Source organism: Nuphar pumila, chromosome 13 (genome assembly GCF_984573655.1).
Source record: "Nuphar pumila chromosome 13, dmNupPumi1.hap1.1, whole genome shotgun sequence".
Classification (NCBI taxonomy): domain Eukaryota; kingdom Viridiplantae; phylum Streptophyta; class Magnoliopsida; order Nymphaeales; family Nymphaeaceae; genus Nuphar; species Nuphar pumila.
In genome coordinates, this window is record NC_143261.1 from 84,495,038 (window position 1) to 84,639,216 (window position 144,179).

At 37.6% G+C, this 144,179-nt stretch overlaps 2 protein-coding genes, 1 long non-coding RNA gene and 1 pseudogene across 7 annotated transcripts in view; 3 read left to right on the plus strand and 1 right to left on the minus strand.

Moving 5' to 3' along the window:
• Window positions 1–7,395: 7,395 nt before the first annotated feature.
• On the plus strand, window positions 7,396–86,500 carry LOC149818947 (SKP1-like protein 21). 5 transcript variants are annotated; one of them, XM_089984083.1, is made up of 10 exons: window positions 7,396–7,530; window positions 7,996–8,183; window positions 8,592–8,816; window positions 8,954–9,145; window positions 9,227–9,337; window positions 9,716–9,791; window positions 12,189–12,292; window positions 12,393–12,568; window positions 67,484–67,617; window positions 86,226–86,500. In XM_089984083.1, exons 2-9 carry the CDS (start codon window positions 8,157–8,159, stop codon window positions 67,569–67,571), a joined length of 999 nt encoding a protein of 332 aa, XP_089840209.1. In that variant the 5' UTR covers window positions 7,396–7,530; window positions 7,996–8,156; the 3' UTR covers window positions 67,572–67,617; window positions 86,226–86,500. The 5 variants fall into 5 exon arrangements, with proteins under 5 accessions (XP_089840209.1, XP_089840210.1, XP_089840212.1 ...); XM_089984084.1 differs by having other exon boundaries at window positions 12,189–12,289; XM_089984086.1 differs by having other exon boundaries at window positions 8,592–8,744.
• On the minus strand, window positions 54,175–55,178 carry LOC149818948 (apyrase 2 pseudogene; annotated as a pseudogene).
• Window positions 86,501–108,260: 21,760 nt separating the features above from the next.
• On the plus strand, window positions 108,261–117,968 carry LOC149818949 (uncharacterized). The gene is made up of 10 exons (XM_089984770.1): window positions 108,261–108,357; window positions 110,168–110,605; window positions 110,716–110,852; window positions 112,991–113,035; window positions 113,121–113,174; window positions 113,702–113,806; window positions 113,957–114,163; window positions 114,454–114,539; window positions 115,187–116,346; window positions 117,208–117,968. Exons 2-10 carry the CDS (start codon window positions 110,191–110,193, stop codon window positions 117,510–117,512), a joined length of 2,514 nt encoding a protein of 837 aa, XP_089840896.1. The 5' UTR covers window positions 108,261–108,357; window positions 110,168–110,190; the 3' UTR covers window positions 117,513–117,968.
• A 24,143-nt stretch (window positions 117,969–142,111) lies between these two features.
• The window catches only part of LOC149818950 (uncharacterized), an 8,929-nt gene continuing 6,861 nt past the window's right edge, over window positions 142,112–144,179 (plus strand). The window contains exons 1-2 of the long non-coding RNA XR_016427188.1: window positions 142,112–142,269; window positions 142,611–142,730. This is a non-coding gene — a long non-coding RNA (uncharacterized LOC149818950). The remainder of the gene's footprint in view (window positions 142,270–142,610; window positions 142,731–144,179) is intronic.

A 144,179-nucleotide genomic window follows, 5' to 3' on the forward strand; every position in this document is an offset into this window, starting at 1 on the left:
TTGCCATCCCTAATGGTATTAGAGCATTAATCCTTCCCGCTGTTGTAACTTCATCTTTTCTGTTTTTGTGTGTCGAGTGCCTTCTTTATAAAGAACTCATATTTCCCATTCACGTCGATCATGAGCAAGGAAGACTCGGTTGGCATAAGTGCTCTCAATGGATCCAACACACGCATTCAATCGGACTTCAAGAATCTCTTTTTCTATTCCGAGGTCAGGTGCTCTTATCAAGCTCATTGACTGAGTGATAATTACTCAACCTGGAGCAGGGCAATGACTGCTGCACTTTCAACCAAGAATAAGATGAGCTTTGTTGGCGTGACCATAATCAAATTGGAGTCATCATCGCCAAATCTAGCCCACTGGAATAGATGCAATAACTGGTACTTTCCTGGCTCTTGAACTAGATCTCAAAAGAATTATCTGAAAGGTTATTCATAAGGAAACTTTGACTGCAGTATGAAATGACTTACATGAAAGATTCTTCCAAACCAAAGGACCACACATTTTTCAAATCTAGCGGGCTATTATAACCTTATATTAGTAAAATCTGTTCATCATGACATATTTTAGTAAGATGAAGATTATGTGGGATGAATCATAAACTCAGATAATCCCTCCTGTTTGTTCTTGTGGGGGCGTCTAAGACTTTCTAATATACATAAAAAAGAAAGACTCATTCAGTTTTTCATAGGACTGAATACGGGAGTGTGCAATCAAATCTTGATAATAGATTCATGGATTCATTGTCCACCATGAATATATAAGACCTACAATTTTGTGCTACAAGAGCGGCAAAGAGATTTATAAATTATTCCTACCCGTCAAATTGCTTGATGGTTTTTTTTTTACTTTTACACATGTAGGGAAAGCATATATTACTTCTCCCATTGAGCTTGATCATGTTCTTTTTGTTCTTTCATTTAGATTCAATTTGATTTTTTTGAGTACTCATAAATTCCTTAAAATGAAACGTCATATTCTCTCATGACCATTGTGAAGCATAGGACCCTTAATTGAAGAAGATGATTGGAGTGGGTAGAGAGCGAGTCAAGTTATATTTTCTCGATTTGGATTCAAATAAAGTAACAAGTGATTTCGATTTATGGTATTGGAGATTAGGTCACTTATCTAGTCAACGTCTAAAATTTTTATCCCAAACATGTGATTTGATTAGTTTAAATAATTTTCATTGTGATGCTTGCCCTCACTAAGCAAACTCGTTTGCCTTTTTCTTCTAGCAAGAGTCGATCTTTGGAACATTTGATCTAGTTCATTTTAATATTTGGGGTGGACATTTTATGCCATCAATCACTAGGGCACATTATTTCTTTATGGTGGTTGATGATTTTAGTAGAACAACCTAGGTGTTTTTTATACGATATAAATCTCAAACCAAAGAAATATTGCAAAATTTCATTATCATGATCTAGACTCAATTCAACTCTCAAGTTATAGGTATTCGATTTGATAATGGAACTAAGTTTTTCTCTCACGATGTCCAATTGTTTGTAAATCAAGAAGGGATATCTCACCAACATAGTTGTATTGCAACTCTGCAAAAAATGGGGTGGTTGAATGCAAACATAGGCATTTGCTTGAAGTTGCACGAGCATTACGATTTCAAGCACAATTGCCTATTAAATTTTAGAAAGAATGTATCCTTACCGCTACTTGATAAATCGTACTCCTATCACCATTATGAGAGAAAAAGTTTAGAGAACACCCATGAGATGCTTTTCAAGATCAAACTAAATTATAAACACTTAAAGGTCTTTGGATGTTTTTGTTTCGCTCATTATATCCAGTACAAATATAAATTTGATTTTTGAGCTCGTAGATGTATATTTGTGGGATATCTTTTTGGTAAAAAAGGATACAAATGTTTTAATCTTGAAACCCAATTCATCTTTTGTTTATCATGATATGATATTTTATGAAAATATGTTTCCTTTCAAAAATCAGATGAGGAGACTGGTTGATGATATTTTTTTACCTTTGCCCATAAATGAAGGTAAAAAGTTGAACCCTCTTGAAATAATTCGACCCATTGATGTTAGTCAGTCTGAATTCAATGAATCACCTAATGTTGTTGACATGATCAATGATCAAATCGAATCACACCTCCAATCTGAATTTGCTGCAAATCAAAATCCTCATGAACCAACCTATGATGAAGTTGTCCTTAGGCGATCCAATCGAGTTAAAATCTGACCTGCTTATTTAGATGATTACCAATTTAATCATGATGATCTCTATGCACAAACATTAACTTCTAAATTGAAGGGAATTGCACATCCTTTTATTCAATTCTTATTGTTTTATCAATTATCAACCGCACACCAAGCTTTTCTTGTTTCAATTTTCTCACATGATGAGTCAAGGGATTACCATACGACCATGAAAGATTAGAATTAGAGAGAAGTCATGGGAGCCAAAATCAAAGCTCTTGATGAGAACAAAACTTGGACACTCGCTGACTTGCCTCCAGGAAAGAAAGTCATCAGATCAAAGTGGGTCTTCAAAATTAAGTTCAAATTTGATGAATCCATCAAATGATATAAAGCAAGGCTTGTTGTTAAGGGGTATATCTAATAAGAAGGGGTGGATTATCATGACACCTTTGCTCCTGTGAAAAAATTCATAACAATGCGGTGTTTGCTCTCAATTGCCGCCAAATATAATTGACCTTTACATCAAATATATGTAAATATTGTCTTTCTCCATAGAGATATCGATGAGGAGATATCTATGTTGTCACCAGAATTCTCACATAAGGGAGCGACACATGTATGTCGACTAAACAAGTCGATATATGGCCTCAAGCAGGCATCGAGACAATGGTTTGCTAAGTTCTCAAATGCTCTCAAATAAGCTGGTTTTAAATTATTCTTTGTTTTTCATGATTTGAGTCATTACATATTTTTTTTTCAAAAAAAAAACAAAACATAAGAGATTGCTCCTATTTTAACACATCCAAGAGGTCATATTTGGTCAAAATAGGCACCTCTTATGAGTTCCAATTAGGGGGACAATTTCATGTTCCTTTATTGTTTGTAATTGTCTTAGTCTCTCTTTTATATACGAACTCTCGCATAAATAGGACATTTTTCCTGCTCATTTCTCATTTATTAATGTTTTGTTTTTATTCATAAAACAATTTTAAACACAATTTAGTTAAAAGTCAGAGAATCTTAGACAAGATATTCGAAGTAGTCAAAGGCACCCTAATATACATATGCAAATTATTGTAACCAACGGGTCACGAGTTAGAATAATAGGGGACTGACCCTTGACAATTTGGTTGACTTGGTTTTAATCACATGAAACATATTTAGGCTTGTCAAATGGTCTCAGTGAGCCACTTAGGGGGGCTCTGCGTGGTTGGTAGGAGCTGTCAGTGCACGTCTCCTTGTAGTGGGAAGTTGCATGTTCAAACTCCAGTGGTATGTTGAATAATAACTGGTGGGGGTATGCCTAGCCCCAGCTTGCCTTTCAAAAAAAAAAAGTGGGCCAAGTCATGAGCAACCATTTTACATTAACGAATCGAGCAATAAGATTGTTTGGGTTGGTTCAACTCATGCAAGCTCATTAAAATAGATTAATAAATAGGTATAAATATGTCATATTGTAAGTAAAAGAAGAATATGATATTTCAGTTTGTTGAGCTATTTGTATTGAGAGGTCATGGGTTCTCCATATGAAATACTTAAAGCTTTATTTATTTATTTCAAGGACCCCAAATGAGCTCTCAGCTTATCTCCGGTTGACTTGTCTTGCCACAAGCTTTGGATTCAAGTTGGCTCATAGCATATCATAAATTAATATATTAACAATTTACCGATTGTCATTAATATCACATATTGACTATATACTGCCCATTTATTGTTAATTTATTGACAATCAAATTGCTATTGCAATGAATAATGAAGAAAAAACCAAATGTAGGCACTAAACTAGTACATTAGCTATAATCTTCAATTATTATTGAAAATAAACAAACATGTGATATAAAATCAATGAAAAATGATCATATTATACAGTAAAAATAATGTATTTTCCTAAAAACCTCACAATTTGTGATATTCTTTTCATGTCCAAAATCACAAATAACTAGCATTGAAATGTCTCTTTTACCCTTTGCATGTGCAAAACTCATGAAGTTCACACTATATATCCCTCTACTCCTTGAGTGTTGCATACCATGGTTCAAAAAGTCATCGGGTCAACCCAATGACTTGGTTGACTCAGCCCGAATTGCCCAATCATTGGGTAAAAAATGAGTATAAATTTGTTTTGTACAAAACTCACCCGAGTCACCAAGTTGACCCGACCGAGTTATGGGCAAGTCATGCATATATATACATATATAAAATATTTTAGATAGAATTATATATATTATATAAAATATAATATAAATATTATGTATATTATATATAAAAATATGGTTATATATATATTAATAAAATTAGATATTAAATATATTATAAAAAATCATATAGTGTATATTATATAATATATTGATAAAATATACATAGTATATACATATATTTATATATTTTATATAAAATATAAAGTTAACATGACCTGGCCAACTCACCGAGTTAATACAGTCGAGTCACAGGTCACTCAAGGATGAGCCGAGTGACGAGTCACTGTGCCGCATACGCCCACTTAAAATGAGGTTTGCATATTTTTTTTACGGATTTCACAAAGTTCACATAAAATTATATGCGAGCTTCCTATTAAACTTGAACAAAATGAAGAAGTCTACATGTATTTTATGCAGAGTTCCTCAAGTCCGCATATATTTTATGAGGACTTCTTCAAGTTCGCATAAAATATATGAGAATTTTAGAAAATTCGCATAAAATATATGCAGACTTTCGCATTTTGTTCAAGTTTAACAGAAGTTTACAAATAATTTTATGCGAATTTCGTGAAGTCTGCAAAAAAAAAACATGTGTATCTCATTTTAACTGGGCGTATGTGGCACCCGAAGAGCGAAGTGATATATCACACGAGCTTCATCAGTTCTGCACATGCGAAAGATAAAAGGGACATTCCAACGTTGACTATTTGCAATTTTGAACATGAAAAAAAAGTGAAAAATTGTAAGTTTTTTAGGAAAACACATCAAATTACTTGTATAACACAGTCATTTTTCATTGCAATTAGGTGCTGTATGATGGGGTTCTTTAAACTTACAGGGTATATAGAAAATCAACCATGTAAATGCCCAGGGCTTTACAAACATGGGAGAGAGAGTAGCTAATGGTTTTTAAAGATTGTTAAATGAAAACAAGATTGAAACTCTTACATCTCATGTAATTATTTATTTATCTTTTCTTCTATAAAGAAAAAAAGTGAGATACTTATAGAACAAAAGAAAGGAAGTTTTGAAAAAAACACTTCTTATAGAAGGTGAGAAAAAGGGAAACTGATTGGGGACCATACTCTTTTACCTTTCAAAACTCAATCCTCCAAAACTTGCTACATTTGCTTATCTACATCGTTTTAAATATCTAAGAAAATAAAATAAACTATATCTATATTACTTATAAAGGAGCGATTAAGGGCATTAGGAGGCCAAAAGTTGGTTGTATTATGACATTTAAAAGATGACAAAGGAAAGTGGTTTGGACCGAATGTAATTTACTGTTTTTTTAGGAGTGCCCACATCATGCAACATTTTGTTGAATGAGTGGTGTTTTTTTGTTGTCGTTCGTTAAATTGGTTGTGGTATAAATGCATTTTAATAGAGAAAGAAGTTAGGTAGATACTTACATGAAACTCTATTGGGGAAGAGAGAGAGAAATGTCAATGCATCATTTTTTTATCCTATATCTAACGAAATATGACTGTATTTAGTTGGATTTGGTAAGCCAAAGCCATATCCAATTATAATAGGATGCATGTATGGTTTTGAATTGTTTTTTTCTAAATCTGGTGAATATTTGGATTTGACAAAAATTTGAATTTATTTAGATGTAAAAAGTTGGATTTTGGTGAGCTTTTTATTGTTTGAATCCAAAACCATTTAGCTACATCCAAATCGAGTATGAACCATTTACATCCTTATTACTAGATTAAACTTTGGTCATTATGTTGGATCTATGTGTATATTTACTCATCAAGATTGACTTGTGTATGGTTCTCTTGAAAACTTCCTTCTAGGGAGAGAGAGGGGACGTCTCTCTAGCCTTGGCCAATCCCCAAAGAAGCCATCATGAGAGAAAGTTTAAATCTTTCATTACCTTTTTTTTTAAATGTCATATTTATAACCCATACAAATCAGCCCTCCCAATTACAAAGCAATCCCCTAATCCGATCATGAGTAAAAGAAAAGACAAATACTACTACATGAAAATAGATCAACAATACTGCTTGGCTTATAACACATCACGATACACATTTCTAACTCGTTTTTTTCGGCTGATTTAACAATCTTGTCATGCTCAATAGCGAGGTCCACTTGTTGGGGTTTGAGCCAGATATCCATCAGTCCCAAATCTGTTTAATCGGTTCTGGTAAGCAAAACCAGATCCAAATGCTAATTGGTCTCCGATTTGGCTGTAATATTTTCACATCTTAGTTTGAATCTGAATCCCACTTAAAGTGCAACAACATCCAGCCCAAATCGTATATATAGGTCAAATTTATTAGGGCATATACTCTAACCGGATTTGGGATACATATAAGCTATGCAGTTTGAGTCCCAATCTGATATCCGACAAGATATACCCGAATCCGATCCGACTATATCCCTAACCTGTCAGGCAGCCATCAGAAACTCTTACCAATCATCAAAGGTCCCTAAAAATTAGGGCGTGGGTCCCACATTTAGGACGTGGAGGATCTTCGAAAGCAGATCACGTCATGCTGAAAATGAGCGTTTTTGCTCATGCCGACATCGTGGCCGTCTGTTTGCATTTTGGATGAATGCCACGTGGTTTTGTTGACTTTTGACCTTTTTGAAATGCAAATGGGATGGCCACGATGTTGGCACGAGCAAAAAACGCTCATGTTCAGCATGACCTGATCGGCTTCCAGGATCTTCTTACCATTGTTCAGTATCGATTCGTATCGGCCTGGCGATACATATCGTATAGGCAGAAAATCGATACGCTTTACATGAATTGACTAATTTTTAATAAAATGGCTTTACTACGTGTTATGTTCTGATTGAGTTTTCAGTTTTTTTTTTCCGATTCAAAACGGATTCACTTAAATATCGGTATAGACCGATTCACCTGAATAGTTGGCCAAACGATACAGGGCCGATACCGATACTGACAACACTGCTCCGTACGGTGTTGAGAGAGAGAGAGAGAGAGAGAGTGTGTGTGACACCAACAACAATAAATAGTAACAAAATAGAGAGAGAGAGGGTTTAAAAACTGTCTTAACTCCCCACATTTACACGACAATCTGCTCCCACTTTTCGTTATACTCTCTCTCTCTCTATCTCTCCAAACCGGCGTGAAAACTACTTCCGAATTTCAAAAGGTGCTCCCTTCTCGTTCCCAGGTACCTAAATCTTCTCCATTTCCCTCCCTTTTCTTCTTGAAGCCCCCGATCCGTTGTCCACCACCAGAAAATTTCCCGAGGGAAAACCGTTTGGTTTTCCATTTTCTGGGAATTTCCGGTGATGGGTGTCGATGAGAACGTCTTGGTTGGTGTTTTTTGGGTTATTGCAAGAGTCCCCTCGATTTGTTTTCTTCAAAATGGACGATGGGTGCTCATTTTTTTGGGTTGGATTTAGGGGAGTTTGAGATGGTGGTTCAGATTTTTTGGTTCGTTTCTTCTTTGTTTTTTCTTCCTTTTAATGCGTCTTTCTTTTGTTGGTAACTTGGTATTTCGTGCTTCTATGGAGGGTGGGTCGTTTTCTGTAGTAACGAGGTCTTATTGCTGTGGCGGTCTCGACTGGGTCTTAAGCGTGACGATAGTGCTTTGATCTATATGGTCTGTTCTTTGTTTGTTTTGGATTTTTAGATACGCCGTCTAGTCTAAATTTTCATTTTCTTAGCCATGGTCGTGAGGGACGAACGCGGTTGGTTGGCGTCGGCGTGAAATTGTTGGAAGCGAGAAGCGTTGATTTCCATCGCACTTCAGCTGGGGAATGGTGTTCTAGTGCCCTTGTTTGGTGGTAGTATATGAATATGGAGGTCATTAAACCCGAGGTATGTGCGTGTGCAAGCTCCAACTGTTTGTCTTTGTTCTTGTTCATTATGTAATTGCGGTAATGCAGTATAATTTGATTGTTAATGTTGATGATGGTACTACTATTTCATGATTGATATTCTTGGGTGTATATTACACTGGCGTAATTGTGTTCTCTCAAGAAGTTTATGGTTGTTAAAAACTAACGCAGATGTGTTCATGAGTATGCATATTTTATGAATTATGAAACATTTACAGGGCGACAAATTTCATTAGTCAATCATAGCAAGGTGTTTTACTATTATCTGTTCTTGTTGGTGTATGTGCTGATTTTTATTATCATTGGCCATGTGGTAGTTTGTGTTTAGGATTTCATCAAATGCGGTTTATAAATTGAGAAATGGTTTTCCGACTATGATTTTTGGCAGTCCATGAAATCGTTTATCTGGCTCCAAACAGCAGATGGATCAATCCAGCAAGTTGAGGAAGAGGTCGCTATGTTTTGCCCCATGATATGCCGAGAAATAATCCAAACAGGTATGGGGTCAGGCAAAACCTTCGCAATCACACTCCCTCCTCAGGTCAATCCTGCCATCTTGAGCTTGATACTTGATTATTGCCGCTTCCATCAGGTTCCTGGACGCTCAAACAAGGTCTGAACTGCCTGATGTTTCTGTGTCTCTCTGCGTTGTCTTTCATATCGGGCTTGCGTGTCCATTTCCAGTGAGCTTTCTGCCTATGCATATGCTTGTGAAACTTGATCCTGAAGGTTATCTTTTATTCTTTTTAGGAATGGAAATCATTTGATGAGAAATTCATACGCATGGACACAAAGAGGTTATGTGAGCTAACATCTGCAGCTGACAGCCTTCAATTGAAACCGTTGGTTGACTTGACCAGCCATGCACTATCTCGAATGATTGAAGGGAAGACACCAGAGGAGATAAGAGAGATGTTTCATTTACCAGATGATCTCACAGAGGTGGCTGTTTTGTTGAAGAATGTACTAAATCCATTCTTATTGTGTGTTGCCATTCGTCTTATCAGATAGATATGTTTTCAGGAGGAAAAGCTGGAGCCTTTGAAAAATACAGCTGATGATCCACGCATTCGACTATTAAATAGGCTATATGCAAGAAAGAGGAAAGAACTTAAGGAGAAAGAAAAATTGAAGGCGAGTTGGTCCAACTTGCATCTGTGACTTTTTAGTCTGCCTGTAAAAAATCTTAAGTGGATCTTTGATAAACATTTTTGTGGTGCTTGGTTTTTTAAACATTACATTTGTTTAACACTTGTATGTAGTCAATAATAGAGAAGCTTATTTCATGTGATGCTTCTCGTTGGTTTAAAGAGTTTATCACTGTTCTCTGTTCATATATTTATTGCATTGTGTGGATGGGAAGATGAACAACTTTTTTGTGAAATATCTTGACATGCTTCTGATTGTTCTGTTCAAAAGCATATTGTTATTAAAAGCCATATACTTATGTGTTTACTTCCTAATGCATTTTGATTTAGACACTGGGAATAAATGAGTTTCTGTGTTTTGTAGAATGTTGAAGTTGAGGAATATGTGGATGAAAGATCATTAGATGACCTTCTATCTTTTATTAATGGAGGAGATGGAGGTATGCACCATTTGTTTTTATGTTTTTTTTTGTGCCCTTTTTTACTGGGTATATTATGCTGTTGTTGGTTTATTGGATGCCATCTTTTTAAGGTTGATCGTTATTTATTTGTTAACACTTATTTATGAATGCCTACAATCACAATTGGTATTTTGAAATCATTAGTGCATTACCTGGCTTTCACGTTGGAAGGCACATTCATTTTGTTATTTAATTTCAACTATTTATAAATCTGATGTACAAAGAAACCTTAAATCATAGAAAGTATCAAGTATTATTGTGGAACAAATATAAGATAATTACTGATATTATCAAAATATTGTGGCATTTCTTTTATTTTGCTTAAGTTTCTATGCACCTATTTACCTTCAGATTTTTCCTTCTAAGATCCTTCGGAGATATATGTCACACTCCAGACATCTGGGAGACCTATTTTTAGTTTAACTAGAACTTTCTTTTTCGTCTTTTGGGTGCAGGATCCTTCATGGACATTGTTGTGCAATGAATGCTGGATTTTGCTACTCTATAGGAACTTATGGAATGGTTGTTACTGTAGTCACCTCTAGAAATACTAGAATATACCTATCCATGCTGATGATATGTAATTGTAGAACCCATTATAAATCAGGGTATATGTGGTATGAGTTTCAATTATTGTGTCATTTCTCCTCTTTTCCTTGGTTCTATTTACTCTTTCCTCAAATGGGCTTCCCTTGTAAAACCTATTCAAAATGTTATCTTCACTTTTATGTAGTAGGTATTGCCTTATTCACATTCAATTGAATCCATGATCTTGATATATATTGTACTATACCTGATTTCTGTACAATATGTACCAACTCCCCATGTGCATATGTATGCATATATGTGTGTATGTATGTTTGTTCATGTTTATGATATGTGTGCTCAGATTCTTTCTCTTAATACCTTTGCACTTGGTTTTGTAAGTTGATCCGTGAACTGGATATAGTACAAAGCATCTTAGGACGTTTAATTCACCACATTTTTTTTATATCTTTTTCTTGAAACTTGAAAGGGACTACCTAATCATGAAGCTAGGTTAGGAGATCTAATACTTGGTATTGGATTCTAGTAAAAGTAAAAATGTCGCCTTTTTTTTTAAGTATGTTCCCCCGTCCTTGTTCTCGGCGTAATAAGGGGGGTGGAACAGTGAAACAGTACATCGTTTAAGTAAATTGCGTAAGCAGTAGCCTGTGTACGTAACAGTGCATCGGCAAAGTAAATAACATAATTTTAAATGGACAATGACTCTCTTTATTGTCGAGCATGCGAAGCTCTGTTTATAGCAAAAAAAGTAAACACACACCGATTTTGAAATAAAAAAGATTGACTCTGACACTAGGCTTTTAGAAAAAGTCTTATAAAAAGACAAAGACATTATGGTAGAGTATGCATTCCATAACTTAAGGCACGTACGTAGCTTCACACGAGGGTCTCTCTATGATGCCTTTCTATATAGGCTGAGAGGTATTGGTTGTAAAACTCAACACCTTTTGAGGAAAAGACCAACGCCCTACCCATTACGGTAACAATGACTTTTTGATTTTTTTTCCAACATATTATATATATACTTTTATCCAAGCCTTATCTAGCCTACCAAGCCTTATCGAGCTCAGTAGGCTGATCAAGCTCGGCTCGTTTGCTCGTCCGGGCCTCAAAGCCATGTACAAGCTTGGCTCATTTAAAGTGCGGACGAGCTTCGGGCCAAGCTCGAGCTGGCTCGGTTCGTTGTGCATCCCTAGCTGCTGGTGGTAGTCAAAGAAGAGAAAAAAGGTGGTGGTGGCAGCAATAAGAAATGAGAAAAGTTATGAGTGGTGCTGGTGGTTGTGGGGAAATGGAGGTGACGGCAGCAAAAAAAGGAAAGGTTAGAAGGTTAGGAGTGGCGGTGGTGGTAGTGCAGGGAGCGAAAAAATTTAAGTGCTTTCGTAACATTTTGGAAAACTTAGGTGCTTTTTTTATTATTGCCAAAAAGTTGGTGTGTTTTTGAAATTTTCCCTAATTTTCTTATTGTTGTGTGTATCAATTTCTGTTCACTTCTTTTCCAAACATTGTGAAGTTTGCATGACCATATTTTGACTGCATGACATGTAAAATATATAATCTGATTTTAACATGTCAATTTTTTATCATATCTCATGTAATTCATCTCTTGGTTTGTTGATAGAATTCGTAATGTCCTTGAGGTGGTTGCTGCTGGAATTAGCTTCACACAACCATTCTTAGGTCCTTCAAATTTCCATTAAGCACATTTTTTGCTACATTTGAAACTCCATCCATAATGAATTCATTCAATTTTCCATTAGTCTATTCCATCCATAAAGAATTTGTTCCCGATTTTGTTTTTTGGTTCATGACCATATCTTATGGCAAACCCAGATTCTGAGGCAGTCCGAGCTGTGAAACAAAAAAAGAAAAATCGGAGAAGGAAAGAACTGCCAAAAGCTCATACTTCCAGCAATGGGAAGGAAAACCACAAGGTTGTTCATTTATTGGTCTTCTGTTGAAAGGGTTGTCATTCATACTAGATTTCTGTCTGGTCATTGCTAATGATTGACTTTATTATTGATCTATGTGCACCAGGAAACTGAATCTCTTTCTACTGAAAACAATAATAATGAAGTTGATGATGGTCTCTTGGTGCCCACTCATGTGGTAAACCTAGAAGATGCTTGTGATGATAAGTTCTCACCAAAGATGGACTTTGATGATGATATTGATGACGGCCTGGACCCAATAATGAAGGAAAAACTTGACCGGTGAGTTGAATTTTAGGTGAGGTATTATGTCATTCGTGTCAATTCTATTTCCTGTGCTGTCCTTCATTGTTTTCTTTTACTTCAAGGCTCTGTTTTGGAGCACTGCATCGGAGCTTCCAGAGCTGCATTGTGGAATCCACGGCTCCCAAATTTGTTTGGGACCAGTGAAATAATCAAAACATGAAATAAGGTGGGTTTTGGCAACACCAACACCCACCTTATTTCCTCAAATCAACATCATCCTCAGGAGGAGGTTTTTGCCGAAACCAATGCATCTCTGGTATTTCTTCCGATGCATCCAGCGGCCCTATTGAGGAGACACTGAATCTGAATCTGATTAAAATGGACGTCAAAATGAGCTTAATAGTGGGCTAAAACAGATAACTTTCTTAGTGGCGGTGGGTTTGGTCATTGGTGAAGCCGGTGGTGATGGTGGGTGGGCTTGGAGGTGGGTCTGCTTTAGCAAGCGGTTGAGGAGGAGATCATGGTGGGCTTAGGCAGTGGGTCTGCCACTGTCCTAGTGTTAAAATATGTATATATATATATATATATACATATACTTATATATATACATTCATATATATATATATATATAAGTATATATATACATATATGTATATATATACATATATGTATATATATACAATTTCCTTTTTAGTGAAATACCCGATAGGGGTATTCTTGTAAAACCACAATGTATTTTTACTTTTTTACTTTTTTACTTTTTCTCTTTTTCTTTTTACTTTTTTCTTTTTCTTTTTTTCCCCTTTTTGTAAGACCACAAGGGCCCCACACTTGTAGTCGTTGGGGCCCCAACGGTCAGATTTCTGACCGTTGGGGCTCCCAACGACTATAAGGGAGCCCCTTGTGGTCCCTTCTTTGAGTCTCCCTCCTCTATAAATAGAGGAGGTATTCTCCTCTTGTAAGCATTGGGTTTTCACCCTTCTCTTCCTTTCTTCAATCAATCCAACTTATGACTTTAAGTCATTTTCTGCTTTTGAGAGTTTTGTGTGTGCACTTTTAGTGTTTGTGTTCTTGGCTCTTGAGGTCACTCTTAAAGAGTGCTTTTTACTCCATTGGAGCTTCCGCCTCTTTTCATTACATGGTATCAGAGCTCGATTGGTGATTGGGCTTCTCTTTATTATCTTGGAACGTGTGCCTCTCAAATTTTAAGAAGAAAGGAAGGATTTGGTGCCGATGGAACGTGATTCTAAAGTTGAGCTTTCTTTTAAACTAAATGGGTCCAACTATCTCATGTGGGCCTCCGCGATGAAAAATCATCTAAGAGGTAAGAAACTTTGGGGTTTTGTTATGGGAACTACTCCCGAACCCTCTCTTGTTCTCACTAAAATCGAAAATGAGATTGAAAAGCTTTAGATGGCGATGAGCGCATCAAAGCTATCAATGACCATCAATCCAAAATTGAGGATTGGGAAAGTAATCATGCCAAAATTTTGGCATGGTTTATGTGTTAAAATGTAAACTGCAATATATATATATTATTTAATATTATTATATTTTCTTTTATTATTTTCTTTTTCTATTTTTTTTATTTTCTTTTTTTAGCATCTAGTTCAATAGAAACTAGATATTTTGATCCAGTCAAGTTCCTGTTGGAACTTGACTGTGCAAGTAGCTGTTGGACTTTAGTCCAACAGCTATAATAAATGTTGTTGGACTATAGTCCAACAACTATAATAATAAATGCTGTTGGACTGTAGTCCAACAGCTATATTAAGAGACATTGGAATCCAACGTCTCTTTTTGGAGAGCTCAAAATGAGCTCTCCTCTCTCTCCCATTTTTTTGTATATATAGGGGTGAACCCCTTCAATGTAAATAACCATGCTTCTTAAGCATTTTGTTCATGAATAAAGTATTATTTATTTTTCAAGTGTTCTTCCCTTTATACCCTTTCAAGGGTCATGCTTGTAGTGTCTCCAATAGACACTTGTTTGTGAGTTATTTGTGCATTTGTTGAAGACCACCATTTTATTACATGGTATCAGAGCTACGAAATCCTTAGATCTTGAAGTGCTTCCGCCTCGATTTCCGTGCCACATTTACAAAAGGTGTTTCATCACCTTGTTCTTGGCTCAAGAAGATTTGTTTGAAGAAAGGCGAACATGTGCTACAAAAAAATTTGGTTTTGTATCCTCTCTTATTCCTTTGTCTACTCTTTTTCTTTTCTTTTTATTTTTCTCTCTCTCTCCTCCTATTTATTCCTCTCTTACCCTTGTAAAAGATGGATGACAATGATAAGATCACCATCATTCCTATGAAGCTAAATGATACTAACTATGTAATGTGGGCTTCGATTATGAAGCACCACATTTGGGGAAAAGGTTTATGGGGTATAGTGGATGGTTCCGATTTGGAACCTAAACTATCTCTTACCAAGAAAGAGGGTGATAAAGAGGTTCCTCTAACGGAAGAAGAGAAGAGTAAGGCGTTAGCCACTTATGAAAAGAAATGGAAAGAATGGAGGATAGGGCATGCAAAAATTATGTCATGGCTCATCAATAGCATAGACATTAAAAAATGCTCTAGTCTAGCTAAGTTTGAGCATGCCGATAAGGCTTGGGAATACCTCAAAAACATGTATTCCCTTAAAGATATTGCACATGTATGCAATTTACAAGATAAAGTCCGGACAATGACTCAAAAAGATAAAACTATTCGAGAATATTATAATGAGTTGTCCGAACTTTGGGAAGAGTTGGCTCTTCTTGAGCCCAAATGGCATTGTGCCGAAGACATCGAGCTTCGCTAAAAGCAACTCGATATGAAACATTTCTATCAATTTGTGAATGGTCTAAGGCCGGAGTTTGAATCCACCAAATCGGCCCTTTTACATCGTGGAAAAATTCCTTCTATTGTTGATACTATAGAAGAGCTCACTATGGAGGAAAATAGACTTAGAAAAAGTACTCCAAAAGTTGATGATGACTCCGTTTTAGCTGTATCTAGACCGGGGAATCATACTCGTACTTACAAGCCGCCTCATTTTGGAAGGCAAAACGGCGACTTTGATAAAAGAAAAGTTATTTGTCATCATTGTCATGAACCGGGGCACTATAGGCCTCAATGTCCAAAGTTAAAAAGAAGAGAAGAAAAAAGAGTTGCATCTGTTGAATCTGAGTCAAAAGATCAAGATGCACCTGTGTCTATGGCTCAACTGATGGAAATCCTTCAACCTCTTCTCAAAGGGGTATCCTCCTCAACCGAAGCCTCAACTGGAGCGGCAGTTGCATCTTTCTCCGGTCCAGGTAACTTTCCTTAGCTTTTAGATTCTGGTGCTTCTTTTCATATGACCCCAAATGTTAATAGTCTATCTGAATGTCTTAAAAATAACTCAAGTGTGTCAAAGGTTTTTACAGCCGATGGCACATCTCTCGAAGTAAAAGGAATAGGATGTTTTGAAAATCTTCAAAAATCCAAAAGATTTTTTATCCCAGAAGTTAGATATATCCCTAAACTTAATTTGAATCTCTTATCTGTCTCGCAAATATCTGATTATGGATGTAATATCTCCTTCTCTTCTCATGGTTGTTGGGTACAGGATCGCCAGTCAGGGAAGCTGATTGGGGAAGGCCATAGAGAAGGAAGACTTTATTACATGGACTTTTTGGAATTACCCAAGAATGCATTTTGTTATAATATTCAGAAATTAGAATTGGATTTATGGCACAAAAGGCTTGGCCATCCTCATATGTCTAAAATTCAATATTTTCCAAGTTTGGAAAAATTTTGTAATTCTGAAAATTTTTCTTGTAAAGACTGCATTCTTGGCAAAATGAAAAGATTACAATTTCTTAGTAGAACTTTTGTTTCCTCACGACCACTTGAGTCAATAGATTCGGATGTTTGGGGCCCCGCACCAGTTATTTCCAAAGGTGGTTATACATATTATGTCATTTTTGTTGATGACTTTTCTAGACATACTTGGATTTATTTTCTTAAACATAAATCTGATGTCTTTGCTAACTTCCAAATATTTCATAAAATGGTTAAAAATAAGTTTCAAAATGATATTTCTGTTTTTCGCATTGATTCAGGGGGAGAATTTATGTCCAACGAATTCAAAGACTATCTCAATTTACATGGTATTACACATCAAAGATCATGTCCACAAACTCCACAACAAAATGGCCTAGCCGAATGCAAACATCGGCACATTATGGAAACTACTAGGACATTGCTAATTGCAAATCAAGTTCCAAAAAGTTTTTGGGCTGAAGAGGTCCTAACTGCCACCTACCTCATTAATAGGATGTCATCTTCCTCATTAAAGAATACAACTCCAATAGAAAAGCTTGTTAATTTAACTCCAGATTATTCTAGATTAAGAGTCTTTGGATGCAAATGTTTTGTTTTCACCAACAGAAATGATAAACTCTCTCCTCGTGCAATCCCATGTGCCTTTTTAGGATATGCTGATAATAAAAAAGGCTACAGGTGTTTCGATTTTCAAAATGACAAATTATATGTGTCAAGAAATGTATCTTTTTTGGAAAAGGAAAGCTTCTTTGAATTTGAAAAATCCAAGGATGTCACTGAATACTCGTTTTTAATTTATCCAACTTCAAAATCCAATGAATGTGATGTTGGATGTGACCTTGACAATGATCAAAGTCCTATTGTTGTTGAAAATGATGATAATGAAGAGCAAATCCATAGGGATGTTAGTCTACAATATTCAAGACGTAGAGAGCAAAATCTTTCATGTGCATTACAAAAATACTCTGAAGTCTCACCTAGAAGAACGTCTAGAATCTCTAAACCTCCAGAAAAATTTGTGTCTTATGAATCTTTTTCACCCACGTATAGGGCCGCCATTACATTAATACAATCATATGTTGCACCATCATCCTATTCTCAAGCAAAAAATCATATAGAATGGATAGAAGCCATGAAAATAGAATTGGATGCACTAGAAAAGGCCAATACTTGGACGATACAAGATATTCCTCCAGGTAAGAAACCTATAGGTTGTAGGTGGGTATACAAAGTCAAAACCAAAAGTGATGGGACCCTGGAAAAATATAAGGCCCGTTTAGTAGCAAAAAGATATGCCCAAGAGTATGACATCGATTATGAAGAAACATTTGCTCCTATGGCCCGTATGACCACTGTTAGAACTTTAATAGCCTTGGCCTCCATCAGAACATGGCCTATCTTTCAATTAGATGTCAAAAATGCTTTCCTGAATGGGAATCTCGTTGAAGAAGTATACATGGAAGCCCCACCTGGTATTAGTATCCCTAAGGGTAAAGCTCTTCGTCTAGAAAAAGCTCTTTATGGTCTTAAACAGGCTATAAAAGCCTGGTATGACCGATTTAGTCATGTTATGCTTGATATTGGTTTTCAACCTTGTTTAACTGACACTGCTTTGTTTGTTAAGAAATCTGATGCAGGCATTATTATTCTTCTTCTCTATGTGGACGATATGATCATCACCGGAGGCGACAAACAGGGAGTTCACAATCACATAATATAAGCTGATGCAGCTGCATTTACCAATGGATCCAGGTAATCAAGTGCATGGCATGCACCCGTACATGTAGACAGCAGGTAATCTAGCATCTATGCATGCACACAATCACATAATATAGTTCACCTTTGAAATACATTTGTTATTACTTTGAAAAGCTTCAACTTGCATTAACAAGAACCACACTCACCCCCTCATACTGGCTCCATGGTGGATTCGTTGTGGCCATCTCCAACACAGTACATCCAAGGCTCCATACATCCACAGCAAGATTACAACCATTTGAATTTCTAATAACCTGGTCAGTTAATCAAATCAGACAACAAAACCACTGGCAGGTCACATGCAAGCAGAAAAAGACTATGAAATTAATGGCCTGACCTCAGGGGCCATCCAGTACGGACTCCCCTTGAATGACAATGGTAATGAATGGCCAGTAATCTGTCAAGGTTAAATGACAATGTATCAGTAGACAAAAACACAATAAGCTTGGTAAACAGCTTCAGGAACTTTGAAAGCAACTTTTAAAGGTAAAATAGAATCATAAAAAATTGTGAATCATCAATACAATGTTAAGTATGGTTCCTGATATGGGCTCTGTATTGATGTTAAGTATGGTTCACAGACATCAATGGGTTGCAGAACTTCCACCAACACCGAATGGTAATGTCTTTTCTGTTAAAATGTAAACTGTAATATATATATATATATTATATTTTCTTTTATTATTTTCTTTTTCTATTTTTCTTTATTTTCTTTTTTAGCATCTAGTTCAATAGAAACTAGATATTTGATCCAGTCAATTGGAACTTGACTGTGCAAATAGCGGTTGGCAGCTATAATAAATGTTGTTGGACTATAGTCCAACAGCTATAATAATAAATGTTGTTGGACCGTAGTCCAACAGCTATATTAAGAGACGTTTGACTTCCAACGTCTCTTTTGGAGAGCTCAAAATGAGCTCTCCTCTCTCTTCCACTTTTTTGTATATATAGGGGTGAACCCCTTCAATGTAAACTACTATGCTTCTTAAGCATTTTGTTCATGAATAAAGTATTATTTATTTTTAAGTGTTCTTCCTTTTATACCCTTTTAAGGGTCATGCTTGTAGTGTCTCCAATAGACACTTGTTTGTGAGTTATTCGTGGATTTGTTGAAGACCACCATTTCATTACATGGTATCAGAACTACGAAATCCTTAGATCTTGAAGTGCTTCTGCCTCGATTTCCGTGCCACATTTACAAACGGTGTTTTATCACCTTGTTCTTGGCTCAAGAAGATTTGTTTGAAGAAAGGCGAACTTGTGCTACAAAAAAATTTGGTTTTGTATCCTCTCTTATTCCTTTGTCTACTCTTTTTCTTTTCTTTTTATTTTTCTCTCTCTCTCCTCCTATTTTTTTCCTCTCTTACCCTTGTAAAAGATGGATGACAATGATAAGATCACCATCATTCTTATGAAGCTAAATGATACTAACTATGTAATGTGGGTTTCGATTATGAAGCACCACATTTGGGGAAAAGGTTTATGGGGTATAGTGGATGGTTCCGATTTGGAACCTAAACTATCTCTTACCAAGAAAGAGGGTGATAAAGAGGTTCCTCTAACGGAAGAAGAGAAGAGTAAGGCGTTAGCCACTTATGAAAAGAAATGGAAAGAATGGAGGATAGGGCATGCAAAAATTATGTCATGGCTCATCAATAGCATAAACATTAAAAAATGCTCTAGTCTAGCTAAGTTTGAGCATGCCGATAAGGCTTGGGAATACCTCAAAAACATGTATTCCCTTAAAGATATTGCACATGTATGCAATTTACAAGATAAAGTTCGGACAATGACTCAAAAAGATAAAACTATTCGAGAATATTATAATGAGTTGTCCGAACTTTGGGAAGAGTTGACTCTTCTTGATCCCAAATGGCATTGTGCCGAAGATATCGAGCTTCGCCAAAAGCAACTCGATATGGAACATTTCTATCAATTTGTGAATGGTCTAAGGCCGGAGTTTGAATCCACCAAATCGGCCCTTTTGCATCGTGGAAAAATTCCTTCTATTGTTGATACTATAGAAGAGCTCACTATGGAGGAAAATAGACTTAAAAAAAATACTCCAAAAGTTGATGATGACTCCGTTTTAGCTGTATCTAGACCGGGGAATCATACTCGTACTTACAAGCCGCCTCATTTTGGAAGGCAAAACTGCGACTTTGATAAAAGAAAAGTTATTTATCATCATTGTCATGAACCGGGGCACTATAAGCCTCAATGTCCAAAGTTAAAAAGAAGAGAAGAAAAAAGAGTTTCATCTGTTGAATCCGAGTCAAAAGATCAAGATGCACCTGTGTCTATGGCTCAACTGATGGAAATCCTTCAACCTCTTCTCAAAGGGGTATCCTCCTCAACCGAAGCCTCAACTGGAGCGGCAGTTGCATCTTTCTCCGGTCCAGGTAACTTTCCTTAGCTTTTAGATTCTGGTGCTTCTTTTCATATGACCCCAAATGTTAATAGTCTCTCCGAATGTCTTAAAAATAACTGAAGTGTGTCAAAGGTTTTTACAGCCGATGGCACATCTCTTGAAGTAAAAGGAATAGGATGTTTTGAAAATCTTCAAAAATCCAAAAGATTTTTTATCCCAGAAGTTAGATATATCCCTAAACTTAATTTGAATCTCTTATCTGTCTCGCAAATATCTGATTATGGATGTAATATCTCCTTCTCTTCTCATGGTTGTTGGGTACAGGATCGCCAGTCAGGGAAGCTGATTGGGGAAGGCCATAGAGAAGGAGGACTTTATTACATGGACTTTTTGGAATTACCCAAGAATGCATTTTGTTATAATATTCAGAAATTAGAATTGGATTTATGGCACAAAAGGCTTGGCCATCCTCGTATATCTAAAATTCAATTTTCCAAGTTTGGAAAAATTTTGTAATTCTGAAAATTTTTCTTGTAAAGACTGCATTCTTGGCAAAATGAAAAGGTGACCATTTCTTAGTAGAACTTTTGTTTCCTCACGACCACTTGAGTTAATACATTCGGATGTTTGGGGCCCCGTACCAGTTATTTCCAAAGGTGGTTATACATATTATGTCATTTTTGTTGATGACTTTTCTAGACATACTTGGATTTATTTTCTTAAACATAAATCTGATGTCTTTGCTAACTTCCAAATATTTTATAAAATGGTTAAAAATAAGTTTCAAAATGATATTTCTATTTTTCGCACTGATTCAAGGAGAGAATTTATGTCCAACAAATTCAAAGACTATATCAATTTACATGGTATTACACATCAAAGATCATGTCCACAAACTCCACAACAAAATGGCCTAGCCGAACGCAAACATCGACACATTATGGAAACTACTACGACATTGCTAATTGCAAATCAAGTTCCAAAAAGTTTTTGGGCTGAAGCGGTCCTAACTGCCACCTACCTCTTTAATAGGATGTCATCTTCCTCATTAAAGAATACAACTCCAATAGAAAAGCTTGTTAATTTAACTCCAGATTATTCTAGATTAAGAGTCTTTGGATGCAAATGTTTTGTTTTCACCAACAGAAATGACAAACTCTCTCCTCGTGCAATCATACGTGCCTTTTTAGGATATGCTGATAATAAAAAAGGCTACAGGTGTTTCGATTTTCAAAATGACAAATTATATGTGTCAAGAAATGTATCTTTTTTGGAAAAAGAAAGCTTCTTTGAATTTGAAAAATCCAAGGATGTCACTGAATACTCGTTTTTAATTGATCCAACTTCAAAATCCAATGAATGTGATGTTGGATGTGACCTTGACAATGATCAAAGTCCTATTGTTGTTGAAAATGATGATAATGAAGAGCAAATTCATAGGGATGTTAGTCTACAATATTCAAGACGTAGAGAGCAAAATCTTTCATGTGCATTACAAAAATACTCTGAAGTCTCACCTAGAAGAACGTCTAGAATCTCTAAACCTCCAAAAAAATTGTGTCTTATGAATCTTTTTCACCCACGTATAGGGCCGCCATTACATTAATACAATCATATGTTGAACCATCATCCTATTCTCAAGCCAAAAATCATATAGAATGGATAGAAGCCATGAAAATAGAATTGGATGCATTAGAAAAGGCCAATACTTGGACGATATAAGATATCCCTCCGGGTAAGAAGCCTATAGGTTGTAGGTGGGTATACAAAGTCAAAACCAAAAGTGATGGGACCCTGGAAAGATATAAGGCCCGTTTAGTAGCAAAATGATATGCCCAAGAGTATGACATCGATTATGAAGAAACATTTGCTCCTGTGACCCGTATGACCACTGTTAGAACTTTAATAGCCTTGGCCTCCATCAGAACATGGCCTATCTTTCAATTAGATGTCAAAAATGCTTTCCTGAATGGGAATCTCGTTGAAGAAGTATACATGAAAGCCCCACCTGGTATTAGTATCCCTAAGGGTAAAGCTCTTCGTCTAGAAAAAGCTCTTTATGGTCTTAAACAGGCTCCAAAAGTCTGGTATGACCGATTTAGTCATGTTATGTTTGATATTGGTTTTCAACCTTGTTTAACTGACACTGCTTTGTTTGTTAAGAAATCTGATGCAGGCATCATTATTCTTTTTCTCTATGTAGACGATATGATCATCACCGGAGGCGACAAACAGGGAGTTGCAAATATCAAATCTCTTCTTAAAACTCACTTTGAAATGACTGACTTAGGTTTATTAAGATATTTTTTAGGCATTGAAGTTGCTTATTCCCCTCGAGGGTATTTGATATCTTAATATAAATTTGCTCTTGATATCGTTTCCAGGTCTGGAATTACAGATGATAAGAAAGTAGACACTCCAGAAGTTGTCAATGTTAAAATGAAAATTGATGATGGAGAACTTCTTGATGATCCTTGTAACGCCCCAAAATTTCGACTTGTGATTTCGAAAACCTTATCGAAAAACCCTTTCAAAGATTTAAAGTTTAATATTTAAAAACAACAGCGGAAGGCATTTAGAAAGGAACACAAGTCAACAATCCTGGGTACGTTAGGTGAAAAACCATCATTCACATGTACAACATCTTAAAGAAATTTAAGAAATAAGGCAATCGATTAAAATCTGCAGTTTATTACAAAATGAGCCTTTTATTCCAAAGTTCAATAAATCTAAGAAAAACTCCAAAAAGTCCCAGAGTCAAGCCGCCAGCAGAAAGAAAATGAATCTTGATCACGTTTACACCACGCCATCGGCCGCCAGTGAAATCCTACTCCTCACCTGCTAATGAAATGGGTCAGTTTCATAACAAACTAGTAGGTGCACGAACAGATAAGTAGAATGAAAATAAAACAGAACATTCATGAGATCAGCAATTATGATATTTAAGCAATTAAAGCAGTTGTAGTCTATTCTAGCAAATGTAATAAGTGCAAAGAGAAACAGTGTAAGTCTCAGTCCTCTATATCTATTCCTGAATATATTCTTTAAGTTCTGATATTAACTGGCCTGTGGGTACGCACAGACGCGAAACGTAGAAACAGCCGAGACCGATCCGGGGGTTTATTATGTCAGGTGTTTTCATTAACCCGGATGGCTGACTGAGTCCGCTCCTAAGGGGACGGTCAGTGACCAAGAGAGTAAATCCTCAAAGGCATTCGTGGCCCATGGATGCATCCAACTTCTGCAGAAGTGCCTGGGAGTTACCACCTAGGATAATTTATGGTAATCCCAATTCCCCTAACTCCGATGACTGGGGAAACCGAGTCTTTTGCCCGTGGGGTGGTTGTTAACAACCTGTCCATCAGAGTCTTTGTACCATCCATCCTCTCCCTTGATGAACCATGAAGATCGAATGGGTACGACGGGGTTTTCTTAACCGCCGCCCCATCCTACATGCTCTGGTCTATTAGACCCACTCGAGCATCTTGCCTGTGAAGGCGAAAGGTCACCATTTATGTGATCTCAGCATTGTGCCAATTGCACGCATCGAGGTTGCTACAACCTCATCCCCCAACCATCGTAACCCACATGGGACGTACTTGTCCAAAAGTACGGTTGTACCTCCCTAGAGATACGACTACGATGAGAGGGCAACATAAAATGTTCTATGATACTTTTGGTTCATGCATGTATTGCCTTATGAGCAAATGGGCCTGTGGAGGCCGGTATTATCTCATTGATATCAATAAAGAGTTGCTTGATCACTTCGAGGTACTCAATGACCCCTAGTACTATTTGTATCATACCTGTCTTCAGTTCTAATGATAGTAATTTGTGGGTTTCTCGATAGATAACCCATCACAAAGTTTTGTAAAAATCTGTATTATACTTGGCATGCTCGAATACTAAGAAACAAGAAGTCTCATACAAGATTCATCAGGCAATAACCAATAATGCATCTATAGTAACTTATAACAGTGAGCAAGGCGGAAATACAATAATAAGATCTTTCTAGCAAGGAGTCTACTCGTAGAGCTCACAATAAGCATGTAATTTCAAAACAAATACGGGAGCGGGAACACCATACAGACAATCACCAGTTAAGAAATTCTACGAGTAAGAATGCATGTCAAATAAACTATTCTATCACAGAATCCTTATAATTTATTTCATTCACACAAACCCTTCGTGCGACTTTCCCCTACCTCGGGATGTCGTGCAGCTGCGTGCGTCTACGCGTGTAGATGATACGAGGCTCGGGCCGCGGAGCCAGAGCGGGGGTCCGATACGAAGTCTGCAACAGTGCTACGTTAATTATCATGCGGAGCAAAAGAAAGACAAACCTGCCTATAGGAAAAGAGAGGCAACAGAGGTGTGCCCCTGCTGGCCGAAAACAGACAAGCGGCGGGGGAACAAGCCCCTGCCTAAACATAGCGTAGCGGCAGGGGCCAACCCCTGCCGACAGCCACCAAGTGGCAGGGGCTGAGCCCCTGCCAACGGCGCACAGTGGCAGGGGCTGAGCCCCTGCCGACAGCAATGGATGGCAGGGGGCCAGCCCCTGCCGGAAACAATGGATGGCAGGGGGCCAGCCCCTGCCGGAAGCATAAGGATGGCAGGGGGCCAACCCCTGCCAGAAGCACAAGGATGGCAGGGGCCAGCCCCCTGCCGAAAGCACAGGTCGGCAGGGGCCAACCCCTGCCGTCAGCACGAAGTGGCAGGGGCTGAGCCCCTGCCGACAACACAGGTCGGCAAGGGCCACCCCTGCCGACAGCACCAGACGGCAGGGGGCCCAGCCCCTGCCGAAAGCACAGGTCGGCAGGGGCCAACCCCTGCCGACAGCACGAAGTGGCAGGAAAAAGGGGTGCCGCAGGGGCCACCGGTCCCCTGCCGGCACTCCGGCGAATCGCAGAGGGAGACGGGGACGACAGGGGCCGCGTAGGCCACCTGTCGGGGCCCTGGCGACACAGAGAGGCGGTGGGAGGCCGCGGCAGTGGCTGTGAACCACCTGCCGGCCTCCCGGCCTCCCGGCGAGGTGACAGGGAGGGGGGTCGCAGGGGCCTCAGGTCCCCTGCCGGCACTCCGGCGATCCCCAGCGAGAGAAGGGGACGACAGGGGCTGCGTAAGCCACCTATCGGGGCCCCGATGGTACAGGGAGGCAGTGGGAGGCCTGCGGCAGCGGCTGTGAGCCTGCCGGCCTCTCGGCGAGGTGACAAGGAGGGGGGTGAGGAAGAAAAGAGGGAGGAGAAGAGAAGAACGGCGTACCTGGGGGGGGGGGGGGGTGGTTCCCGGCGTCGGCGGCGGGCGCAGCAGGGAAGGAGACCGGCGCGGGGGAGGAAGCTCGAGAGGGGAGGCGTGCCTCCCCTCGCCCTCCTACGATGCTCTTAAAGAGCTAGGGGGACGATAAATGGGGAAACCCCGATGGGTTTCCCTTATCGGGTCACAGGCGGGGTGGAGGGTGCGGCGCACAGGGGAAAGGGTTTTAACAAAACCCTTTCTCCTGTGTCGAGTTATTAAAACCCTAAAAAAAAAAGGGTCCCGGGTCGGGTCCAAAACAATTTTTTTTTTTTTTTTTAAATGCGGGTTTTACAATCCTACTCCTTATAGACATCTTGTTGGAGCTCTTTCTTATCTTTCCATTACTAGGCCAGATATAACTCATGCGGTTCATACAGTCAGTCAGTTTCAGCATGCTCCCACCTCCGTGCACATGAGAGCGATTTTGCGTATTATTAGATACTTAAAATCCTCTCTTTCACGAGGACTCTTCTTGTCTGCTTCATCTTCATTAAATTTAATTGCATATACTGATGCTGACTGGGGAGGTGATCCCAATAATAGACACTCAACTACTGGTTTTTGTGTGTTCCTAGGTGAAACCTTAATTTCGTGGAGGTGCAAGAAGCAGCATAAAGTCTCTCTTTCCTCCACCGAAGCTGAATACAGAGCCATGGCAACCACCACTATGGAGGTTGTTTGGCTTAGACGATTGCTAGCGGATATGGGAGCTAAAGCAATGCAAGCTTCAAAGATGTGCTGTGACAACAAAAGTGCGATCTACATTGCAAGCAACCGGACATTCCATGAGCGCACTAAACACATTGAGATGGACTGTCAGTATGTCAGAGAGGAATACTTACATGGAACTATTGATCTGCCATATGTTACATCAGAATATCAATTAGCAGACTTCTTCACCAAGCCTCTCGCTGCTCCCAGATTTCACTTTCTCTTAGACAAACTTTCGCTCATTGTACCGTAAGTTTGAAGGGGAGTGTTAAAATGTAAACTGCAATATATATATATATATATTATTTAATATTATTATATTTTCTTTTATTATTTTCTTTTTCTATTTTTTTTATTTTCTTTTTTTAGCATCTAGTTCAATAGAAACTAGATATTTTGATCCAGTCAAGTTCCTGTTGGAACTTGACTGTGCAAGTAGCTGTTGGACTTTTGTCCAACAGCTATAATAAATGCTGTTGGACTGTAGTCCAACAGCTATATTAAGAGATGTTGGAATCCGTCTCTTTTTGGAGAGCTCAAAATGAGCTCTCCTCTCTCTCCCATTTTTTTGTATATATAGGGGTGAACCCCTTCAATGTAAATAACCATGCTTCTTAAGCATTTTGTTCATGAATAAAGTATTATTTATTTTTCAAGTGTTCTTCCCTTTATACCCTTTCAAGGGTCATGCTTGTAGTGTCTCCAATAGACACTTGTTTGTGAGTTATTTGTGCATTTGTTGAAGACCACCATTTTATTACATTATGAACAATGTTGACCTTAAAAATTGTGCTAATATTGTCAAATTTAGAAGGGCCAATGAGGCATGGTTTTTCCTTAAGGGTATGTATACCCAAAAGGATCTTGCTCGACAATTTTTTTGTCAAGAAAAAATCCGTTCCACCAAACAAATGGATATGAGTGTTCGAGACTATTTTAGCTCTCTAACCCCTCTTTGGGATGAACTTGCTCTTTTTGAGCCTAATTGGGTGGCTCCGAAAGATATTGAATTAAGAAGGGAACAAATTGAAAAGCAGCACTTCTTTCAATTTCTTCATGGTCTTCGCCCGGAATTTGAACAAGTTAGGGCATCTCTTCTGCATAGAAGCAAAGCCCTACCTATTGAAGATGCCCTCGTCGAAATATGCCAAGAGGAAACTCGACTTGGCTTAAGCATTATAAATGATGAAGTTTTGGCTGTTACTAGGCCCGGATCAAATGTTAAAGTCTATAGACCTCCTCACTTTAACAAAAATAGTAATGGGCCTAGAAAGGGAATAATATGCCATTATTGTAATGAACCGGGACACATTAGACCAGTTTGTCCCAAACTTAAAGGAAAAGTAGCCGCGGTTGGAGAAAATTCTCCAAAGAAGGAAGAAGAAAATGCCAAAGAGGGAGATATCAAAGAGACTCTTAATCATATCTCCGAAGTTCTCCAACATCTTCTCAAGACTTCTTCCTCAACATCCGGAGCCGCCATCGCCTATTCTTCATCACCTCCAGGTATGTGGATACTAGACTCCGATGCTTCTTTTCATATGACATCTCATAAAAACTCTCTTTCAAATGTTTTTTCCGAACCCATATCCTCTTATGTTTCAACAGCCGATGGAACATCATTGAAAATTGAAAGTATTGGAACGCTTGATTTTAAAAATTCTCAAAATTTTTTCGTTCCTAAAGTAAGAATCGTTCCAAAAATTAATTTAAATCTTTTTTCCGTTTCTCAAATCACCGATCATGGATGTCAAGTCTCTTTCTCACCTAAAGATTGCACCGTGCAGGATCTCCAGTCAGGGAAGCTGATTGGGCAAGGCCATAGAAGGGGTGATCTCTATTTTATGGACTTTTTGACTCTTCCATCTAAATCATCTTGCAATCTTGTAAAAGACAAAAGTATTGGAATTTGGCATGAGAGACTTGGTCATCCAAATTTTGTAAAAATGTCTCTTTTTCCGTTTTTGAACAATACTTGTAAAGACAATCACATGACTTGTAAAGATTGCATTTTTGGGAAATCTAAAGCTACTCCATTTCCTCAAAGAAATTACTTTACCACTCGGCCATTTGAACTTGTTCATTCCGATGTGTGGGGACCTTCTCCTATTTTGTCTAAAGGAGAATTTTCGTATTATGTGGTCTTTATTGATGACTTCACTCGATTCACGTGGATTTACTTCCTAAGTCGCAAATCCGAAGTTTTCTCCTTCTTTAAAGAATTTCATGCAATGGTTAAAAATCAATTTTTGGAAAATCTATCTATTCTTAGGTCCGATTCGGGAGGCGAATATATGTCCAATGATTTTCAAAGCTATTTAAAAGAAAATGGAATTCGTCATCAACGTTCTTGCCCCAACACTCCGCAACAAAATGGTCTTGCGGAAAGAAAGCATAGACACATAATAGAAACGACAAGAACGTTATTAATTTCAAAAAATATCCCAAAATCCTTTTGGGCCGAAACGGTTCTAACCTCAACGTATCTTATCAATAGAACCCCTTCATCCTCTTTGAAAAATCTTTCTCCATTTGAAAAACTTTACAATATGTCTCCCGATTATAAAAGACTAAGGATTTTTGGATGTAAATGCTTTGTTCTAACTCACAAAAATGATAAACTTTCTCCTAGGGCTATTGAATGTATTTTCTTGGGATATGGCGAAAAACAAAAAGGTTATAGATGTTTTGACATACTAAAAAACAAACTTTATATCTCAAAAGATGTCACATTCCTAGAAGAAGAAAATGATTTTTAGCACCAACCAAATGAAAATATTGATTATTCCTTTTTATTTGACTTATTGCCTCATGAAAACATCATAGATGATTATATTGATCCTAGTGAACCCCTTGGTGAAAATCATTTTGAACATCCAAATGATGATCAAAACTTAGAAGAAAATGTTTCAAGACAAATACAAGTCTACTCTAGAAGGAATGAAAGAAATCCTCCTTGTGCCCTTGAAAATTTTTCTCAAAGTGAGTCAATCGAAGAGACCTCTCAAAGAAAATCAAATCGGATTTCCAAAATACCCAATAGATTTGTTTCTTATGATTCTTTTTCTCCTAACTTTAGAGCATGCCTACTTGCTCTTCACTCCTTTCATGAACCATCTCATTACAATGATGCTAAACAATATGTTCATTGGAATGAAGTTATGGACCTAGAAGTCAATGCTCTTAAAAGGGCGCAAACTTGGGAAATCGTTGATCCTCCCAATGGCAAGAAACCCATTGGATGTAGATGAGTTTTTAAAGTTAAAACTTAGAGTGATGGTTCATTGGAAAGATATAAGGCTAGGTTGGTAGCCAAAGGATATGCCCAAGAGTATGGGGTAGATTATGATAAAACTTTTGCCCCAGTTGCTCGAATGACTAGTGTTCGAGCTCTTATTGCTATAGCTTCTATTAAAAAATGGCCAATCTTTCAACTTGATGTCAAAAATGTCTTTTTGAATGGTAATTTAAATGAAAAAGTTTATATGGAACCTCCTCCAGGTATGAATTTAAATGGAAAAATTTTGAAATTAAAAAAGGCTTTATATGGACTTAAGCAAGCTCCCAAAGCTTGGTATGATAGGTTTAGTAATGTATTAATCAATTTAGGATTTTTCTCCTGCTATACTGACACTGCACTTTTTGTTAAAAGGACAGGTGACTCCATTATTATGCTTTTACTGTATGTTGATGATATGATCATCACTGAGAATGACAAAAAGGGAGTAAATGATGTAAAGTCTATGCTAAAAGAGACTTTTGATATGTCTGATCTTGAATATTTGAGATATTTTTTAGGGATTGAAGTAGCTTATTCCCCGTGAGGATACATCCTATCTCAAATGAAATTAGCTGCAGAAATTTGTACCAAATCAGGAATATCTGATGAAAAGAAAGTTGAGACTACCGAAGTTATTAATGCGAAACTAAGACTTGGAGATGGTGTTCTTCTTGAGGATCCAACCCCCTACCGTCAATTAATCAGATCTCTCACCTATCTATCCATCACACGTCCAGATATAGCTCATGCGATTCATGCAGCAAGCCAGTTTCAGCATGCACCTACTTCGGTTCATATGGCGGCCGTAATGAGAATTGTGCGATATATCAAAAATACTATATCCAAGGGACTCTTCTTATCCTCTTCCTCATCCCTTGACTTAACTGTTTTTACTGATGCTGACTGGGGAGGAAATCCCAATGATCGTATCTCAATAACGGGTCTTTGTATTTTTTTAGGTGAATCCCTCATTTCGTGGAGATGCAAGAAGCAGCAGAAGGTTTCACTGTCATCCACTGAAGCTGAATATTGGGCCATGGCAATGACAACTATGGAAATCGTATGACTCATGAGTCTCCTTGGTGACATGGGCGTCCACATTTCCACTCCCACCAAGCTCTGCTGTGATAACAAAAGTGCGATATACATTGCCAACAATCACACCTTTCATGAGCGAACCAAGCATATCGAAATGGATTGCCATTATGTTCGAGACGAATATGTCAGAGGGACTATCTCATTACCATATGTTACTTCAGAGTATCAACTAGCTGACTTCTTCACCAAGGCGCTCCCAACTCCACGATTTATGTTTCTTCTTAGCAAACTTTCGGTCATCTCCCCGTAAAGTTTGAGGGGGCGTGTTAAAATATGTATATATATATATACATATACTTATATATATATACATTCGTATATATATAAGTATACAACAACAACTACGCCTTCATCCCAAAACAATTGGGGTCAGCGATATTAATTAGTTAAAAGAGAATCGTTTACGGTGGTTTGGACATATTCGGCGAAGGCCTAATGATGCTCCAGTTAGAAGGTTGGAGAAATGGGAAAATATATTAGTTAAAAGAGGTCGGGGTAGGCCTAGGAAGACTTGGATGGAGATGATAGGAAAGGATATGAATGCTTTGAACCTCACCGAGGACATGGCATTGGATAGAAATGATTGGAGGAAAAGGATTCATGTGGAAGACCCAAAATGAATTTCTTTTTTGGTTCATATATACATATATGTATATATATACAGTTTCCTTTTTAGTGAAATACCCGATAGGGGTATTCTTGTAAAACCACAATGTATTTTTTCTTTTTTACTTTTTTACTTTTTCTCTTTTTCTTTTTCTTTTTTTTTTCCCTTTTTGTAAGACCACAAGGGCCCCACACTTGTAGTCGTTGGGGCCCCAACGGTCAGATTTCTGACCGTTGGGGCTCCCAACGACTACAAGGGAGCCCCTTGTGGTCCCTTCTTTGAGTCTCCCTCATCTATAAATAGAGGAGGTATTCTCCTCTTGTAAGCATTGGGTTGTCACCCTTCTCTTCCTTTCTTCAATCAATCCAACTTATGACTTTTAGTCATTTTCTACTTTTGAGAGTTTTGTGTGTGCACTTTTAGTGTTTGTGTTCTTGGCTCTTGAGGTCACTCTTAAAGAGTGCTTTTTACTCCATTGGAGCTTCTGCCTCTTTTCATTACACCTAGGTGGTGGGCTTGGGGGTTCTTGTGGTGGGTTGGGTGGAGATTCTGGTGGTGGGCTTGGAGGTGGTCTAGGTGGTGGATTTAGATGGTGGTTTAGGACCTAAGAGATGGCTCTGGTGGAGGCTTAAATGGTGGGTTTGGAGGCAGTCATGACAGGAGCTTGGTTGGTGGGCTTGATGTGAGACGGTGGCGGGCTTGGAGGCGTTGTTGTTGTTGGTGAATGGTGATGGTCTTGCAGGTAGCAGGTGGTAACAAGTAGGATCATAGTCAACCACACAGTATAAAATTCTGAACCTATTAAGTTAAGTCTGTCTAGCTAATCTGGGTTGGACTCAACAGATCCAAGTATTTGACAGACTTCTGTCTGGTTTGGAAGTTTGTTACAAACTAGATCTGATCCTAATCCAAATCCAATATTTTAAAGATAAAGATTTTATCAGTTCTGGCTTTTGTTATTAGAACCAGGACCCAGATCTGGTCATGTGCAAGCTGGGACCAATCAGTTTCAAACCCGGTTCCAACACCTCATAGTTGGGTTGAGTTACAGATGCAAATTCAGCTCATGTGAGCCTGTTAACAGCCCTAGTTATTGCCAAGTCCGACATTACCTTTGATTCCAAAAAAACCACACTAGTTTGGGAGGCAACAGCAGCCTCCTGAAATGCCAAATCTACCAAAAAACCAAGGCATGCTCCCAATCTGTTCATGGAGCTAGCAACTCCAAGAATCTTCAATACCTTGTTTTGGCAAAAAATGGAAACACCGTTTCCAGCTCAATGCAAGGCTCCCAGCCTAATTTTCATCCCTAAAATGTGCTTGTTGACAATTATTATTCTGTGACCTCCATTTTTAGTAATATGTATGTTGTAGACTATTAAATATTAACACAGTGTGCTTGCAGATTGTCTGCAGTACCATCTGCCTTGTGCAATTAAGCTGGTTCTGTTTTATTGCATTATGATCATTTATCAGCCGTAATATTATTTCAGGTAGCTGGGTTAGATAGTCTGGTGTGTTTGTGAAGTTAAGTAATATTATTTCAGTAATGTTGTGGCTTTTGATATGATAGTGTTGGTTCTGTAAGTAAATGCATCTTGAATTTCATATGTATGATTTGTCTTTTTCTTCAGGTATTATCTCTTCTTATATATTTGGAATTTAAGCTTGCACATCAATCTTTTCCCTTGCCCTAGTATCTGTTCTTTGAGATGTGAATCAGAAGCACTTCGCAAATTAAATGAATATTCTACTCTCCTAAAATAGCATGTATCACAAGTGTGGTCTTGAACCGAGTTTTGACTTTAGCATAACCGGCTCTAGAAATGGAAAAAGAGCTTATATTTATACTTCGTAAAGTAGATGCATATTAAAAGCATGCATACAAAATTATCATAATAGGAAGACTAACCTTCTAGAAAGAACTTGGGCTTTCCTTATGGCAGCGGGAAAATAGTAAAAGGAGTAATATAGGTTTCAATGGGAAAGTCCTTATTTATCCTTTGTCAAAAGCATGTTTCAAATGCCACAATATGTAAAAAGTTGGGGCTTATTGTCTAAGGGCGCGTTTGCATGCCGCCAGAAAGCTGGGGCTTTCTGCGGAAACATACAACTTTTGGTGCATTTTTGCGGGGCCCACCGTGGCAACGCAAACATGGAGATCCCTTTCCTCGTTTTAAAGGGACCTCAAAATCACGGCTAGACTCCCCCTTTCCACGGTAATGGTTCCCATGGTGGTGGGTGGGGGGTGTAATGAAGTATGCAGAATTGCAAGAACAAAGTACAAAAGCACAAAGAAGTCCCAGAGTGGACAATTAAAATGGCACAATATAATACCAAAGTGCATAAGCAAAAGTCCACTATGGGACAATATAAAGTGCCTACAAAGGGCACCACCAACAAGTAAAATAATAGGATTTTATTAATAACATGCTTAAAAGCATTGAGAGAAATAAGGGGAACACCTCCCCTATTTATATACAACAACCAAAAAGGAGGTCATTAGGAGCTCCCTTCATAGAGACGTTGGGGAGCTCCCAAGAGTCATATTTATGATCGTTGGGGCCCCAACAACTATATGGAGTGGGGCCCCCAATGGCTTGAAAATAAATAAAAAAAGAAAAAGGAAAATAACAAAAATAAAGAAAATAAAAATATAGTTGTTTCTAATAAACAAGTATAATTACATATGAAAAGACTAAAATGCCCTTATCAGGCAAACTAATACAATATATATATATATATATATATATATATATATATATATATATATTTTAACACTCTCCCTCAAACTTACGGGAAAATGATCAAAAGTTTGCTAAGGAGAAAAATAAATCGAGGAGCAGAAAGAGATTTGGTGAAAAAATCCGCCAAATGGTACTCCGATGTGACATACGACAACATAATAGTTTGTCTCAGATATTTATTATGTACATAGTAACAATCCATCTCAATATGTTTGGTTCACTCATGGATGGTATGGTTGCTCGCAATATAGATTGCACTCTTATTGTCGCAACACATTTTTGAAGGTATTGAGATAATTATTTTCATATTACTAAGATGACTTTTAAGCCACACAAGCTTCATTGTTGTCATAGCCATTGCACGATATTCAACTTTAGTTGAGGATAATGATATTTTTTGATGTTGCTTGCATCTCCATGAAATCAGTCACTTAAAAATACACAAAAACCGGTAGTTAAGACTCTATGAGATTTTCAACCCAATCAACATTAGTATAAGCATAAACATGTAAATATAATGAAGAAGATGATGATAGAAAACCCCCTTTTGTTATAGTATTCTTGATGTATTTAACAATTCTCAAGAGAACACTGATGTGCATGGTGGTGGGAGCATGCTGAAATTGGCTAACAGAGTGAATTGCGTGAGCTATGTCTGGCTGAGAGATAGATAAGTAAGTGAGCGACCCAACTAGTTGGCGGTAAGGTGTAAGATCTTCAAGAAGAGTCTCATCTTTCAGCCTCAATTCAACATTAATCACTTTTAGAATTTCTATCTTCTTATCATATGTAATTCTAGACTTTGGTACAAATATCAACAAGTTTCATTTGAGAAAGAATGTACCCTCTGGAAGAGTACGCAACTTTAATACATAAGACACATCTTAAAAAACCTAAATCAGACATATCAAAAAAAAAGTTAAAATGTTTTTAATATCACTAATTCCTTGTTTGTTACTTTCGGTGATAATCATATCATATAGAAGAATAACAACTGTATAACCTGTACTTTTAACAAAAAGAGCAGTGTCAGTATAGCAAGAATGAAAACCAGTTGAGTCATTATATTATTAAATTTATCATGCCAAACTTTAGAAGCTTATTTTAGACCATATAAAGCTTTTTTAAGTTTAAGGATTTTACCTTTTTTTAATACAAAACCCCGGCGGAGGATCCATGTATACCTCTTCATTTAATTCACCATTTAGAAAAATATTTTTCGCATCTAGTTGGTATATGGGCAATTTTTGAATAGATGCAACGACTGTGAGTGTCCTAACACTAATCATTCTAGCTATTGGGGCAAATATTTCTTCATAGTCAATTTCATATTCTTGAGAGTACCCTTTGGCCACTAACCTAGCTTTATGTTAAAATGTATCTCCTCCTAAAATCGTTGATGTAAATATAAATATATATACTTATATACTTAGAGATACATATACATATAATATTTATATGTATATGTATTTCTATATATATAAGTATATATATTTATATATTATTTTCTTTTTGTTCACCCGATAAGGGTATTATTGTAAATTTTCTTTTTGCGCATATTCCAATAGAAATATGTTGTATCTTTTATTTTTATTTTTTATCATTTTTATTTTTTTATTTTTATTTCTTTTCACCTTTTCACAAAAGGTGCATTGGGGATCCCCCAATAGAGTCGTTGGGGGGTCCCCAACGGTCACAAAAGTGACCGTTGGGGGCTCCCCAACGACTCCTTTGGGAGCCCCTTTGCACCCTCTTCTTCTTGTATAAATAGGGGTGATCCCCTCTTGTTTTTCCTAAGCTTGAGAGTCTCAAGCATTCGGTTCCTTCTATAAAATACATGCCATTGTGCATGTTTATTATTTTTACGCTTTTGCGTATTTGTTCAAGTGTTGTGAGAGTGCCTTCGTGCACATCTTTTCTATATTTTTTGTGCTCGTATGTGTATTGTCTTTTCATAGACAAATTTACATGGTATCAGAGCAAGGTTGATTATTGAAGATCGTGGGATTCTCCTTTTTTCGAGCGCCTCGAAAAACGTGCCTTCCGATCTTTGAAGTTTGGAGTGGTGGATCTTTCTTCTCAAATATTTTAGAAGAATCTTGTGCAAAGTTGGTGTTGGAAATATTGTGTTGGTACGCTTTTTTCTCTATCTCTTTTCTCTCTAATGGGCGAAAAAGAGTCTCATTTTGCTCTTGGTTTCAAATTAAATGGGTCCAACTATCATGTTTGGGCCGGAAATATGGAGGCTCATATAAAAGGGAAAGGCCTATGGGGATATGTTCTTGGCACAATTCCGGAACCGGAACCCAAGATTACCATAGTAAAAGAAGGCAAAATCAAGATTCTGGAGGGAGAAGAAAGAACCAAAGCTTTTGAAGAATACTCCAAGAAACACGATGAATGGGAAATGAAGAATTTCAAGATTCTCTCATGGTTTTTCTCATCCGTAGAAACCAAGATTATTGTCAACATTATTAAATTCAAAAAGGCATCGGAAGCTTGGCATTATCTTGAAAAAATGTACACCTCCAGGGATCTCTCTCATAAGTATTACCTTCAAAAGAAGGCTATCTCTCTCTCCCAAGGTGAAATGACGATTAGGGAGTACTTTGCTGATCTTTCCTCTATTTGGGATGAGCTTGCAATGCTTGAACCAAAATGGAGTGGAGAGGCAATTGAGCTCCGTCATAAGCAACTTGAAGAAGATCGGTTCTTCAATTTTTTGAATGGGCTAAAGCCCGAATTTGAGCAAATAAGGTCATCTCTTCTCTCCTCTTTCTTTCCCCCTTCTCTTGAAGATGTTCTCACCAAGTTAAGTGGTGAAGAGACTCGTATGAATTTATGTAAACAAGGACCAAATGTTCTTGCAGTCCCTTGTAATATTGAAGAACATAGTGATGTCAATGCCGTATCAAAACCCGGAAACAATGTAAGAACCTATCGTCCCCCTCATTTTAAATTCCAAAATCAAGGTGAAAATGGTGGTCAAAGAGGAAGAAGGGACTATAGCAAAACTATTTGTCATTTTTGTAAAGAACCGGGACACATCAAACCCGTATGTCCTAAATGGAAGAGACTTCTAGCTATGGCTACCACTGGTGTACCACAGAAGGACGAGGCATCTTCGAGTGGGACCCTTTCTATAAATCAAATAGTGGAAGCCCTTCAACCTCTCCTCAAGGGATCTACCTCCGGTGTGGCCGTATCCTCTTCTTCCCCTCCAGGTAAAATCTCTTGGCTTTTGGACTCTGGTGCATCTTTTCATATGTCCCTAAACTTTTTGTCACTTTCCGATTATTTGAAAAACAGTTCCCCATCTTATGTCTCCGCTACTGATGGAACCTCTCTTGAAATTAAAGGAATAGGTAATTTTGAAACTCAAGAGTTTTCTATTCCAAAAATCAGATTTATACCTAAACTTAACTTAAACCTCCTCTCTGTTTCTCAACTCACGGACCATGGCTGTGATATTAAATTCTCTTGTGATAAATGCTTAATACAGGATCACCAGTCCGGGAAATTGATTGGGGAAGGCTTTAGAAGAGGAGATCTATACTATATGGAATCTCTTCAAGTTCCAAAAGTTTTGTGTAATGTTGCTCGACATAAGGATATAAATGTATGGCACAAAAGACTTGGTCATCCTAATATCACCAAGTTATCATATTTACATTTTGTAAAAGACCTATGTAAAAGCTCATTTTCTTGTAATGACTGCATTCTCGGAAAAATGCGAAGCTTACCTTTTGAGCAAAGAACTATGTTCTCTTCCAAAACTTTCGAAATTGTTCACTCAGATGTTTGGGGACCCGCACCTGTTGTTTCAAAAGGAGGTTTTTCTTATTATGTAATATTTGTGGATGACTTTTCCCGATATTCGTGGATATATTTTCTTAAGTTTAAACATGAAGTGTTTTCATGTTTTAAAAATTTTCACTCAATGATTAAGAATCAATTCAATAGCAACATAAAGATTTTTAGAAGTGACTCTTGGAGAGAATATCTCTCCAATCAATTTAAGGTATATCTTGAGGATCACGGTATTATTCACCAAAGGTCTTGTCCTAAAACACCTCAACAGAATGGGTTGGCTGAAAGAAAACATAGGCACATTATTGAGACCACTAGGACTCTTCTTATATCTCAAAATATTCCTAAATTTTTTTTGGCCGAAGCAGCCCTTGCTTCTGTTTATTTAATAAATCGTCTACCATCTAGGTTATTAGTAAAATATCTTCTTTTGAGTACATAAGCTTGAACCTGATTATAATAGGTTAAGAGTCTTCGGATGTAAGTGTTTCATACTTACGGATAAGAATGACAAGCTTTCACCCAAGGCTATCCCTTGTGCTTTTCTTGGTTATTCCGAAACTCAAAAAGGGTTTCGTTGTTACGATCTTCGAGAGGATAAGCTATATGTCTCTAGAAATGTAACCTTTTTAGAAAATGAGAGTGGTTTTGAAAAAAATGTTTCTCAACAAGAAAATTTTGATTACTCATTCTTATTCGACTTGTTATCTAGTAATGATGACATATCCAGTGATGATGATGTATCGTTAAACCATGATGAGGAAAATGATGAAGATTTTGGTGAACATAATGATCCAGAAAGTAGAGTTCCAAGTGAGCCTATTACATACTCTCGTAGAAACCAAGACACCTTTAGAAGTGCTATTGATCAATATAGTGAGCTTTCCACTCCTCTTGACCATAGAAGATCTGAAAGAAATAGAAGACCTCCAACTCGCTTTGTATCGTTTGATTCTTTTTCACCCCGATATAGGGCCTGTCTTAGTGCCATTCACTCTTATTTCGAACCAAGAAATTTTGAAGAAGCTAAAAAATGTATAGAATGGCAAGAAGCCATGCAAAGTGAACTTAATGCTCTTAAAAGGGCAGGAACTTGGGATTTTCAAACTCTACCTATAGGAAAGAAAACTATAGGCTGTCGATGGGTCTTTAAAGTTAAAACTAAGAGTGATGGTTCTCTAGAAAGGTATAAAGCTCGCTTAGTTGCTAAAGGGTATGGGCAAGAGTATGGAATTGATTACGAAGAAACCTTTGCCCCTGTAGCTCGGATGGTTACCGTTAGGTGTCTTATTACTATTGCATCTATTAAAAATTGGAACATTTTTCAAATGGATGTTAAAAATGCTTTTTTAAATGGTGATCTTAACGAAGAAGTATATATGGATGCCCCACCAGGCATGATAATTCCTAAGGATAAAGTTCTTCGTCTTCGTAAGGCTCTCTATGGCTTAAAGCAGCCCCCCAAAGCCTGGTATGATAGATTTACCAGTGTAATGTTGGAAAATGGTTTTTCATCGTGTTATACTGACACTGCTTTGTTTACTAGAAAATCTAATGCAGGGATTGTAATTTTATTATTTTACGTTGATGACATGTTAATAACAGGTGATGATGTTCAAGGAGTCAAGGGTATTAAGTCCGTCTTGACTTCAAAATTTGAGATGTCAGACTTAGGTTTTCTGACATATTTTCTTGGAATTGAGGTTGCCTATTCGCAACGTGGTTATTTTCTATCTCAATCTAAACTTGCCTGCGAGATTATTGACAGGTCAAGTATTTCTGATGATAAAGTATGCGAAACTCCTGAAGTTGTGGGAGCAAAAATGAAGATTGACGACGGGGTTCCTCTAACCGATCCTACTCCTTACAGGCAGTTGGTAGGGTCTTTAATGTATCTTAGCATTACTCGACCCGACTTGTCACATGCTATACACATCGCCAGTCAGTTTCAGCATGCTCCTACAACCACTCATATGAGTGCTGTGCTCCGCATCATCAGATATTTGAAAGGAATGGTAAATAAGGGAGTATTTCTATCCTCATCCTCTGAATTGAAATTGCTTGCTTATACTGACTCAGATTGGGGAGGTGACCCTAGTAACCGTCACTCCACCACTGGTTTCTGTGTTTTCTTAGGTGAATCCTTGATCTCATGGCGATGCAAAAAGCAACAAAAGGTCTCCCTGTCATCCACTGAAGCCGAATATAGAGCCATGGCATCTACCACCATGAAAATTGTATGGATTCGAAGTCTTTTGGAAGATATGGGAGTGTTTATCCGAGAACCAACAAAGCTATGCTGTGACAATAAAAGTGCAATTTATATTGCCAAAAATCACACCTTTCACGAGCGAACAAAGCATATAGAGATGGACTGTCATTATGTCAGAGAAGAATACTTGAAGAAGGTCATTGATCTTCCATACGTAACATCTGAGTATCAGCTTGCTGACTTCTTCACCAAAGCTCTATGTTCGTCCAGATTTCATTTCCTCCTTGGCAAACTTGCGGTTATCACACCGTAAGTTTGAGGGGGGGTGTTAAAATGTATCTCCTAAAATCGTTGATGTAAATATAAATATATATACTTATATACTTAGAGATACATATTCATATAATATTTATATGTATATGTATTTCTATACATATAAGTATATATATTTATATATTATTTTCTTTTTATTCACCCGATAAGGGTATTATTGTAAATTTCCTTTTTGCGCATATTCCAATAGGAATATGTTGTATCTTTTCTTTTTATTTTTTATCCTTTTTATTTTTTTATTTTTATTTCTTTTCACCTTTTCACAAAAGGTGCATTGGGGATCCCCCAATAGAGTCGTTGGGGGCTCCCCAACGGTCACAAAAGTGACCGTTGGGGGCTCCCCAACGACTCCTTTGGGAGCCCCTTTGCACCCTCTTCTTCTTGTATAAATAGGGGTGATCCCCTCTTGTTTTTCCTAAGCTTGAGAGTCTCAAGCATTCGGTTCTTTCTATAAAATACATGCCATTGTGCATGTTTATTATTTTTACGCTTTTGCGTATTTGTTCAAGTGTTGTGAGAGTGCCTTCGTGCACATCTTTTCTATATTTTTTGTGCTCGTATGTGTATTGTCTTTTCATAGACAATTTTACACTTTATATCATTCTAAAGTCTCATTACTCTTGGTTTTAACTTTAAAAACCCATCTGCATCCTATAGATTTCTTTTCTATGAGTAATGAAGTTATTTTTCATGTTTTATCCTTTTCAAGAGCTTTAACTTCTATATTTATCTTTTCAACCCATTGTGGAAGGTTTTTGGCTTCATTATAATGTGACTGTTAATGATAGAAATGTAAAGCTATTAGGCATGACCTATATTTTGGTGTCAATGTGTCATAAGATACAAACCTACTTGGTGGGTTGAAGACATGATTGGATATTCTAAGAGAGGTTTCTCCTAACAACGAATTTTGTGAATATTTTTCTAAAGCATTTATTGGATACCTTTGCTCACGCCAGGTATATATTTGTATGGGTTTATCAACAATATCATTATTTCTTATAGATGATTCCACATTCTCATCAATTGAATGCACATTATCATTACCATTTTCATTATCATTCAAGGTATTATCCTCGATGTCATTCAAAGAATCAGCACATGAAGTCAACTCTTCCTATTGCAACATATCAAATAGAAAAGTATAATCTACTTCATTGTTTTTCTTGGTTCTCTCAAAACCATTTTCATTTTCAAAAAATGTTACATCTTTAGAAACGTATAGTTTGTTACTCTTAGAGTCAAAACATCTATATATCCTTTTTTGTTTTCTTCGTAACCCATAAATACACATTCAATGGCTTTTGGAGACAATTTATCTCTTTTATGTAAGAGTATAAAACACTTACAACAAAAAAATCGCAACTGCTTGAAATCAGGCGTTCTTTCAAATAATTTTTCATAAGAAGATGCATTTTGCAAGGATGATGAGACCATTCTATTTATCAAATATGTTGATGTTAGAGCGGCCTTGACCCAAAAACTTTATGGAATATCTTTAGAAATAAGTAGTGTTATAAATAATGCAAGTCTCTCTCTCTCTATATATATATTTCTTGTTTATTTTATTATTTTATTTTATTTTTATTATTTTATTTTATTTTTATTATATATATATTTTTCTAAAATCATGGCCGAGTCGGTCTCTTAATAGCTAACTCGACTCGGTCTGAAATAGCAGACCCAACTCGGTCTAGACCGAGTCAGTCTGCTAAAAAAAAAGTAGACTGATTCGTTCTGGTATGTTTTTTTTTAACAGAGGGTTGAGCCCCTTTTTTTTCACAACAGTAGGCTGCCGGCAACTGCGTTGCCGGTGGTGAGGGCAGAGGGGCGAACCCTCTGTGCCTCTCTATTGAGGGTGACAGGGATAGGATCGATCCCTGTCCTCTTCCTTTTTCTTTTCTTTTTTTTGTACCGAGCCAGCAACCCTCATGGTTGCCAGTTTTGTTTTCCAGCCATCGGCAACCTACTGGTTGCCGGCTGTGAGGACAGAGGGAACGCCTCTATGTGCCTCCTCAATAAGGGTGGTAGGGACAGGATCGACTCCCTATCCCTGCCCCTCTCTCCTCCTTGACGATGCCCCAACATCATCGTCGGCAATCATGTCATTGTCGGTTTTTTTTTATAAAGAGAAAGGAAACCGACTTACCTCCTCTGGCGGTGACGCTCTCCTCGCCGCCCCTTCTTCTCCTTTCCTGCCTCTTCCTTTATCTCAATCCCTCTCTCTCTCTCAACGAAAATGAGACTGAGAGAGAGAGGCCCGTGGCTTTTTATAATTCATGGGTGAGGGGGGTTACCCCTCTCCCATCACCTCTTCTCTTTAATGAGACTGACCGTCTGCTGTCTTGCTCAACCCTAAAAAGTGTCTAAATTCTTAGAGCAGGGATTAAGTGGAATTTTATGTGAGCCATCAACCATTTACCTTGAAGGGCAGTTTCTCATAGTTATATGAAGGTGCAACTGTTTTGATTGGACTTTTTTCATCGCTTCACATGCCAGGTTTCCCATTTCAAAAACTATACAACTTTGAACATGCGGCCCAATACTTAAACACGAAGATTTGCCTTTTGCCGCAAGGTCGAAGCTGGGAGTACTATCAGGGTGCGTTTGATTGCTTGTCCACATTTGAACGAAACAGTAGAACAGAACAGATGGAATGGAGGCATAGTGGACCTCATGGTTTTTTTCTTGGCGGAGGCCTTCACTAGGGCTTGCACCCATTTTGGCTGCAACCAGAGCCCGCTTGAACCCCATTGGGTCAGGTGTCGGTCTATGTTTTCAGAATGAAACTAAATTCAACCAATCCATGTGACCCGAAGAGCTGATTGAGTTAGCCTAACCGTGACTGAAACCTGACCCATTGCCAGCCTTACCTAACAATGTAAAACTGCTGTTTTTATTTAATGAACTGGTAGAGGATTAACAGATAAATTTAAAAGAAAAAGAAAGGAAAAATACGCATAACATTGAACAGAATAAGGATGTGCAAATGACCGAGATCTTGATTTGGAACCTTTCGTTACAACAAGGTAAACATAAATTTAACCAACGGGTGCTCCGCGTGGTTGGTAGGAGCTGTTAGTGCATGTCTCCTTGTGGTGAGACATGGAGGAGGGGACTTAGATTGTCCCAGTAAAGCTGGATGGGACAATTATGCATATTGGGCTGACTTTATGACAACTGTAATAGTGGGGAAATGACTTGGAGGGTACTTGGATGTCTCAAAGGGGAAACCAAAGACCGTTAGTGTTGATTTCAACAAAGCAATAGAGGAATGAGTTATAAATAATGCAAGGATCAAGGCATGAATTCTGGGTTTAGTAGAGTAGAGAATAGCTACGAATCTCTCTAAGTTTCAAGAGGCCAAAGAAGCTTGCGTGTATCTCAAACAAGTATATAGGCCAAAGAAGCTTGGGTGTAACTCAAACAAGTATACTAGCAAGAGAATTGGGAGGGCATTATCAACTTACTCAAGAATTGAGAAGTATGCGCCAAGAAAATAAGTCAATTGAAGAATTTTAGTCGGATATGCAAAGAATTTGGGATGCCCTTGCACTTATGGAAGGTCAAACAATGAAAAATGTGCGAAGTGTGAGACATGTGCCTCATGTCAAACTCGCTTGTGACTTCTTGACCAATATAAGAAAATTGATAAGGTTATTGAGTTTTGTATGGCACTCAGATCAGAGTTTGATGGAATAAGGATTGCTATTTTGCATCGTTCTCACTTACCCTCGCTCACCATAGTCATAGTAGAATTGATCGCAGAAGAGACCAAAATGAGGTCTCTTGTAACTTATTCATCTGGTGACTATGTCATGACAATTTCTCTGGTAGATTTGGTGGCAGAGGCGGTGGAAGAGTTGGGGGAAGAGGTGACTTGAGTATTGGAGGGAGAAGTGACCTGAGTTCTATTCAATGTCACTACTGTAAGAATTTTGGTCATATGAAAAATTATTGTCCAATTCTCAAGAAATAGAAAGGGAGAGTCTATGCAACATCTTCTGATGGTGAGGGCATAAAGCTTAAGGATGATCACTATGACATTGACACTCAGTTTGTTGGTATTTCAGCTGCAAGATCTTCAGAATCATTAAGTGGTGGTCAGCTTCAGTTGTTGGAGAAGGTGCAACAACAGATTCAACTATTGCAACTTCTTACCTAGTTAGCCTATAACGCCCCAAGATCCTAATCCGAATTAATTCCATAATTTTACAACCCAAAAATTTTCAACCAATTTTTTTGAATGCAACATAAATTTTTCTTTGGATTTGGGTTAGACAGTCTTGGGCGGGTTACAGGCAAGTACCCGATCAGAGTAATGGACCAAACCCCAATCCTTGTTTGGTCTTGGGTCTAATCCATCCGAGTCACTGATTTGACTTTCATGTTCACAAACCATTTAAATATGTAAAGGAAATAATTGAAAACATTAAAAAAGGGTTTCAAACACCCATACATAAGTCATGAACATAATAAAAGTATGAAGTCTTAAACAACTAATCCAGGACATGAAACAAAGATAAAAAACTGGTTCAAGGTGCCACCGCCCCATCCGTCCATCGCATCTAGAGCTATTCCTCACTTAAAAATGTTGTATAAAAGAGGTAAGACTCCGTCTACTCTGGTAGGTACAAAAACATCATATAGTTCTGAAGAACTAAGACATATAAGATAAAACAAACAACATAACATGCATTTCACCATATAATCTTGCAGTCAATCATACTATTTAAACATGCATCCAGTCATATAATCAAGTTACACATTAGTCATGCATTCATTGAACATCAAGTAATTAGCATGCATACCAAAAATGTTTTCCATTTCAAACTATGATAGCACATGTGATTTACCAAAGATATGCCAACATAGATGTCAACATTCCAAACATGCAAGTAATCAAATTTAATTGTTTGCATTTATCAGGGCATGTTTTCCATTGTGCGAATATAAGGTCTTTGTTACGATATTATCCTCCCTACGAGTACTCATTAGGCTAATCGTCGAGTCAGACTGAGACCATACAAGGGTTTATTATTCTATTGTGTTTTAATACCTCGTATGACTAGTTGAAACAGATCCAAAGGGGATGGTGGTAGACCGGGATAGAACTTCCCAGAAGCTGAAATTCCAAAGCTGCATCCATAACTTATTGTAGAAGTTTGTGGGACCTACAACCTAGGATAATCATTGGTAGTCCTGTCTGCTACCTCTGATGATTTGGGACGTTGAGTCATTGCCACTCGAAGAACATGTTTTAACAACAGTGTTCATCAGAGTTTATACCGCCTACCACCTCTCCAAGTAAGAACCAAAATGTGAATGGGTTATCAGGTCATCTTTATTAAGGGGTTTAATATATTTCACATGCCTCACATCATTAGACATTATCCACCCGTTTTGGGTAGGTTCCCATAGTGCATATGTCTCATATTAGGCATCTTTCACCCGTTCAGAGTAGGTTCTCATTTTTAATTGTATTATCATAACCCATTCACTTATGGTCTTCTGCCTTTAAACTAGTAGAACATCTTGCCTGTGAAGGCGATCCCAAAAATTAAGTGTTCATGTCTTTTTCATACGTAGTGCATTGTCGCACTCCATGGATTATCATAAACCCCCAACTCATTCAAGAGTAAACAAGCATACATGCATGCATTACATGTCATAATATTTCACATGCCACTTATGTAAATTAATCAACATAACATGGAGATTATGATAGCGTGATACTAATTCACACTCCATATATTCCATAACTCGCATATGCATTTAATACTCATCTATGCATAGCTTGAAACTTAGAACATGTGCATTCTCATCATGAATCATGCAAACGTAAAAACATCTATTATACAATTTTAAAATGATACGTATTCACATCATAGAGCATTTTGGATAACCAAGTTACGTAAATTTTGTAGCATGTGAGACATGCAACTTCTTGCATACGTAAAATCATACGTATTCACATCATAGAGCATTTTGATAACCAAGTTTAAGTAAATTTGGAAGCATGCAAATCATGCAACTTCATGCATACATAAAATCATACGTATTCACATTGTAGAACCTTTTGATAATTAATTTTACATAAAACTTAAAGCGTGTGAATCATACAACTTCATGCGTACGTAAATTTAAGCTTTTAACATACGTATTCACTATACATATACACATTATAAACATGCATTCCACATATATTTTAATAAATTTCATGCAAATCAATTCTTTTACGCTAATAGGCATGTATTAGAACCGTACAACTACACGATTTAATGTAAATTTTTTACCTCGTAAATTGTGAATATGCGAGAAAAAGAAACGAAAAATTCCCAAAATACTGAGAGGGATTTTCCTCCAAAATGTTTTGCGAGTTTACTTCACAAATCTGACAAATCACATGCCTCAAAATACATGCCACATGTGAGGTGGCAAGTACGGTTGGTTGTGCACCACCACACGCACGCAACCGCAGGTCTGCACCAATTCAGGTGCAGCAGTGGAGGAGCGGCGGCCTGCGGTTGGAGTGGTGTTGATCTGTGCCACCAGCCGGTTGACCAAAAATAGTTGCAACTGGGCGGACTACTGCACCACCACAGCGGGTGTCACAGTGCGACAAAGAGCAAGATGAAGGAGGTGTTGCAGTTCAATACCCTCCTTCGCCAGCGCTAGGTGTCACGGTGGCACTGGTGGTGACCAATGCCCTAACAACGCCAAACAAAGAGAAGGGGAGGGTCGTGCAGGGTGCTACACATTCTGTCCCTTGTCCGACAGAACAGGAAGCAGGAGATAATGACGATGTCAGTGGGGGTGGCGTTTCGGCCACCATGCTCAATCGAAGAAGCAGGTGTAGATGACGATGGTAATAGGGTGAGGTTCTGGCAGAACCAAGCAGGAAACAGGGAGGGTGGTGTTCCGACCACCCATCGGAGAAGGTGGTTTCGATGCCCCTTTTGATTTTTCAGCAGAATCAAGGAGGTGGCGACCGTCGTGCCAGGAAACATGAAGGGTGTGTCTATTATGGCGCAGGCCCAGTTGGAGGGTTGCTGACAATGACAGGGAGAAGGAGACGACGATAGTGGTGGTGATCGCGGTCCGGGCTCACCGGCGTTGATGTGAGGCACACTTGGCTGGACCGAGTGTGGTTTCAATAATGACACCGATCGGAAAAAGTCGGCGATGGTGGTGGTGATTCTCATCACCACCGATGGCTAGAATGAGAGAAGGAGAGGGATGGGTTGACACCCTCCACACACAGAGAGAGAGAGAGAGAGAGAGAGAGAGAGAGAGAGAGAGAGAGAGAGAGAGTCCCTCTTTCACTTAAGTGGAAAATGGAGGAATGATGTAAAAAGCATGGCTAGGGGTGACTATTTATAAGCATGTACCCCTCCCTTTTAGGATTTTGGAAAGTTGTATAACAAAGGAGAAACACCCCATGCATGAAAGGGGTTGGCAGCTAGGGTTTTGGGGAATTATGAATTGAAGGGGTGCCCTAATTGGTGGCCCCACTCTCCACTCACTCCCATGGGCTCCCATGTGCGTGAAACCCATGTGGCGACTTTCTTTGTGGGTCAAACCCAACCCATTTCCCAATGGGTTGGTCTATTTGGTCCAAAATTCAAAAAGAGATCCAAGTGAGATTTTCTCCCAAGTGGATCCATTTGAACTGGGTCTAAAAAACCCAAACCATGTGGGTTGGCCATTTGGGGTCCCCACTAAGGTCCAGACCGAAAATCTTATATATCCAATTTGATTTTTAATCACTTATGGATACTCATTTAAATGTATTATTTAATTAAAAGAATAGTTTAAGTACTAATTAGCCATAGTTTGCCAATTAATTATTAAATAGATATTAATTTCTAAATAATTAAAATTCACCAATATGGACCAATTTAAAATGGTAAATTCCACCATATTTCATTTAAATGTTGCTCTTAAATTTGCGAATATTACACAACCATAACTCCTTTTGCTACTCTTGCCTCTTCCTCTAGTACTGCTTTTTCAGGTATCTCAAGTTATTCCTCTAGTTAGTTAATAGACTCAGGGGTTTCATATCATATAACATCCCATGAGCCTATTCTAACCGACTGTCAGCCTTACGGTGGCGTTTTTCGCACTGCAGATGGTTCTTTTATATCTGTCTCAAAAGTATGTTCCATTACTTTTGATTATTATGCTAGTAGTAAGTGTAATGAGATATTGCGGAAATACAAAGAGTGCTTATAAGCACTTACAACAATGAATAAAAGAGACAATATCACAAGTCCACTAAGAGACAATACAAGCACAAGCCTTTAAGAAGGCAACAATATAAAAAGCCTCTTATTGAAAAGAGATAGAGCTCTCAAGAATGAAAAATATACAAGGGGGTCACCCCTATTTATACAAGAGGGAGAGGAGAGAAAGGAAGGCCAAAGGCCTCAAAAGGAGAGCCCAAAAGGGGGCTCCCATAGAGTCGTTGGGAGCCCCCAACGATCACATTTGTGACCGTTGGGGGCTCCAACGACTCTATGGTTGGAGCCCCTTTTGGTCCTCAAAAAGTACAAAAAGAAATACAAAAAAAAAATTACATTTTAACAAAACTCGAAAATAGTTGTTTTCTAAAACAACTATGTGAAATTACAAAAATACCCCTATCGAGTATTGATGTAATATATATATATATAAGAGGTACATTTTAACAGTAAGATTAATCTTTCTCAAGTTTACCATGTTCCATCCTTTGATATGAATCTTATTTCTGTTGGTCAACGAATCAAGCTTAATTGTAATGTTACCTTCTCTCCTTCTGGTTGTGTGGTGCATGATTATTTGTCAAGGAAGACGATTGAGATTGGCCATAGAAGAGGAGACTTATACTGCCTGGACTTGATTGATATGAGTGAACAGAATAAGCCTGGAATCAGATTGGGAGTTTTTGCCATAGATGAGTCTGTTTTGTGGCACAAGAGAGTGCACTAGAGACTAGGTCATATTTTCAGCTTTAGGTTGCAAAAGTTGGTGTATTGAGGAAGTTTTTGTGAGCCAAATTAGTTGTGTCAAATCAGGTTAAAGATTGTGAAAATTATAGGTTGACAAAGGGTCATGCCTTGCCATTCGGGTCCAGTGTTTAGAGAATTAGAAAGTCCTTTTGATCTACTGCATTATGATGTATGGGGTCCTTCGTCTGTTTTGTCAAAAGGAGGATCACCATATTTTGTTACTTTCATAGATGATTGTACAAGATTTACTTGGTTATATTTTATGAAAAATAGATGTGAACTTTTTGAAATCTTTAAAAACTTTTCTATTATGATCGAGAATCAGTTTGCTATTAAGATTAAGACACTTCGAACTGGCTCTGATTGTGAATATGTTAGTTGTGCATTTGAAAAGTTCCTGCAGAAGAAAAGTATTTTGGGAGATGCAGTTCATCTAAGTATCTATCAGATAAATCGTATGCCCTCAAGTGCACTTAAGGGTATATCTCCCTTTAAAAAATTACATGGACAAACTCCAAATTATGATGTGATTAAAGTATGTAGATATATATGTTTTGTTTTGTTACCTAATAAATATAGAGATAAGTTGTCTGCCAAAACTGTTAAGTGTTGCTTTCTTGGTTTTGCTAATGATCAAAGGGCTACAAGTGTTATGATCCTATTGAAAAGAGGGTGTGTATTTTCTGACATATTGTCTTTCACGAGGATATGAATATTTTAGTCAACATGAAGAAAGGGCCAGACTCATAAGATACAAAACGCGAAGAATTGAAATTCTCAAGCTTTTACGTACCTGATGAGAATTAGGTAAGGAAGATTAAGACTAAATTTTGGTAACCAGATTCAGTTGACAAGGGAATAAGATCTGAATTGACCTCTTCTCTTCTCTCTGGTTGTTCCTCCACTTGATCTAAGGAAGGAATTTTAACCACATTTTCATGTCTTTTTGAGTAGGTCTGTCCAAACAGACTCTCTTTAGACTGAATCTGCTCTCCTTGAATTTCCATCCTTTCATTCACATTTTCTTTTTCTCCAAAAGGAACTAAGAAGAACAAGTCAGATTGCTATGGCTGAAAAAATGAGTGCACTTGAGAGGATGCATGCATGGGAATTGGTAAAACCTCCGTAAGGAAAGAATATTGTTGAGAGCAAGTGGGTTTATAAGATAAAGACCAAGGCAGATGGGTCGGTTGAAAGATATAAAGATTAGTAACTAAGGGTTATAGTCAGCGATTTGAAATTGATTTTGTTGAAACCTTTGCTCTCGTAGCTCATATGATGACTATTCGTACATTGTTTGCGGTGACTGCGATACAATAATGAAATATGTGGCAATTAGATGTTATGTGATCATTGCAAAATTTTTCCTCTTGTGTCTTCTTTTCCTTCTCTTTGCCTTTGTAGCCTCTATTCCCTTTTTGAAGGAAAATAAAAGATAAAAAAGAAGAGAGAAAAGAAAAGAAAGAAGAGAGAGAAACTCTTTTGCAAATGTCTCACTTGACCTTAATTTTGAAAAAAAAGATTTTGAAATTACTCGCCTCCGTTTTTGAAAATTTGCGGGAAAATAGAGAGACGGGATTCGCTTGTCGGTACGAGGTTCGACCGTTCCTGACGCCTTTAACAGGGGTAATCGAACCAAGGATCGAACTTATGCCTTTTGTTTTGCCTAAATATTGTCTAAGAATTTATTCTAAGACTAGAATGCACAAAAAATCCTGCTAGTGAAAATGCAAAGATGTATGCTCTTTGAAAAGAATAATTCAGAAGTTTTGGGATTTTCCAAGTGATTTTGAGATAGATTTGAAAATATAGTGAAGAGATGATTTTTTGAAAGCTGAAGATTTGAAATCTAACTTAAAACTTTGAAATAGGTCTGAAAGAAACTTGAAGTTCTAAGTCTTGGAATAATCAGAGGTCTTGAAAATAAATCTTGAGTTTGAAGAAATGAAGAGAAAGGGAGATTTGAAACTAAAATAAGATTTGAAGTAAGAATGAGATTTCAAAGTTAAAATGAACTTTGAATTTTGAATTTTGAATTTGAATTTGATTCTAAAAAAAAATCGATTTTGAAAAGGGATCTTTGATCTTGGGTTTTGAATTCAGAACCTGAAATAGGAATCTGAATTTTGGAAATGGAATTTAGACTTGGAAATGGTTTTGGAAATAGAAATTTGAAATTTGAAATCCAGATGATCGAAAATGGAATTGAGTTTGGAATTGGAAATCAGATTAGAAAATGAGATCGGATTTGAAAATCTGAATCCAAGATGGAATCAAATTTGAAATCTGGAATCCTAGAGGGAATTGGATCCGAAATCTGGAATCCAAGATGGAATTGGATTTGAGAAATCTAATTGAATTTGATTTTGGAAGTGGACTTGAATTTCGCACTAATCTTAGAATTTTGATCCTTAATTTCAAAGTGATTTGAAGATTAAAAACTCAAAATATTTTAAAAGAACTTGGGGATTTAGGAATTTGAGGTGAAGAATAGAAAATAAACTTGGTTTAAAACTTGAATTTTTGAAATCAGGTGATAAATCTGGGATTTCAAAGTTGAATTGAACTTTGAAATTCAATCTGGAATATTGAATTGAATTTTGAAATTGAATCTTGATCCTAGAAATGAATTTGGAATTTCAAAGTTGAATTGAATTTTGAAATTTGATTTGAGTTGGAAATTGAATTTTGAATATAGAGATGAATTTGAAATTTCAAAGTTAAATTGGACTTTGAAATTGAAATTTGAATTTTGATAGAAAGATGAATTTGAATTTATAAATAAGAATTGAAGATTAATTTGAGGAATAAAGAAGATATTTGAAGAATTATCTCAAAATCACTTGGATTTTGAAATAATATGAAAAAAGTTTTGAAGATATGATGTAATTTTATACTACATGATTAATGAATTAAAAAATTTTGAAAATTGGATATTGAAATGTATATTCCATTATTTAAATGAATTGAAATAAGATTGAATATGAATACATTCCTGACTATAGTCATAAAATGTATTATATAATAATCTATATTTAAATTGAGATGAAGAATAAAACACATTTTGGTGCCTTTATAGAGTTTGAAATGAAATTAAATCTCAATATATCCTGACTATGGCCATTGATATATATTTTAAGTTAATTTCAAGTTAAACTCTGATAAAGGAAGAAAAATTTAGAAAATATGATGATTTTTTAAGGTGACCCTGTGTGGATCCAATGTTATTCCATAAAAGATAAAAATTCTAAGCATTGTCCACATTTTGACTATGGCCATCAATGTGAATCATTTGTTTATGATTAATTACCTCTTATTAGAATAGTGCACGTGCCATTCGTGTTTCACCATTGTGGATTTTCAGAAATAAAGGAAGAATGATATGAAAACTAACATGTATATTTTATGATATTTACATGTTCATACATTCTATTCTAATTTGGAAATATGAAATTCTCATTAATATTCTAACTATTACAACTATTAAATTAAAATTGAAATCCTAATCTAAGAGAGGGAATCAACATTTTCATGTATCTTGCAAAACAAAGTTAGCATAAAGCAAGATATAAAAAATATATGAGGAAAAAATGAAGAATACTACATGAGAACTAACATGTATATGAGAAGGTTTATATCACAATGCATATGGGAATGTGTATATACATGATGAAATAGAATATATATACCTAAAGACAAGATTTAAACTTAATGAAAAATGCACATGCACTGATATAATAAAAAAAAAGGGAAGGTGCACATAGGATGTGGGTGCTGTGAAGGCAATGGTGGGTGCACAGGAAATGAAGGATGATATGCAAATGTAGTGCAGGTGCCTTTAGCGAGATGAAGATGGCGAAGTGTATCATTAACCTGCAAAACATGAAGTGCCCAATGACTAGCAAATGCAAATGCATTGCTAATACTTAAACTGGGAAATATTCAGGGGTTAACATATGCAAATGCATTACTAATACACAAATGGTGAAATGTTCAATGGTTGACTACCGCAAATGTATTGCTAACATACAAGCTGGAGATATTCCGTAACTTAGCAAATATAAACACATTGCTAATATATAGACTGGGAAATATTCAGTTTAGCAAGTGCATCAGCTAACACATGATTGTGCAGCAGTGGAGATTTGCTGAAAGTGTAGCTACAATGTGATGGAAATGCGCTGTAGAGGTGTGAGGAAGATGGGATTGAAGATGTGCTGTGGAAAGTAATACCGTGAACAGCAGCAAATGAAGCTGTGTGGTGGCGCTAATGTAGAAGAAATGGTAATATGCTGGAGGTGTTACTGTGGGACTGTGAAGACATGTAATGGAGTGAGTAGCATGCTTGCTGTACATTTGTAAAAATGCAGGTGCTGTGGTGGATTGTGCTGCGGTAAGGGAGGATGTTGTAAGAAGGTGACAGCAGTGCTGGTGAGTGTAGTGAGGGGCTGGTTGAAGTACGTATTTGCAGCAAACATTGCAGTGGAGTATGCACATGTGACTAATGTGCGTAGGAGTGTAGGAGAAGGGGATATACAAAGGATCAATATAGGTGGCTACAGTGGGCTGAAGGTGTGGCTTGTACTAAGGGTGTGAATGTGGTGTTGATGTATTATAATTGCAGAGGAAATGTGGTGTACTGTGTAAGTAATGTACACAGGTAGATAATGGAGTGTTGCCATGAAGTGAAGGGTGTTAGTGATGAATAGTGTAAATTGCAGGAAACACAAGTGTGTGCAGGGGAAAAAGGGTGCTGATGCGACCTCTATGGCACTACCTAATGGTCATGCAGCTTCAAACAGTGAATCCTCATACCTCAATTGCTTTACCAATGTAATCTTTTTCAATAGATTCAAATCAAACCCATCAAAAAGAGCGTGTACTGGTACACAAGGTCCATGCAGAGATAAGGCAATAAACAACCTTAGCATTTACAAGAGTGGTTTCACACGCACGTTTGGCCGCATTCTCAAAATCTACGGGCGCAACCCTTGCAATTGGATTTTTGGAATTTACAAAACCTTCCTGTATGGAGAATGCAGAGTCAGATTTTGACAAACACAAAAAGATACAGTGTACTTCAAGAGATGCCTGTTGCATGAGATAAAAAAAATAAAAAAAATGATGCAGGATACCACCTCCACAGCCCTATCAAAGAAAAATAAGGCAACAAAGAGATTCTTCTGACCATCTCCCCCACCACCATTCCATATGCCACCAAATATACACTTGAGATGAGTACAAGTGGACTCATTGACTCTAAGAGCTGCTATGGCAGCTGCCCTGCAGTCCTCATAGCCGGACCCAGATGGCAAAGCCACTGCCTTCATTCTAGATTCATCGTACTTATAGAATCCATCAAAGCCTTTCAAAATACATGGATGGCCAGTGCTTTTCACAGATCTCAGAATCTCTGCTCGAGCAGCCAACAGGCCATAATGCAAGTAGCTGTGAACATAAAGAAAATACTGGGTTCCCTTAAGAAAAGGCCCCTTAACATATGAAATGATGCCCATCTGAAAGTCTTGGAGAATTAGCAGCTTCCTTTTCTGAGATAGCATATGCCATTTGGACAGATCCACCTCCAAGATCAATTATTTCAACTGTATCTGAATATATATATATATATATATATATATATATATATATATATATATATATATATATATATATATTTTTTTTTTTTTTTAAATTCCCCAACAAATAGTTTACGGTAACCTAATCAGGACATGCAGTTTGCTGTTGCTACTTCGATCTAACACAAAATATTTCATTAAATGATGCTTTGATTAGTGGAATCATCATTGCTCAGGGTTTTGCAGATGACGGCTTAGCATAGCAGGCTGTTGCGATCAGTGGTGTTGTACCCTTCTCAATGAACTTTTGGCTCTCTTTAGACAAAATAATCCTTGGTTATTATATCTACATGTCATGAGCAAGCTACCTCAAGGCATACATAACAGGAAATTAACAAGAACTTACCTCTCTTTTTCTGAACTTGTCTAATAGCAAAGACGAGGGAACGAATTTCAGTAATAGGGAATCATTCGGATGGCAAACAATTAAACTGAAAACAGGAAATAATAAAAAGAATAGCAGAAAATGAAAACGGGTTATTAGAATAGAGCGGAAGATTGGGCATAAACGAGAAATCAAAATGAAAGGGAAAGATTGACATGCTGGAAACAAGACAGAGATAAAGGAATATTGAAAATATAGAATGTAACATAATGGTCAGACGTATTTGGACGATATACCAAGAATTTAGACAGAAAATCCACAGAGAAATGAAAGTCATACGCATATAACTTGTTGTAGTCTCCAATATAGTAAACAGTGAGCTAGAGCCAACATTGTTGTAGCAATGTGTATCATTGAGACTGTGATAGGCAGATCAATGATACACTATTGCCTTCGATGAATAGTGAAAATAAGAAAAAAAGGAAGACTATGAAGAACCAGAGAAGATGCAACAAGAGAATAGAGAAGAAAAACAATACAGAAGAAGAAGGGAAATCAAACCAAGAAAAAGGGGTGATTAAAATAAACTCAAATATAAATCATGATCCAGGTGAAATACAAAGGGATAGTAAATTTAAATAATATAAATAAAGAAAATAAAATGATAAAAAAAGGAAGAAGATGTTGGTACGCGATCGTTCCTTTTGCTGTAGCATTAGGTGGATCGATCCTGCTATATGCAGGTCTATCACACCTGCGGTGCTTCTTGACGAAACCAAAAATGAGAGAAACAGGGTTCAAGCATTAAGATGAGGCTTCCGCAAAAAGAAAATCAAAATACAAAGGGAAAATCTAAAATGAATGCAGAGATAAAATTGAAATTCAAAAGCTCAGGTGAATCGGCGATGCCATTGCGAGGCATCGTCGATCATCAGTGAAAAAACAGAGATAAATATTAGGAATTAAGATGCAGAATCATATGTAAACAGATAAAAATAGAAGGAATCGAACTCTAAACCTGCGTTAATACTCTATGAAAATCAAAAGCAGACTCATGGATGATGAAAGGGATTCTTACCTTGCTTGCAAGGGTTTTGAAAAAGAGGAATTTGGATGGATCCTGATGAAGGCACCAGAGCAATGGATGCTCTTCGGTGATTCAAGAGGGGCAATGTTCCTTCTGATGCTCGATGGTGGATCGATTTGCTTCCGTCGATGGGGAAAAAGACCAGGGATTCAGATTACTGCTGCAGGGATGATCCGCCTCTTTCAGCTGGTTGGGGAAGAAGATCCGAAATGAAAAGAGATAAGAGGGAGAGGGGAGAAGGAGTGAAAGGAATCAGAGAAGCGCTATGGAGGGGTGAAGACGGATCCGAATGAAGGACCCCCTTCGGCGTGTTTATATAACTGAAATCCGTTGGAGGTTTTTCAAAACAAGTCCCTTGAATTTTGTAAAAAATTTCAAAGTGGTTGTCTTTAAAAGCATATATTCAAAAAGGGGGGCTCTTTAAGTTTCGAGAATTCCAAAAGGATTTTTCTTATTTGCAAGGCTTTTCAAGAAAAGGGTTTACACTAAAAATTTTTTTTTGAAGTCTTTTATGTTTTTGAAAGAAATCCTAAAATCATGAGGAAAAACCTAAGGATTTTCAAAAGATGGGATCCAGACGAGGTTTTGAAGTATTTTTAGAATTTTTTTGTTTTAAACTTTAAGATTTTTCTAAAATGAGGTTTTTGAGGAAAAACACCCGATTTATCTCAGAAAATGAATTCCAAGATGGATCTGGATCCAAGATTTTTATAAAATATTGGGTTTGGATCTCAGATTATGATTGGATCTAGATAAAACATCCGATAAAATTTAAAGAATTGATTTTTTTTTTTAACAATAAGAGATCTTGGATCAGAATTGGATCCGGATATCCGATTTGAATCAGAAATTGGGTCAGAGATGAAAATTGAGTCTGGATTCCAGTGAATCCGAGAAATGAATGGAAATTTGATCAGAAATTGGCCCAGTTTATTCAGAGAACGGGCCAGGGGCAAAAAGGAAATTTTTTGAATTTTTTGGAAAATTTGGGCTGTTCACAGAATGCCTTTTTGAATAAAGAGCTGGAAGAGGAAGTGTATATGAAATTACCACATGGATATTCAGATCCAGAAGGTAGAGTTTGTAGATTTCACAGAGCATTATATAGACTCAAATAGGCACCATGAGTTTGATTTGATATATTTAGTTTAGCAGTGAAATCACTTGGTTTTGAGCAGAGTCATCATGACCCTGCCTTGTTTGTGTCTTCCTCTATACTCGGAAAATGCATATTACTTCTTTATGTAGATGATATGATATCACGAGAGATGACATGGAAAGAGTTAAGGAGACCAAGAAGAAGTTGGCTAGCATATTTGAGATGAAAGACTTAGGGCGTTTGAAATATTTTCTTGGGCTAGAGATAACATACTCACCAAGAGGATTGTTCTTGTCTCAACATAAGTATGCTACATATTTGGTGGTGAAGGCAAGATTGACAGATAATTTAAAAAGAGTCAATTCTCCCATGGAAGCAAATTTAAAGATGAGAGTTACAAATGGTGTTGAGTTAGAAGATCATGTAACATACAAACAATTAGTTGTAAGTCTCATATACTTGACCATATCTAGGCCATATACCACCTATGCAGTTTATATAGTCAATCGATTTATTAGTGCTCCCAAGACAGTCCACTTAGCCGTTGTACGCAGGATCATCAGGTATGTAAGAGACTCAATGTGTTATGGTATGTTCTTTTCATCCTCATCTGACATAGGGTTAAAAGCCTTTTGTGATGTAGATTTTAGAGGCTCTACTCAAGATAGACTCTCCACTACTGGCTTTTGTATTTTTCTTGGAAGCTCTCTAATTTCATAAAAAAGTAAGAAACAACAAAGGGTTGCTCTATCCACAGTAGAAGCATAACACAGAGCTATGACTCAATCAGTGCCGAGATCATTTGGATACGATGGTTATTGGAAGATTTGGGAATCTCCAGTGTGGACAAGACTTAGTTATATTGTGACAATGAGTGCTATTCATATTGCAAGGAATCTGGAATTTCATGAGTGAACTTATTACATTGAAATAGATTGTCATTATGCAAGGAGGGCTTATAAAGATAAAATTATCGCTTTAGAGCATGTGAGCTCAAAGAATCAGATTGCAGATGTGTTTACAAAGAGTCATACTCTTGCTTATTTCAATTCTTTTCTTTCCAAACTCCGAATGATTCCATTGTATCATCCCAAAGTTTGAAGGGGAGTGTTGAAACTTATGTAATATATGTATATTGTTGCTCTTATACTACCCTTCTTTTTATGTTCTTTTGTACATTATAATATTCTAAAGGGATAGTTTAGCCTCTTCTTTTCTTTATTGTTACCTTTATTTTGTAATGTTGTAAGAGTCGACATATATGAAAAGAATGGTCTCTCAGCTGAATGTAAGGAGAATACAAAGAAAAAAACATTTTCGTAAGGAATAAGAGCTACCTCTTTTGTGAGTTCTAGACAAAACCCTAAATGTAAAAATGATCTAGCAAGAGCCATATGGTGCATTAGTAGTGTGTATTTTAGCAGGTCAACATTGAGGGACTATATGGGGCTAATGCAATATGTGTTAGCTTAATTGGAGTGGTTGTATCATTATGGAAGTACTTTCTATGTTATAAACCTAATTACTTCAAGAACATGCAACATTCGGGTCCATACCTTGCACCTGCTGATATAAAAAAACTCAACACAACCACCCTTGTATAGCTTTTAGACTCAAAATGAGAATAAATTATAAAAAAACTGAGAGAGAGATAGATGGCTAAAATAATTAATGTAGGCTTTATGAGATGTATAATCGTGTCAAGCGATCAGGTTGTCCCATGAAGGGACCAAAATGGTTTGCTCCCACACTCATGCTCGCCGTCCAAGGTCCAAGTTTGAGTCCAAAAACCAAAGCTGAACTGACGAGCCTTCAAAGGGTGTTCCCTTCTAGGTTGGTTCTAGAATATATAGTACACTCTGCTTTGATTCTTCTCCATGATCAATATGGGACTGAAACTTTTCTCAAAAAGGTGAGTTTTCATTTCAAATTTGACTTTGAAAACTTGGGTAAGTGGCAAGTTGATAAGGTCAATATTCCAAAGTTTTTTTTTACATAATTTTGAGACAAAACACAACATGAACCATATGTAGATGCATTAGGGTCACTAGCTTTGGTGTGCATCGAGGTCATGTAGTTGGTTTGTTATGGTTTGCTTTAGGATGGTTTTGGCTGGGGTTATGGTAATGATAGCTCGTGCAAGTTTTGGTGGTCTGCTATTTGTGCCTTGCCATGCTTATTGCTCTAAAATCCTAAAAAACTATTAAAATTTTGTAGCTACTTATCATTATTATGATTTGATGTGGCAGAACTTAATGTCACAGAACAAAATATTTAAATGATGCACTATGTTGCAGAACTGCCTCCTGGATGTTGTTAGCATCACAAGATGTGGGCAGAGGACTGTTCTAAATTTTATACGTCTTTGTCTTCATTAACATTTGGTTATATTATGGCCCATTTACTAGTTGTATGACCAAAGGATCTAACTGATAGAGGAAGCACCAAAATGATTAATTATTGAGGTTTTTTGGCTGATGCAATATGGTGGTTATCTATGTCATAATATGCAACAAAGTTTCCCTCAAAAAGGAAAAAGGCAACAAAGTTAGGAACTGACTTCTGGAATAGAGTTGATCCACTAAGGTATTGAGCAACAGTTTAATATTGGATTCTGAAGGAGAAGTCCTTTGAACTGCCTCCTGGATGTTGTTAGCATCACAAGATGTGGGCAGAGGACTGTTCTAAATTTTATACGTCTTTGTCTTCATTAACATTTGGTTATATTATGGCCCATTTACTAGTTGTATGACCAAAGGATCTAACTGATAGAGGAAGCACCGAAATGATTAATTATTGAGGTTTTTTGGCTGATGCAATATGGTGGTTATCTATGTCATAATATGCAATAAAGTTTCCCTCAAAAAGGAAAAAGTCAACAAAGTTAGGAACTGACTTCTGGAATAGAGTTGATCCACTAAGGTATTGAGCAACAGTTTTATATTGGATTCTGAAGAAGTCAAAAATTCTATATTTATTTCTTGGCTAAACTGGATTTGTTAGCTTTCATAAACTGTAAAGATAGAGGGGATTATCAATGCTTTATTCTTCTGAGTGTGGGAGAAGAGATGAAACTGATTGTTGATCCAGATACTGGAAGCTTCTTAGGTAGGTGGGAAGCATGCTTCCTGGAAACTCGCTTCGGAAGCATGATACTCCTTGATTTCAAAACTTCATGAGAATCTCGATTCCCTCACGCTTCTTCTATGCTTCCCACACACATGGTCTATGCTCCTTATATGCTTTTCTCATGTTTCTTTTCATATTTTTCATGTATTTCCTCTCATGCTTCCACTCACTTCCCATGTGCTTTCTCTAAATTGGTAACCATCATTGGTAGATTTTAACAAAAATTTAACTCTTTTGCTTAAAAATCATAAGATATAAGAATAATCAATTTTATTTTAGTTTTTATTTGCTTCTTGTTCGATTCCTGTTCAGTTACCATATTGCTTCATTTTTTATTCCTATTTCGCATTCAAATTGATACTTCGCTTCCAGCTTCCTATAAAATTTAAAATGCCTTGCTTCCTCTTCCCGTATTGTTCCCCGCTTCCACTGCCTAGTTTGGTAACCTTGGGTTGAACACAAACTGAAATTTCTCCCTAGCAATCTCTTTGTGCTTGTATTTAGTTTTGGTGAAACCTTTTTCCATAAAAAAACATTTTCTTAAGGGCAGTACAGCCATGAATCTTTGTACTTTGGCTTTCAGTGTTAAAACTATCTGCGTCAAATGTTGATTGACTAACTGATAGGTGTGGCGCTCTGTCATACTTGCAAAGAACTGACTGTGTTTCACTTTTTGCAAGATGGATGGAAATAGAGGTTCCAAAAGAATTGTCTAATTATGCTATCTCTGCTACTTGTGTTGGGCCAAACACATCTCCTCCCCACACCACCTCCTTCCCACAATGTCATATCACATACAACACCTGTAACATGAATGATCCAGCTATCAAGTGGAAGGAAATTTTGGGGTTTGTTCTTCAGCTAGGGAAATATAGATTGGAGGAATTGTCTTGGTTCTGTCCACCTAACTCATCGTGAAAGGTTTCGTTGGTCTCTGGAGCATTGGATTGCATCCTGAGAATCACTCATTGAAGATGTTGGCTATGGTTGGGTGGCATTCGTTCAGTTCATTGGGTTTTAGTTGGATTATGCATAAGGGGAGGAGCTCCTTGCTGCCAGGTTACCCAATCTTTTTCTTGGTGGCTTTCTCCATGACAAATGCCTCAACATTCATGTGAATGCCTCTTTTTATAGTGGTTTGAACTGACAGCTGTAAATAATAACACATTCATAAGGCGTACATCGTAAGCCCATCAAGTTCAGTTGGAGGGTGGACTCCTATTGGCAGTGGTGTAGAAGAAGCTTGCACAATTGAATTATGTTGTCGTGCTATATTAGAACCTTGAATGAATTCTATATGGAATAATTTGTGAGTAGTGATCTAACTTAAAACTCCGCCTGTGTATAACTGTTTAGTTATACACTGCCGGTCCCAAGCCCGGATAAAAGAGGAGGGTTGCGGTAGGCCTGTGACAGCCAGCATAAAAACTTAGTCAGGCCCGGAGGAGTCCACCAATATGAGAATTTCGTTGGGGCATTCCCTACTGAGCGACGCGTTGTACTCTATAGGCCCGGAGGCAGTGATAAATGGGCAAGGGTTGCTAGGTCGTCGCCCGGAAGCGACGCGTCACACCGGTGCCCGGGTGTGGTGTCAAATAGGCAAGGGTTCCCTCACTTTGTTGGACGGGTGGGGGTAAAGAAGTTAGTCCAAGACCATAAAATTAGGTTAGCCACTTGGAACATAGGGTCTTTAACTGGTAAGTTGGTAGAATTAGTAGATGTTATGTGTAGGAGAAAGATTGATATTTTATGTCTACAAGAGACTAAATGGGTAGGTGAGAAAGCAAAAGTGATAGAACCTTGGGGATATAAGATTTGGTATACAGGAATAAATAGGAATAGGAATGGAGTAGGGATTGTTATGAGTCGTGAGTTTATAGATAATGTAGTTGAGGTCCGTAGGAAGGGTGATAGGATTTTACTTATTAAATTAGTATTAGATACAGATATTATTAATATTATTAGTGTTTATGCACCTCAAGTAGGTTTAGATGATTCCACTAAGCGTCAATTTTGGGATGATTTAGATAGAGTAGTACAAGGGATATCTTATGGAGAAAGGCTTTTCATCGGCGGTGACCTTAATGGGCATGTAGGCATTAGTAGGGATGGATTTGAGAGTATCCATGGAGGCTATGGTATAGGAGAAAGAAACGATAGTGGAGAAAGGATTTTAGATTTTGGTTTGTCCTATGATATGATCTTAGCAAACACTTGGTTTAGGAAGAGGGAGTCTCACCTAGTAACATTTAAAAGTGGGGTTAATACGAGTCAGATAGATTTTTTCCTACTTAGAAAGAGAGATAGGGGTTGTTGCATCGATTGTAAGGTTATACCGGGAGAAAGTGTAGCTACACAACATAGAGTCTTAATTTTAGATCTTAGAATTAGACAATGCCGCAAAAGGGATAGACATAGGATAGATCCTAGAATTAAGTGGTGGGCACTGAAAGGAGCTAAACAAGGAATGTTTGTAGAGCGGGTAGTTAAGGAAGTTGATTGGTGTCTCGAGGAGGATTCAGAATCTATGTGGAATAAGATAGCGGGTGGCATGAGAAAGGTGGCTAAGGAGGTATTGGGTGAGTCTAAAGGCGGTGCACCGCTAGGTAAGGATACATCGTGGTGGAACGAGGATGTCAAATTAGCTATTAAGGTTAAAAGAGAGTGTTATAGAAATCTAAGTAAAAGTCGTGATAATGAGAATTTGGAGAAGTATATGATAGCAAAGAAGGAGGCTAAAAAAGTAGTTCGGAACGTGAGGGATAAGGTATATAAGGAGGTTTATGACAAGTTGGATACCAAAGAGGGTGAGAAGGATATTTATAGGATTGCAAAAATGAGAGATAGGAAATCGAGGGATCTGGGTATGGTTAGATGTATCAAAGATGAAACACAAAGGGTTTTAGTCAACGATGAGGAGATTAAGGAGAGATGGAAAGATTGTTTTGATAAGCTATTTAATGAAAGTCATGCTCAGGATCTTGGAGACTTTTTCATTCCTTTTCATGAGATGAATCGTGACTTCATGCACAAGATTCAAAAGAAAGAAATTGTAGAGGCTTTGAAGAAAATGAAATCAAGAAGGGCAGTTGGCCCAGATGGTATACCTATCGAGGCTTGGAAATGCTTGGGAGAGAAAGGTTTAGAATGGTTGACAAATCTTTTTAACTTGATTTGGCGGACAAATAAGATGCCTAATGAGTGGAGGAAGAGTACTTTGGTGCCTCTATATAAGAATAAGGGTGATATACAAGATTGCACAAACTATCGTGGTATAAAACTCATGAGTCATACTATGAAACTTTGGGAGAGGGTGATTGAGTCTAGGTTGAGAAAGATTGTCATGATATCGAAGAATCAATTTGGTTTTATGCCTGGAAGATCTACTATGGAAGCTATATATCTTCTTAGACAACTTATTGAGAGAAATAGAGAGAGGAACAAAGATTTGCATATGGTTTTTATTGATTTAGAAAAGGCTTATGATAGAGTACCTAGGGACGTTCTCTGGTGGACAATGATGAAGAAAGGTGTTTCTCTCAAGTATATTAGTATAATTAAAGATATGTATGAAAGAGTAGTAACCAATGTCCGCACTTGTGGAGGGGTGACAACCAATTTTCCTATAACGGTTGGGTTACATCAAGGATCTGCTTTAAGCCCTTTCCTATTTGCTATAATGATGGATGAGCTTACGAGATCAATTCAAGAAAATGTGTCGTGGTGTATGTTGTTTGCTGATGATATTGTTTTGATTGATGAGTTTAGAGCTGGGGTTAATGCTAAGTTAGAATTATGGAGACAGACATTGGAAGCAAGAGGTTTTAAGTTGAGTAAGAGTAAGACAGAATACATGGAATGCCGATTTAGTAAGCAACGAAATAGAGATGGGAGTATAGTGAAGCTTGGTGAGCAAGAAATACCGGTGGATGATTCTTTCAAATATTTGGGATCTATCATTCAAAAGTATGGAGAAATTGATGGAGATGTAAATCATAGGATAAAGGTTGAGTGAATGAAATGGAAGAGTGCAACTGGAGTGTTGTGCGATCGTTGAATGCCATTGCGGTTGAAGGGAAAGTTTTATAGGACGACTATTAGGCCCGCTTTACTATATGGTACGGAATGTTGGGCTGGCAAGAGACATCATATTCAAAAAATGAGTGTAGCTGAGATGCATATGCTGAGATGGATGTGTGGAAATACAATAAAAGATAAGATTCAGAACGAGGAGATACGTAAGAAGGTAGGCATTGCACCCATTGAAAATAAGATGAGAGAGAATCGTTTACGGTGGTTTGGACATATTCGACGAAGGCCTAATGATGCTCCAGTTAGAAGGATGGAGAAATGGGAAAATATATTAGTTAAAAGAGGTCGGGGTAGGCCTAGGAAGACATGGATGGAGGTGATAGGAAATGATATGAATGCTTTGAACCTCACCGAGGACATGGCATTGGATAGAAATGAATGGAGGAGAAGGATTCATGTGGAAGACCCAAAATGATTTTCTTTGTTGGTTCATATCGCCGACCCCAATTGTTTTGGGATGAAGGCGTAGTTGTTGTTGTAGTTGTAGTGATCTAACTTAAGTTTGAGAATCATTGTGTGGTTGCTTTGCAAATCCAGGCTGCTCAAACCAATAATCCACCGAAGAGTGGGTACCACTTGGCGGTCAAATGTGTTATGCTTAATGAATGCAAATCAGTTTTCCACCTGATTGCCAATGTGAGGAAATACTTCTCTTCCTTGTGTGGGCCTGTGACGGCGACGATAGGGATACAAGGTTGTGAAAGCGATTCCAATCACTAAACGCACAACAAACGAGTACATGCTAACAAGGCCTAAAACTAAAAACGGTTTCACATGGCTAAGGGCTGATTTGAGAAAACCAATTTGAGGTCCCAAATAGTTCGAAAAATAACCACCAAGCATATGCAAAAATGTTATTAAATTAATCTAAATTTACTGCAGCGAAATCTGATTCAAAAGAGACACACAAGTTTGTTGAGGCGTTTCACCGAACACTTAGTGAGCGCATTTCAAACACATGAAAATGTGTTATCTCAAAACATTCAACACGAAAAATTTGTGAAACTTTATATTCCCTGTCCTAGCAATACCTTCTAACAATTAAAATTCATATTTAATAAAAATTATAATCAACCAATCTTCATCACAAGGAAGTCGATTTTCTAAAATAGAACACACAACCAGTCCACTTTGCGGACCTGTCCTAAATAGTTCTAATAATTCATTCCACAAAATATTCAAATACCAGATTTAATATTAAACCAACAAATCACGAAAATGCTTTTGATTCAGACCTAATGAATGAACAAACAGTTCAATGACAATCACAACCAAAATCAGCAAGGAAAGAAACAGGAAAGGGTGTCGGCCAAGGTTAAGGGGTGTCCCTAGCTCCGATGGAAGATCGCTGGCCAAGAAACGGCGTCACCTTAGCACCAACACAGCACTCAGCTGGACCGCAGGTCACACAGCCAGCCATTTTCCTGAATGGTCGCTCCACACACTACATCATCCACATGAAGCACGGAATGAAAGAGGAAGGGGATGACATCTCCTCCTCCAAGGTCTTCTCAATGGGCATTTCCTCAAGGAGTTCAAAGCAGCAACAAAAGAGAGATGAAAACCCCCTTTCATGATTTGGGGTTCTTATCAACGAGGGAGGAGAGACAATGTCTCTCTCCCTTGGAAAATGAGGTACTGCCCAAAGGGACTAATGGGGCGGGTCCTCCAATGCTTTGAACAAGCCCTAAATGGACCCAAATCGGATCCTAACCTGATTCTTGTCCCAAAATTTGACCCACACCCAAGGGCAAGTGGATCGGTCCTAACTACAAAAATACAAAACTACCTGTAGCCCACATACTCCTGCCAATGACCTAAACAGATCCTAATGGGCCATTGGAGCTAAACCTAAGGAAAATAAAAATTACAGAAGTTCAAAATAAAATCTAAATACTCAAAAACCTATTTCCGGACAAAAATATTATTGAACGTGCTCAAAATAAATTCTGGAATCTCAAAATTAAGCCTAAAATGGCATCTTGGCCCTGTAGGCTTGGTTCAAGCTGGCCGTGAGTTGGTTTCGGGCTACCGGACTCGAGATTCTAACATGTCTTCATCCAACTTGCCCAGATGCACTTCATCAGCCTGGCTGGATGATTGCAATAAATGGCGGATTAGCTAATCACAAATTGATACCCTTATGCATCATCGATATGTTACGAGAGATTTGGATGGTTGGTTAAGGCAAGCTGGTGTTATGTCTGGTTTATGTTTTCAGTATAATGTGCTACAGTTTAGCACCAGACTATGTTGTTTTAAGATGTCTGTCTGCGTGGAACAATGAAGATGTCCATTGGATTGGTTCAAGCATGTATGGATGCTTATGTTTTCTCTGCTTCACTTCAATAAATTAATTCAATCTTTGCTTTTCAAAAGGAAAAAAAGGAAAACTTGTATCTGATTGCTGAGGTGTGTGTGTGTGTGTGTGTGTGTGTGTGTGTGTGTGTGTGTATTATTACCAATTGTATTTAGTTTGTTATTTGTTTGACATAAAATGCTCCTTTGATACCACCATCCATCTTCTGATATCTTTGACATTCGTAAATGCAGGGAAGTTGAAGATTTTGCGAGGAGATTGAATTCAGATTGGCCTCAAAGAATGCAGGAAATTCTTTCTTTGGGACAAGAGAGTAGATAGGTTCCAGTATCTATTACTAGTGGTTCTTCCCTGCAAAGATTTACAAGTAAGATTCATATGTTTACTATATTTTCTGTTGTGTTTATCTTTTTCGTTATTTATGTTAATTAAAAGGATGTAGATTATTTATATTCCTCACAATCATTGACTCTATGGCTGTTTAAGTTCAGAGCTCTCTGATGCTTGTACTAATGCCTACTTGAAGTTTGATTTCTTTTCAAGTTTTCAGCATTTCTCAGCTTTTGCAATGTAGAACACTGATGATCCGGAATTTCTAGCGATTTCAATTATAGATACCAGTGTCCTGATTGGCTGTACTTGACATTTGCTTTGTGATATATGGATGTGTGCCCCATTTATAAGGGTGATTCAAGTCATTGATGAAATCCCCACCCTTCGTAACCCAAAATGTGTCACCAGAGATGAGACTTCAAACGTCCTTGACACTGTCAAAGTCGAGTAAATAATCAACATCACTGCAAGTATAACTGCGTCTACCACTCCAACTATGAATATTTTTCCTCATTATCATTTATAGTGGGTTCTCCACTTCTACTGGTATTCTGAGACTTGCACTTAGTCCACACTTGCACTCAAAATCCTCATTAGACAACATTGAATTTAACCACAGTTTTTCCATTTATGTAATAGTGATGATATTATCACGACAAATTGAAATTCTCAATATTTTCAAAAATATCATGAGATTTTTCCTGCAAAATATTTTTTTTGATTTTATAACGATAATATCACGATATTTTGAAAATATTGCCGATATCTATGACTATATATATATAATAGCATTTGCTACCCTCATGGGTAAGGTACTCTCTAGTTGAAACTCATAGGAGGTAAAGAAAATGCTTTGGAGGCATTATCGGTAACAACTTAACCACTTTTTTCTCCCCAACTTCTTCAACAATGCAAAAAACAAATTTTCATCTTTTACTTCATTTGATGTATCAATTGATTTCAAAAACATTGTTTGAAAAGGACAATTAACCAAAAAATTAATGAGTGTACGCCTTTTTGTATCAGTCCAGCTATCTGACATTATGCTGCGTCCATTATTTAGACCAATGCACTTTGTATTGGTCTAAGAACTCCTTTGTTTTCTTTATTTCTTTATTCAAAAGTGGTTCTCGCAGCTCGTGATATGATGAAAGCTTCATCCCTTGTCCAAATGGCCTATAGCTTCAATCGTACTATAAAATGAAGACATCTTTGTTGTATTAAAAAGTATTTCATCGTCATAAAACCACCTACTAATATACTTGCACATTGTTTTCCTTTCTTCCTTTTTGAAGCAATTTTTTAACGTGGTTTGTTTGTTTGCTTGCCTTCCTTTCTTTGCTAAATCATTTTGGAATTATAAATCCATAGGCCCTTTTGCCTGTGGAGGTTTCAAGCTGAATGTACTACTCAGTTGCTCTTCCATCTGCGAAACTACATGTCCTTCGCCATAATCAGAAGTTGAGAACAAACTTTCACTTCTTTTATATATATTAACTGCTTTTCTCATATTTTTTCCATCTCTTCTTCTTTGATTCCTCTGTGTACTTAGAAAGTACTTGCTTGATTTTTGCAGTTGTTTTATCACAAGGCTTTACGTTTTTTCCAATCCTAAGTAGATGTTTTATTCTGTATATGCCTCATTTATAAGTTATTCCACATTTAAGGCATGTCACAGGATTCAGATCTTGTTTATCTTTAAAATAGGTCCACTCTCATGCTGGATCACCTAATTTTCGCTTGAAGTTCTACATATCTTTCAAATTTGAAAATGTCGTGCTTGGAGTGGACCCGCTAGCACTTGCAAAAGAAGCCCCTTTCATCATTGTTCCAAAAAATGATAAGAATCTAAAAAAAAGTAACATGTAAATTCACTAAATTAAAAAGAGTAAGTATAGGCAACAATTAACATAAACACAAAATATGAATTCAGCCTTTCACAGAAACACACATTGATGCATATTACATATATATAAATATATAATATATTACATAATAAGTAATAGTCAAAACATGCTTTTGGGCTTTTATAAAAAAAAATTACAAAAATAAATAAATAAGCATACACGTGTAAGTGTTCATGCATGTGTTATTTTCATGGCACAAATGCTGTCAACTAAGGTGCATGCACATGTACTCACACATAACAACCACAAATGAGAGTAAAATTAAAATGCACAACATACACTCATTGTCATCTATTGGTTATAAATTAGCTGAAGTCAATATGTTATTTTGATGGCACAAATGCTGTCATCTTTTCTATCTCACTTGTCACTGCAAAGTTCAAGATTTTCTCATAAATACTGCAAGCACTATCTCTCATTTACCCCAACTTGCCTAGCAAAGGGCAAATGAATTAACTTTGCATAAGCATCAATTTCTTAGCAACAATAACGATGGTAGCAATTGTTTCAACAAGACATCATGCCTATTGGATCATTAAAAAAAGGAGGGTGTTCTTAAAACTCATTGGAAATCTACATTTTTCGATGAGATTTTTTAGTCAAAGAAATCAAGCATATCAAGAAAACAAAAACCATCATGGGGTCTAGGCAACATCAACCGACAGACCATCATATAAGTAGAAGAACAACAAGAACCAATCTTGTATTCGAAAAATTCCTTCATTATAATAAAAAATCATCGAAATTTATACAATCCCCATTAACAAAATCAACATAGTTTATATCTACAGAAGAATCATCTATACAAAACAACCATGCCAAACAAAACTATCATCAAATCCCCCTACTATTCAAAATTGAACCGAACCACAAAAGCCAGAAGTGGCCTGACATCCAAGGTATCAAACACGGGTGGGATGATGTATATTAAAAGGTTCAAGTAAGGATAACAGAGATCCCTGATCGTCGAGAGCAGCTGCCGGTCCCATACAGAGAGAGAGAGAGAAGGGTACTCGTACCTGTAGTTTGTAGAGGCCCAAAAGTCTTCTTCTTTGTGCCCTAGCATGCGAGAGAGAGGAAACTGCAAACATAAATATAAGGGGGAAAAGGGACCCCCTTTTCCCCCTTTTATAGTCATTGACATTAGTCAATGACTTAAACAAAAAAATTGGCTGAAATGTAGGGCCACACCGCCCAAACTGTATTGCCCAGGCGGTGGGGCTGCGCCTAAGCACCGCCTTTGATAACTAATCTCGCTTTACATTGTTTTTATAACATATATTTTATTTGCATCTAATTTGATTTTTTTAGTGGATTAGTGAATTTCTTTTGCTATTGGTTGTCCCCAGCTCCAAACCTTTGTTGTTTGAGTCTTAGACCTCACATGCAAAGCATCCAATTGCGAACGTACCTGGAGTACTTTTGAGGCGGTAAAATATTATTTACTACTAATTAGTAATTACTAAATAATAATTGTCAGTTTGTATATATTTTAACTTTATATATTATTTTTGCATAATCATGCAAAGAAAAGAAACCAACTTTTGTACAAGAAGTTGAATGATTTAGTTTTTGTGCAATATAATCGGAGATTGAATCGAAGGTATGTAGAGCGAACGAACTTGACCACATCATCTTAAGAAAAGTTGATGATAACGACTTGTGGCCAAGTGAATATAAGGCAGTCTTCGAAGATGACATGTCACTTACATGTGATCTTGTTGATAAGGCATCCAGAGTGTCAAGGCATGAGGCGAGGGCAAAAATGCGTGCTATTAAAGACCTAACAAAGAAAATGTCTAACAAAGGAAAGAAGGTGGTGTGCGTGGAAGAAGAAGAGGAAGAAGCTAGCTCTGCAGATAAAACTGAAGAAGAAGAGCAATATATCATTGAAGATGATTCAGATGATGATGATAGACTTTCAAGTTCATCATCTAAGGATTAAATTCAAGTTGTTATTATAAACTTATTATAGTTCTTTGACTATTTTAAACTTGACTACACTTAAAGTTAGTTATGTTACATGGGTGTAGATTTGTTGAATATCTGTATGCTTATATTTTTATTTGGTGATTAATCGGTTATATTTTAATTTTTTGTATAGGTTATCGGTTGCATGGTTTGTTTATTCAATTGTTCATTGTTTCATTTTTTAACATGATTATCAATTACATTGTTTTACATGTTTGTAGTGATTAGATTTATTAATTTGTGTTCTATGAGGTTGATGAAGAGTGAATGTCTTGAAGGATGCCTCTCAAAGGATCTGCATTGAAATATTGTACACCTGTTGACTTGGAGATGTCTCTCAAAGGAACAGTAAAGTGTAACTTTTGTGATTTTATAATGCATGAAGGGTTGTATAGATTTAAATGTCATGTGGGGTATATCAACTCTAATGTGAAATTATGTATACATAGCACTCCTTCTTATATTCATGTTGAGCTTCTCAAGATGATGAGAGAAAGACACAAGTACATACAACATTTGTGGGATATAAATTGCCAGAGGTGGTCCCTGATTTAGATGATGAAGATAACTTGCCATCATCATCTAAAGCTACTAAACAATGCAATAAACGAATGAAGATGACTTATATATAGACATGTTTCTGAACTCTATGTTTAGTTAAATGTATTGTGTTAAATGTTTTGAGTTGAGCAATGTATTGAGCAGGTTATTTAATATAATTGTCTTATAGTGTTCGACGACATATTTTGTTTTGCCTATTGCTTATTGTTGATTGATTTTATGTTGTATACATGTTTGTTATTAATTTTAGTAGTTTGTTTATATTTTTTTTGTTTTTTTATTTAGGGCCTCGCCTAGGCTTTTTAGGGGCTCACCGCCTAGGCTTCGTCTAACGCCTATGACAACTAAGGGCCCAAGAGTGTAATAAAATATGTGGAAAAACAAAACAAGAGCCTCAAAGGGCTTACAATAACATAAACACAAAGTGCACATGCACAAGTCTACCAAGGGATAATACAAGGTGACAACAAAGGCAATACAAACTGCCACTAAGCGCAATACCATGTGTTAAGGCACAAAAGCAACATTTTATTAATAATATACTCATAAAATGAGTTAGATTGCTTTAGAAGAGAATTGGAGAACAAGAGGAGGGTTCACCCCAATTTATACACAAGAGGTAGTTTCAAATAAAGTTGTTGGATTGTTCCAACAACTATATTTATAGTTGTTGGACTGCTTGAACAGCTCTATTGACTAGTCAACTCTATGTTGACTAGTCCAAAAAGAACCCAACAACTCTATTTGGTCTTTGACCAAATAGTCTATAAAAACAGAAAAACTAAATAAATAAAGTAAAAGTACTAATGTGCCCCTAATGGGTACAACCTATTAAAAAAAAATGACCAAAATACCTCTAATGGGTATTTTCCTATTGCATCATTATATATATATATATACAACTTAACAAAGACAACTCTCTAAGGAACTCGATAGTTTTGACCAAATCTGACCTCATGGATGTGTATAACATGGACATAATAGTAGAAATCGACCCTTGGATCATAGTTTTTTGACGTAAAAATATGTTCTTTTGAGCATTGAAAATTTGTACATTGTAGGCCATTGGTTTTTCAACCTTCATAAAATCTGACATATATGTCAGAAAAACATGATCCAAAGGTCAGTTTCTACTAAACTTAATGTGTAGATCACATTTAGAGGGTGAGATGTGCCAAAAACTGGAAAAAATAAAAATATTATGATTTTTGAGTGTTCCTTACCCACCTGACTAGCAAACATTACCCCTATATATATATACATATCAACGTCATCGATATTTTGAAAATATCACAATAATATCAGCTATTTTGAGGTAGCCGACAACTATGTAGTCAAAAGTACTAGTTGGTGCCTAGGCAACAGACATCTAAAAGGCGTAGTCGAGACTAGTCAGCCTAGTCGGAACCCTAAAGAAAAGATTAAGAAAATTCAAAATTTATAATAATATATATTTGTAATCTATATAAGCTCATATTTATATATATGTATATATATGTATATTTATATATATATTTGGAAAAAAACAGAGTATACATTTATATTGGTAATGATAAGGTGCACCTGGAGTACCTACTCCCACCTAATAGAATCTTTAAAATTTTCAAAATTCTTAAACTTTTTTTGTTGATCAGACCCTGTAGATATGATTTATAAGCATTATTTTGTATAAATCTAGTTTTGGATCATGTGATTATTGTGAAAGTATCTTCAACAAGATACTAGGATCAAGATTACAATATTCTTGGAAATAAATACGTGCACACACACACACAACAAGAACACTTGAAACACTTGTGCACAAAAGCACAATACAAAACTCACAAATGCACAATTGCATACACAGGAATCATAAGCATTAAGAAAATAAGCTTGGGCAATAGTCCCAAAGCCTTAAAGAATATAAGGAGTGCCCTTATTTATAGGGCTTAGTGGGCCTTGTAAGGGGCTCCACACATAGTCGTAGCCCCTCCAATGGTCACAAATGTGACTGTTGGAGGGGTCCAACGACTAGTGTGTTGGCCCCTCCCAAGGTAAGTACAATAATTAAAAAAAGAAATTAAGAAATAGAAAAATAAGAAAATACAAAAAGGGTTACAAACATATTCACAAAAAAGAATATGTAAAAAGACTAAACTACCCCTACAGCTAACAATATAATATATATATATATATATATATATATTTTATATATATATATATAATAAGTAGATACATATACATATATGTATATGTATTACCTTATATATATAAAATATATATTAGCTTACATTTGATTTACATAATTTAACACCCCCCCTCAAACTTAGGGCAAGATGACCGAGCGTGGAGCACACAAAACTTTAGTGAAGAAGTTTGTCAACTGATATTCGGACGTGACATATGGAAGGTCAATGACTCATTTGAGATACACCTCACGAACATAGTGACAGTCCATCTCTATGTGTTTAGTCTGCTCATGAAAAGTATGATTTTTCGCAATATAAATTGCATTTTTGTTGTCACAGCACAACTTGGTGGGCCCTTCTATTGTGATCCCCATGTCTTCTAGCAACTGATGGATCCATACAATTTCCATGGTAGTAGTCGTCATGGCACGATATTCAGCTTCGGTCGAGGATAGAGAAACTTTTTGTTGCTTTTTACATCTCCACAAAATCAGTGAGTCTCCTAGGAACACACAAAAACCAGTGGTAGAGTGACGGTTATTTGGGTCACCTCCTCAATCAAAGTCCGTATAAGCAATTAATTTTAAATCAGAAGAGAACAAAAAAACTCCCTTATTTAGAGTATCCTTTATGCAACTTATGACTTGCAAGATGACACTCATATGGACTGATGTTGGTGCATGCTGAAATTGGCTTGCAGAATGGACTGCATGAGAGATATCTAGTCTGATAATATTCAGATACATCAATGATCCTACAAGTTGTCTGTAGGGAGTAGGATCCGAAGGAGGAACACCATCATCAATCTTCATTTTTGCTCCTACTATAGCAGGAGTTTCGAAACCTTTTCATCTGTGATACCTGACCTGTTAATGATCTCAGAAGCAAGCTTAGTTTGAGATAAAAAATACCCTCTATGAGAGTATGCTACTTTAATGCCCCCAAAATAAGTTAGAAAACCCAAATTAGACATTTCAAATTTTTCTTTCAAAATTGATTTTATACTCTTAACCCCGTTAGAATTACTACCAGTGATGAGCATATCATCCACATATAACAGTAAGATCACAGTCCCTGCATTGGATTTTCCAACAAACAAAGCAGTGTCAGTAAAACAGGATGAAAAACCATTTTCTATCATTACGGAATTAAACCTATCATACCAAGCCTTGGGGGTTTGTTTCAAACCATAAAGTGTTTTTCAAAGGCGAAACACCTTTCCTTTAAGAGTCTTCATTCCAGGAAGAGCATACATATATATTTCTTTATTTAGATCTTTGTTTAGAAAGACATTCTTAACATCCATTTGATAGATGTTCCACTTGTTGATTGAGGCAACGGTTATAAGACATCGGACAATGACCATTCGAGTCACTGGGGCAAAGGTCTCCTCATAATCAATCCCATATTCTTGACTATACCCCTTTGCAACTAGTCGGACCTTATATCTCTCAAGGGATCCATCACTCTTAGTCTTAACCTTAAATACCCATCTACATCCTATTGTTTTCTTACCTTTAGGAAGGACTTGAAATTCTCATGTCTTGGCTCTTCTCAGAGCTCCGAGTTCATTATTTATTGCAGCTATCCATTCAGGACATTTCCGTGCTTCCTCGAAGTTTCTAGGTTCTATGTAAGAATAAATGGCGCTTAGACAGGCTCTATGTTTAGGTGAAAAAGATTCATATGAGATGAACCTAGAAAGAGTTTTTTTATGCCTCTCGGTCCTACGAAGGTTCTCCTCACTTTGACTATCATCATTATATCTTTCAAGGGCACCTCTGAAGGCGTTTCTTTCTCTATGAGTATATGTGATGGGATCTCTAGGAGGTTCCTCATCGACATGTTTATGAAATGGAGATGACACATGATTGGTTTCTCTGGTTTCATTATCACTTGAGCTATTCTGATTTGACTCATTATCACTAGTATCATCACTTTCAGTTAATAGATCAAATAGAAAAGTGTAATCTATGTTTTCGTCATTAGATTCAAGGCTTTCAAAACCACTAATATTTTCCAAAAAACTTATATTTCTGGAAACATACAATTTGTCATTTTTAACATCATAACATCGAAAACCCTTTTGGGTTTCAGAATAACCAAGAAAGGCACAAAGAATGGCCTTTGGAGAAAGTTTGTCATTTTTATCAGTAAGGACAAAACATTTACATCCAAAAACCCTTAACCTGCTATAATCAGGTTCTTTCTCGTACAATTTTTCAAATGAGGAAATCTTGTTCAATTTTTTTGATGGAAGTCTATTTATGAGATAGAATGATGTAAGAGCTGCCTCAGCGCAGAGTTTCTTTGGAATATTTTGCGAAATGAGCAAGGTTCTAGTTGTTTCAATGATATCCTATGCTTTTGTTCAGTTAACCCATTTTGTTGTGGGGTTTTTGGACAGGATTTTTGATGAAGAATACCATAACTTTCAAGATAACTCTTGAATTCGTTTGAGAGGTATTTGCCACCAGAGTCGGATCTAAGAATTTTTAAACTTCCATTGAATTGATTTAAAACCATCATATGAAAAGTTTTAAAAGTTGAAAGAACTTCATGTTTATGTTTAAGAAAATATATCCAACAAAATCTAGTGTAATTGTCCACAAAAAATTACATAGTATGAGAATCCTCCTTTAGATATCACAGGAGCCGGACCCCCATACATCAGAATGAACAATTTCAAAGGATTTTATCATAAACATGGATCTTTGAGTAAAAGGTAGACTTTTCATCTTCTCAAGAATGCATTCATTATGTAAAAAATCCTCTTTACAAAGATGTTTAATTAAAGGCAAATAAGAGATTTTAATAATGTTGGGATGTCCCAGTCTCTTATGCCATACATGAATATCTTTGTTTTGAGCAACATTATAAAATTGGTTCTTGGGAATTTGAATAAAATCAACATACCAGAGGTCTCCTCTCCTAGCGCCTTCTCCAATCAACCTCCCAGACCGGCGATCATGTATCCAACATTTGTTAGAAGAGAATTTTATATCGCAACCATGGTCTCGATGTTGTTCTCGACTTTCTGAGTACACCAGGATGTCGTTGATGAATATGATCACGAAGGTGTCCAAAAATGGCTTGAACACCCTTTTTATGAAGTCCATGAAAGTTGCGGGGGCATTGGTCAGTTCGAAAGGCATGCTCGTGAACTCATAATGCCCGTATTTGGTCCAAAAGGCCGTTTTAAGAATATCATCATTCCTAATTCTAAGTTGATGGTATTCAGACTTAAGGTCGATTTTCGAGAAAACTTTAGCCTTCTGTAACTGATCAAACAAGTCTTCGATACGCGGCAATGGGTACTTGTTTTTTATCGTGGCTTGGTTGAGCATTCGATAGTCAATGCACAATCGCCAGGTGTCGTCCTTCTTCTTCACGAATAATACTGGAGTTCCCCAAGGAGATACACTGGGGCAAATGAATCCCTGATCCAACAGCTCCTGCAATTGCTTTTTGAGCTCTTCAAGTTCAGCTGGTGCCATCTTGTATGGTGCTTTAGAGATTGGCATCGTACTTGGTAGCAATTCAATATTAAATTTTACCTCACGAGGTGGCGGAAGTCCTGATAGCTCCTTGGGAAACACATCGGGATAATCGCGAACAACATCCAGCTCATTGATGGGAATAGGCATCGGATCCGATTGGATGACACTAACCAGAAAGACAGTGCATCCCTTCTGCAAGTAGTTTTGTGCCTTCAGCGTTGAGATCATCCGACTAGCTCGCATAGGTTTGAGAATTCTGAATTCTACTCTCGAAAAGTCTGGCGGGGATAAAACGATCTTGCCATCACGGCAAATGATCTTGGCATGATACTTGTGCAACCAATCCATGCCTAGGATGACGTCAAATTCTGTCATCTCAAGCAGGATGGCACAAGCAGGCAAGTGTCGCTCTGCACAACTACGCTAGACTCTGGTATGTAAGTGGCGCAAACCGCGTTCTTCCCAATAGGGTTATACACGTTTAAAGCATTGTTAAGTGGTTTTATAATTATATGCAATTGTTCTACAAATTTTTCTGAAACAAACGAGTGTGTGGCACCACAATCAAAGAGTGAAAAAGCTGCTTGACCAACAACAAGAATGGTACCTTATATGAGATCCCCTTTGGTCAATTGCTCGACCGTGGCTGCATAAACTCGGCCTGGCTCCTTGACACCGCTTGGTTGTACCCGCTGTTGTTGCTGAGGTGGTCGAGGAGGCTGAGATACGCCGCCGGTTCGCTTGAGGTCATCTGCTGCTTTCTTGCGGCAGTCACGTATGAAGTGGCTCATCTTGCCACAATACAGACATCCGTCAGTGTCCCGCAGACAGGATTGTCCGCCATGGGGCCTCTTGCACTTGGGGCAGCTATCTCCAAAAGGTTGTCTGGGCAGTGGATGGCCCTGTTGTCGTTGGCGCTTTGCCAAAGGAAATTGCTTCTTTCCTCCTTCGGTCTTCACAGGTAATGGTGGCCACTGCCCTGGGCCGCCAGAGTGGGTCCTCTTCTGATCACCACGTGTTGCAGGTGGCTTTTTTGCCTGAGCGCTCTTTGAACGCTTCCAATCCTCATTCAGTAGGGTGGCTGCCGCTACAGCCGCAGAGAAAGTCATGGGCATGCTAGTGAGGACCCGGTGCCTGAGTCCTTCCTTCAATCCACGAATGAACTTCCCAACCCGCTTATGATCATCCTCGAACAAGTTGGGACAGTAGCGCTCCAACCGCTGAAATTTGGCGATGTACTCGCCCAGACTCAAGTTGCTTTGACACAGTGTAACGCCCCGAAATCTTAACCCAAATTTTGAGGATTTTTTTTTAATACAGCGGAAACCAGTCATACCATAGGGCTAAGCATTCCAGAACATTACAGGTAGAGCAAGACCAAAACATTCTTTTCATTTCAATATCAATGAAAATTAAGATCAGAGTTCTCACACTATCCTTGGAACAGTAAATCCAAAATCCCGATCGAAGCCTCATCCCGCAGCCGCTCCTAACTCCAATTCTTCACCTGAAAATTTATAAGAATTAGACTACAACTGTCTAAGTAGGAAATCTGTAACTTTTAATGTGATACATCATGAATCCAATATGGGTGTCAAGTATGATGTTCAGTATATACCAAAAATAAACAACGGTCTATACTATGACAATCAACAATTTATCAGAGGCTAACTGGCAGGTAACGTCAATAGCAGCATTTAAATATCTCATAACCACAGATACAAATTCAGAGGAATGCAATTATGACAATTACATAATTCAGGTAAGCATTCATGCAACATGGTGCATCTATTAGGCACAAAAGAACATTAATCAATACCATGAATCACAATTCAAGTAAAACAAGGCATTTAACATGCATTAGAAGGTAACATCACGCATCCACCAAACATATAACAATTAAAGGAACAGATAACGTATGCATGTTCTAATGCATAGCATGAATATGCATCATTTATGTGCACTGCATGAATCCTTTGTTATCTTTTATTTAAGTTTCTTTTCTTTCCATATACATGCACTATTAAATGCATACAATTTAAGTTCTTCTTTTTAATTATCGTTGCCCGCGGATACACCAAACAGGTACAATCCCTAAGGTCAAGTTAAGTTTTCAGGGTAGCTTAGCACACAATTTGTAGTTTATTACTGGGTTCCAAACTTAGCCCTCGACCGAATCACCTTCGAAACATTAGACCTCGACATCTAATGTCAGGGACACCCCACACCCACAAGTGTCACTTGGTACCAAAACAAACTCACAGTTGTGACCAACACACCACTCTCGGGTAAAGTGGCGGACTCTCCCTAAAACCGTGGCCAAGAGAAGCAACCTCAATATCGGGTTTAGGGGACAAAATTGCAGCACACGGAGTTTTTTTATCCTCACAGTCTCCCCAAGACCGGTTCTCTAAGATTTTCATACTCCAGATAAGATATCTCAGAATGTATATTACACTATGTTTTTATTCATTATCTTTTTATTAAAAGCCAATTATTGAGTTTTGTAATTCAGCATGCAAAAACAAGGCAAAAGCTCGCATCTACCCCTGCGAGAACCATCACGAGACTGCAGCTCGTGGAAACACATTGAACAATGTAATATAGAACAATTAAATCATTAATAAAATCTGCAGTTTAGTACAAAATGTGCATTTTCCCATTATCCAATAATCTAAAAAAAACTCAAAACTCATAGCCAAGACGCCAGCAGAAAGAAGGACAATCTCGAGCCATGTTGGCCATGTTGCATCGCGCCATCGGCTCCATGTGAAGTCTTACTCGTCACCTACCCATGAAATGAGTCAGTTTCATAACAAACTAGTAGGTGCACGAATAGACAGTGTAGAATAAAATAAAGCAAGACATTCATGAGATAAACAGTTTATTACATTAAAAGCAACAAGTACAATATGTAATCTACTCTGGCAGATGCAATATATGTAAAGATCTATTGTCTTGAAACAGATATAGCAACAACATTTCAAGTAGTATAAATCTCAATCATCTACAACTTATTATGAAAATGATATTATTTAAGTTTTGATATTAAGTGGCATGTGGGTACGCACAGACGCGAAACGTAAAAACAACTTAGACGGGTTTATTATTTATGGTGTTTTTCATTAACCTGGATGGTTGACTGAGTCCGCTCCTAAGGGAACGGTCAGTGACCAAGAGAGTAAATCTCCAAAGGCATTCGTGCTCTATAGATGCATCCAACTTCTGCAGAAGTACTTGGGAGTTACCACCTAGGATAATTTATGGTAATCCCAATTCCCCTAACTCCGATGACTGGGGAAGCCGAGTCTTTTGCTCGTGGGGTGGTTGTTAACAACCTGTCCATCAGAATTTTTGTACCATCCATCCTCTCCCTTGATGAACCGTGAGGGTCGAATGGGCATGACGGGGGTTTCTTAACCGTCGCCCCATTCTACATGCTCTAGTCTATTAGACCTACTCGAGCATCTTGCCTGTGAAGGCGAGTTGTCACCATTTATGTGATCTGAGCATTGTGCTATATGCATGCTTTGAGGTTGCCACAACCTCATCAACCAAACATCGTAACACTCATATGACGTACTTGTCCAAAAGTACGATCGTACCTACCTAGAGGTACGACTACGATGAGAGGAAAAACATTAATATCTTGCAATTTCTTTAGTTCATACATGACATGCATTGCTCTTTGAGCATTTGGCCTGTGGAGGCGAACATCATTATTTCATTTATTTCAACAGAGTACTCATTGCACAATTCGAGGTACTCAACGACCTCTCATACTACTTATCGTAATGTATATACCGTACCTGTCTCAAAGTCTGGTTACGATAGCAACTTGTGGGTTTCTCAAAGGATAACCCATCACAGTATTTCATAGAATCAGTAATATACTTGGTATGTTCAATCACTACAAAATAGGAATTTCTAGGCAAGTCTTGGGATCGTTGTGGATCCCATCATTTCCTCCGAGTAACCGACTCGGGGTACTGTTAGTTGCCTCTAGCAACACACAGATGAAATATTCATTTTAAAAGCAAGATTTCGTGCTCAAGAAGTCGGCCTTGTACCAGGACGATCCTCTTCTCGAGATTTTAGCGCATATACCCAATTTTGTATCTTTTCGATAAGCACAAAATATGGTACACGCACCTGTACACCCTACGAGGCTTACCTGAAGGCGGCAACAAGATCTAACATGTAATAACAAAACATCTACAGTGCAATCACAACAGTGAGCAAGTACAGAAACGCATTAATAAGAATCACTGTAGAAATGAGCTTACCCATACAGCATACATCAAGCATATAATTTTAGAAGAGTAGGAACGAGAAAACACACAACAAGTGATCACAAGTTATATTGTTTTACATGTAAGCAATAATGCAAAATAAATTATTCTATCTCAGAATCCTTTTACTTTATTTCATTCATCCAAAATCCCCGTGTGACTTTCCCCTACCTCGGGATGTTGTGTAGTTGTATGCACCTATGAGTGTAGATGATACGGGGGTCGGACCGCGGAGCACGAACGGGACCTGTTGCATAAATCTGTAAGAGTGTAAAAGCTATTATGCCATAGTTGTAAAAAAAACAAAAGGGCAGTGGTAAGGTTGCCATGTCGGCAGAAAGCATGAGCGTCAAGGGTTGAGACTCCTGTCGTACGAAATCTAATAAGTGGTAGGGGTCAAAGCCCCTGCTTACCAGGAAAGAATTAAACGGCAGGGGCCCAAGACCCCTGCCTGACAAACAGCGAACAACAAGGGCCTTTGCCCCTGCATGACAAAACAACGAACAACAGGGGCCCCGGCCCCTACCTGACAAAACAACGAACGACAGGGGCCTCGGCCCCTGCCTGACAGAGCAGCGAACGGCAGGGGCCTCAGCCCCTGCTTGACAAACACTGAATGGCAGGGGCCTCAACCCCTGCTTGACAAAACAACCAACGGTAGGGTGCTCGCCCCCTGCCTGACAAAAGCAACAAATGGCAGCCCCTGCCTGACAAAACACTGAATGGCAGGGGCATCAGCCCCTTCTTGACAAAACAATAAACGACAGGGGCCTCGACCCTTGCCTGACAAAACAAGAAATGGCAGGAGCCTCGGCCCATGTCTGACAAAACGATGAATGGCAGGGGCCTCGGCCCATGCCTGACAAAACATCGGCGAATAGGGGGGGGGGGGGGGGGGGGGAGGTGCAGCACGGGGGTCGGTGGTCCCCTACCGCCCTTCTGGTAGGCATAGAGGGAGCAGGAGGGCGCAGCAAGGAGCCGCCGACCTCCTGCAGAGCCAACAAAGAGAAAGGAGAGAGGGAGGGGAACAAGAAGATGGGGGAGGAGGAGAAGGGCGTACCTGTGAGGGGATCGGCGTCGTCGGGGCTGTCATGTGCAGGGAACGAGGGAGCTGCAGGCGTACCAGTGAGGATCAGCCACGACAACATCAAGAGTTGCGAGAAGGGAGCGTCGACGCGAGGAAGAGGAGCGTTGTTGAGCCCACACTCCCCTCCTGCGATGCTCTTAAAGTGCTCGAGGGGCGATATTCGGGGAAACCCTCAAAGGTTTCCCTTATCCAGTCGAGGGGGTGGAGCGGCATGGGCGGGGTGCGGCGCACAGGGGAGAGGGTTTTGTTTTAAATCCCTCACCCTGCCTCGGATTTTAAAACCCTAACGAGAACGAGCCTGGGTCGGGTCCAGACCCGACCCGGGTCCGATCTTTTTTTTTATGTGGGTTTTACACCCCCAACTCCCTTTGCTCTCCTCCTCTCCTCTCTGTCTTCCCTCTCTCCCTCTTAGAATGTCGGGGAGGGGCCCGACGACATCGTGGTTGCGAGCGGTGCTAATTTGCCACGAGGTGCTTGGGTGCTCGGCTTCTCAACATGTCCATCGTGCACATGGTTGTGTGCACGGCTTGTGCTTTTTTGGGTCTCTATGTTTACTTTCCCTTTGCCGCAGCGGAATCGTGTCCCTACTCGGTGCTAATGTCTTAACTGCAAGGTTTCTTGTGCATCTTGCCAGAAGGCTTGGACATGTGGTTTGGCAGGCCACACAACAACGTTCTGTTGTTGGTTCCCTTGCCGCTATGTGGGCTTTCGGATGTTCGATATGTGTTGGCTCAGGGGGGGAGTCGAAACAACTCTCCTTCCTGCACTGATATTTTCAATGTCGGAATCGACGGATGACGCTTCGCAGTTGCGCGGCCTTCGGGCCAGTGCTGCGACGTTTACGAGGGATGCTACATCAATTTTTACGAGGAATATCAATGATAAAACTTCATGTTTTATGTGGTAAAATATCAGGTAGACTTAACATGAAAGGGATAAAACTTAAAAATTATTTGCCGCACCCCCGCACCCAAGGTTTTTGAAAGTGCCGCACCCGCACCCGCACCCATGTGACATAAATGTGAAATGACAAAAATACCTTTAATGGGTATTACCTGTTACAACCATTTAAAATATATAAGCAGGAGCCTTGCTTTATTGCAATTCAGTTTATTCCATGCGTCATTGCAATAAATAAAGACACTGTTCATGATCTTAGTTGTTAGCTAGTGCTTCTTCACTTTATGACAAGCTTTTTTAGTTGCACTTCAACCAAGAAATAACATTCCGTGTTACCTCTAAAGATACCAGTTTCTTCTAATTTACCGTGAGAAGTAACAATAAGTTGTTTCTGATTTGACATTCAGTTATCTCTGATAGTATGGTTTGACATTCACTTATCTCTGATAGTATGGTTATTGGGGTTACTTATCTGCATGTTTTTTATGAAAAACAAGATTTAGAGGTGCCTGAAGCTAGTTTAGTGATCATTCTAATGTGTAAAAAAATTTTCCATCCTGCTTTTCAAGGCAATCATTTCATACCAATTCGTCGTCAAATAGTAGAATCTGTATCAATGAAGCTGCATGAAATCATTGAATAACAGAATTTCTATCAATGAAGCTGCATGACACCATATAATTGGAGATTGACCTTTCTAGAATGTCAGTTTGCCATCCTAATTCTGCTTGATAAGGGGCACTTTGTGTCTCAGACACCCCAAAGTCTTGGAATTCCTTTCCTATGGGTAATGTGTGGCTCATTTAGGAGAACGTGAATTTTCAAACTTTTATGTTGAATTTGTTGAGGGAAATTCTATCCCACATAGCATGTTCTAAAACCACAATTTTTTTTTATTTTCCTGAATCACCTACCAAAGTTTCAACATTTGGAGGTGGTAAGTTTTATATGAAAATTAGAATTTTCATATGGAAAGCATTGGAGGTACGGCTGGAAAGATTGTACAAGTGCGAAAAAATGTCAGAAAAAATTCTCCTCGCATTGAGAAAGTTTCCCCCATGGATGGCTGAGAAAATTGTACAAGTTCTGAAAATTGTTGGCATGAAAAAATTTCACTCTTTTTGAATATCATAGGAGATTCTATTTTTTCACATTTATTCATTTCTTTTCCTACTCCCAGACATGCCAGTGCTTTAGCGGTCAAACTAAAGTCCCATTCTAGCTTTGCTTTTCTCAGTACTAGCTGCTCCTTGGTCTAATGCAATTTCCAACCATCTTGTATTGTTTCTATGTTAAGTCTCCATAAACAATCCTAAGGGCTGCTGTGGCTTCTGGAACCCTCCATGTTCGACATCTTCTGCTTCAATAATCAAACTTACTTCTATGAGAGGCCCAAGTATGGTGTATCGTTGTTGCTATTGGTTTTAGTTCAATCGGTATATTTCTTGTTTGTCAAATGATGCGTGGATTTGTGAATTTCAAATGAATTCCAGTTAAATTCCTGCTCAATTGCATGCAAGTTTAGACCTGTTTAGAAGCTAATTGGACTTGCACTGATGGGATCTAGTTACTGAGTGATGTCTGAATGTATATCCAATTATATAGGATTTGGTGATATCTGCATCCTTATCTGTCACATGGGTGCGGGTGCGGGGGTGTGGCAAAAATATAATATATATATATATATATATATATATATATATATATATATATATATATATATATATATATATATATATATAAAGTCCAAAAGTTGGACATAAATGACCCTGGGTGCGTTGACTGCACCCAGGGTCAGGTTGACCGCATCGGGTGCGGGTGCGACGTGGGTGTGGCACCTAGTTGGAGAGTCCCTGTGACAGATCTGAATCAATCTAAATAGTTGACACCTTATACAGGGCTGCAACTGCATTGACTTTCTCGGTGTTTCTCATGGAGATTACTGAATGTGGATTTTATTTATGTCTGATCCCTTTAAATCATAATCATGAATTGCAAAGTAAAGTCTTTTTTATTGTAAAAAATATTCTGTTCCTTTTTTGCCTGATCGCACAGAAACGGTTGATGGTTTTGGCATTTAGATTCTTTCTTTGGTTGAATCACTCAAAGAAACTGCAGGCCCTTCCGTACAATTTTTTTGGCATATATGGTGATCATGCGTTTTGTTGATTTGGGAACTTGCAGTTTCATGCCTTTTATCTGCATTCATACGATGTAAAATTACCATTTCCATTCTAACGCTTTTCATGTGAACAGGTTTGGATCAAACATGACATGCTATCATCCATGTGCAACATGGATGCTGTACAGTCGATTCTCACCATGGGTTTTGGTAAAGATTTGACAAAAGCAACTTTCTTATCCAATCCTCTAGGCCCATTTTGATCCACTGACTGTGAAGGCTGGAATTGAATTGAAAATTATGCCAAGTTGCCTCCCAGCTGAGCTGCACTGGAGGCCAAAGTTGTTTGCCAGTTGTAAAATTGTTCCTCAACCATTTATCTATAATATGCGTGTGTTGTATCTTTCTACTGCCTTTGTTCATACCATTTTTCATCAGGTGCAATGAGGAACTTGTCTGATTTTCTAAGCATGAAGAACCTTTGTTGCTTTGCAATTTTAATTTAATCAGGTGGGTTAACACATAAGTCGCTATACGTGTAGGGAAAACATTGCAGGAACCTATGTTGAATGAGCAAATGCTCACTGAATGTGACGTTGTGATTGCTCACATTAACTTGGTTTCAATCATGGAGTTCCGAATGGTTTCAACGCAAACCGAGAAAAATAAGTTTTGTAACTACGAGCTTCATGCAATGGCACTATGAAGGTGTTCTCGTGATGAGTCCTTTCGCATCAGAGCCTTTCACATCAGAGAGAACCTGCTGCATGACAGGGCTTCACGGCCATGCCTTCCAGCATATGATGGAATCAGACTTCTAGTCCTTATTGTTGTTTTAGGCCAGAAACTATAGGTTCTTTCAAGTAAATTAGGTGGCGACTTAAAAAAGCAAGGACAAATCAAATCGATCTATGGGGTGATATCTTGAGCAAGCATTGGGGTGAACCACCTTATAATGATACTTTTCGTTAGATGTACATTCGAGCCACGGTGAATGGTGTTTCAAGCCCTACTGCTAGTGCTACTACAAGCCCTAAAGCTCCTTCAGTGGGTCTGCAATTAGCATTCTACAGCAAAATTCACCTAGCCAAAAACACCAAGTATTGTATTGTACTACCATCGAGGTGGTAAGCAGGGTCCTGTGCCAAGCTGAAGGCCCAGGTTCGAATCCCTCCCCCACATGGGGCTTAGAGATATCTGCCTAACCCCAGCTTGCCTTTAAAAAAACGTATTGTATCGTACTCTAGCATTTCTTACCCCTGATCATAAAAAAAAATCATCAACAATGAGTCTGGTCATTATGCATAACCTGCAACTTGGGGAAGGAGCCAAGTTGGTCATATTAAACAACAAAAATAGTCTCCAAGGATTTTCCTTTCAAGCATATATGCCGTTATTTTACAATCTGATATTGCAAATTATCTGGGGTTCCTGCAACACCCATGAACCCTTTGATATGTAGTTCAATATACAAGCCAGCTCTTTCCACAAGGATAACATAGACATTACATAACATGAAAAGTAGTGCCTTGGATCTCCAGGACCAAGTCTGCCCTTTTTATGGAAAGGTCAAACTAATCCAAACAAAAAGTAGTGCCTTGGATCTCAAGAGCCAAATTGGTGCATTTGGCATGGCAACATAGTTTTCTGTCGTTGTCAACAACGACTTCGAAAGGAATGTGTGAAGTGGTTGGCCATTTGGGTTTATAAGAAATTGTATGTGTTGCCTGTGTCTATGAAGATAAAATTGGTGGTGCATTTGAGAGTCCCTTGAACCTTCATGGTTCGGGGCATTTTCACTTCAGCATGCGCATCAAAAGATGCCTCCATGACTTCCTCTTGTGGATCATCCTCATTCTTTTCTTCCTTCTTCTCCACACTTTCGTTCTTACTATAAGTTACATAATACATATTCATGGTCTTATATTTGTGACTGAGGCGTCATATTTCATCAGAATGATAACATAGCCCATTTTTTCGTCATTCGACCACTGCACCATTTGGCAACTTTTTTACATAAAATTTTAGGGCCTGATTGGAATTTGGTAACTGGGATGGCATTTATGCATTTGGTGTTCTTGAGGTAAAATCTTGGTCAAACTACCTTGGTGGTCCTGTTTGGAATCTGGTAGCTGACGTTTATGCATTTGGGATGGGAAGTGAGGCCCTTTCTCCTTTGTATTTACACTAAAAAATGGATTTGGCATCTGCTGCTTCTTCAAATGCATAAACGTACATGATTCCATCCCAACTACCAGATTCCAAACATGGCCTTACTTTTTTAGAACCATAAAAGAATGATTTGGAACCATCTCCGTTGGTGGCTGCATTGGACCCACCTGGTCCACTCTTAAAGGAAGAATGCATTACGAGTGAATTGGCTTTCGGACTGAATCCGATCCAAATATTTTTTTTAGACTGATATTGCAACTTTTCTTCATGTTGATAGCACTCTATGATGCTGGTAGGACGACTGACCTGCACTTCGATTTGTAGCTCATAGCGAAGGCCGATCATGAATGTTCCTATTAAGTCCTCTTGTGGCCAATCTCATACCAAGTTGCTGAGTTGTTCGAACTCAGATTGGTACTCCATCATGCTTATCATTTTGACGGATTTTTTGAGAGAGGCACATTTAGGTTGATGGCCTAAAACGCAACACTAGGACACATGAAAATGCATCCTAGCTAGGGACTCCTAGGTTTGTTTCGAACCAATTGTACCAACACACCACATCTTCCTCTAAATGTATGAAAGCAATTGATACTTTCTCTATTTCCAAGGTTTGCATGACCCAAAAGTATTGTTTCCCTTGAAGATTCAGTTAGTAGGATCCTTAACATCGAATGAGGAAAATTTTAACCTTGGGTGCTATCAAACCATACCATGCTTTGATCCCAAATGATAATGGTAGCAACTCAGGGGTTATAAAAGGCGTGAGAGAGGGAGAGAGGCTAGGGAGGTGTGAGAGAGAGATAGGTTGAGAATGTGTGGGGGGGAGAGTGAGGTTAAGAGGGCATGAGAGAGAGAGAGAGTTTTAGAAAGGAGGGAAAATGACTACTTTGAAAAGAATCCAAGAGAGCCAACCTCTTTTATAAGGAAAGAACCAATCCTACCAAAATGATCAATAGGCCAAATTGAGATATCTCAATTATATTAAGAATCATAATAGAATGTCTTACACTATCTTAAGAGGATCCCTAAGAGTTGTTTCCTCATGCATGAAGACAACAATGGCCCTAGGGTGGCATTCATCTTGGTAAAATGATCACAATGCCCCTTGTGAGGTGCTTATTAAGAAAGAAGAACTTTCTTGCCCTTGAGATTTTAAATAATCCACTTGAAGCCCTTATTGACCCTAAAAGACCTTTATATCCCTTTCAGTAACTCCTAATACCCCCATACACCCACTTGGATCATCATATCCATAAATTTTTAATGAGGGATATATTCAAACCTGCCCCAAACAAAAAAAAAGACAATAAAAATAAAGAAATCACGAGGATGGCTCCAAGCTGCTATCATTTATTGGTTTACTATTGCGTGCATATATCATAAATTCATAAGTTACTAATATATATCATAGTTTAGGTATTAAATTATCAATTATTTTTGCCTAAGCAAATATTCTTGTAATTTATGGTAACTTAATTTATTTTTTCTATGGTTCATATAGTGTAGACTTTCTTCTAGAATATAAAACCCTATTTAATATATGAGATGTGGTGAGTAGTGCTTTCTCTCATAAATTATAAGCACTCAAATTAATAATTAATGTTTTTATCATTTCTTTTAAATTTCTTTTTTTTAACTACATCATTTTGTTGGGTATAGGTGTTGTCCTTTGGTGTATTATTTCATAATCATAAGAAAATTCAATAAATTCATCATATGCATAATTTTCTCCAATATCACTCTTAATATAAATAACTTTCGTTTAAAATATTTTTTATCTTATTATTAAAAATTATGGTTTTGCTAAGTGCTTCATTCATTCTCTTTTACAAATGCATACATGTGCATATAGAATAATCATCTACAAAGTTAATAAAACTAATTTCTATCTTAGTGAGATGGTCTACTCTTAAAATCTTATAATATCATTATAAAACTATACATAGAAGCAATGTTGTCAGTATCACTATCGGGTATCGGCCCTGAATCGTTGGGCTGCTGATTCAGCTGTATCAGCCAATACTGATACTCAGCTGAATCGTTCTGTTCTGTATCGGCACAAAAATAATAAAAAAATTTATTATGTGTCAATCATTACGTGACACATGTTAAAATCATTAAAATAATTTGAAATTAATATTAAATAAATATTTTTTGGTCTTTTTTTACATTGATTAAAAATTAGCCGAATCGGCCGTGCAACATATTGAAAATCTTGGGATACAGGCCGGTGCACCGATACTGATAACATTGCATAGAAGGTATACTATTTTTAGTAGATTTAAGAAAATGTTATCTATCAAATTTGGATTTAATTCATATTTAACATTTCTCATGCTTACTACTAACATTATTAGGCAACAAATTCATTAAATTTTCTAGGGAACCATAATTTATATATATGTCCTAATTCATCATGTCATAAACTTTCATGCATTGTATAAGCTAAATAATTATTTTTATTTATAATATTAAGCTTTAAAATTATGTTGGTGGCATACTTATCCATAAATATCTCACTATTAGAAAATATAAATTAGTTGGATACAAATACATGTTTGAAGCATTTTTATTCAACAAATGCTCTGAGTGCGTCATTCTCATTTTTCAAGGTGCGCATGTTTTAGAAAGTGATATGCAAATCGAAACTCTCTTTCCAACTACTTTACTAAAGACAGATTTCATAAATGCGTTAGAGCCATCCTCCACTAGTTCATATATGTAAGGGAAATGTACGTATAGGCACCTAACTTGTCAAAATTACTTTTAACCGAATGTTTTTTAAAAACTTTTCAAATAGGTGCTTATATTTTTAACAAATTGCTTACATTACTGCCTTAAGTTACTTTTCTATTATTTCACTATGGTTGACTATTTAAAATAACACTAGACATTAATTTCTTTTCTTTAAATTACTGAATGTCACTTTTTATAGTTGAAATATATTTAAGGCTAAATAAGTAAGATTAACAAGAAGAAGTGACATAGGCAGTCATCCAAGTAGTTTTTTGGAAAGACACGTCTAGTTTAAAAGTTTTAAAACATAGGTGGTTAAACATAATTTTGCCATAAGTTAAGAGCATACATGTCATATATGTTATTGGATACATGCTTAGTGGATCTAGAATATACCTGCCATTTATGCTCGTCTCCTATAATATTTATTTTGGAGATCGTGATGGCAAACTTCTCTTTTATGGTTTGCATTTCATCATTCTTATGATGACTGCATTGTGTAGCAAAATGCTTATTTTTCTCCATATTTATATTAAAGTAAACTCTCCGAGAATTTCTTGAACTCAAGGTTTTTCTTAGATTGATTGAAATTTTCGAGACTAGCATGCTTAAGTTTAAATTGTCTCTCTGTATTATTTTTTATTACATGTACTTCATAGTTTGTTCCACCACATTTTTTCCTTATCATAAAGACTAGTTTTTTCTTCAATTCTTATGTGTTGGAATAATTCCCTTAAAAACGTAATCATTGACATGGTATGGACTAACACTACAACAAAGCAGTAGATTAGCGACGACCACATTCCGTCGCTAATCCGTCGCTAATCCGTCGCTAACATGGTTAGCGACGGATTAGCGACAACGAGGCGACAGTATGCTTACGTCGCGAATATTTCGACGCTAACTGGCGACGGAATTATTTTGTCGCCAGGTCCGTCGCTAATTGCGACGGAATAACGAGCGCTATATTTCGTCGCCAATCCGTCGGTACTCAACGTCGACCACCGCTTGGCGACGGCTTTACTTCCGTCGCTATGCCGTCGCTATATTAATATGAATAGCGACGGATGGTTCCGGCGCTAATCCGTCGCAAACACGAAAAAAAATTAAAAAATTTTTATTTGAAAATTATTTACCGAGAACTGTACAATTTTTATTTCCTGTAAATAAAAAACAAACCACACAAAAAAATTCATATAACAAGAATCTACAACAATTAATCGTTCCACCTTAAAATTAAGAAGTTTAATTATTTACAATTCAACAATTACAATTAAGAAAAATAAAAAAACAGAACTTCTTCAACACAGTCCTCTAATCATCGCCAAGATTTTGTGCGTCTTCTTGTTCATTGTCTTTATCTGTCCCTTCAGCTCCACTACCCTGATTATCGCTAGCAGCCTACACAAGAAAAGAACAGTCAGTATTGATAAACAAAATATAATGAAATAAATTACACACTATATGTGATTCTATCATGTGCTCATGTGTGATCTAAGGCAATAAAAAAACTCTATATGTGATTCTATCATGCTCATATGTGCTCTAAGGCAGTCAAAAAATTGAATATGTGATTATAGCATGTTCATATGTGTTCTAAGGCATCTAAAAAAACTCTATATGTGATTCTACCATGCTCAAATGTGCTTTATGGCAGGCAAAAAACTATATATGTGATATGATCATGCTCGTATGTGTGCTAAGGCAGTAAAAAAATTGAATATGTGAATATAGCATGCTCATATGTGCTCTAAGGCAGGCAAAGCCAAAAAATTTATATGTGATTCTATCATAAATGATATATAACATGTTCATATATGTTCTAAGGCAGTCAAAAAACTCTATATGTTATTATAGCATGCTCATATGTGTGCTAAGGCAGTCAAAAAACTGAATATGTGATTATAATATGCTCATATGTGTTCTTAGGCAGTCAAAAAACTGAATATGTGATTATAGCATGCTCATATGTGTTATAATGCAGTCAAAAAAACTTTATATGTGATTCTATCATGCTCATATGTGCTCTAAGGCAGACAAAAAGTTATATATATGTGTGATTCTATCATGCTCATATGTGTGCTAAGGCAGTAAAAAAATTGAATATGTGAATATAGCATGCTCATATGTGCTCTAAGGCAGGCAAAGCCAAAAATTTTATATGTGATTCTATCATAAATGATATATAACATGTTCATATGTGTTCTAAGGCAGTCAAAAAATTGAATATGTGATTATAGCATGTTCATATGTGTTCTAAGGCATCTAAAAAAACTCTATATGTGATTCTACCATGCTCAGATGTGCTTTAAGGCAGACAAAAAACTATATATGTGATTCGATCATGCTCGTATGTGTGCTAAGGCAGACAAAAAATTGAATATGTGAATATAGCATGCTCATATGTGCTCTAAGGCAGTCAAAAAACTGAATATGTGATTATACCTGAGAGGGACCTGGAATCGAAGATCCCCTATCCTGAACAGCGGCCTTGATCTCATTTCGGAGAAAGGGGGCGACGGTGTATTGAAAGTAGTTATTCAGTGATTCATTAATGATCTCGCGTACATCATCACCAGAAAGAATAGTCGGCTGCTTAGAGCTTATGTCGGCGCAAGAAGTCGGTGAGTCGTAACTGGAAGAACCAATAACTGGTGAAGTGTTCATATTACTCCCAAACCCGAACATGCGACCTTTTTTTGGTTCACCTGCTGCAGTCACCCATGCTGTAGGATCAAATGATGGATGCTGAGTAGCGTCTTCGCCATATCGCTCTACCATCTGTTGCTCATATGCCTCCTACAAAATAATGTTTAAAGTATTCATTAATAATTAATGATAACATTATGATAACTTGCATATATATTGCAATGATTATTAATAGAATTAATACATACCATTGTCGTTCTCGCCTTCTCTGATACGAAGACTCTTGTGGTCTTCCGTTTATGTGTTTCTACAAACACATCCTTATATGGTACACTGCCTCCTTTTTCTGCTTCCTGCGAAGTTAAATGACAAAAGATTTAGTACACAAGTTTGCAACAATACTTATAAAATTAATATTATATATTGATGAGTTACCATTTTCTTTAGGTGGCTCCCAAATGTCTTAGATCCACCTGTGTGTAGATGGGCTTCGAGCATCTTCGATCGATTTTGTGAAGCCTTCGCAGAGCGATTTTTAAAAGCATCTCCCGCCCACTTATCGCACATTTCATCCCAGTAATCTCTCCTGATAGTAATAGGACCATGGCCCTTCCACAGTAATGGATCATCTACTACGCCAGATGCTTTTTTTGCTACAGTCTTCATAGTGTGCAGCATGTATGCAAATCGATTGGCAGCCACCTTCTGCCACACCTTCCTTGCATCATTTTCTTCCACCGTAGTTGCGAAGCGATTCGAAGCCTACAAATATTTTCAGAAAGTTAGTAGACATTGCTTAAATAAATTAAATATGAAACACATTAACTATGAGGAACAACTGTATACCATGAATGAGGACCACAATCTGTCTAACACCTCCTTTGGGTACTCTTTCCATTGAGCAACTGGTCCTGGTAGATGTTGAAGAAGTGAATTCCTAATCTCCTAGCTGCATCGTTTGGTGATTCTTCATCTACAGCAGTTCTTACATCACTAGAACTCATAGCAGAACCCAGTTATATTCCTGCAGCATCAAATATCAAATTCGTATATGGATTATCGTGCACCACATTCACCCGTGCATCAAAATCGTTTCTAAATTCTTCTTCATGAAACGTCCAGTTCTGATAATCACTCACAAAACCCTTCCTGTATAGGTGATGTCTAACGCCATGAGGTTCTACAAATAGATTATTCTTACAAATCTTGCAGGGACACCTAATCCGACCTGTGGGATCTACTGTACTGACACTCGCCCTTGCAAATTCAATAAAACTGTCAACACCATTCATATATTCATGCGATAACTCATTGTCCACTATCCTACGGTACATCCATTCACGGTTTGCAGTCATTCTGTCGTATGATGTTACGAATAGTATCCTAACGAATTAAGAAAAAAATAATCAGAATGCTACGATAAAGAAAATATCAAATTTATCATGCAATATACTATGTCAAACAATAACAAGAATTTTGATGCATGCATTGATAACTTAATATTTTCATGTGCAAACTATTAATGACACGATACAATCATTTGAAGCATGCTTTTATTATAAAATTTCATATGGAAGTCAAAATCAAATTGAAAGTAACTACATGCAAGCATGGATACAATTACATCAAACATTGCAATACATCATAATCATTCATATCAAACAAATGGCAAGCATGTACCTGCAGCAAACACACTTCAAGATCTCACTAACTACTACCATGCTTAGCATGGACTCCGTACTCCAAAAATAAGAACACTTCCATATTCCTACATTAAAATCATGCTCAGCATGATCTCCGAACTCCAACAAAGCAGTCCTAGATATCAACAACTAAGTGAGTGTGTGAACAATAAAGTGTTGCATTCAATAAATTAAATAACATGTGATACGTTTGCATCACTTACTCACCACGGGTATTTACCCGATTTGCATTGTTTTTGTCATTTACTTACCACAGGTGGCCGAGCACGAGTTGGTTCCGTTGAAAAATCTGCACAAAAAAATGCAATTTTAAAAAAAACTCGCCACAAAAAAAAAGGCAGTTGTTCCGGCAAGGGGTCGACTCCCCTGCTGTTCCGGTAGAGGGTCGACTCCCCTGCCTGTTCTGTCATGGGGTTAACCCCCTGCCAGAAAGGCAGGGGGTCGACCCCCCATGCCGGAAACGCAAGGGTTAAACCCCTGTGTTTCCGGCACGGAAGAGGGTTAAACCCCCCGCCTTTATGGCAGGGGGTTTAACCCTTGCTGGAAACGCAGGGGTTAAACTACCTGTGTTTCAGGCAGGGGGTCGACCCCCCTGCCGGAAACGCAGGGGGTTAAACCCCCTGCCGTGCCGTCATCCCTTTACGGCAACGGCACGGCAGGGGGTCGACCCCCCTGCCGGAAACGCAGAGAGTTAAACTCCCTGCGTTTCCGGCAGGGAAGGGGGTTAAACCCCCTGCCGTAAAGGCACGGGGGGTCGACCCCTTGCCGGAAAGGCAGGGGGTTTAACCCCCTGCCGGAAAGCACGGCAGGGGGTTTAACCCCCTGCCGGAAAGCACGGCAGGGGGTCAACCCCCGTGCCTTTACGGCAGGGGGTTTAACCCCCTGCGTTTCCGGCAGGAAGGGTACCCTCCATGCCTTTCCGGCAGGGGGTCAACCCCCCATGCCGGAAAGCACGGCAGGGGGTTAAACCCCCTGCCTTTCCGGCAGGGAAGGGGCGTACAGCGTGAAGAAGAAGAAGAAGAAGAAGAAGAAGAAGAAGAAGAAGAAGAAGATGCAAGTGATTACATGCGCGTCGCCGGGCGGTGGCGGAAGGTTGACGGGGAGCGGCAGCTGGCGAGTGCCGGCTGGTGAGCGGTGGACGGGGAGCGGCGGCTGGCGAGCGGCGGCGGCCGGACGGTGGCGAGAGCCGACGGGCGGCGGGAGGGAGCAATACAGCGAAACAGGGAAAAGAGAAAGAGGGATGGGATTAGGGATTTACGCGACATTTAGCGACGACTTAGCGACAGAATGTTTCCGTCGCTAAGCCGTCGCTAAACCAAAATACCAAAAAAGCGACGGAATATATTCTGTCGCTACGCCGTCGCTAATTAGCGACGGATTAACGACGACAGAGTTCCCTCTCTAAATCCATCGCTAAAATGGTGTTCTTGTAATAAAAAGTAGCGACAAAAAATACAGTCGCTAATCCGTCGCTAAGTAGCGACAGATTAGCGATAAAAGTTGTTTCCTCGCTAATCCGTCGCGAATTAGCGACAGATTCTATCTCTAGCTAATCTGTTGCTAATTAGCGACGAAAAAAATCCGTCGCTAATTTCCGTCGCTAATTAACAATTTTCTTGTAGTGTAAGGGTATGGGAATTGGTAGAGGGAGAGTAGTGGGTCTGGTCCAAGAGATGGACCCGGTTGAGAGAGAGAGAGAGAGGTCCAAGGGTGGGTGGTGTGAGGTTTAAAAAGAAAGGGTGAGAGTTGTAAGGGCTCGCCCACTAGTGGGACCCGGTTGTTGTTGAGGAGAGAGGGGGAGGATCAGGTGCAATGTGATTGCACACTTTAGTGTGCTGCTGCACCCAATCACCTACCATCTTTGGACTCAGCCAAAATGGCGTGTCCTTGTGATATAGGTGTGTGAGAGAGAGAGAGAGAGCCAAAATGGCGTGTCCTTGTGATATAGGTGGGTGCGAGAGAGAGCCAAAATGGCGTGTCCTTGTGATATAGGTGAGAGAGAGAGCGAGCGAGCCAGAGAGAGTTTTAGTTGAAGGGGATCTGGCCTCCAAGACATGTAGGGCCACTTGATTCAATGCAAGACTTGCTTACGATGGTGGGCTTTAAGAGCATTATGTAGAGGTGGCACACTTTATGGGCGCCTCTTTACAATTTTCATACACCCTTGTGCATTCTTTAGGGGAACGTATGCTTTGCTGGCCATGTACTACTTTACATCAGAATCAGATGTTATATGAATCAGAATCACAAAGGGCCCCATGCCATTCTGATTCTGGCACAATGAAAAGTTATCTCATTTTCAAAAGCAAATGTCAGTTGTTTTCTCACGTTTGTTTTGGGGTGAGAAAATGGAGCCAATGAAAATCATTCTCTCATTGGTGTGATGATTTTCATGAGTAAACAAACGTTCCCTAAAGTCTCTTTTATCATTTTCCATGACTTTATCTCATGTAAATGCCCACCAAGTGGGACACATCCCTCCCTCATGGTGCCTTTTGGTCTACCCTAGATTGGCTACCAGATCCGGTTCAAATCAAATCCAATACACCCAAACCTGATGCATTCGCAAATGAGTCGCATACTTTATAAAAGAAACAAACCCGATAGTCAATTTAGTCCCTCTATGCTATGCAAAACCCAACTTGTTTTGTCATTTAATGGTAAAGGATAATAGAAATAGAAATAGGCAACACCGGCCTGGGTTGCCCAAGTGGTAGCGGGCCTGGAGAGAAGGTGCTTGACCCCTTTGTCCCAGGTTCGACTCCCACCAGGAGTGCAGGTGCCTTGGTGGGCTTCCTAAGGGCTTGACTGTCAGTGACCCCACCCACCCCCAGATTACCTGCTTAGATAGGGAATTCGTCATAAAAAATAAAAAAAACATAAAAATGAGATAACTTGTTGCTCACAAAGGCTCTCCTCATCTAGTAGGACGACTTGTGAATGTCGCCAAGTTCATGGCACGTCACGAGTCAATATCCTTTGCTGCAAGGTTGAAGCTAAGTACCAATGGGGGGCTCCGCTTGTCTGGTAGGAGCTGTTACACTAATGAACTTGGTGAACAAGGCGACTTTTTTTAATTATAAAAAAAAGAATTTATAATTACTTATAAAGTTATCTCATGCTATAGGAAATTTCTTTCACGAGCTCTCTCGCTCTGAAGCAGGTTATATGCACCCCCCCCCCCCTGAAGACGGTTGTTAGCTACAGTGCGTGTTCGAGGGTCTGAATGAGCGCCACATATATAAGCAATGACGTATGAAGGCTACGTGCTAACGCGATTTGCTTTTACGGGCTATGTCTATGTCAACAATATTTCCTAATTGTTTTTACGGACGATTGGGGTTTAAGGTTTAGGTTTAAGGATTTTGAGTTTTACTTCAACGACACAAATCAAGTTAACTTCTTAAATAGAAATCGATTTCATTCACAAAGACATATCGTTCTCGTCGTAACATCGTAACTACAAATCTACATGATTTACAATCACATTCATATACAAAAAATATTAGTATTTAGTTACAATACATCATGACCAATGGTTTGGCTTAGATACAATACATGACCATCATCAAGAAAGAAAACATATATCATCACCAGTATGAAACCCACGTCCAAAATAGTGATATGCTTTTAATGCAATCCTGGTGCGGGAATGTGGAAAGCTATTTGTGGGAGGACATTTCCGTCAAACGCATATCTATCTTTTAGAGACTCGTTTTTTACAGAAGAGATCAAAACATCCATAGCGTTCATCGTCGAGTTTATTTTTTATTGCAAAGCGATTATATGTGCGGCTGCGGATACATCCTCTCCAAGAAAACGAGCTCATTAGTAATAGCAGTCCACTGCACCATTTTCCTGGGACTGAGGCCGATGGAGACTCTAGCAATCGTGACCTTGACAATATGCTTCACAAACTTCAGCTCATACACTGTCCCCTTGAAGAGCTGATGGACTACATCATAAATCCCTTTTACGTATTTATCATAAAGTATATCGAAGACAAATACGTAAAAGCGATTTATGATGTAGCCCATCGGCTCCTTCAAGGGGACAGTGCCTGAGCTGAAGTATGTGAAGCATATTGTCAAGAGTGCACCAATGCTAGAGTATCTACCAGCCTTAGTCCGAGAAAAATGGTGCAATAGGCTGCCATTACTAACAAACTTATTTTCTTGGAGAGGATGTATCCGCAACTGCACATAGAATCGCTTGGTGATCTCTTTTGTAAAAATGAAAGTCTCTAAAAGATAAATATGTGTTTGACGAAAATATCGAAGAAGGAGAAGAAGAAGACAAAGGCGGAGGAGAAAAAAGAAGAAGAAGAAGAAGCTGTGTTGTCACAAAAACGATGAAGAGAGGTTAAATAGACTAGGGTTTTACACCTGGACAACAGGTCGGGTCGGATAGAGTTTTATATATTAGGGTTTTATATTTTGCATGGTTTTATGCATGTCCTGATAATTACCTACTGGTGATGATATCTATTTTTTTAATGATGATGGTCGTGTATTTTATCTAAGCCAAACCATTGTGGTCGGGTAAAAAAAGATGGTTTTTTCGTAATTGATTATGGTTGTAAATCACATCGATTTGTACTTTTAAAGTTACCGCGACAACGATATGTCTTTGTAAACGAAATTGGTTTTCATTTATGAAGTTATCGCAACAACGATATGTCTTTGTGAACAAAATCGATTTTTATTTATGAAGTTACTTCAACAATGATATGTCTTTGTGAACGAAATTGATTTGTATTTATAAAGTTACAGCGACAACGATGTCTTTGTTAGTCTTTATGAACGAAATCGATTTGTATTTATGAAGTTACCGCGACAACAATATGTTTTTGTTAGTGTTTGTGAACGAAATCGAATTGTATTTATGATATATTGTAACTAGATACTCATATTTTTGGTAAATGAATATGGTTGTAAATAACGTCATTTTGTATTTAAGAAGCAACCGCGACAACGATATATATTTGTTTATCATTGTGAACAAAATCGATACTAGAAAACACATAATATCTTACAAATTGATATACATAAAGCATAATATATTACAAATCGATACGAAAATTCAGTATAATAGCTTACAAATTGACTCTACAAAACACATAAAATCTTACAAATTGATGTACATATGGCAAAATATATTACAAATTGATACAAAAATTTAGCATAATATCTTACAAATCGATATTAACAACGAAAACAATATCTCACAAATCGGTAGAATGTTACTACAATCGCGATTTGTGATACATTGCATATATTGAGTGAATGATGATACCGACTGTAGCATAATTGGCATTCAACTAAAGTATATATATAACGATTTGTATATGTGAAGGCTAGATGAGACAACGATTTTCACTATTTGTATAAGCACTGAGCAACAGCGATTTACCTACGGTATCAAAATTGTATCTCTGTAAGTTAGATTAGACAACGATGTATACATGTGAATGATACATATTACATCGATTTATACATGTGAATGATACATATTACATCGATTTATACATGAGAATAATACATATTACAACAATTTATACATTGAATGATACATTACTAAGCATAATTCACACGCCATTCCTGTGTTCCATAGCTTTTTGGATGAAGCCAAAATATTAACAATTCTATTTTGTGGCTCACTGTTCATGAAAATGGTTTCATCCAAAAACTCTTTCTTAATAAGACCATCTAGTGTATAAGCATATTCACCTTCTGTTTTGTTAAACTCTTAATAAATCCGACAATGTAGAAATTATCATGCAAAGAGGCATAACAACTAACTTTATGGGGCAACTTAAACAGAATCCATACGCGATTTCTGTGTTTCATAGCTCACTTTTGAATTGATCTGCGCCTGTCATGAAACAGAACAATATAAGACACTACATTAAGTTTTACAAGAAATGCAAACATCCTTCCAACATTGATTACATACCAAAAGACTTGTAAAACTGAAGCTATCGTTCCAGAAAAACTGACCAGGAGAATTGAAGGTTAAAACATTGTAGTGCACGTCTGTAGTGTATTGATGCATGCTGAAAATTATATAAATTAGATATTGATATGTTGCACATAATACAATTTAGATGGAAAGCAATATAATGTATTGCATACCTGTTCATACGAAGAGCTTGGTTGCTTTTGCTTAGAGCTTGGTTGTTTATTAGACCTTTTCTTGCCAACTAATTCTAGTGCACCTTTTGTCTTTCGACGACTGTGATCAAATGCAGGTTTTCTTTTGATACCCTTCGCTAGGTGAATTTTTTCATCATAATCTACAACGTTCACTTCTGAATTATTGAAGATGATATTTATGCTTCAGCCCAAATTCTCATTAGTGTCAAGGGAAGCATGATTTTCACCTACGTTGTTCGCTCCCATTTTCTTTGACTGGTCTTCATGAGCTACAACAGACTGATGGTGAATTAACTGCACATTTTCAAGTAACTCCCTTGACGCTTTTCTCATGCATACATAGGCTTCTTCACTTTTCGAGGCCAAATCTGCAACATGCATAAATGACCTACACAATTGTTGGTAACAGGAGGATATGCATCACTTCTCATCAACACCAGATTGACTGACATTATCTGTATCCAGCAGTTCAATCTTTGCTTGTCTCCTCCATCTTCACATTAAATATGACTCAGGTATTTCTTGTATCTTCTCTTGATTAAGTGCTTTTAATGCATGCCGACATAAAATACCTTTGAATTCATACTTTTTGCACGTATATTCAACTGTTCTATTGTCAACATTGTACGTGACATATACTTCTTGCCTTTTTTAACGCTCTTCGCTATCCCATACAATATGGTATTTGTGCATATTCTCGGTTTGCACGCGTCCTTATATGTTACAATTCATTACTTGTATAACCTATTTCTTAATTCATTCAAATACAGTTAGTGTATACAGATCTGCAGGTCACATCAATACTTTTATGCCTAAAGTTATAGGGCTTCTATTGAAGCATTTCACATCTTGTTCAAGATCATTCTGTCTAAGACTCTTTACAAATAATTCATATTGTTCCATGAAGTGAAACATTATTAAACATAAATACAAGGTTTTCTTTAGTGTGGCATGCATAGATTCAACTCTTTGTGTACTTATTATACCTGCACAAAAGTATTGTCTTTCATATGCCAATGCCCACTTCTCTTTTCTGCATATAAATTTTGTAACCAAACACAGTCTTCAAGGTCGTATATCTGAATCATTTCCTCTCAATCAGATATAAAGGTGACCTCGTCTACACTCTCAAGTACACACTTTGTAAACTTTTTGTCAAACTCTATCTTCTGATTAAATATGTGTCATATATTCTTTGTTGTATTTTGAAATAACAAACATAGGCGATGATGTGCATCTGGCCATACATGAGACACTGCAGCCGCAATTGCGTGATCACCATCTATAAGTACAGCTTCAGGTTGCTTTTCATTCATTGTCTGTGTAAATACTCTGAACAACCGCTCAAAGCTTTCCTTGGTCTGGTCATACAAAAAAGCATCGCCTAATATACAACTCTATAAGTGATGGTTCACTCCGACAAATTGTGCAAATGGCCACTGTTCAGTATTAATCTTCACTGTCGTATCCAAAATAAGTACATCATTGAAGAATTCACAATCTACTCTTGACTTTGAATCTGCCCAAAACATATTCACATCATATTCATCTTCATCCAGTTGCATTGCACTAAAGAAACCAGGGTCAATGCTTGATTTCTTCTGTAAGTAATCAACCAAAGAACATATTTCTCCATTATTCATGTTATCTGTCATTTTTCTTCTCAAGTGGTTTCTTAGATCCATAGGTGTGAATGACACATTCTCGCGACCACCATATATGTGTGTGCACAATGTGTATGACTTCCTTGGTGCAATGTCGATACTATCAGCTATTTCAACAATTGCAGCATGCACTTCAGTTACTTTACGATGTGACCTTAACATAGGAGTCATAGATGAAGTTGCTAAATCATGGTTATGATCACTGATTAAAGTATGAACTACATATTTCTTATTTGGAAGTCTTCTTAACACCATTCTCGTTGGACATCCACATCTTGAATCTGGCTTTCTCCTTGTTGGATTTTCACTTGACTTCTTTTAGCCTTCCTAAAAACAAACATATGTCTTTCTCACCACGACACCCTGTGCATTTTTTGACCAAGAATACCTTCTAACACTGAAGCCAAGGTTTAAGGCATAATCATTGTAAAATTTATATGCAGCTTCTTCATTATTAAGCTACATTCCTTCTACGGGAATAGAGTCAAGTGTACTATCATGTACATTCTCAGTGCCTGCACCATTTTCAAGTGTATTTTCATGATCGTCTACCTCATTATCGAATTGTATTTCTTCTGCTGGAACATTCAAGTCAAAAGTAAATCAAATCCCTGCACCCTTCTTATCACATGCATCATTAGTGCACATGTTCACTTCTTCAGGTACGTCATTTGTAAAGATGTTCACTTCTTCATAACTTTCCAATGATTGAGATAGATCATCTTCACTGCAACCAGATGATAAGCTCACCATAGTAATAAGCAAGATATCAATTTGCGTTTGCCAGCGCATACGTTTACTACAATTTAATCAAGATGCATATAACAACGTATACCGATAAGGTTAAGCAAGTCAAAGAAACTATTGAATGAATCATAGTATAAAAGCAACATCGATTTGTTATTTGCTTATACTATGCATCGAGTTGTTACATACCATGCCAATAAAAGAAACAATTTGTCATATATGTGTGTTCACGATAGCGATTCATGTGACAGCGATTTAATTATATCTATGACGTTGTGAAGCGATTTCAATAGAAATCGCTAAATGAACAGCGATTTGAATACGAAAATCATCACCGCAAGCGCGTAACAATGCATTTCTGTACGAACATGTTTTAAAATTCTTTCTACAATATCTTACAAATCGATACTAGAAAACACATAATATCTTACAAATCAATATACATATCGCATAATAATATATTACAAATCGATTAGGCAATTCAGCATAATAGCTTACAAATCGATATACATATCACAAAATATATTATAAATCAATACAGAATTCAGCATTATAGCTTACAAATCGACACTACAAAACACAATATCTTACAAATCGATATACATATCGCAAAATATATTTCAAACAGATACGAAAATTCTGCATAATAGCTTACAAATTGATATTAACAAACAAAACAATATCTCACAAATCGGTATTATGTTACTACAACCGCGATTTGTGATACATTGCATATACTGAGTGAATGGATGATACTAGATGGGGTAAAGGTTTTTCCTCACATATGTAAACAAGCATTCTTGTCAACAGGTTCCAGCGCACAAATAACTTTAATTTTCCAACAATCGAAAAGACAATATCGACCTGCAATAAGAAAACAACGCCTTAAAGGCACTCACAATGACATACGTTCTTGAACAATAACATGATGACATGGAAAGGTACTCATGATGCCTTAATGGCACTTGTTGGAATGTTTGTGCGTCATTGCTTTTTTCTATACTGCCTAACGAGAACGAAAAAGAAGAGAAGACTGTAAAAAGAGATGGCCGACAATATGACGCCCACCAATGATTGAACCAGTCGATCGATTTATATTTATCTCCATGAGGTAGGAACGAACCCGGGAATGTTTTGTAGCACAAGGCAGCAACGAGAATGCGGTAATGTGTTGCAACACAAGCTAAAAACCAAGGTGGGAACCTAGACTTAAGACGACGACAAAGGGTGCTCCGATGGTAGCAGACGACGGGAAAGGATGCTCAGACGACAACAGACGATGACAAAGGGTGCTCCGACGACAGCAGACGAAGGCAAAGGTTGCTCTGGTGGTAGCAGACGATGACAAATGAGGGTCTGATGGCAGCAGACGACGGCAAAGAGTGTGTCGTCAAAGGGAGCTCCTGTTACAGCAGATGGTGCAAAAGTTTACTGCTTAGGGCGAAAATGGAATGTTTGGACTTTAAAGAGTTAACATCATTCTCGAACCGATATTTCACTTTTCTAGATGTCCTTTTCTCGAACCGTCATTTCCCTTTTTTGGATGGAGGATATTTTTGTCCTTTTCTCAAACTGTTGTTTCATGGCGAGAATAGTAGGAAACGATACTTAAGTCTTTGCAACTGCACCTGAACTCTGATGCTAATTGATGTTGACACACATGGAGATACGAACCCTACGTGCTTATATATGTGGCACTCATTCAGATCCCTGAACACAAAGGCGAAGTTGGGGGGCAGGACTGGGCTATAGCCCAGTCCTGCCTTGGAAGTCAGGTTGGACCTGAGTCAGACCCGACCCAGATCCGAAACCCGGTAGGGTTTTAAATCACAGCCTGATCTCTTCCTCTTCCTTTTCAAGCACAGCCTTTCCCTCCGTAACGTATTCCCTTTCTCCCCCATCTCTCGCTCTCTGCTTGCAACAACCAACGACGCCGATGGAATCCAGGTACGCCATCTCTCTGTCCCTCTCTCCCTCTATTTTCTCCCTCATCTTTCCCCCTCTATGCATGCGTCGGGGACTCAGGAGACCGACAGGGAGCCGACGGTCACTCCCTGCTGCGATTCCCCTCTGAATCACGATCCCTGGGAGGACGGCAGAGAGACGATGGGCCTCTTTGCGGTGATTCCTCCCTGTGTGCCTCTCTGTGCTGCCGAGAGACCGGCGGGAGGCCGATGACCCCCTGTCGTGCCCCTTTTTCGTTTATGCCTCTCTCAGGTCGTCAGAAGGTCGGCAGGGAGCCAACCCCCCCCCCCCCGGTACCCTTTTTGCAGCTAAGGGTACGGTGGTGCTAGTAATATGTTTCGCGCATCATTTGTAATTAACATTGGTTTCTGCAGCTAAGGATGTTCGTGACATTTGACAATTCTTTTCTCATTTGGATAATGTTGTTAACATTATTACTTCTTCTTCTAAGCGTGTTGGTGAGTTGAAATGTGCACATAGAAAAGAAATTGAGCATTTGTTAGAAACTGGGGAACGATCGACAGGAAGTGGGGCTAATCAGATTGAGAACTTGCATAGAGATGAAGCTACTCGTTGGAGTTCTCATTATGAATCAGTAAAGAGCTTGATGGATATGTATGTTGCAACATGTAAAGTATTTGAGTGCCTGATTGAAAATTCTTCAAGTGCTAGATCTCAGGTTGAAGTTGATGGTGTATACACTTGCATTACAAGTTTTGAATTTGTATTTGTCTTGCATTTGATGAATCAAATATTTGCAGTTACTGATATTCTATGTCAGTCCCTTCAGAAGAAAAATCAAGATATCTTGACTGCTATGAGATTTGTCTACACTACAAAGATTGTGCTTCAAGCTTTGAGAGAAGATGGTTGGGAAGAATTCCTTGAAGAGGTAACATCATTTTGTTCAATAAATGATATTTGCCTACCTAACTTCAGTGTTTCATATATGGTTGGTCGATCATGTGGTCGTGAGTATCCCTCAGTTGAACATCACTATCATTTTGATGTTTTCAATAAAGCTATAGATTACTTGTTGGTGGAGTTAAATACTAGATTTAATGACACATTAGACGAACTTCTTTCTCTCAGTGCGACATTGGATCCTAGAAACTCATTTGAATCCTTTAATATAGCTGATATATTATGCAAGCTTGCAAATAAGTTCTATCCTCAAAATTTTACACCACAAAATATATTTTACTTGAAAGCAGAGTTACATCATTATCAGATTGATGTGGTTTCTGATCCTCGATTTCAAGTACCTACTCTACCTGATTTATATCAAAAGTTGGTTGCAAGTGGAAGGTCAAAAAGTTATGTCATGCTAACTAGATTATTTCGTCTTGTATTGACATTACCAGTTTTTACGACTACTACAGAACGAGCATTTTCAGTGATGAAGTATGTGAAGATGGAAATTCGTAACAAAATGGAAGAAGGTTTTCTTGCTGACTGTATGATATTGCACATCAAACGTGAATATACTATGACTTTAGTTATAGATTCTCTTATAGATGAATTTTATGCTGCGGGTAATTGTCGGGGTCCATTTTAGTTGGTACTTTTGTATTTTGATTTATTTTGTCATAAATAAAATTTATGCATTGTTATTAACTTTAAATTATCGCACCAGTGTTATATATTGCCATTAGATAATGTTTAAGAACTTTCAGTTGAGTTTGAGAAAGACTGCAACAAATAGTTTGATTTGTCCATATGAAATAGATTTTTATTAATAATTGTAGCCATTTTTTATTTTATCTAAAAAAAATTTTTGGGGCGCTGGCCCGGAACCCATGGCACACCATTTTTTTTTCTGCACCACCACCACCACCACCACACATGAATCCTAGCTACACCCCTGCCCAACATGCACTGTAGCAAATAGTGCGTCTTAGGGGGAGAACACGCAACACCCTCCCCTCTGACTCTCTCTCTCTCTCATTAATATGAGTTTTGAAATGGGTCTTTTTTTATCGAAATTCAGTCCAAATTTAACATAATTTTGGACACGGATCCTTAAAATAAAACTATATGTATGAATATTATTTTTCTGTATCAAATCAGATTTGGAAGAGGATTTTGCATCAAATCTATTTCTAGATTCGGATTGAATATAACTGTTTGTTTTTCTTTAATATTGGAAAAGCTTGTTTTCAGTCATTTTCGCCGGATCCGGTATTTCTGTATTTATTTCGGGTCCGAACTCAAACCTATCGAATACCGTCGGATCCGGATCTACCGCTTGCATTTATATTAGGCTCGGGTCTGTCATCATCAGCCCCGTATCGGATTCTTTTGCACACCCGCCCCCTTAAAACCTCGTTATAAAATCCCGCTCCCCTTCGCTCACTCTCTCTTCCTCTACCGGACCGCGCAATTCCCGGCTTCTCCCTCTCGTCCGGCGAGACGATCTCTTCCTCCGATCCTGGATTCCGACGGCATCTCCCGCGCCCCGAGGCTTCTCCGGTACGTCACCTCACTCACGATTCCTCCCTTTTGCTTTCCTTTCCGTTGCTGCTTCGAAGAGGATCATCGGAAAACTTACTTTCTGCTTCTTTTTCCAAGAACCAAACTTGACGTTTGCGATCTGTGATCGTCGGGATTTCCTCTAATTTTCTCATGCTTGGGGAATTTCCAAGGTTGTTGTGCTTTTTGAACTTGGCTTCATGTTCCTTCCGTCTGTGTTCCTTTAGTTCTTTATTTTCATTAATTTCTGCTATTTTTTTCTTCTTTTCTCCTCTGAATTGGTTTGAATGTCCGTCCACCCCGACCCAATAATTCCACGATATGAATTCATTGATTTTATATTTGGTGAAACCTTTCGTTCTATTCTGTCCAAAATTGGATCGTTAATGGAGGACTGATCGATGCAGATTGTCGCGTTTTGTGTATTCATTTGCTTCATCCTTGAGGCGAATGAGATGATAATGTCAATGTGTGTTTCATGATTAGGTTTTTTAAATAGAACGTAGAGATGTATTGTTTGCTCGCTAGGTGATTTCATTTTGAATAGAACGTAGAGGTAGATTGTCTGCTTGGACTTTCGCTAGGTGTTTTCATGATTGGGGATTTTGAATAGAAGTAGAGATGTGCTTGTGCATAGCTGGATATCAAGCTTCTGCTGAAAGGATCAAAACAAAGAGAAAGCGTCTTTACTTGTGTTGTTTATGTCATTAGTCAAGTTTTCCCGCAATGCTTTTCTTTTTCATAAACTACTTCTGCCTGTTTATAATATAATGAATTGTTTAGTCTATTGAGCTTGGCCTATTTTGAGCCGTGACGAGACCTTTCCTTCTCAGTAAAAGGCCTTTTTCTGATAGGGAAGGCATTCATAGATGGTGGATGACTACAAAATGCAGTTCGAAGGGATTGGAGGTTTTTTCAACTGACAAGATATGAAAAAAATGCTACAAACAACAAATTATAGTAACATTACCTATTCTAATACTCCTAGTTATAAGTCATGTTTGAACATGTACAGCTTGTCTTTCAAAATATGTTTTGGTGCTTTTGACAATCTTTCTATAAAAATATCAACCACTTGATTCTCGCTCCCAATACATTTGGTGCCCACTTCTTTTGTTTCCACCCTTTTCTGAACAAAATTTTAGTCAATTTCGAAAATTTATGAACGATTATGTGACGTTGACTTAAATGCCAATGTTGTAGCATTCAGCATTGGAGAACCCACATCGAAATGTTGGGGATGATAATCAATCCCAACATGAAGTGATGGTTGCTGCCACCTCATCTAACATATTTTACAAGATCAACAGAAGAAATAAAGTGGAAATCTTTTTTTGAAGGATGCGGTCTTGACGTTCTGCTCAGATCACTTATGAGACCACAAGGCATCATATGCTAGTTTTGTGGTAAACGGGATCATAATTGTTCTAATTGTTTTCATAGGCATACTTCATGAACCAGCCCCACAATACCCCCATTTGTAGCTTAGAATTTGATCTCTGGCCATGGAAATGGATGCCCTATTCACATAACTAATGAACAAAGTTGAAGGGCACAAGCATGTTAAACCTTATTTTAGTCCATTCTCTAAAAGATTTCCAAGGCTGAAAACTACATGTCTAAACACTGATAAAACAGAAGCAAATTGAAAATACGGAAAATTTCAAAACTTCCCCCTAATAAAATGTAGAAAATAATAAAGTAAGGAACTAGATATAATTGCTCTTTGGTACCAACTCTGTTCATTTGATGCTGGACAATTTGATAAATGTGCTGAAATAGTGTCATGTTATGTTGCTGATGCCATTAGAAAGAACAAGTTACTCTCCAGACATGACGAAGCCTGAGCATAAGGTTTGCAAACCTGAGAAGGAAGGACAGGATCCTGTTGACAACATTATCAGGCAAACAATAGGGAAGGAACCATTTATATCATTTTCAAGGGCTGGTGAAAATCATGTTCAATGGATCCAGTTACTACATGCTTTAGATCAGCAAGCACCAAACAAACTCCCTAAGGGTCCAAAGGCTGTGAATGGGGTTAATGGGAAGGACCACATACAGGAACACTCTAATGGCATCAACTTGTTCTCATCTGAAATTAATGGGTTCAAGGACAGCAATCATAGAATGGGAACAGAATCTTCTGTGAAAGGGACAAAACTTCCTTCTGAACACATTCATCATCACAAGATTCCTGAGATTGTTGCCTTGGCTTCTGCAAAGGCAAATGGTGAGAGTGAAAAATGTATGTCACTGTCATATATCAGGTATCTTGGTTGGTAGTTTTAGATAGGCTTTGCTTCATGTTGTAGCAAAGGGGTTGAACAGGTGTTGACTATGTGTGCTTTGTGTCAGATTTTCCTGGATGGCCCTTGTCATTACCTTCAAAAGTGCAGATGCAAAAGTGTGATAAGTGTTCACGTGAGTTCTGTTCACCAATCAACTATAGAAGGCACATTCGTCTACATCGTCGTTCCTTGAACGTTGATAAGGTAAGTCTCTGTCTTTTGGTGGACATTTTATAAAACTGGTCCTTTTATTTTCTTCCAATCAATAAAATACTGGTTATCTTTGACAAGGCTGTGTCTATGGCTATGTCACATGGGTGCGGGTGCGGGTGCGGGTGCGGGGGTGCGGCACTTTCAAAAACCTTGGGTGCGGGGGTGCGGCAAAATATATATATATATATATATATATATATATATATATAATTTTTAAGTTTTATCAGTTAACAACATTAACACTAATGAAATAAAAAACAATTATTACAATATCATCAAATCAATTCATCATGCATGCAATAAATCCAATTAACAATCTACAATTCTATTATTCATCATAAAAAAAACTATCACCACAATTAAATCAGGTAAAAGCCCCAACAAAGTGCTGCACAACTACAACAAAAACAAGCAACAATATGCTGTATCAGGTAAAAGCCCCAACAAAGTATAAATGAAATAGAGAATAACATCACACACAACCAGTCAACACTAAAAAATGGATGGTAAACCAACTAAAAAACATTGACTTAGCCGAAAGAATAGCATTAAAACATGAAATCAATAAGCACACTGCCCAAACTCAACACAAAGAGGGTCGTGCCCAATATAGCTTGAAACGAGGCTACCGCCTGCAAGAACCCTCTCAAAAACACATTAAAGCTCACCCAAAGTGTCAAATCTGTTTACGCAAACAATTTTCTCACACTTCTATATCAAAAACGACTTGAATGATGCTATTCTCCCAACTAAAAACATTGAAAATTGATCAGATTCAACAGATTTCTTGAATCTTGTCAAGGATGTTTCTACAATCCAGCAAACCTTGGAAAAATCACCAAAAATCCAATACTTCTCCAAATCACCTGAAACTTGGTTAAAAAATCTTCTAAAAACACAAGCTAGTGAATCCCCCACTCAAAACCCTCAAAATTGACATGACTGTACCACTGGACTCTTCTTGTGATGACGTCAACGCAGCACTGGCCCGAAGGTTGCGCAACTGCGAAACGTCATCCGTCGATTCCGACATTGAAAATATCAGTGTAGGAAGGTGAGCTGTTTTGACTCCCCACCTGAGCCAACACATACCGAACATCCGAAAGCCCACATAGCGGCAAGGGAACCAACAACGACAGAACGCTGCAGTGTGGCCTGCCAAACCGCATGTCCAAGCCCTCTGGCAAGATGCACAAGGAACCTTGCAGTTGAGCCGTTAGCACCGAGTAGGGACATGATTCCGCTGCGGCAAAGGGAAAGCAAACACAGAGACCCAAAAAAGCACAAGCCGTGCGCACAGAGCCCCTAACATTCTAAGAGGGAGAGAGGAAAGACGGAGAGGAGAGGAGGTGAGCAGAGGGAGTCGGGGGCATACCTGGAGCGATCGGCGGCGGTGGCGGAGAGCAGAGGGAGTCGGAGAGGAGACGAAGGGAGGATTAGGGCAAAAAAAAAATTCCTTAATCCTCCCCTCCGCAGCCCATTTCATCAGGCAGAAAAAAAAATTTAATCAAAAAAATGGACCAAAATGACCCTAGGTGCATTGACCGCACCCAGGGTCGGGTTGACCGCACCGGGTGCCGCACCTGCGTCGCGTCGACGCGGCACCTGGTTGGCCGAATCCCTGTGACATAGGTCTATGGTTATCAATTGTGTGTCTTTTATTGAGATACAAGTATCCGAAAAGGAAATTAAATATTTTACCTTTAAACTCATCTTGTGTTTTAAAATGTTCATCTGAATTGATACTAGACTTCAACTTTGCCAGAAAGATATTATGATAAAATAATTATTGGATCAATTAACATTCTAAAAATGTTTTTGCCTGATTAGCTACATGCTACAGTTTTCCTGTTGCATCATGGTTGATCTAAAGTTGTATCTTATCAACATGGTTAAATGGATCGTTTCTACTTCTTGACACATGTAGGCCATATAACATTTTTTGTTGGCACTGTTTTAGTCTTTTATTGAAGTTTATGGTGTTGTATTTTATGGAAATACAGCTTGTGTTTTGGCCCTTTCCAAAACAAGGCAGTTATTTGCAATATGAAAATGGTACAGTGATGCTTTTTGTCATTTTTGATATCTTGTTTGATATAGCTTTCTGATTCCTGTCTTACTTGTTGTAGGACTCATCAAAGAACAGAGACTACTTGGGTGCATTCTGGGATAAGGTATCTGTTTGTAAATTTCGTTTATGAGATTACATATTGGATGATTTATATCTTGTGGTTAATTTGTTGCTATATTTATTTTCAGCTATCTTTGGAAGAGGCAACAGTAGTGATCTCATTAAAAAATGTCGCACTACAGGTGATGGCATTTGTTTCCTGTTACATTGTCAAACGTTTGCCAAATGAAGTACTTTCTTTTTAGTTGCCAGCTTGTGCTCGCTTGCTGTCCTTTTGTTTCCCCTCAGAATAAACTGCATGGTTTATTCTTAATTTCTTTTATGTTCTTTTTCCTTTATTGGAAGGCAGATTGACAAAACATGTGAACACGTGCTTGCACAATGTTCTGACTTTTTCTTGGTTGCTTTTGTCTCTGTTCTTGTCGTTACTTTTTTTTTCATTTACTCTCCAGTGAAATATTATACATTCTCTCTTTGGTTCTTGGTTGTTTTGGATTATTCTAAAGTTAGAATTGTGAGAAGGCCATATAGACATGCAGGTAGATCAATTTCGTGAGAGAATATTGCATTGCTTTATTGAACACATGAAAATCCAAATTTGACTTTGTTCTTATTTTCTTAGTGGCAACTAATTTAATAGTCACTTCTTGCTCTTCAGCATCTATCACGAATTGATGTGTAGTTGCGTGGCATATTTGGTATCATGCAGGAAGTCCCTGAGTCATCAATCATAAAGTCATTGGCGGCGTTTATTCGAAAACCTGGTTTTACTTCTCTGCCACAATCCTACATTAAAGCTGGTGCTGCGCTTCTGGTAAAGCTGCATTTCTTTTCGCTTTTCTTCTTTTTCAGCATCTTTCTTTTCTTCAGTTTCCTTGTTTTTTTCCTGAATGCTCTTTCTACTCCCTGAATGGAACTTAGTGAATATTCAATAAGGATCTTATCTATAGTTCTTCTTATACAGGAAATCATTCAAGCTAGGCCTTCTAGGTTACCCATTTCTTCTTCGGAGTTGTTTGCCATACTTGATGATGCCAGTGAAAGGACTTTCTTATGTGCTGGTACAGCAGTTTCAATGCAAAGGTATGTGTTTGATGGAGAAGCAGCAAAGATTGGCTTGGAGACAAGGAACATTGTTGCATGCACCAGTTTCCTTGTAGAACAAAAGCTGGTAAGCATAAACGTCTTTATTGCGAGTCTTAAAAGTTGTCTGTACAAATGACATTGCTTGCTATTTCATGTCATGTTATGTTGTATTATGTTACCAGTGGTCATAACCTGCACGCTTGTTTGTGCTCAGTTCCAAATAACATTTTTCTGAATCCTCCATATGGCGACACAATTCAATGCAATTGAGATATTTTGGTTCTGTGCTTCAGATCTGATATGTTCATCTAGCCACAGAACTAAACTTGTCGAGTCTATCATTAACTATTTTTTACGAGCATGAGGTTCATGCAGGTTGTAGCATGGGTGGCTGACAAAGATGCTGAAGCTCTAAGATGTCAGAAGCTTCTTGTTGAAGAAGAAGAAGCTGCTCAGAAAAGGTATGGTGTCTGTGTTGTGTGCTCGCACAAACTGGTATGCACGTGTGTGTGTGTGTGTGTGTGTGTGTGTGTGTGTGTGTGTGTGTGTGTGTGTGTGTGTGTGTGTTTTGATAACGGAGGGAACCACTACTTTGGTTTGGACGTCCTGTTATGGCCCGAGAGGTATCATGTTGACCGCGGTGTTTGCAATGCAGAACTTCATGAGTATTTGCCCCTGCACACCAGGGGTACTTTCCTCGTGGCTTTGGCATTGCGGCAAAGGATGCACACCTCGATGAACGAACTCTCAACATCGTTCAACTTGAATGCCTTAAACCTTGATTTATTATCAATAAATTAGGCTGTTGGATAAGAATTGATCTTAGAGCAGCTCGTTGTCTAAGCATGTTCCCTGATCCATCAACTACAGTTAGCAGGGATAGATTTTATTCAAGGATACCTTGTTTAGCTATCTAATCTTGTTTGGCAATGATGTCCTGTTACACATGCATGTACTGCAAAATTTTGCTGCCCCATTGTGTAAAAATAAAAAAGTACTTGCATGCAGCCTATTAGTAGATATTTGGACCTGTCTGTTGGTCTTCTTGTATCTGTTGGTAAAGTGGTTTTTAATGTGTCATGATATTGTATCGTTTTACATTGCATAGGCAAGCTGGCATCTTGGAGAAGAGAAGGCTGAAGAAATTGAGGCAGAAAGAGCAGAAAGTAAGAGAGCAAACCGATGAGGACACAGAAAGTGTTAAGGATATTGTGCTGAATCCACATAATGATTCATCTCCTCTAGCAGAAACACCATCCCTAGCAGTTCCTAGTGCAGTTTACCATGAACACCTGGAGCCTTGTAGTGATTCTGTTTATCCACCAGAAACTGTCCTATCAACCAATGCAGATGGTGAGAATAACGGAGCAAATGATGGATGCCTTACAGGTTCGGGGGATATCGGCACAAATCACTTGGATGGCCCAATAAGTGTTGATCCTGATGATTCTTATAACACAGAACACATGACGCCATATGTTTTTGAAAAGCGTCAATCAAACATGGCTCATCACCAAGCTATGAGACAATCACGATGTTTGCAGAATGAGTTTATTTCTGGTCCAGTGACTATTTCAAAAACAGCTAACAATCAGAAATATGGTGGCTTCAAGGATCAAACGGTTACTTCACAAAGAAATGGTCATAAGATTTGGACCAAGAAGTCAAATGTGGAAGAGGAGAGAGAGGATTTGGATAATAAAGGACATATAGAGGTGCATAAACATTCGGAGCAATGCAAGAACTCTGAGGTTTTGATTGGCTCTATATCTGTAGCCATTTCTGAAAGTAATGGTGTTAGGCAGGATGATGTTGATACCAGTATAGCTGTTGAAAGACATCAAGAAGCTACCGGTACCAATCACTTGATTGCACATCAAACTGCTGACCAACAAGCCGTGAAGAGGAATTCTGTCTTGGAGAAAAGGAGTAGGCCAGATTCTGGTCAGATTTGTGCCAACCAATCCAAAGTGAAGCTTTGGAGGCCAGTTGGTATGGTTGGGGGCTGCAGGAATGAAGGAGGTTCTGCAGTTGATCAAAGTAATGATTTGTCCTGTGACAGAAGGGAGGCATGCCATGATAGTGCTGTAGATAACATAGCAGGCAGGTCTACAGCAACTGAAAGCTGTTATATTCAGTCTGAGACTGAAGCAAATGAATCTGATACATGCAAAAGTTATTCAGACAAAGCAATGGAGGCAGATTCTGTAAAAAAGATTGGTCTGACATTATTCTCCAGCTGTGCTGCTGAGATTTTTCTCAACCAGAGTAAGAACCCTGTTCCAACGTTATTTGGGAATCATTAGTGTGGCATCTCAATCTGTAGATGCCTTGAATGCCATATTTTTCAAGGAAAATTAATGATTGTATGTGCACGAGTACACAGATACCTGTGGACATGTCCGTCTACGTAGTTACACGTGAACTGCAATAGTGATGCAAAGCCATGGTGGTTTTGTATTGCAAAATCTTGCAAGAATTAGGGGTGGAGCCAAGGAGAAAGAAGTAGCACTCACTAGGAACTTCTCCATCTATGTCCACATGGACAGTTACACGGGCTACAATGTGATGCAAAGCCATGGGGGTTTTGTGCCACAAAAACTTACTGGAATGAGGGATGGAGCTAAGTAGACAGCAGATTGCACTCTTATAAGGTGTGGCTCCTTCTTTGTGCTATGGTATTCATGTGTTGTGATAAGTTTCAATCTAAAGGTGTCTCTTACATGAACTACATGGTGCATGGATATGAGCACTGATGGATCAAATCTTGAGACAACTCTTTGGATCATAACTGCAATAGCTATTGATTGGCTGTGTTGGCCAGTTTGTTTAATTCCAGCAGTTCAGATTGGTATCTATTCTGTACTACATAATTAAACTGATTTCCTATATACATTTGTCCTGTTTCCTAAGCCAGTTTCAAATTGGATCTATCCAATTGTAACATACTTGATGGAAGTAGCTGGTGCAACAAGTCGACTAGCCCTTGTGTGTTCATATCAATTATAGTTGCATAGTTGGTTCAAAATTCATATATATATATTTTGAAAATTTTGAAAATCAATGAGAATCTTTGGGCCTTTCAGATAGTTTATAACAAGGATATAATAAATAAATTCCCTTATGCAGGGTGGAAGGAGGCAATTTCTGGTGATCATCTGACGGCGGTGACATCCTCCGACTTGGTGCTGTTCCTTACATCAGGGCATCCTCAGGTTACCTCCGCAGAACCAACACCATTCATTGATTCTGAGGAATTGCAGAGAGGTTTCAACCATGATGGGAGGATTATTCTTGCCAGCACTGAAAACCAGTTGGCTGGTGTGGAGCAGCACAATGGTTCAAATGGTGCATCAAAACCCAGATCCCGTTCAAGCCATGTTATGTCCAGCTGGCTGAAGTATATTCCTAAGCAGAAAACTCATGCCCAGTAGCGACCAGTTCTTGCCTCTCCTCCTACCTTCCATTGTAATCTGAGGTTTCCAATTTTGAAGAAACACTTCTGTATCCATTGGTGCTTCTTCCTCTCCTGCAACTAGCTCCCTTTTTGCAGCATTTGAGTGGGGTAAAGTGATTGCTTTATGTTACGTTTATTCTTTTCCATTAGGGTTAAATTTTTTGCAATTGTAATATCTGGGTTTCTAAGCGTTTAATGACGTTAGTCTTTCTTTAGGATCTTTAATTTTCTCCCGCTTTTTTCTTTCTTTACAGCTAAAGGGTTTGTTTTGTGTTCAGTCTCTATTTTTGTGGTAGCTCTGTGGGTGTTGGGAAATGCATGAGGCCCAGCTCATTAAGAGAGTTGGGAGTCAGCAATTGCTGACAATTTCATGTGTCATGAATTAGTCTTTGAAAGACATGGTTTATGATATTTGGCAAATTTATTGGATTCTTCATTTCCTCTATCTGATGAGTTGACATTGGAGATGAATCCTATTTGGGTTCATCAAATTATGTTGATGACTTTATAATGATCGTATGTTACTTGGAGAATCCTTACAAACACCACAGCATTTTCCTACTGCATTTTTTGAAGTGTCGCCTACAAACATCTTTGTGTTGATTTTCAAACATACCCTTTTCGTGCAGTTACGTGTAAACAAGATATCAGACAAATTTCTTGTAAATTTATTCTTTGTTTCATACATTGGATGACGGTAGGTAGGGATGAAAATGGGTCAGATACGGGTTAGTTAAATTAACTTTCCTTTTTTTTTTCCTCATTAGATGCATGTATAAACAAGAAGAGATAATATTTTGTATTTTTTTTCCTCAGCAGCTTTAGGTTTTATGGTTGCATCTTTTAACTTAAAAATAAATTATAATGTGTTAATGAGATTGCATTGTGTCTTTATTCACCTTAGTTATCATAAAAAAATTAACTAATATTTCTTGTAAATTTATTCTTTGTTTCATACATTGGATGACGGTAGGTAGGGATGAAAATGGGTCAGATACGGGTTAGTTAAATTAACTTTCCTTTTTTTTTCCTCATTAGATGCATGTATAAACAAGAAGAGATAATATTTTGTATTTTTTTTCCTCAGCAGCTTTAGGTTTTATGGTTGCATCTTTTAACTTAAAAATAAATTATAATGTGTTAATGAGATTGCATTGTGTCTTTATTCACCTTAGTTATCATAAAAAAATTAACTAATATTTTTTAGTTGCATGTTTTAAAGTAAAGTATAATATAATGTATTTAATTGCATATATTTTGTCTTTATTCATCTGTTTTATCATGAAAATTTAATATAAACATGAATTATCTAGACCTGGTCATATGGACCGACTGTTAAACTATGATAGTAATAATGCATAAAGTGTGAAGTGTTTAGGAGGCAAATAAGAAGCAATAAAAGCATTCAACACTTTATTTTGAAAAGCAAGCTGGGGTTAGGCAGAACCCCACCCGTACCACTGGGATTTGAACCTGCAATGTCCCACCATAAGGAGACGTGCACTGACAGCTCCTACCAACCACGCTGAGCTCCCGTTGGTAGAAATCGTTCAACACTTATTTATATGACCCCCCATGCTTCACAATAATAGATGCAACAGGCAACAGAAGCTTCGCAATAATAGATGCAACAGGCAACAGTTGGTGGGTTAGCATTTTGTCTTTGGTAATTGAATTCCCATTTTTTAAACAAAAAAAATGACGTGTTTCCCCAAATGCCATAAAAATTTCAAAATCAGCCTGCTGTCTAAAACCGCAAATAGGAAACTTTTTAGGACTTTTTTATTCTTTGCACAAGGTGATATATTGTTCTGTCTGAGGCAAAACTTTACTTAAATGTATATTCACAAATATTTTTTTGCGGTCATAAAAAAACACAAAATTATGTTATTTATGCAGTTTTCTTTGTTAATTATAAAATCATAAATACCTTAATAAAATCATATATTTTATACCAAAGTCATAGGAAATCATGCGAACCTTATTTCTCTTTTCTTTAACTATCACTTAAATATATATTTGCATTTATTTTTTTGTGGTTTTCACAAAGCATGCAAATATAACTTATGCAAACCTTTTGATCGTAACTTTACAAATACCTTAGTAAAATTATATATTTTATACTAAAGTCATTGGAGACAGTGCAAACCATCTTTATTTTGTAATCCTCACTTGAATGTATATTCGCAAATTATTTTTTGTGGTCTTACGAAGTACCACAATATAACTTATGTGAACCTTCATTAATCGTAACTTCACAAATAATGTAATAAAATTGCATATTTTATAAGAAGATAACATATCTAATTATCTGGAGAGATGTAAATATATTATTAACTACATAAATACCACATATCTAAATATGTGATGTTCTTTCATGTTTATAGTTTTACTACTAGAATAAATATGACTCTTCGGCGGTATAAAAAGTGATTGTCCGCACTGCATGGCTATTTTCGCATATTCTAGGGTTTCTTTGTGGTCTTCAACTTTCTTAATCTTTTGTTAAAAAAAATTGGTGACTTTTTTGGCAATTATTTTCGACGATTCATCAATGACACTTCATCGTCGAGTTTTTCATATTCATCAACGACAAATTTTCTAGTAAGCACATTCTTAACGACGAGTTTTTTGGTAAGCACAGTATTTTCAATGAGTTTTTTCGGTAAGCACATTCTTAAAGCAAGTATTTTTGATAAATTTTTTGATAACCTTTTTCCTCAATGTTTATAAAATATCGAGAACATTGAGCCTACATATTTTACCATTTTTCTATATTGTTGCATCATCTCTCTTTTACCTCTCTTTATCCTTCATAAAAAAAATATGCCTACAACCAATACATTGAAAAATGTAAAAAACTATCAAGTATTAGTTTACCTTCTTAAACATTGGGTTTTATTGACATAATTAAATAGTGGTTCAACTATTTGGTTTAATTACTTTATTTAATTGTTTAAGGCGCTTGCTTCTATAGTGAGACAACGAGTTAACCACACCTTGGTGATGGTCATGAGCACTTTGATCTTCTAATGCTTAGAGACATTGTAATTTTTTTTTCTTATCTGATAAAATTAAACATTGTTTGATATGTGTTTAAACATGTTTTTTAGTTAGCTTTTCTGGAATGCTTAATTTTCTTTAAGTTGTTTTGTATGCAGTGGTATTGCTTATTGATGAATAAATTTTATGAATCTTAGTGTTGTGTATACTTTAATGTTAAATATAGTAATTTTATATATGTTGCAAGATATCTTTTTGAAACTTAAGGCCTATCTATTACAGGAAATGTTTTATGAGTTACTTGGTTTCTATTACAAGTAGAGCTTGTAGAGTTTGATATAATATGATGACTGAGAAGTCTGAGGGGCCCATACCCACTTCGTTGGCTAGTATTGGAGTACAAAAAGAATGGCCAAAGAAGAAAAACTACATAGTGAGTCATTCTGTGTACTATGATATACACAAGAAGCTTAAGACATGGATAGAGCTGATATTTACCATAAAAAGTGCAGGCTCAATTATCAGTCACACATAAAGGAGCAAAAAATACTTGAAATGTTGGTCAAATTGCAATTAATAATTTCTGTCTGGCGCAAAGCTACAACGCAATATGCAAAAAAGGATAAAGAGTTTATTGCCACAATCATGTCTCAAATCCTAAAAGCATCTAAGGAGGGGGAGGTGGAGGGAGACTCAACGAACAAGAAGTTTGACTCATGCGCTCACTTTGATGTTGTTATTAATATCAATGACCAGATAGATGAAACTGGAGAGAGGACCATAGAGAATATATATGATAGATGGGTAGAGGCACCTAAGCAAGGGGAGGATGCAGAGAAGAAATTGCAAGCTCTGAAGAAGAGATCGAAGCTAGGAAGAAGGTTCAGTGCTCCTGGATAGGTACTTTGGTCAATTGTTATTTTGTACATATATGTTTCTAAGATGTTTGCAATCATTTTCTATTCAATCATTCATTAAATTATCACACACACACACACACACACACACACACACACACACACACACACATATATATATATATATATATATATATATATATATATATATATATATATATATATATATATATATATATATATATATATATTGTAAGAGCCACAAGGCAAGAATAGTGATCCAACAGGCCACATGCACTAGTTCTACTAGTTTTAAGCACACCAGTGGTTCATATCTCTATCAGAGGGTGTGAAGGACAAACTTCATATGCATTTCAAAACATTCTTGGCGATCACACCATGAGACATCAGTCACCCCCTCTTAGAAGCCATTATACAGTTTTGGAATGTAACAACTGTTAGGACCTGAACTCAAGGAAGGACGGTCCTACAAATTTCAGCAAGCTGAATGTGATACACGGGTCTAGTGAGAGGCACAAGGAGAGAGAGTTGTCTCTCTTGGTTGGCTACACAAGGATGTGTGAGGTAGATAGGAGGTCGACAACAAGGGAGGGAGCAAAGGCGTTCCCTCCGGGTTGATGACGGGCATGGAAGAGAGGCGACAGAAAAATAGGTTCCCTCAAAAACAAAAATACAAACCAAGAACGAAGCTTAAAGAAATTTTAGAAACAAAATACATGTTTTTAAGATGTTTGTAATCAAGCTTAGAAACAAAATACATGTTTCTAAGATGTTTACAATCATTTTCTATTTTACCTTAAATCATTTATTAAATTATCATATATATATATATATATATATATATATATATATATATATATATATATATATTGTAAGACCCGCAAGGCAAGACCGGTGATCCAACATGCCACATGCACTACTTCTACTAGTTCCAAGCACACCAGTGGTTCATATCTCTATCAAAGGGTGTGAATGACAAACTTCATCATATGCATTTCAAAAAATTCTTTGGGATCACACCATAAAACATCAGTCACCCCCTCTTAGAGGCCATTATACAGTTCTAGAATGTGGCAACTGTTAGAACCCGAACTCACGGGAGGACGATCCTGCATATTTCAGCGAGCTAGATGTGATGCACAGGTCCAGAGAGAGGCACAGGGAGAGAGAGTCGTATCTCTTGGTTGGCTACACAAGGAAATGTGATGTGAATGGGGGGTCGACATCAAGGGAGGGAGCAAAGGTGTTCCCTCCAGGTCGATGATGGGCGTGGAAGAGAAGCAAGAGAAAAATACATTCCCTCAAAAACAAAAATACAAGCCAAGAATGAATCTTAAAGAAATCTTTTAATAAAGTTCATTAAAAAATACTTAAGTTAGGTATATCTATTTATAGATTTACAAGAGGGCAAAAGAGTAAAAATACAAGGGGCATCCCAACATAGATGAAACTATAGGCTGGACGTCCTCAAGAATCCCAACCTAGCTAAACTCTTCCACAATCACAACCTGAATTAAGACTCTAGGTTGGGCATCTCCTTGAGATCATATGTTGGGGTGACTTCTCTGGAAGAATTCGGGGCAGTCTGTAACAAACCACCCCTCTCAAACTTACCTTGCCCTTAAGGCGAGAACTCTAGAAATTTGAGCATCAACTGATGTTCCTCCTCCTAGATCAAACACCTGGGTAGGACATTCTCCCTTTGCCATAAGCTAGTTATCTAATTGGTAGCTTAAATGGTTCTCGAGTAATTAGTTGTCAATTGTACCAAACATCGCCTTGAACACAAAGCATGCATCGAGTTGTTGTAGCCTCACCAACGACTTGCTACAGTGATGATCCACATGTATATTAGGGTGAAAATTGGTGACAAAGGACACATGAGCACAGGGCATAGCGACAATGCAAGGACGTGCAAGTCGCTGAGCATTGCGACAATGCAGGATTGTGTGAGCATAAGATGCTACGACAATACAAGGGTGTGTCGGCTGTGTGGTTATTCTATGAAGCCACTAAAACACAATCGTCACAACTTGCTTACAAGTGGTGGTACGCATAGACAATAATAGAGATGGGCTTTGCGACTCAGATGTTGAATGGGTGATGCCCTTCACTAACAGGTCTGGATACTCAGTAGAGACAACAATCGACAAGGTCAAATCAATACTCATTTTGCCCATAACTGAATCGAGCTCTTGTTGTCTTTTAGTGCACTCATAACGTGCATTGGGGTGTTGTGCTTTAAACGTGCCTTCTTCCATCCCTTGACTCAAATTGCCATCAAATGTAGTTGTCCTCGCAATGGTTGGTGCATAGTCACTCACAACAACTACGAGAAGTGACTCAAGCATTTCTTCAAAGACTTTGTAGGTGACATCCTTTAGCCCTTCTCACATGAAATCTCCACCCAGTTTTGGGTGTACACAACACTCCACATGATTTTTGAGGCTACAAAACTTCAGTATTCACTCCAGTGCACTTGGTGGGCCTTTCTCGCACATGTCATTGAACACCTTGTGGGTAGTCAATTCTAGCTCAATCCCTATAACATCCAATAGGGATTTGGTATTGACATGCTTGCACTGAACGCTGTCAATGGGTTGCTCCATTTGGGTTGACCTTTGCGCCATCTCACCAAACTCCTTTTTTAACCTTTTATGCTCCTCCTTGAAGCATTCACGACACTCCTTTATGTAATCGATGAGTTGGAGTATTTCGACGTTCATACACGGAGGTCCAGTTTTGAGTATTTTATGTTTTGCACATAAAATATGTCAAATTTGAGGCTGCAGATCACGTGGTTTGCTAGAAAATTTAATTTTGAATCCAATGCAACAAACTGTGTTGCAAAATTATTCACGGATTGACAGGAATCACGATTCTGTTGTGCTGGATTGAGTATCGCACTACAGTACTGTGCTACAGTACCATGGCAGAGCCGATGCGATGCACATTGATCCACAAGTGAACGAGAATGAATCTAATGATGCCAATCAGTTCTGCAGTATAAGAAATCCTTAGAAGTTGTTTGGGACAACCCCTATGAGTGGAAAATGCACAGATTGACCAAAAATGCTTTGAAAGCACACTAGATGGTGTGTACGTGCAGTCTAGATCTCTGGTGAACTCAATGGTCCCCTGGCTTTGAATCTACACTAGATTTTAAGGCTGACTCTGGCCTTGGTCTTCTGGTCAAAGTCTCAGGTATGTAAAATAGATATTTTTAGATTTTTTAGGGTTTTAAATGGTCAGAAATAATTTATTTCGGGACTAGGTGAGGACGTTATAGGTTTAGTTTGGTATTTGGGTTTTGACAGGTTCCAAAAATTGGGTTAGATTTTAGTGATTCAGATAAATTTTTGAGATCTATAAATTGGTTTTGAAAGCTAACGGATGTTGTTACCTAGAGTAAAAGTTTCAAGATTTTATATCTTAGGATCAAGCCTAGGGAATTTTTTGAAGTTTAAAAACATTAGGTCGTTAAGATCAAAATGTTGGATCTGACAAGTTTCGATAAAACAGCGTAATCTACAAATCATGATATGTTTTTTTATCTATATATTATGTTTGGTCTAAGATAGGTAAGGTTAACTACAATGATTTTTTGGGGATTTTTAGGTCTGTCAAACTGCAGGGATGAATTTTCAAAAATCAAACAAGAATACAGACTTGTATCGATCCTTCCTAAGAACAGGCAAAATATTGCCTGAATTTCAGAAGATGAATCAGATTAACTAGGTAATAGATTATAACAATTCAAAATATAATTTATAAGTTTGAGAATAGAAGAATCTGATACTAGGGTGCAGATGTCGATGGTATCTCCTTAGAATTCTTAGAGGGAAGATCTGAACGTAGGTAGTTGTGGTTGGTGTAAATCACCCTTGATTGTGGTTGAATCAAATGAACAGATACGTGAAGGGCTTGTGCCCTTATTGTAGGAGTTGAGAGACATTTTTGGGGTCTCGACATGAACCTGACTCTGATACCAATGTTAGGACCCGAACTCAAGGGAGGATGGTCCTATGGATTCTAGTGGGCTGGACGCGAGACACGACTCTAGAGAGAGGCATGGGAAGAGCAAGTTGTCTCTCCTGATTGACTACATAGGGAAGCATGAGGTGGATGGGGGGTCAACGACAAGGAAAGGAGAAAAGGCGTTCCCTCCAGGTTGATGACGGTCGTGGAAGAGAGGCGAGTGTGAAATGTGTTCCCTCAGAGAACAAGAACACAAACCAATAACGAAGCTTAGAAAAATCTATGAATAAACATCGTTAAAACATATTTAAACTAGGTACATATATTTATAGAATTATAAGTGAGCAAAAGGTTAAAAATACAAGTGGCGTCCTAGCTTAAATGGGACTTTAGGCTGGACATCTTCAAGAATCCCAGCCTAGTTGGACTCTCCCACAATCCCAGCCCGAATTAGGACTCTAGGTTGGATATCTCTTTGGGATCAGATGTTGGGGCAGCTTCTCTGGACGGATTCGGGGCAGTCCGTAACAACAACTAACACATTTCAGTTCGTAGATATTGAGATGACCATCACGTTAGAGGATATGGCATGAATCACCAGATTTAAGTGTTATGGAAAACCAGTGAATAGACATCGGTGGAAGATTTTAAGCACATGTGTGACATTTATTTGAGAGCAAAAGATGATGCATTCCTAGGAAAAATGTTGAGGTTATCATGGAAAAAGAATCACTTTGACCCCAATAGGGTGAGGAGAATGAAAGAAAAACTACTGTGTTGGTGGGAAGACATGTAATATTTGGGATAAGGAATTGAGAGCATTCTTGTTCTGCTTCTTGGGTGCATGCATATTCATCAACAATGGTGAAAGTCGATCCATAATTCATACATTGAACTGGTGGGAGACTTGGATCACATCGACCAATACGCATTGAGAGCAACAACACTTGCAGACATCTATACAAGACTAAGTAGTGTGAGGACTAGAAGAATAAACATCATTGGCATGTTGGTATTGCTAGAGGTAGTTATTCCTTTATTTGTATCTAAATTGTTGATTTAAACTATTATATTATTTAATATCTATAATATAATATACTATGTATTAATATATGTTAATCCTTGTATTAATCTCTGCAAGTTTGGATATGGGAGCACATATCTATTGGAAAGCTCCTAAGATGTCACATTCTCCCTTAATTTTTGATATCAGTCAAACAACGAAGAGGGGACTGATCGAAGAGCGTTTGGTCATCACATTCTCTACAGTTCCCATTACTTAAAATTGTATATGTTGACCAAGAAAAATGTAAGTATTTTTTATAATATTTCATACTTACTTAGAAGTAATGTAATATAGGACTAACATTGAATGAAATTTTGTTATATAGGTAAAGTGGTGCCCCTATGAAGAATGTAGAGGAAGATGAGAAGAATCGGGATGTGGTTGTGCAATAAAAGGTCACCACAAAAACAAACATTTGGTTGCACAACATGAATGAAGTTGAGTACCAAATAGCTAGCCGAGTAGTCAAACAATTGAACTATGTTCAGCGACCAACCGGTCACCCTGACGCAGTTAGAAAATAAAATATATGACAAAAGATTACCATATCCTATTCTTTTCCAAACTTGAAGACTAACACGATGCGAAGACATTGATTTATCCTCCATGGTACTTGTTGGCGATGATGAGGATGTAAGTGTTTAATCCCAGCATTTTACCGACAATCCCTTTGGAAAAGGGATCATTGAGAATGAGGAGGGTCACTTGATGAGTCAAAAGCATAGAATGACTGCAAGTAGAGCATATGTAGAATTGAATTTTGCATAGGACAAAATCTGCATGGTAAAGGATATGCTTGCCACAAAGGAGTCCATTATATAGAATCAAGTTAAGCTTATCGATAACTATGATAGGGTCAATGCAGAGCTACGTGCATGCCCGAGGGATCTACTAAAATAAACAATGTTTTGTAAATGTAAATCAATGTAATTAAGTAAATAATGTTTTATAAATATCGATAAATGCAATTGTAATTGAATTTCTATTTACAGTTTAACTTTGAATACCTATAACAGTTTAAATATATGTTGTGAATGAATGCATGTAGTTTTGAATATTACATGTAAATTATGTATAGTTTTAAAATATTTTGTAAATATTTGCTGAATTATAACAGAAAATGTTTGTTGAATTGTAACAAGAAATGCCTACTGAATTATAACAGAAAATGTTTATTGAATTATAAAAAGAAATGTTTGCTTAATTATAACAGAAAATGTTTGCTAAATTATAACAGAAAATGATGGGTTTATGATTTTAGGGAACTCCACAAACAAGTGTTGTGAATAAAAACCAAGAGTTGCGATTTTTTGAAATTTCATAATAAATAATAAGAAAATATGTGATCTTCTTATAAAACATGTGATTTTACTCCATAATAACATATTTACATCTCTCCACAAATTATATATGTGATCTTCTTATAAAATATATAATTTTACTCTGTTATTTGCGAAGTTACAATTAAAGGAGGTTCACACAAGTTATATTTGCGTGCTTCGTGAAGACCATAAAAAATAAGGTGCCAATATACATTTAAGTGAGGATGATTTTACTGAGGTATTTACGAAGTTACCATCATGAGGAGGTTCACAAACTTATTTTTGTGTGCTTCGTGAAGACCGCTAAAAAAGAAGTGTGAACATACATTTAAGTGGCGGTTAAAGAAAGGAAAAAGAAAAGAGGTTTGCAAGGCATCCAACAACTTGGTATAAAATATGTGATTTTACTCCATTATCTATGATGTTATGATCATAAGAGGTTCACATAAGTTATATTTACATGCTTCACGAAGACCACAAAAAAAATAGGTGCAAACATACATTTAAAATATATTATATATTGCATTTATTTCATTCATTCAAAAATGAATATGTTCATACATTGAATTCATTTAATTCATTCAAAAACTGAACTTGCTCATACATTTCATTCATTCAAATAATGAGCATGCTTATACATTGCATTTGTTCTATTTATTCAAAAAATGAATATGTTTATATATTATATATATTCTATTCATTCAAAAACAAATATGCTTATACATTACATTCATTTCATTCATTCAACAAATGAACTTGCTCATATAATTCATTCATTAAAAAATGTATTTCTCATACATTGCATTCACTCTATTTATTAAAATAATAAACCTGATCATACATTGCATTTATTCAATTCATTCAAAAAATGAACCTACTCATAAGTGCATTAATTTCATTCATTAAAAAAAGAATATGCTCATACATTGCATTCATTTCATTCATTCAACAAATGAACATGCTCATACATTTCATTCATTCAAAAATATGTCTTGATCATATATTGCATTCATTTCATTCATTCAAATAATGAACCTACTCATACATTGCATTCATTTCATTTATTCAAAAAATGAATCTTCTCATACATTGCATTCATTCTATTTATTAAAAAAAGGATATGCTCATATATTGCATTAATTTCATTCATTCAACAATGAATCTGCTCATAAATTTCATTTATTAAAAAATATGTCTTGCTCGTACATTGTATTCATTTCATTCATTTAAATAATGAAACAACTCATACAATTGCAATTGTTAATTGATCAACTGCAATTGTTAATCGTCCATTGTTTTTCTATCCCACCTATACCATATGATCGAACTCTGACTTCCCAGAAATCTTGCTAACTGTTCATTGTTTGTTTAACTTTGCAACCAATGTTTTTTTTTAGCTTTTAAATAATCAATTAAGTATATATTGCTACTAAATAACATCAATTTTACTCATCATCGTCCAAAACATGTATCCAACTATCTATGTTTAGTGAATAACTATAATGGAGGCTCAATAACTCTTATGTATAACTAGTTTTATGAGACATCAAAGCCATAAATTTGTTAAAGCTACTATTTTTGGAGACCAATATAGATCTTCAATTAGTGTGATAAGTATGGTAGTGTTTTAATCTTCTTAGAGGCCATCACTAACTGTTACCGTAAAATAGTCACAGGAACAAGGCCAAAAAATTTGGCCACAAAACGGAAACAATGTTTCATAATACATGATACACAACATATAATCACATAAACACTCACACACAAATGATTTAATCAAAGAAAAAATAGAATAGGCTATTAAACATGCAAAGATAACTTGAAAACTATACAATTCTTTCACAAAATAAGTAACTCATGCCAATGTTTCATAAAATAACTTATTCAAGTTGTTGTTTAAAAATAATAATAGGTTCAATTGTTAAAGATGTTCTTATCGGTAAAACTTGCCATCGATGAATCACCACCTATGATTCGCCTGAAATTGTTGTTAGAGAGATAAAAAAAACCTAGTTTATGCGAAAATGACCTTGAGGTGCGAAAAAAAACCTAGTTTTATATAATGAAGGTCACATTCAATGCTTGTCAAAAAATCCGCTAGTAAAAAAGAATTTTGCATTGTATTCATTTCTAATATTTACGATGTATCGGAAAATCCGTAAATTCTTTAAAAGATCTGCATATAAAGAGCATATTCACAATGACATGGTTTGTGAAGTTAATACCTAATTTGTAGACTTCATTTTTGAGTGCGAACTTCATGGAAAGTGAAGGTTATAGAAAGGAAGTTTGCATGATCTCCAACGACTTTGGTGTAAAATATGCGATTTTACTAAAGTATTTGTGAAGTTATGATCACGAGGATATTAACATAAGTTATATTTGCATGTTTCATGAAGGCTATAAAAAAAATAGGTACGAACATATATTTAAGTGACAATTAAAGAAAGGAGAAATAAGGTTTGCACGGTTTTTCATGTGTTTGGTATGAAATATGCGATTTTACGAAGGTATTTGTGATTTTAAGAGACCACAAAAAAAAATATGTGAACATATATTTAAGTGATGTTTTGCCTTAGCCGACAGGCAGAATGATATATCGCACGAACTTCATGAGGTTCGCTTGTACAAAGGGTAAAAAGGTCCTAAAAAGTTTTTTTATTTGTGGTTTTGGGCAACAAGATGATTTCGAAAATTTTAGGGAATTTGAGGAAACACATCATATTTTTTATATAGTATGGTCATTTTTTATTTTTTAGAATATGTTGGAATTAGGTCAGGCAAACCCTAATCGGAGCAGGGCCTAGATACGTTCATGGAACAAATTCCTTCATGCAGTTGGCTTGATTTTGATTTAAAAAAAAGGAAAATATATGGTAGTTTTGTACCATTATACCATACGGTAGTATAACTCTTGTTCGTATAGATCGAGCCACAAAATGGTCAATCGATTGTGTAGATATAAAAGTTTAGTGTTGTACAGGTCTTTTACTAGGTTTATTTTTGTCTTAGCTTGAATTCTAATTGGATTAAGTAGTTTTGGTATTTCTGTTTGTTAATGGTGGTTGACTCATTACAGGTAAGCCTGGGAAACAATATGGACCGCTTGTGGACCGGCTTGTAAAGAGCTCTTTTGAACTTGTAAAATAGGCTTGGCAAGCTGAACATGAAACTAAGGGCTTGGTTTAACCTATATATTTAATATACATTTTATAGCATGATTATAGATGGTTGAAATGTCTGGCTTGCAGGTAATAAGTTTGTTAAAATCTTACTTTTCAGAGCATTGAGATTGTGTTTATTTTGTAAATGAGTCAGTTGAAACTTGTTCAATAGGTTTAGAGGCCAAAACCATTTTTTTTTTTTTTTGTAAATGAGTAGGCTCAAACTTGAGTTGTTTAACCCGGGCCTGTCATTATGAATTCCAATTTAGTCTGCTTGCCACAAAAATCATTCATGCTTGAAGACCGCTAATGAATTCTTTTGGCTTGTTTACCCGTCATAAATATAGGTGTTGTTAGAGTAGAGAATAGTCTTACATCTTATAGAGCCATGTAAATCTCTCCTCATTGGAGAAGGATGTATCTTTTATTGATTTCATGGTCGCAAATATCGTTCTTGGTAGTTTTTCAATGATAAAGTTTTTCTTGGGAGATTTTGAAAATTTATGTTTTTTCAAAAAAATATTGGGTTTTAAAAAATATATAAAAATAATAATATGATCATTTATTAAAACTATGTAATTGCATTCATGGAAACACCAAAATATGCAAAAATAATGACACGTTAAAGTGAAAGCTAAGGGACTTACTATGCATGGTTGTACGGTTAAAGGTTGTAAATAGGGGTGGCAATCGGGTCGAGGTGGCGGGTTGGCGGGTCGGGTTGGTGGGTTGGCGTGTCAGCATACCTCAACCCGAACTCGACCCGTTTATTAAACGGGTCGGCTGTGGCAAACACGAACCCGACCCGTTTAATAAACGGGTAACCCGACACGACCCGCCAACCCATTTAATAAATGGGTTGGGTCGGGTAAACGGGTTTTCAGGTTCGCAGGTCAGGTTGGCGGGTCGGATTGGCGGGTTGACGGATCAGGTTGGCAAGTAGGCAGGTTGGTGGGTCGGGTTGACGGGTCGGGTTGACAGGTTGGGCAGATGGGTTGGCGGGTTGGCTGGTCGGGTTGGCAGGTTGACGGGTCGGGCAGATGGGTTGGCGGGTTGACCCACCCGCCCGTTTATTAAACGGGTCAGCCGGGTTGGCGGGTTGGCATACCCCCAACCCGAACCCGACCTGTTTAATAAACAGGTTACGCGGGTCGACCTGTTTATTAAACGGGTTGGCGGGTTGGCATACCCCCAACCCGAACCCGACCTGTTTAATAAACAGGTTACGCGGGTCTACCTGTTTATTAAACGGGTTGGCTTAAGCCCAACCCGAACCCGCCTAAGAGGCGGGTTGGCGGATCGTGTCAGAAATTGCCACCCCTAGTTGTAAAGGGACAGAAGATGATCCCAAATCAAAGAGGGAGGGATATTCGTTCTTCCCTAGAGGGTCATGCTTCGTGTGGGCTATCCACGTCATCAGTACTTTCCTTTTAAACAAGGTGAGTTACATAAATGCCTCTGCCTTAATAATTGTTTCTCAGCTGTTAATGCACAGGAGTCGAGCTCGAGCTGAGCTTGGCATGTTCAAGCTTGGTTCGCTAAGGTAAAATAGTGTACAGGCTTGGCTTGAGCTCGGCACGACCCTGAACCACTGGCGTTCAGGCTCAGCTCTTGCCGAGTATGGAGCCGAGCCGGGTTCGGCCCGGACTCAACATGTAGAGAGTCACTATGCCTGGGTGAGCTTCTTGGACGCACACCACCCTCTAGACAAGTGGTAGTCGGAGAGACGGACGAAGCAATCAAGGAGGACAGAGCGATCAAGGAGGAGGCGCACCGCCGATGGTCTAGGTTAGGGTAGGGGGTCGAGCCACTCCTACAAAGGCGGCGGCGTCTCATCGGCAATCACTTGGGTGGCGGCGAAAGAGCCACCAGGTGATGGCAGAGGATATGCCGGAGGTAGAGCGTCGCTATCTACCACCTCTTGTTTCCCGATGAGAGCGAGAGCTCAGAAAGATGGAAGAGAGAGAGAGAGACCCTCATGAAGAAGACTGCCGATCCAGGTGGGGCGACGGGCAGGGCAGGGCACTATATTTGTATAATTAATATATATTATATAAAGTATAAATATGAGCCCAGCTTTACCGAACCTTATCAAGCTCGGTAGGCCGATCAAGCTTTGCTCATTTGCTCGATCGAGCCTCATAACTTAGTTCAAGCTTGGTTCATTTATGAGATGAGATGAGCCCGAGCCGGTTTGACTTGTTGCGGCTTGGCAGTTGCCTTAAAATGGGTATTAAAAATTAAGTGAGATTTTGAAAATCTTGTGATATTCTTAGGATTATCATGTTTTGTGATTATTTCACAATAATATTGCAAGATTTTCAAAATCTCGGCGATATTTATTATTATGATTTATTTCTATTAATTTTTCTTTTGAACTCCCAAGGCAGTATATTCTAAAATTAAAATCTAAACAATTTCAAAATGATATCATTTTATCTTTTTCTTTCGTTTATTACATGGAGAAATCGCAACCGACATCAAAGACCTAACCCACTAGTCCTAGCCAACCAAACCTATGGCTATGACCTAGGGCATAAAATTCCATGGGCACCTAGGGCTGTAGAACAAGCTAAGCTCAGACTAGACTCGTTTAAACCCAGCTCGGACTTGTCATGGTAAGTAAAATGATTGGAGCTTGAAGCAAAGCTTGATCAGGCTCCTTAAATATAAAGCATTTGATCAAGGTCATGTACATTTGTTGGTAAACTAAGCAAGAAAAAGGGTCTTACCCATCAGGGTAATACCATTTGCCTCTTGCCAAGAGGTCCTAGGTTCAAATCTTTCTAAGAGGTGCTTGTTCTTATTACAAATAAAACCTTTTTTAAAATTAAAATATGTTCAGCTTGAGTTGAGCCGAGCCTCGCTCAGGCTTGACTTGAGCCGATCATGGGCTGTTCAAGCTTTGCTCGCTCAAGCCGAGCTGAGCCAACCCAAGGTCGGCTTGAACTCCACGAGCTCAAGATTGTGTGAGCCACCCCTTGGAGTTTAGGGTTTTCTATTAATTAGTAAAAATGAAAAAATTGTACATCCCAATTTAGAATTAGCAGATGCTTTTATGTAATTTTTCATAAACCTCATTTGTAGCATCTCGTTTTAGAACGACCAGATGGTCTATGTAATTCTTTCAGAAACTCATTTGGAGCTGGTTGTTGACATCATTATCAAAGTGTTTTAACTCAATTATTGACATATGACTCTCTCTCTCTCTCTCTCTCTCTCTCTCTCTGTTACCATCATTCTCTTGATCATCATTGTGATCCTTATCCGATTGTCCATGTCCTTTAGTTTGAGTGCGTAAGTTCCACTATATTTTGTCGTCTCAAACAGTTTTATGCTTTTCAAATTGATGTTCTACGTTGGATGTTCAACCCATATTGTTTGTGACGGTTCTTTTCAACGAATGACAGGGATACCCCCTAAGTAATTGGTTGCTTCTATATACCACCAAATCCGCCTTTCCACTTTCCAAAATTATTCTCGAGCTGGGGTGCACTGACAGCTCCTACCAACCACGCGAAGCCCGTTGGTAAAAAAAAAAAAAAGTCAGATATTTAAAATATTATATTAACAGATAGACTGTTTAAAGTTATATATATATATATATATATATATATATATATATATATATATATATATATATATATATATATATATATATACACTCAATGTAGAGAGGAGAAGAGGGATTGATGATGAATTAATAATGATTTTAGTTATTTTTCATTAATTCTTGCTTTTATAAAAAATTAGGTTTCCAGATAAGGTATCGATTCGTGGGGGTCAGAAGTAATCCTCCTGTTCACTGCATAACTTGTACTTATGTATTTTGCTTAGTTTTAATAAAAAAAAAAATCATTTGCTCTCAGCCAAAAAAAAATGGAGGGGTAGCGGTCATGTGTCACAATGGTGTTTAATCTTCTAACCCAAGGGGTTTGGGATAGTGGCATGAGGCCTAGGCCATTTGACGGGCAGTCTAGGTTCAAATCCCATAGGCATCATCTCCTTGCTTAAGCCGAAGCTTGGTGCCTCCTTGGGTCATAGGGTAAGCCCTCGGAGTTTTGCACCCAGGTTGAGTCAGCATGACTAGGTCTCTGTACTTGAAGGGTTTCTTCCAGTAAAAAAAAAAAGTTTGTCACAATGGCGGGGCTTGCAGAATCCCCTCATTTTTTGAGTATTTCCATAGAAAATCATTTTTTGTGGTGGTGGTGGTGGTGGTGGTGGGGTGGGGGGTGGGCAAGCAAATGCAAATGCAAATGGAAAAGCAATGGCTGTGTTAGCAAGACAGGTGGCTTTCTCCTTTAGAATATTTTCACGTGCACCCAAACATAGAACATGAAAATCTTTATCATAGGAAAGTTTCGTCGGTCAAGTCATGGAAAGCTACTTTTCTTTGAGAAGACCCCACTAAACATTCAAAAGTCTAAAAAGCTTAGACTACAAGGGCTCAGTTCATCCGGTCACTTGTGAAGGTCACCAAGTTGACTAGACGTCACATGTTTGAAACCCGCGGACAGCGTCCGTGGCCGCAAGGTTGAAGCTGGGCATACTTCTCGATGGGCAGGGTGGACCTCAAGAGTTTTACCAGCTGAAGGCCAGCCAATGTGCAGTCGTTGATGGGTGGATTATAAAAAAAAAAAAAGTCTTAAAAAACTCAATCCATTGGTTCGAACTCAACCCCTTGGTTATTAAGAGAGTGGGACTCCCACCACTCCAGCTGCGACACTCTAATTAGAGATGTCAACGAGATAGGTTTGATTTGGATATTCAACCAACCGATTATTGTTTAGTTGGATTCAATAAAGCATTCTTGATCCAGTTAACTAAACGAGTCGGATTCGGTTTTAATGTTTTACACCCGAAATATGAATCTAAATCCAGATCAGAATAACTTGAGAACCTGATTAAGTGTAAAACAATAGTTGATCCGCTATTTAAACTAATAAGATCTTGGCTCAGTAACACCTTTTCCAATTCAGTTTACAAGAAACCTCACTTACGTATACCAAGAAATTCATAAATGCGCGATCAATTTCCAAAATTAAGTTTTTTTCTTTTTTTTTTCTTCACTTCCCAAAAAAAAATCCGAAATTAAGAACAAAAAGTTTGCCCCTAAATGAAATTTTCCTTTCTCCGTAGCGTATGAAACAGTACACGCAATTACATATTTAATTAACCCATGCAGCGAAACTCAACGAAAATGAATTTTTCATTTCCTACCGTGATTGCCAAGAAACAAACTATAAATATATAGACACAGATATATATATATATATAGAGAGAGAGAGAGAGAGAGAGAGAGATACATAGAGAGTTTTTTTTTTTTGAAAGAAAGAGCGAGAGAGAGTCATACGATCATTATTAATTTGTTGGCTGTTCGAGTTCCTTTTCGCATGTTGATCGATGGTTAAAGAACTGGTCCTATCCTTGTCTTTCTTCTTATCACACCGTGCTCATATTCCTCTGAAGTAATCGCCTTGTGATTCATAGACAGAAGAAGGTGAACACCAATCAGTGTAAGTGGTAACTTTGCTTGTATTGTTGTGTGCTTAATTGGTTCGCTCTTGTTCGATTCAGAAGACGTAAGATACGGATAGAGTTCTTCTCCTGCCCTTTTAGGAGTTTTTTCTATCTTCTGTTGTTGGTCTCTTAGATTTTGATGGGTGCTTCCACACAATTGGTCAATACTTGATGGGTCTCATTTTTTTCTCTTTTTATGTCAGTGTGTGACACAAAAGTTTATGGGTGGGTAGATTTTCAGAGCTAAAATGGTGGAAAGCTCTCGGTATAGAGGAATACAGGGCTCTGTTTATGCGGTCCTTTTGTTTTACTATGCAATGATGTATCTCTTTTATTTTTTGCGGTGTTTCTTGGATGGTTGATGTACAAGAATCTGTTTTCTGCCCCTTCTATTCTTTCATAAAAGTTTTAGTTACGGTGATTGTTGGGAGTAGATGATGCAAGACCACATAGTATGAAGTCATAAGATTCGGTGGTATTTACTTGACATGATTGAAATGATTCATGGATGGAGCGCTGGCAGAAGATAAGGTGTTGCTACAATCATGGAGAAGGAAAAGAGACCAATACAAAGGGAAGGGTGATAGGATATGTTGTTCTGCGATGCAGCAACAAATGGTACATGCAAATTGGTCATGTATGTATTATGCTTGTAGGAAAATCTTCCCTTACGGAGTTGGTGTGATTGTGTAGTTGAAGATGCTGGCATTTCTTCTTTTGTTTTGGTTGTTGTTTTTGGTGGGCATTACAGAGAAGTGCATAATTCAGTCATGTGGTCATGGTTGCAGACTTGCAGTAAGCAATTATATTGTAATGCTTACTTTCTGATACTTTAGACTTTACTTTTAGACTTATAAATTTACTTAACTATGGTTCTGAAACAGTTGCATCTTATCTAGTTTTGTGTTTTATTGTTGTTCCCAGTCTTTAGTTTTATTATCTAAACTTTGATTTAAAGTTTCCAACACACACATACATTATATATATCATTAATTTTCTTTTTACTTTTCACTTTTTATGTAAAATTCCCGAGATTTTCCTGAGAAACACAAAATTAGTTTAAATGCCCTTGAGAGAAACCCTTGCCAATTTTATTATGAGAGTGATAAGCATCAATTTTGGGAAGATTTAGATGGAGTAGTACAAGAGACATCTTATGGAGAAAAGTTTTTCATCGGCGGTGACCTTAATGGACATGTAGGCATTAGTAGGGATGGATTTGAGAATATCCATGGAGGCTATGGTATAGGAGAAAGAAATGAAAGTGGAGAAAGGATTTTAGATTTTTGTTTGTCCTATGATATGATCTTAGCAAACACTTGGTTTAGGAAGAGGGAGTCTCACCTAGTAACATTTAAAAGTGGGGTTAATACGAGTCAGATAGATTTTTTCCTACTTAGAAAGAGAGATAGGGGTTGTTGCATCGATTGTAAGGTTATACCAGGAGAAAGTGTAGCTACACAACATAGAGTCTTAATTTTAGATCTTAGAATTAGACAATGCCGCAAAAGGGATAGACATAGGATAGATCCTAGAATTAAGTGGTGGGCACTGATAGGAGCTAAACAAGGAATGTTTGTAGAGCAGGTAGTTAAGGAAGTTGATTGGTGTCTCGAGGAGGATTCAGAATCAATGTGGAATAAGATAGCGGGTGGTATGAGAAAAGTAGCTAAGGAGGTATTGGGTGAGTCTAAAGGCGGTGCACCACTAGGTAAGGATACATCATGGTGGAACGAGGATGTCAAATTAGCTATTAAGGTTAAAAGAGAGTGTTATAGAAATCTAAGTAAGAGTCGTGATAATGAGAATTTGGAGAAGTATATGATAGCAAAGAAGGAAGCTAAAAAAGTTGTTCGAAACGCGAGGGCTAAGGTATATAAGGAGGTTTATGACAAGTTGGATACCAAAGAAGGCGAGAAGGATATTTATAGGCTTGCAAAGATGAGAGATAGGAAATCGAAGGATTTGGGTATGGTTAGATGTATCAAAGTTGAAACGCAAAGGGTTTTAGTCAAATATGAGGAGATTAAGGAGAGATGGAAAGATTATTTTGATAAGCTATTTAATGATAGTCATGCTCAAGATCTTGGAGACTTCTCCATTCCTTTTCATGAGATAAATCGTGACTTCATGCGCAAGATTCAAAAGAAAGAAATTGCAGAGGCTTTGAAGAAAATGAAATCAAGAAGGGCAGTTGGCCCAGATGGTATACCTATCGAGGCTTGGAAATGCTTGGGAGAGAAAGGTTTAGAATGGTTGACAAATCTTTTTAACTTGATTTGGCGAACAAATAAGATGCCTAATGAGTGGAGGAAGAGTACTTTGGTGCCTTTATATAAGAATAAGGGTGATATACAAGATTGCACAAACTATCGTGGTATAAAACTCATGAGTCATACTATGAAACTTTGGGAGAGGGTGATTGAGTCTAGGTTGAGGAAGGTTGTCATGATATCGGAGAATCAATTTGGTTTTATGCCTGGAAGATCAACTATGGAAGCTATACATCTTCTTAGACAACTTATTGAAAGATATAGAGAGAGGAACAAAGATTTGCATATGGTTTTTATTGATTTAGAGAAGGCATACGATAGAGTACCTAGGGACGTTCTCTGGTGGACAATGATGAAGAAAGGTGTTTCTCTCAAGTACATTAGTATAATTAAAGATATGTATGAAGGAGTAGTAACCAATGTCCGCACTTGTGGAGGGGTGACAACCAATTTCCCGATAACGGTTGGGTTACATCAAGGATCTGCTTTAAGCCCTTTCCTATTTGCGATAGTGATGGATGAGCTTACGAGATCAATTCAAGAAAATGTACCGTGGTGTATGTTGTTTGCTGATGATATTGTTTTGATTGATGAGTCTAAAGCTGGGGTTAATGCTAAGTTAGAATTATGGAGACAGACATTGGAAGCTAGAGGTTTTAAGTTGAGTAAGAGTAAGACTGAATATATGGAATGTCGGTTTAGTAAGCAACGAAGTAGTGATGGGAGTGTAGTGAAGCTTGGTGAGCAAGATATACCGGTGAATGATTATTTCAAATATTTGGGATCCATCATTCAAAAGTATGGAGAAATTGATGGAGATGTAAATCATAGGATAAAGGTTGGGTGGATGAAATGGAAAAGTGCTACTGGAGTGCTGTGCGATCGTAGAATGCCATTGCGGTTGAAGGGAAAGTTTTATAGGACGACTATTAGACCCGCTTTACTATATGGTACGGAATGTTGGGCTGCCAAGAGACATCATATTCAAAAAATGAGTGTAGCTGAGATGCGGATGCTTAGATGGATGTGTGGAAATACAATAAAAGATAAGATTCGGAACGAAGAGATATGTAAGAAGGTAGGTGTTGCACCCATTGAAAATAAGATGCGAGAGAATCGTTTACGGTGGTTTGGACATATTCGGCGAAGGCCTAATGATGCTCCAGTTAGAAGGTTGGAGAAATGGGAAAATATATTAGTTAAAAGAGGTCGGGGTAGGCCTAGGAAGACTTGGATGGAGATGATAGGAAAGGATATGAATGCTTTGAACCTCACCGAGGACATGGCGTTGGATAGAAATGATTGGAGGAAAAGGATTCATGTGGAAGACCCAAAATGAATTTCTTTTTTGGTTCATATCGCTGACCCCAATTGTTTTGGGATGAAGGCGTAGTTGTTGTTGTTGTTGTTGTTGTTGTAGTGATATATGCGACTGTTTGTATCATGGTTGTCCATATCGTAACTTATCGTACGATATGGTACGATACATATCGTTACTATGGGGTGTTCCGATATGATAGACACCGATATCTACGATACACCTCCTTATCTTACGATACGCTCCTGTATCTTACGATATACTACGATACAGGGCGTATCTTAAGATACACTATAAATGCAGTTTAAATGCACTTATTTAAAAAAAAAAATTGAAAACATATAAGGCCCCTTGTGGCTAGTTTATATTCATCCCTAAAGAGCTTAAGAGTGATTTAGAGAGATTTTTTTCCAAAACAAAAAAGAAGATGATGTTGATGATACTCAATGGTTGACGTTAACTAATTCATTTTTGTTTGAAATTTTAAAAAAATTAGTTATGTAAAATTTTAAGCATTAAAAAACAATGTGTTTTTTTTTTTTATGTAAACACACATTATTATGAATCTTGTAACTTATTAGCTTAGATTCATTATTTAATATGCATATTATTTCGTAGTTTGCATTTTTCTTGTGAGATTGCCATTTATAGCATATTATCTTGATTATTTAAGATTCAATGTCTTATGCATGCCATTCATACCAAGATATAAATGCTTCATATGTGATTTTATGGTTGTATTTTGTGAAAATCATTATTGTTTCACGTGTTATGATTTTTTTAGAATTTTTGTTATTTTTTCTGATTTTTCTTGATTTTTTGGAATTTTTTTATTAAAAATTTATGATACGCTTACAGTACTCTATGTTTACAATACGATATGATATGAATCATATGATACAATATGGTGTAACTATGGGCCCGACCAATACGGGTTACGATACGATACATACAACCTGGGTTTGTATGCCGTACGTCTGTATTATTATGTATATGATGGAAAGCATTAACTTACTGGACTCGTCCAATTCTGGGAAGCTTGAACATTTCAAGATCTAATTTGCCAACCATGGAGAATGGTAGTCGAAAACCTTAAATTGATTAGACACTGAAGATATATATGGTCATTGTAGCATTATATGTAAATTTCAATTCTTATCATCTGAGTAGTTGTCCTTGGTTTTTATTGAAAGTATACTCTGGTGTAGTGTACCTTTTAAATTCTAATCATATTGGTGAGGAGATGCATTCCTTTCAGTGCAGTGCCTCAACATACCTTCTTCTTTTTTTTCTCTTGGGGGGAAGATTAAGTTGAATGATCAATGTCACTTTAGCTATAGAAATCAAGATATACTTTTCTTATGCAAATATTTTCTAAGAAAAAGGACAAACATTAAATAAATCTAATTAATATGCATTTGATTGAAATCTAGAAGTTTTATAATCATTGGTTGGCTGTGTCTAAGTTTCTTCATATCATAAAGTTTGTGAAAAGGAGTTGGGCAAAATGATTGGCAGGCTGGTTGATTTACTATACATACATTTAGTAACATCTTTCACTGTTAAAAAGTTTATGCAGTTATTTCTTTTATCCTTAGTGAATGAAAAGGCCAAAAAAGTATGTGTGTGTGTGTGTGTGTGTGCGCATGTGACTGTGTTTGCGTTTGCGTGTGTATGTGTGGCATCCTGTGTCTAAACTAACAACACAAGGGGATACATCCCTAATCTGGGAAACTGTTTTTCAGGATTTGTAGGAAAGTGAGTAATGTAAGTTTTTCCAATTAGCTCCTGAGGCCCCTAGTGGAGATTCTGATAACTATTGTTGGCTATTGAATTTGTGCAGAATAACCAGGAAGAAACAAATATTTGCATGACTGGTTTTGACATGATACAGAACTGAGGTACAAAAAATGTAAAACAGGACCCATTCGAGATCCAAAATAACTACATTAAGGAAAGAAAACAGATAACCTGTTTTCTTATTGCACTGCTTGATGAACTAAGGTAGATTTTGATTTTTCTCTTATCCCTAATGGAGCTTTATTGACTGAATTTCTATTAGAGAAGCCTGCTTCCAAGAACTTCTTTCTGCAGTGAAGTTATAAATATGGATGAGTTGCATGATTTTGTCCAGCAAACCATGGAAGAGGGGTTTCAAATATTGCATAGGCATCGCAAAACAGCACATGATGCCCTCAAGGCCCAGCATGAAGTAAGTATTTCATGCTTTCATGTTTAGTGATCAAAAGAAAAATGACCTTGTGTTTCAGCACGACTACATGAGCTATAGCACATCATATTCCGAGACTGGTCTAACATACCTTGGGCGAGTTAATTTGACTAGTCAAGGTTTTTTAACTGATAACCTGTGTTTCTGTTGGGACTTGTGTTTCATCTAATGTCCATGATTTGATGGTCCAATCTCACAACAAAGATACAAACAAGTTTGACTTGTAACCAAGAATCTTGGAGAATAAATTTTTACCAGGGAAGTACGCTCCTCTGCCTCGTGAAGATCTCATTTAGCCATTCTTTGCTATTGAATTATTACAGAAAAACTTGAAAGAAATCGAGGAGTTGCATGAGAAACTCCGGCAAGCCAAAGAAGTGGGTTATGAAGAAATGTTGATGCGTCAAAAAGCTGAGCAAGATGCACATGAGGCTGAACACAGGGTAAGCTTTCCTAGTTGCTTGTGCAAAAAGAACTTGTTTCTTTATGATAACCAGAGTAGGAAAATTGTAACAGTATAAACAAAAAGAAGAAAAAGTGTAAACAACTAGAAAGGAAAAAGGCATAAAATGTAGTGATATCAATGAAACCCCGTACATAATTTGGAGTGCTTTTATGTCCTACATTTGATACAATTGATACTATGATAAAACAGTAAACTTTGAGCACATATAAATTCATGCATGATAATACGTTGGAACTAAAAATGAAAGTAGTCACACTCATGAATGATATACTAAGTAATCAAATAACTAATTGGTAAGTGTAATGTGAAAATGGTTCCACAATCTGTCAATGTTATGGGTTCAAAACCTCTCTCTCTCCACGTGTTTACTAGTCAAACCCTTAATCACCTGTACTGAAAATGACACTAATTCAATCGACCTTGAATAATAATCTTTTCTTGGCCATTCACCTCTTTAACATATGGACAGAGGTAAGTCATTGTGGTCATTATCAAGATCTTGAGTTGCTGCTGTTTTCATTTTCTCTGGCATATTTTCTCTTAGAAGACATTGTAAGAGTAAAAGATGCATGATTCTTGATAATTTCACTTCTAAATGAAGGATAAATATGCTTTAATTTTCATATTTTTGCATTTACAAGAAATTGACTGAAGGTACAACTTGCTTATTCAAAAGTTTGAATGTTTTCATGCTGCCGTTTGGCTTGAGCACAATTCATAGCTGAATAAGGTGAGATCATCCTATTGTTTTTTTTACGTTATAGCTGGATTTTATGGGGTTATACAGAGTTTTTTTTCCTGATAAGGGGTTATACATAAATATTTATAGATTAGTGAGGCTAAGGAAAGAAAGTTGACTTGAAATGTTCTTATGTTGGCATTTAAATAGATAATAAAGCAGTATCTTGTCACTTTACCAGAAAAAGGGAATTCTATATCTTTTGACCATTAGGTTGATGGAGTTTAGTTGTGGTAATATATTATTTTTGACCATTAAAATAGTGGCCTTTAAAATGAGTGCATATTGATAGTGTGTGTGATAGTCTCCAAATAATGAGATATTCAGCTGTTGTCAAATGTTGAAATGTTATATATTTTCATATGTTAGAACCCGACTCTAGGGAGGAACGAATTCTACAAAAGGGCCCAAGAGGGCAACAAGCGGATGCATCTTAAACACAGATAGGTAAAGAAAATGAAGGGTCGATTGCCTGGGGCACGATTCTCAAGGGCAGGATGCCTGCAGGGTAAGAGGGAGAAAGATGGAGACTATCAATCCCTCAAGCTGGAAACCAAGATAAAAAATGAAGAATAGATGAACTTTCAATAAACTTCATTGATTCTAATCAAGATCAAAAGTACATATTTATATAACCCAACCAAGAAGTCTAAAAAACCAAGAGTCCTAACCCAAGGATGCCAAGAG

Bases quoted from the DNA above. Each gene is read 5' to 3' on its own strand.
- LOC149818949 (XM_089984770.1), top strand. From the start codon at position 110,191: ATGACGAAGCCTGAGCATAAGGTTTGCAAACCTGAGAAGGAAGGACAG. The intron at 110,606-110,715 runs GTATGTCACTGT...GCTTTGTGTCAG, and splicing joins AAATGGTGAGAGTGAAAAAT to ATTTTCCTGGATGGCCCTTG. The intron at 114,540-115,186 runs GTATGGTGTCTG...TACATTGCATAG, and splicing joins GAAGAAGCTGCTCAGAAAAG to GCAAGCTGGCATCTTGGAGA.
- LOC149818947 (XM_089984083.1), top strand. From the start codon at position 8,157: ATGAATATGGAGGTCATTAAACCCGAG. The intron at 8,817-8,953 runs GTCTGAACTGCC...TATTCTTTTTAG, and splicing joins TTCCTGGACGCTCAAACAAG to GAATGGAAATCATTTGATGA. The intron at 12,569-67,483 runs GTGAGTTGAATT...TCGTAAATGCAG, and splicing joins ATGAAGGAAAAACTTGACCG to GGAAGTTGAAGATTTTGCGA.